This window comes from Cajanus cajan, chromosome 10 (genome assembly GCF_000230855.2).
Source record: "Cajanus cajan strain Asha chromosome 10, NIPB_CcT2T_4, whole genome shotgun sequence".
Classification (NCBI taxonomy): Eukaryota; Viridiplantae; Streptophyta; class Magnoliopsida; order Fabales; family Fabaceae; genus Cajanus; species Cajanus cajan.
Genome location: NC_138526.1, coordinates 33,698,402 through 33,842,580, shown reverse-complemented (window position 1 = coordinate 33,842,580; position 144,179 = coordinate 33,698,402). Strand labels below are relative to the sequence as shown.

Here is a 144,179-nt window from a genome sequence, read left to right as displayed (position 1 = left end):
TATTATATGATTTATGAGTTTCTAACTTCCCCCACACCATTCCTTAACACTTTCAATCCAAATCCAATTAGTAAAAACATAATTAAAGCCTAATTCTACACAAATAAACCATTAACTATACCAATTAAACATCTTTATACCAAAACATCACCAATCTTATTAGTTTGCACTTTGTTTTACACTTTAAGGATTCTTATAAGAATTACAAATACTAATAGATTCATGATTAAAGTAATCTGCATGATATTTATTAGACATATAACACAATTATCACATATAAGGCATATACAAAACATATAGAACACAAATTCATAATTTAGAATCCATAATTAGGATTTCTCCCTCACATTACACATGAACAAACAAGAGTGTGGGTCAATCTCCCTACCTGTAGATATCTCACACCCTAAAGTGAGAATACTTACTCCTCTTGCCTCGATAATTGTTATATGAAGGTTGTAGAAATCTGTTGAAGCTCCATAGTTTCATAGTTGCAGTAGTGGCTCAAGGCTTGAGTGGTGAACTTAAAGATTCCTCTTTTTCTGCCAAATAAAAAGAAAATTTTATATTATAGTCTACCTTCTCTTATCTCGATGCTCCTTATTGATTTATTAATAAAAAGAAGACAACATATAGTAGAATATGTATATATAATTAACAAAGAAAATGCCTATTAAGACTAATATTCATTAAATTTTGGCACTTATCAAGCATAAGTGAGATGTATCTCACCCCCTTTTCATCTATGTTTTCTTGTTTTGTTTGACTAAACATCATTTGCAAGAAAAGATCACCATGATGTTGGTGCTATTAATGAGGCTTAGACCTCTTGCTATTCTTGGGTTTGCTTTGATAGGGAATGTGACAAGTGGGTTTAGTGGGGTTTTTATTATATCATGAGTCGTTTAATTTGAATTCATCATGCTATTTTCTTAAATATCTTTTGTTTTAAATTTCATTTTTTGTATGGCCTTTAATTAGAGTGCCAAGATGTTTTTTCTTATTTTTACTTCATGTTTATTGTCTATTACTTTTTATTTACGAAAACCTTGAAGACCTTGTTTCTAGTAATGTGATATGAATGTGAGTCCTCTACCTTTAAGGCATTTTTATTCAAATTATGCTGCTATTTCATAAAATGTGTTTATGTCAAAAAAATCTCTTACTGTTTATTATATGCACTAACTATAAGGGTAAAAGGGATCGCATATCTGTGATATATTGTCTCAACTTGATGAATAAGAATACTATTAATTTTGGGTAGTTTGGAGATTGATTAATTAAACTAGTGGAAAATATTATGTCTTTAGGAGACTAATCTGCTATGTATTGTCAATATTATTCTATGTATTTTGGAAAGTGAAGTGTTGTACTTGTATTTAAAAAATCAATTTGTCTAAATAGTTTTTTTTTTTTTATTCTTTCCAAGATTGACATTGTTGGTACCGTAGGAAGGGTGAAACTGTTATTCAAAGGGCACAACAATTTGATTTTGGATTTTAACACTTTCATGGGCTATAACATAACAATTGATGAAGATGATGCTCCTATGAAAAAATTAGTTAAATTTGAAGAAGCAATCAATTTTGTGAACAAGATAAAAGTGAATGAGTTTTTTTTTTCTTTCTTTTTTTGCATGATGTTGTTTAATGACTCATGTAGAATTTAGGGGTATCTTAGTTATATGCACTATTTCAAATTTGGGTTATGGGATTCAAACTACCTTTCTTATAATGTAAGTAATGACTAGTTTCTTATCAAAAGATTCTAATAATTCCTCTACACAAAAAAGTTAACATCTCCTAGTAGTGCACTAGTTGTTGTTTTTTTTCGATCACTATATATGAATTTTGTTCTGTACCATGAGAAATTTGTACATAATGTCATTAACTTCTATCTCCTTCTACTAAAAAATATACGAAGGAGTAATTATGTTGTGACCCTTTTCTCTCCTATGAGCTCACAAATATAAGTAAAATGAGTGATTCACAAATAAGTACTGCAGAGACCAAAATATACAAACATTATAAATATAATGGTTAAAATTTATAGTAGTTAAAATGCAAATCGCAACACATGTCAAAGGCACATTAGTGTTGCGTCATTCACCGTTAATAACATTAACTTTTTTTAAATAGAGACTAAATTAAAGATAATTTAAAATACATATGTAAAATCTAAAATAAATGATTTTTAAGTATAAAAACTAAATAAAAAATTTATAAAACTATGGGACCAAATAAGTAATTCAATCATTATAAATTATAAATGAGATTTATTAGAATAAAAATAACACCTACAAAATTATATGATAAAGCATCTTCAAAAGAGTGCATCAGCAACATTTCTCATACAAGTATAAACAAATAATTAAGTTGTTGCTCATCTCTTTCATGGTATGTTAGGTATTTTGTTTTATAATCTAAAAAGGTTGTCTAATTTGGAAAAGGTTCCCCACATTACACTTTCAACTCTGCTGATTGTGCCCTCCATGTGCCTTCAACACTAGCTTCCCTTGGAGAGCTAATGGGCCATGGATACAGGACACTCTTCTAAAACCCTAGAAACTGATCATATGAATTTTAATTATTTTTTTTCACTGATTAAGAGCTTATATATCTTTTTGTTTGATTACCCTTTTTGCCAAATCTCATAATTAATGGGTTGCTTGTCATTCCTTCTGACTTTCTGACTTTCTGAATTTCCGGATACCTGTTTGTGCAAATGCATGAACGCAATCAAGTAAAAGTTCTTGTTCTACTTTCTTGAAGATTGTAGCCTCCATGTGAATGTAGGATAAGAAACAAACATGATTGGTTTAATTTATAGTAATCTAAACGAGTGTTACACAATACGTTAGTTGGTAAGGACAGTTAAGTAGTTTTTTCTGGTAATCCGTTTCTAGGACCAGGAATCCACCAATTATTTTCTTTGGATTACTTTTCCATCACAAGTGGGAACACGAAACGTTCATGCTACCGATCTACTTTAAAACATATGTAAACATAAATAAATGGCAAGTTGAAGCTTATGATATAACGTTGCAAGAATTTATATATGGTTAGCAATTTAAAGTGATTGCATGGTATGTATGTGCTCATGCATGTGACCCTAGCATTATCATCCCTCATCTTTTTTGTTATTTTTTTTTATTTTTTATTTTAAATTGGTAACATGATCGTTGGGAAGCAGTGGATTGAACAAGGTAAGATAGACATAATATTTAAAATTTAGGAGAAAACAAAGTTGGAAGAATATTTCATGATGCGGATCCCAACTGCCATACATTGGTTGAGGGCGTTGCGGTTACCCATGTTTGGATTAGACTAATCTTGCCATCAAGGGCGCAATGGAATTATTAAATCATATTAATTGGAGAGGATTGAGCAATTGTTACTTTTCAATTAAATTATGCGTAGCCACACCCAATTAAAGAATGCTTGTGTTGAACATAATTTGAGGATCATGAGTGCGGCTTGCGTTGTTATAGTTTTATTTTAAAAAAAATAAGGGGATTGATAATGATGTGTCTTTCTCTAGAAAGGTGCAGAGAGAGAGAGAGAGATTAGTGAGTCCTTAAAGTGAAATATCTTCAGCATTTCACGGGATAATAAGAAAAAGTATATCTGCATTAAAATAATTATGGGTTTGAAAAATCCTTATATAAGAATTTTTTTAAGAAAAATAAGTTTTACAACTTAGTAATTTATTCTTCCACATGATCGAACCAGAGTTATTTATTTATTTATTAAATTAAATTTTTATGTTTTATGTATATATTTGGTTCCATCATAAACTGAAGGATTTAAACTTGAGTTTACAGATGCATTAGCTATTTTCAGTTGTTATCTAGACTGATTGTATGACGGGTTGTTGTTATATCAGTAAAAGAATTAGTACTCCATGCACGTGAATCCAAATTTGACTCTCATTCATAATTTCTATTTTGATGAAATTTATTTAGAGTGTTTTTTTTTTTAAAGATAGGAAATATTACAAAGATGGTCGCAATGAATGATTTTAGTGAAATAATTTAAATTTTTTTGAATAATTTTAGATGTTCTAATTTGTAGTGAAATATTTTTTCAAATTCTCTTAAAAAATTTTCTCTCTTTTTTTTATCATACTTTCATCTTCTCTTTTTTAAAATTGACATAAAAAATATTAATTATTTTTTAAATTATTAAATATTATTTTTAAAAATATTTTAAAATTGGTGAATATTTAATTTTATAAAATTAAATCTTAAGATCTCAATTTATATTTGTTAAAATCAATTTTATCCATAGCAAAAATTAAATTGTTCTATCTAAACTAAAAATTTAATTTTTAAAAATTTGAATTCACTTGTCAAAGAATGATAAAAATTGAAATAAAAATAATTCAAATTTTAAAGATTTCAAATCCCTTAAATTTCTAAAATTCTTCATCTAAACATCATTAAATCTTCACCTATACTCAATATATAACTTGGTGGTAATTTGAAGTAATTTATATGAGTTACATGCAATGCGTTTGTTAATTATTTAATTTATTTTTCCATGTATTTGAACTTGAGCTGAATCTCAGTAAAAAAAAAAAAAGATAAAATTTTGTCTATTTCACTCAACTTCATTCATTGGGGGAATTTGGGATTAGTTGGCGTTTAAAGTTATTTCCAAGTATGAAAATAGAGCATCGTGTACTGTTGAATTACCTCATACTGATTAATGTCAACATCATGTTAATCAATTGGTTCTAGCCCTCAAACTCTCTTGTTCTTTTCTTCCTAATCATTCCTCGTGTTCCGTATGACTATGATTAGAGATGAATTCGTAACGAAAACAAAGGAAAAAGATTATATTAGTGTTAAGCATGTTCAACCATGTGCACACATGGAAGATCTGTGCAATGAAAAGTGATAAATAAAGTGCAAATGATTCATGGTGCATGGTCCCTCCCATGTGTAAGTCAATCCCAGCACAAGGGGTTGGATCAATTTATGTGATGATCCGATCAGGCAATTAATTTTTGAACTCCACTTGACCCCTCTATTAATTCAATGTCTAATAGTATATATGACATACAATAATAACATTAATTGCGGGTTTGAAGTTCAATCATTGATTTCTCTTTCATTGCACTGGTTCTTCCAAACATGGATTTGATTCTTCAACCAAAGCATTAATTTTGTTGTCCGAGTTTTACTTTCCATAAACAATGGCTGCGCATTTCATGTGCAGGAACACCAAACAAATACTTATAATTCTTCCTAGCCTTATTAATTATAATTGTCTTCTACACTTTTTTTCTCCTAAAAGCAAAGTATCCCCACACTCAGAAATTATGAGACTAATCCTCCAAAAAAGGAAATAATAGAATATCAATTAAGAGACAATTCTCTCCCCCATAGATGTCGATCTATCCATGTCATATGTTTCAAGAGTCCGAGATACTAATTATTACTATTTTTTTTCTACACTAATAACAATAAATTGAACTTAAAACATAATATAAATTACTTTAAGAGTGACTCTAATAGTTAAAGTTAAAACTTGTTAATTATATCGCTTTTAACACATGCACTTAGTCAAACATCTGCTTATTATAATTTGTTTGGTTTACTCATATTTCAAAGGTATATGTAGTTTACCAATCACGTGTATTACCCCTTCTTGTGGGTCTAAACCTATTTATATTCCACCAAACCAAATGCCATACATGTGTTCTGTTGTGTCTTTAGGGATTTATATCTATTATGCTCAAATGATATCTGTGTGGCATATTTTGTAAAGGAATAGATTCTTTTGTATATAACAATATAATACTTTGTAAATCAAGCCAAGCAATGAACATGTATTGGTATTTTTTTTAAGGGATAATTTTTGTCATGTACTCTCCTCTCTGCTAAATTAATTGTATATACAAAATATCTTTTTTAATCTATGGATATAATTCACGTAATATTTTAAAATTAATAATTAAGTATTGACTTGTATTTGTTAAACGTAATTTTTGTTTGTTAAATATTATTTTAACGGAAAAATATTAGATGATTTTTCATATGACAGACCTTATAATTATTTATTAAGAGACTTAGTTTATATATACAAAATATAATATGAATTCATCTATTTGTGTTATTTTTTTTATGTATGCTTTTTAACCTTTGAAATTGCTATTTATTTTGTTCATAATTAACAATATTAAATATTAATTGTGTTATTTTGATATGAGAAAAATACCCTAATACTTATTGAGGTTTAACACAATTACTAGTGATATACCTTAATTTTTTAATCCTAATCAAACCACTTTAATTTGTATAACATAAAACCATTAATTAAATGAAGGTATTTGTTTCACTTAATTAAATAATTATTTTATTTCGCACCTTATTTAATCTAAACTTTCATTTACTAAAAGGAAATATTGCTTTGTCCAGCAATACGAATAAGTAGTTATTAAAAATAAAAAGAAGAGAAATGATCATTTAAAAAGTAAGTCTTAATTAAAAGTCAATATTCATTATTATTGACTAGCCAATATCTCTCTCTCTCCCTCTCTCTAATTTTCTATTTATTATTCATTTAATTTGTAGGAGAATATACATATTCATATATGCAAATAACGCATAATGTTCGATGTTTGAAGTACTAGTACTGTTGTACATAAAAACTTCTAATATCACATGTCATTTTGCACTGTAAGATGTGACTGTGATTATATATGTCTCCCAAATGTATGAAGTCCACTCAGTGTTTTTCCTTATATCTGAGCCGTTTCTTGTGGAATTCTGATCATAAAATGCATTATGCATTATGCATTATGCATTATGCATTATATATGCATGAACCCCCAAATTATTAAGTGGGTCGGTGGTTTATTGTTTGGTGAGTACGTAAGAAGAGCATTTCAGAAAGCCTCGTATACGCGTTAGAGCCGTTAAGAATAACTAGTTATAACATTAACAACAATAATAATCATATTCATAGTCCCAAACCACGTCGTTACACTCAGTTTTGAGTGGGTGAAAATAAATTAACATTTTTAAACTATGCAGTTATTACTTTATTAAAAATTATTACAAATACATTTTCATCTATATTTTAATTTTAATAACAGGAAAAACGGTGAAAAGGGACACGTGAAAGTTTGTGTCACCATTGGTCGGGAATAGGGTGCTGACCTTTCTATGTTACTTATACATTAATCCAAAATTTAATTATGACTTGTCTTGTCATCCTATATTTGTGGCTTTCTGGTGAAATCATTAACAAACCTGCCGACTATCTATTTCGTTTGGTAATACTAAGGTTCAGATTTACAGGGTAGTGTTTAATTAAAATATAATTCTCTAGAAGCACGTATTAAAAAATATTAAAATTTGTCTAGTGAGTGAGAAGTAATATTTTATATTTTGAAAAAACCTTAGTTTTATATGTTTTATATTATTAAAATTCATCATATATAATTTATTTATACAACAAATCTAATAATAATGAATGTAACGTGATAAACAAATAAATAATATATAAGAGAAAAAAAATCAGATTTTATATTGACTAGAGATAAACAAATAAATAATATATAAGGAAAAAATAAATTATATTATATTATCATTATAAATTATAAAATTAAATAATTTAAATTATAATTTTAAATAAAAATAAGTAGATGTTAATTATAAAAGTAAGTACATATAAATAAAGAATAATTAAATATATTATTATTATTATTATTCGTAATATAAAATTATTATATATTATTATTATAGTACAAATATGAGATTGTATATTTGAGGATGACTTAAATGAATTAATTTGTACAAGTTATACTGACAACATACATAGATATTTCGGTAGTTTATTCATCAAAACTTCACAGTTAAGCGTGCTTGACCTGAAGTAGTACTGAGATAGGTGACCTTCTGGGAAGTCTCCTAGAAATTGCACAAGTAAGGATAAAACACGCTAAACAGTGAAATATTGTGAAATAGGACCCTTGAGAGGCTAAATATGAGAGTTGTTACATTAATAAATTTATTAAAAAAAATTTAATTTTCGACGGATTTTTCCGTCGAAAATTTTGTCAGCAATTTTTGACGGAAAAAAATTGGGTTGAATCTTTTAAATAAAATTTTGAATTTGAGAATTGTAAATATATAAATAAAAATGATTGAAAGATAAAATCTTATTAATATAAAATAGAAACCAATTAAAGCTTTCAGAAAAAATTAGTTAGGAACAAAAGTAATAAATATTCCATACCATATAACATGCTAAATGTATTATGGAGAAATTTACAAGAAAGTGATATTAAAAAGAAAGCAAATGGTGCGCATGGTAGTTAAACCAAAAACTTCCTTTCCCATTAACACAAAAATAAATGTTTTAAACTTTGGGGGAAAAAGCCCCAACAATCCCGTTAATTAATCATTTGAATAATAGAGATTAGATCATGGACTGCGTTACATGTGCAAGCAGCCGACACGTTAATCGCATAAGAATGTTGTATTAATTTATGCATTATATAATAATCAAAAAAATATTCATCTTTATCAAAATCACTCTTTAATCTACATTGCAATGCGTTTAATTATTTTAATTCAGCTTTTAATATAATTTTAGAGTCATCCATGACATTAAAGAGAGTATAATATTCAAATATTTCAGGTTATAGATTAAAGTATTTATTTAAACATTTAACTTATTCGGCAAAACCATAGAGAGGATATGGTTGTTAGCACCCATGATAAGCCGAAAGCCAGTGATTAGTAAACAATGTGAACTCTGTCCTTTGAACCAAAAAAAAAAAAAGCAGCATAGAATCTCTCTCTCCTCACAACAAATTAATAATAAATTTGTGAATACTATATTGTAATTGACAAGAAGAAAATCTTTCTGCTGCAGATACGCTCTTATTAAAAAAAACACATGCCATGGTTTGTCTCCTAATTAAGGACTAAACTATAAATTTTATCGCAGGTATATCGTGGCTAATAATTAATCTCTCACCTGGTCTCAAGTAAATATGTTTATGCTAAGCTAGCTATATCTAATTATATATCTAGCTATGATCACCAACTTTTCAATCTTAAAATGGATCCTATAAATTTTTTAACTGCTATGTCCTCTTGCAGAACCGTAGTTTTCAACAATTCATGTTTATCATATATATAAGCTTCAAAAATTAACAAGCAAGAGGCATGAGGGAGAGAGAACAACAAAGGCAAATGAATATATAATTGAAAAACTACAACCCGATCGAAATGTTATATCAAGAAAAGCTTGTATTTGGAAAGAGGGAGAAGTTTTAGATAAAAATAATTTATATGATGAAAAGAGATTTAAAAAATTAATATTATAGAAACTAAAAAATGTTATATGAATATTATTATTATTATTATTATTCTTGATACGCAAATCATTGTAATTAAAGCTACAAGATTTTGAACAATATTAACTCAAAAGAGTTTTATATATATATACCTAGGATATTAAAATTGAAAACTTGTCATTGTATTTAACATAGACTTTATTAATTTATATTTATGTATATTACTGAAATAAAATTTTTAATTTCGATTGGATAACAATAATAACAACACTTAATAAACTATATGTAAAAAAAAATTCCTAAAAAAAGGAAAAAATATATTTTATTAACTAAGAATCCAACACTTAAACATGAAAGCAAGTTTAACCTAAACTTTATAAGTCATGTATATATGTCTCTGAATTCTCTCATGTTCATTTTGTCATATTTGAGAATTGAGATGTCTATTGATGATTTTATTTTTTTGATAAACATATTATTAATATAGAATATCTATTAATTTTATAAAAAATTAATGTATATGTCGAAAATTGTCTATATTTAGTTACTTCCTTTCTTTGCAAATGGAGTTATGACTCCACAAAACGTTGATTACAAGCTGGTCCACTCTAGTAGATGCTACCAGAGCTTGTGTATGTTGTGATTATGATGTGTTTACCCGTTGGCCATTACACATAAAGAAAGAAGAAATATCTCTTCTTTGCATATTGTTAATTCGTTGCATCATGCATTACATCATTTTTGTTTATGCCTTTTATTACCAAGGTTTTGTAATGGCGCAAATATCTCTGTATTAAAATTAACGGGGATGGAAAATATCATATAGCATACATATAAAACGTCCCTGTGCTTCTTTCATGAAGTCTAGCCATGGAACCAGCCACCAGCGTAACTTGTATGCTGAATCAAAATATAGCCTTACACGTAGCATAGGGTCAATTTTTGTCAACATTAATCCTTCCAAGGCACAAGAATTTTGTTTTCCCTGTTGGTTCCAAGACTTTGAAAAAGTTAAGGAGTAGGAACGATCGATGGACATATGATTTTTGTTTTTTCATCAAAGCTTGAGACCTATTTTTGAGTTTTTGGTTATCACAATGTTTGGATAAGCTTTTGATACAATAACAAGTACTATTGTATAACGAAAAGAGCACAAGTTAGGTGATGCCAAGAATCAATAAATATTATTTGTGTTTTTAATGAAATTTACACTACAAATGTATTAGAAATAAACATAATAAAAACATATAAATATATGTTTTATTCCATAATTGGTTAATTAAGAGATTTGAATATGATAAACGGGTGCATTAATAGGTAAGATTGAGATTTGAGTATTGAAAAGAATATGCATAAATGGAGAGGGTTAAGGGGAAGGAAAGAAACGTGGAAGAGATGAGAGAAAAAGAAAAGAAGAAGGAAGAAGGAAGAAGGAAGAAGGAAGGGAAGCGTGTGGGGCAATGGAAGTGATGTGACGTGGAGTAGAAGAAGAAGAGAGGAACGGGCACGTGTATAGGGACTAGGGAGTGAGAGTCGGATAGAGGGAGGAACGCGGGGTTGGACGTGTGCAAATGGGAATGGCTTCCCCACTCAGCGAAAGCCCATTACTACAACACTAATGGGCCAATAGAAAACCCTTTGCCGCTTTCATTTTCTTTTTCAACTCTCTACCGTTTTAAGGAACTTTCCCCCATATTATATTCATTTCATGGAGAGAGAATGGTTTCGTGGCGTTGTCTCACGCACCCATGTCCCATTCACTTATTGCCAATCCTACCTTTTTATCAGTCCCCTCTCCCATTTTCTTAATCCTACACGTGGTCTCCTCCTACTTAACCACCATTTCTCCCACTATATATACCCATATCTCTCACACTCCACTTCCCTCAACTCACTTCTCTCTCGCACTCGCACTCGCACTCGCACTCGCACACAAACAACAATTTCAATTTCAATTTCAAACAACACTCCACTCCCACAAACCATGGCATCATCAATATCCTCATCATCACCCTCTAAAACTTTGCTCAACACCACACTGCCTTCCCCTCCCACATCATCATCCCCCACAACCTCAATCGCCCTAAAGAAAAAGCCCAACGCACCCACCACCTCCCTCCAAACGCTCCACTTCCCCAAACAGTACCCGCCCACCACCACCAAAGAAACCAAAACCGCCGCCGAAAAATGGAACCTTTTCCAAAAAGCCGCGGCGACAGCCTTGGACATGGTCGAAACCGCCTTGGTCTCCCACGAGCGCCAAACCCCGCTCCCCAAAACGGCCGACCCGCGGGTCCAAATCGCCGGCAACTTCGCCCCCGTGCCGGAGACCCCCGTCCGCCACTCCCTCCCCGTGGCCGGAAAAATCCCGAAATGCATTGACGGCGTCTACGTCCGCAACGGCGCCAACCCCCTCTACGAGCCCCTCGCCGGGCACCACTTCTTCGACGGCGACGGCATGGTCCACGCCGTGAAATTCCACAACGGCAGCGCCAGCTACGCCTGCCGCTTCACCCAGACCCAGCGGCTGGCCCAAGAAAAAGCCCTGGGGCGGCCCATCTTCCCGAAGGCCATCGGCGAACTCCACGGGCACTCCGGCATCGCCCGGCTCCTCCTCTTCTACGCCCGGTCCCTCTTCGGCCTGGTCGACGGCTCCCACGGCATGGGCGTGGCGAACGCCGGCCTCGTCTACTTCAACAACCGCCTCTTAGCCATGTCCGAAGACGACTTACCCTACCACCTCAGAATCACCCCTAACGGCGACCTAACCACCGTGGGCCGTTACAACTTCAACTCCCAACTCACCTCCACAATGATCGCCCACCCCAAGCTCGACCCCTCCACCGGCCACCTCCACGCCCTCTCCTACGACGTCGTCCACAGGCCTTACCTCAAATACTTCCGTTTCTCCCCTAACGGCGTCAAGTCCCCCGACCTCGAAATCCCCCTCGACCAACCCACCATGATGCACGATTTCGCCATAACGGAGAACCACGTCGTGATCCCCGACCAGCAGGTCGTCTTCAAGCTCTCCGAGATGATACGCGGCGGCTCCCCCGTCGTTTACGACAGCAGCAAAGTCTCGCGCTTCGGCGTTCTCCCCAAGAATGCCAGCGACGCCGCCCAGATTAAGTGGATCGACGCGCCCGACTGCTTCTGTTTCCACCTCTGGAACGCCTGGGAGGAGCCCGAGACCAACGAGCTCGTGGTCATCGGCTCCTGTATGACGCCCGCGGATTCCATTTTCAACGAATGTGACGAGAGTTTGAAGAGCGTCTTGTCCGAGATAAGGCTCAATTTGGCCACCGGCGACTCCACTCGCCGCCCCATTATCTCCCAGGCCCAACAGCTCAACCTCGAGGCCGGGATGGTCAACAGGAACATGCTTGGCAGGAAGACGCGGTTCGCGTACCTGGCTTTGGCCGAGCCCTGGCCCAAGGTCTCTGGGTTCGCCAAAGTTGACCTTTTTAGCGGCGAGGTTAAGAAGTTTATGTACGGGGATGAGAGGTTCGGTGGGGAGCCTCTGTTTCTTCCGAGGGACAATGGCGAAGGCCGAGAAGAAGATGATGGGTATATCCTCGCATTCGTGCATGACGAGAAGGTGTGGAAATCCGAGCTGCAGATTGTGAATGCGGAGACTTTGAAGCTCGAGGCTTCCATAAAGCTTCCATCTCGCGTTCCCTATGGCTTTCACGGCACTTTTATTAATTCGGATGATTTGAGGAAGCAAGCTTGATGAACAATCCAGGAGAGGTTTAACTGAGGGATGCGTTGCGTGCGCCCCCGGAATCTACTCCTCCTCTAAACTCTTGTTAAGCAGAATTGATTTTTTTCCTTTTTTCCTTTTTTCTTTTTCTTTTTTTCTTCTTTTTTTGATTTTGGGTTAGTTTTGATGAGTGAGAGGTTTGGGGGACCAGCGTGAAGCTTTGGGTGTAGTTAGCAGTGAAGCTCAGCTGGTCTCTGCTTTTCCTTCGCTTGATGTGCATGTAAAGTATAAGAAAAACATGGGTACATATATCACAGTACTATACAATGTGATATACTATATTACTGTTGTGTTATGTTTTCTGTTGTAAATATCAGAAATAATTATTAATCATACTTGTTTTGTTTCACTATTTTTATATACAACTCTCCTTCAAATCAAATCCTTGTCTTTCTAATGATTTGTAACAATATTAATAATAAATAACTCGGTTCATTGACTAGCTGCTGCCTTTTTCGTTGATGTAGCCTCAATTAAAGGAAAGTATATAAATTAATACACAAGAGTTTAATACTAGTCTATTTGTGATGCGCAGTAAAAGCTGGATTTAGTGGTTAATTAATCGACTAATTCCATCGAGTATGTATATGTATGGATGTGGATTGAATTTCTCTTATGGTACTAAAGTCTTATTCCCTTGTGTTAATAGAATTTAGGGTACTTATTTTTGTTTGTTGAGAAAAAAAGAAAAAGATGAGTAAAATCATGTTTTATTGGTTGGATAGCACAGCACATGTTTAAAATCATGGGTACCCAATGAGAAGGAAACAATTGGGCGAGAGCAACGAGTGCCTGCCATAAGTTGAAACGATGAGTAAGGAACACGTACATAACTGTCAAATCGTGGCCAGAATATCTATCTTCGGGTAGCAAGTCAACTTTGCAATTTGGAGAGGCAGATTTTTAACTAAGATGAAGGTTTGTTGATATTTGTATGCATATAGCGATTGGTGAAATGAAAGAGAAGAAAAGAGCATTAAAAAGTCAAGGGAATTGGGGGGGTTTTCATTGGTTTATTGTGGAGAAAATAAGTTGACACTTGACACAACTATAGAGCACACATGTCTGACAAAACACACACACACGATGCTTCAATTATTGTGGAGGGGGCTCTCCACATGTCAAAGTGCTGCTATATATGCTTGGAGGGTCCAACCGATGCAAAAATTTTCATCTTAAAATGAAACTTTTCATCATGTCGAGCAAGCAACTTGTAACATGAAAAAAGTCCCCTCTAATTATGGGCAATTCCCTTAGTAGCAATGTGATTCGGCATGTCTTTTGTAGTTTGTTCAATGCTTTTGCAATTTGCAATGGGGTTTCCTTCACTCATAGTGCACCTTTGTCATGGCCTTTTTTTGTTTTTATCTTCTGATTGTGCTTCCTACAGTAGTGACGTTGAAGCCAACTTGAGCTTTGAGTCAGACCCTGTCATGGCTTCAACATCATCATCCCCACTCTCCACGAGGGACACTTAATAGTTAATATACTAACTACCTACAAAATACAATTGCTATGTACAAAACATAATCTTGCTTCTTTGGACACAATTCTAGGAAAATTATATAATTAAGAATATAGATCATAGTCACCTACTAACTAACCCATATAGGAAAAAGCTATAGCTAGCTAGGACTAAAGTTGATTTATGGTTTATCGTTGTTCATCAGTCTTTGGTGTTGGGTCCATACAATGGAATATGACTGTGGAAGGAAAAGGAACCAACAATTATATATCAATATTAAAGTTGATTTCTTCTATTTCTGATTCAACACATGGCAACCACCAATTTGTTTATGTGGAAGTTAGTTATCCGTCAGATTTCTGTTTTTCAACATAGTAGTAACTATTTTATCTTTTTATTAATCAATGTACTGTTCTCTTTTTTTTATTATTTATGCTTTTATGTTAAAGTGGAAAAGGTTAATACCCCATACCTCGTGGGAATGTTGGGGGATACATTAAGGGGAATAAATGGCAATGAGAAAAAACCTTTGAAAATGTAACAAAAAAATAAATAACTCTTTATGTATGGTTGTTGAAAAAAAACAAAAATAGACTCAATTATGAGTGTTATGCCATTCAAAAGAGGTTATCTCGATAACCAACCGGAAATACTCATTACAATTATATTATATATACCACTAGAAAAACAGAGTAGTATTTTTTTGAATGGAGTTGATATTTTACACTTTGTTCCGTTTCATTTCAATCTACATTTTTTATTTTCACATGGATATGCATTTTAAAAGACACTGCGCGTTTTTTTGTTAATAAGTCAGCAAAAATGGCTTGTGATGTGCAAAAGATAAATGTCGCTATTATGATTTCCCTATAATTTTGTTCTTATTTATAAATAATATTATAAATTTTTTGTCAACCCTTAACACACATGTTACACGTGATTTCATCTCAACAAACTTATTTAGGTAGTAGAAAGAGTGCCACCAACACAATGGGAAGAGAGAGTGAGAGTAATTGAACAAGAGAGAGATCCATTAAATTTTATAATTTTTAATAAATTGTATTATGCATTAATCGAACCCAAATTATCCCTCAACTCAATGTACGTTGAAGGTTAAGCTACACTACTCATCTCATCCAATGAAATTAGGTAACTTTCCATTCACATAGGACAAAAGATCAAGAATGTATAAGTGCAGTACGTATCCATCATTAGCCCAACCAAGAGAGTTCTAAAATGATGATCGAGTTACATTATTATCTTAAAAAAAGACCAACAAAAGAATTAATGAATGGCTAATCACAGAAGTGCATTAGAATAAAACTCCTATTTACAGTTTTACTTTGACCAGAAACAACATTTCGTGGTCTTTTAAGTTCCTTCCAACAATTATTAAACCGACCAAAAGAATTGTCTGATTAATGAAGAGTTAAATATACTTTAACTTGCATAATACCAAGCATGCAGTAAAAAGGTGGCAGGTTGCAGAAATGTTTCGGTTCCAGACTTCCAATTTGGCAAGTAACCATTTTGTAATATTAAATCCTTTTTTCTTTTCTTTTGCGATTTTCTTCACATTGTGGTCAACAAATATCATCTTCATAGTCACACCGTCGTATTATCTACCCTTCATGAGGAACTCCCTAGTCTAATTATGTTCGATATAAAAATTGAAATTAATTTTACATTAGTCGTAGCATACCACTCTGACACGGTACCACATAGCACATACCAATACGAATTAAATATATGAAGTGAAAATAAATAAATAATGGTGTAACCAACTTGCATTTAATTCCAAGTGAGTCGAAGATTGCAACACAATTTCCCATGTGCCTTTCAACCCACACAAGATACTCCTAGCTACTGCTATATATTCTCGTACTACCAGTAGTGTGCACATATCAACAACATCTATGGTTGTGGTTCAATCGCAGCTTCATCGAATAACTCAGAGTTCTATTTGGCCACACAATGAGTGCGAGATAACAATGGCCATTTCTTAATATGGGAAATATAAACAAGATATTGTGCAGCATTTAATGTCACGATTGCTACGTGGAACACTGTTGCTTAAATTAAGAGTAAACTATTTACTCTGGATTTGCATGCATGTCAACGTTAATCACTTTCATGTATAAATTCAATTTTCAAAGATTTAAATTTCCCATAATTTGATATGTCACTGTTTTAATCTTTACTACGTACGAGGATATATATATCCTGATAGCTAGGCTAATTAATTAATTAATTTGGTAAATGTGCTAATACGAGGATGGTAAGAATGTACACTTTTCTTAATAATAAGAAGCAAGTTAAATTATGGAAACTATATAATGTTCTAGAGGGTTCCACTCATTATATAATATTAACAGAGTAAAAAAATGCGTCTGCACTGAATTCTGATGCACAAGAGAAATGCCAATTGAACTAAAAATGAATTTCAACCACACATAAACTAATAGTTTCTTTGGATGGAAAATTTAAATGGAGTAATTTATTTATTTGAAGAATTTTAAATTTTTTGAGGTAAAATACCTTGTTTGGATGAGAAATTTATAAGGAATTTGAAATTCTAGCATTTGTAAAATTCCTTAAAATAGTAGAATTTCAAATTCTCCCAAAAGAGTAAGAATTTGAAATTTCTCATATTTTTTGCTTCTTATTTCACTTATATATTTTATCTTATCATGTTTTTAATTATTAAATATTTAAAAATTAGCTAATATTTATTTTTATAAAATTTAATTTAAAAATCTCACATATAAATATATTTTTTAAATCAATTTTATCATGATAGAATCAAATTATCATATCCAACCTAATAATTTAGAATTTAAAAAATTTGAATTGACTTATCCAAACAAAATATTTTAAGAATGATAGAAATTGAAATCAAAGTAATTTAAATACTAAAAATTTAAAATTTCTTGAATTTGTAAAATTCTTCGTCTAAACATATCAAGCTTCTGTTAGGATAAGGTATATGCAGTTACGTTTACATCCAACAATCAACAGCTAGCCGTGTTGTGTTAGTACTTAGTACCAACTTTTGTGGCCAAGATTCCCTCAAAAGTTTTGCTGAATTAATTAACCAGAAGGATACTTCACAATATTCCAAAAAGACACAATTATATTAATTTATATATATTCAACCACTGGAAATCTAAGTGTGTGGCCGAATAAGCCTTCATATAATTAATTTTAAATTGTGTAAATTTATATAATTCATTTTGAGTAAATGTGAATTAAAAGTAAAATAATTTTTGTTTGAATGATAAAAAAATGTAAACTTAATTTTTATATTGAATGTTGTTTGAAAACTAATTATCAAAATTGTTTTTGAATGTATAATTATAAATCTGAACAGGTAAAACTTCAAAATTGATTTTGTTTGATAGAAAAACTACTGATAATTGCTTCTAATAGTAGATGGGAATTTAAACATCTTGAAATCAATTTTATTAATAACCAAACATACAATAAATGTAATTTTTTGAATGTAAAAATTTTGATTCTGTGTATACTATAAAGGAAAATCAAGCATACTAGGGATGACAAAAATACCTGCATCCGCGGGTATCTGTGGATAAAATCTGCTACGGATAATAAATGGGTAGGCTAATTAGGTACTCGCGGATAATGGGGATGAATAATTTTTTACCCTTTTATAAACAGGACGGGGGCGAGTATGATGGTATCCATACTCGCGAGTACCCGTTTAATAACATTTCTTAAATATCCTAATTATTCTTGTACCACATAACCTTAAAACTACACTCTCTTGTCTTATTTCTTTTTCCATAGCCGCACAACTCACACATTAGTCATCACACATTACGAGATTGAATTATTGTAACTTTGTGATATGAGACTTTCACTTACTTGTGAGATTGATGTATTTTAAGTTATTAATTATCTTGCTTTTTTATTATTATTTCAACAAAATTAACGTTAATTACAAGTTCAAAATTAACATTAAATTTTTATTTTTAATATTTCAATGACATTAAATATAAACTTAAAATTATTTGTAATATAATTTTTTAATTTCTTAAAAAATTTATAAATATCCATGAATATTCACAGATATTCAAGAAATTCATGGATACCCGCGTGGGTATGGGATGGATATGAGGCCAATTTTCATCTGGCGAGGTGGGGACGAGTTTACTAATACCTGCTCCATGGGGCCCCATTGTCATCCCTAAAGCATACCCTAAGACTGCATTTAATATTAACAAAAGTAATAATTAGTAATATTGCTAATAAGCTCCGAGATCTGTAAATTTGCAGGTTGGAGCCATTCAAGCACTACAAGACCAACATGCTCATACGTGAATTCATATTTAAGAGAAAAGAAATTTCGTATATCTGTTTAGTTACTTACATCAATAGAATAGTATTTAATTATTATAATTTAAAAAAAACTCTTTTAATCTTTCATGACTTTAATTTAAGATTTTTTTATATTTAAATGTTATAGTTATCTTAAATAAAATATGCTTAAAAATAGAGATCTTCATTATATATAATTACAAATTAATAAATAGATAGAACATCCGGAATATTAAAATGTGCCATGTGTCCTTGCTTACACTTATTAGATTTTTTTTTTTGGGTCAATACGTAATAGTATTTGAGATTCATAGTTCACGTCAAAAGGATAATTATTTGGAGTCACTTTTAATAGATTTCGATAACGGTATTAATTGTTATTAGATAAGATAGATGTCTTGCTCTCTCTATGATAAGAATAATATCTCTTTACTGTTTCTGCTGGAGTTGAGAAAAGAAATGATATGTTTTGGGATGTTTTGTTATATTATTCATTTCCCCACAATAGGCCCCATCTTCACATAATCATCTTCTTTGGGTTAAATCATGTGAAAACCTAATTTGTAGAAAAAAGTATGGGAGGGTGAATTTTTAATTTGAGAAGCACGTATGTTCATAATTTTAACTCTTGAATTCATCACGTACCCTTTATTTTTTTAAAACTTATTTATGAGTCAGCACGAACATATATATAATGAGATTATGAGGTACATTGATAAAATTAGTGTTGTGGTTGGTTTAATTTTGATTTTGGTGAGAGGAACATTGGAAGCCTGTGATGGTAAAAAGAAGCGAAATGGAAGCCGCATTTTGCTTAGGAAGATTTCATTGTCACAGGAAAAGTGAGATATTAATGGTGTGTGTTGTGAGCCACAAGTTGGAAGAATCTGGTGTGACCCACGATCACGATGCAGGCCTCTTGTTCTTAATTCACCTTTCTTCATCCTTAGATCTCCCACTGACACAAATTGACTATTATTTCTTGTGTTAACCGAGAACGCCGCTTTCAACTGTAGAAACGTCTTAAACCTTCACTCTACTCTTTCCCCTGCACATGCACACGGGAATATTAATGAAATTGACCCACTGATTGCTACCTAGCTACACCCCAATAGTTTTCTTTTTTTTTAATCAAAAAAGAAAACTGTAATAGCCCAAAATTTTAAGCCTAAAGTTGTGTATATTTTTATATAATTAACCTTGTAAATGTCATGCATAGATAGAACTTTAATTTCTCAAGGAGAGGTGTGTGAAAGACCCGTTGAAAGGAAGGGTTAATGTAGTCCATGGAATGAATGTATACATATAAAGATATGTAATATTGATTATGCATTGGTTGTTGGTTTTATGATTTTTCATATGTTAACAGCAGTATCATCAAGATTTAGATCAATTGATACAATGTTGATCCAGTTTAATTAGTAGTCATGGTGTGTGTTTAGGTTGATAATGAATTAAATCTATCAAGATTTTTGGAAGCAATAAATGTTTCTTTTATATATAGTAAATTCATTGTAATTTTGTATTTATTATAATTTCCTCTCACTCAAATCGAATCACTATTAATTTTAAATCTTAAGTACGTGGTTATATTAAGTAATATAAGAAAGAGTTTATCATCATTTGTGATCCTATATGATTCGAATAATATTGTATCTCATATATTTTTCTTTATCTCGCGATGATCGTAGTTTTAACATTTGAAAAATGTTTTAAAATAAATGATATTTTCATATGCGATATTATTATTTTTTTAGTTTTTTTTACAAATTATTCAATCATCACAATTAAAAATAATATATTTATTAAAAATATTATTTTAATAAAAGTATATCAAAAAATAATACATTTATTATTATTCTTAATTTATTTGTAGAAACCTTAAACGGGAATTATTGTATAATTGAATTCTCTAATGAATAAAAATGTTAGGCAGCAATGTGATAATTGGATGGGATGAAAAATGTCAGCTTCTGTGGGAGTGGCCAGTGGATAAAGAGAATGTCGTGCAACAAAAGGATATAAAAATTCATGTAAATGGAAAACTTTTCATCTTGTTGTGAAATGGAGGATGACGAGCAACATGATGCATTGTATTACCTAATAAGCATTACTTAGGTTTATAAAAATTATAAAAAGTACCAACTGAAATTTCTTGAGACCCCGAAAGTATCCAATATTCCTCAATTAGCACGAGAACTATAATTAACTTGTGTCGCTTTGCTAATATGGAAGTGCTATTAGGCAATAAAATTATAGCTTCAAGATAAACTATACTCAATTTATAAACTCCACGAAGTCACATCGGATCACGTAACACAAGTTTCTTGAAGATTTTGACTCTCACATATTGCACCATCGAAGCTTGAGGATTTTATTAGAATTGTTAAAGCACAATTATTATATTTAATGCAAACTATATATGTTATCAACCGGTCGCATACGTATGCTTCAAATTTCAGCACTTTACTTCCCACATTCAACATTTTCTATAGGTTCCCATCTATCTTCAATTTTGCCCACATAAATACTTTACAAAAATTAGTACCAAAAGTTGTTCAATACATGATCCTTTCTTTCACACCACTAATTGTGAGCTTGTGTTTTTTAATAAGTTATTTAATGTTTGAATCTTACCTTTGCATATAAAATATATATTATATTGGAAGAAGAATACTCATTTACATTTATTGTCTTTCATAGATATTAGTCACAATTTTTTATCTTACCAATATCATGATTAAAATAAATTACAATTTTCTTTTGGGGTACACAATATACTAAAAGAGACCGTGAATTACATCAATGGATTGTGTTAGTGTCGATGTTGGATAATATACACTTCGATTGGCCCATTTCAATTTTTCTTTGTCCTTGATTTCAAGTTTAAGGGTTGAAGTTGTTTTAGGTAAGGATTTACTTACAGTTGCTATCGTCACACGGATCGTGATAGAAGTCAAAGTCTTGTGAGTTTAGGGTTTTAGGACTATTTGACCTTTATAGGATTGAAAATAAATAAATAGAACTTTTATATTATGATTTTATAGTAGAGTTGAAACTATTCTAAATACTTTATAACATCTATTACGCCTCAAACGTTAATTTGATGAGTCAAATGTATGTTTTTAATTAATCTCTTTTAAAAGTCATTAATTACATTTACTTACATTCTTGCATTTTTATTTACACTTGCAAATTTAATCAACTTTACACGTTTTTTACTTTTCAACATGCATTTTTCCTCCTCTTAACGTCTTTTAATTTCAAGTTTTAAAATGTATGTGTACTTGTCTGAAGGGCATACTAGTAATCTTCTCGTACTTCAAAGGCCGAACTAGAGCTCCAAACAAATATTTCGATGTGAGGGAGGGTACCTACAAAAGGCACTCCAACGCTCAAGTCAGGACAAACACAAATATCGATAGTAATTAATGAACAGTGACGTTACCTTGAGACACGAGCTATTTATAGTGACATTAATGGACCCTGTCCTCCATGGGCCCGATACTAAGATTACCAGATTAGGTAATACGTCCCTAATTAGCTTATCCGAGTGATTACCCCCTTAATCCTTGATTAGGGATAACCACATACTTAATGACGTATTTGTCTTCGGCTTCGGTTTGGCTGACCAGGTGTCGGTTACCTAGTGCGATCAATTGTCGAGTCATTCCTTCAGCTACGTAGTTCGGCCACTCTTATCGGCTTTCCGTACTGAATGGTGTGACCGAACGGTATTACCTGTACAATATGCATTTACCTTTCCAGCAACTTTTACATTGTTTTTTCAAGAATTTTATATTTCTTATATATTTACATTCAAAGAACTCTTATTAACCATTAGTAGTAAGAGATTGAAATTATATATAGATGATCTTAAATTTAAATTTTGTTACTAACTTTTTAACTTTTATTGATAAAAAAAATTTAAAAATTAATTTTTTTGAATACTTTATGTTGTTATCTTAACATTGCATTATGCTTCTTTCCCATAATTTTGAGTTCTTTTAATTTTATTACACACCTTACACTTCTTTTGTCTAAATTTTCTTTAATTACAATCTAAATTCTTGAATTTGAATTATGAATTTAAATATAAAATAGATTATGCTGGATGGAGAATATACATTAATTCATCTTATACGTCCATGGTAAACGAAAATTAGTCATTATTTTTATTTTGTATGAATAATTTAATTATCTAAAAATTATCTTCTTTTAATTTAAAATCTAAAATCTATTTCTTTTAAAATGATCCACATTAATTACAATCTCAGTTCTTGATACATTTTAACAATATCTTTAATCTTTACATTTTGTTAATTTTAACTTTTATTCGGTCATGCGTCTTGTTGATTTTATCATCCGAATTCAATTGATTTAACTCACGTCCCTTCTTCCGGAGAAGTTCATGCACCTCGCAACTTCTGCATTTAGTCCACACACAGTGCTAATTTAGCCTCAGCCCTTGTCCCTTCAAGAGTTAAGAAGCCAATTCATGGCCCAACATTTCCCACAATATCATTCCCAACGACAACATTTGCAATCAAAATTCAAGAACAAGAATAATTAATACGCATACAATTTTTTTGTGACAGGAAACGCGGTCTCTAGCGTCACACTTGCATAGGTAAGCAACGAGCAACCGAACATGAGTCGCATTCCATGCATACAAAGACCAAAGAACACGAACTTAATTACCCTACATCACAGCTTGCAAAATTTAATAACAACATCATCAAAGTTTGCTAAGTCTATCTATATATGATCACATGTCATCCATGCACCAACCCATGGAGTAGTGTGTCTGTTGCATGCACAACGTTACACATGTCAATATAGTGGTTGCAATCGTAGTGACCCTTCAATTGCAGATAATTGCAAACAAATTTAGCTGACGAAACACTTGCCATGTAATCACGAACGTCTCAAAAAACGCAATGTTGAAGTCACAATTATATAGCTGTAGACAACAATTTAATTAAAAGTTCTATATACTATAACTGTAGCAAGCAAAACTCATGAAAAATGAAGGGTGTGTAATTAAATTAACCATAGTGGCTCTCATAACACTTGAAAGGTTAGGAAAGTTCCAATAAGGGGTAAGGTTTCCTGATTTATTGGATCCATAATTGTTGGACTCCGCCGAATATATTGGAGAGAATATATAATTAAAAAAATAAAATAAAATAGGGTTATTAGATGATGCATTTGGGTGTGGCAAGAGTGTGAATGGTGTGGTCCTATAACTCATCCAAAATTCCTTGCGGGAAACCCTCTCTATAAAGTATTATAGTTTAAGAAGAGTTGGTGATGGAGAAGAACCATGTGTCACGCTCTGTGAAAATGTGTGCTTTAGTGTACCAAACTATATGAATATTAAAATGAGTGATGTAGGAGCAACAGAACAAGGTTGAGCAATAGATAAATATATCTAAGGAGAATAAGAAGGTGCATGTCTGATTCGGTTCCAAAAGTAAAACAATGCACAGAAACTTGGAGAAGATGCATGTAACATAAGCTATATCTAGCTTTGAACATTTTGGTCTTGTTGGGTATGCACACATAAGCAATGAAAGATGATTTTTAAGGTATATACCAGCACTTGGTCACAGAATGTGACACGTGTCCCAAGGTCCATATGATTGACATGTAATCAGAGACATTTTTTAATTAATTTTCTGAAAATATATATATACACTTGAACGCCGCAATTATTCTCCGTTGGATTGAAATAAAAATGGGTATAAGGTTGAAGAAAAATTCATTGTCGGAAAGACTTGAAAATATTTACAACCTTGCAATTGCAACATAATAAAATGCACTTAATTAAGCTCCTTCAATTATGCATGTTCTTCCAATTTTTCACAAAAACTAAAGGTAGTCGACGTTTTTCTGTCAATTGTTATATTTTACTCCTATCGAATATATATATTGGACATATTTTGTTGTTTTAGAATAGACTATGATTACGGAATTGCAAGGTTATATATCTTACGTCTAGAGTGCTGATTTCCATTTTATATATATATAAGTAAATTTTTCATCACTGACCAAACCTATTTAAAATAAGATTCACTCAAGTTAACGACATGGTATCTAGGAGTGGAGCTTCTTTGGAGTTGTAGTTATTATTTTTTATAATATTTTTTAACATTGTTTATTTCTTAATTATTAATTATTTTAAGTCATTAAATAAACATAAAGTAATACATTAATTAAAAAGTATTTTTTAGTCATTTTCTTTAAATAAACATATAGACACTTGAATTCTCTATTATTTCTTAAAAGTATTTTTAGTCATTTTCAACTTAATTATATTTTGTCTATAGTTTGGTAATTTGTGATTATGATTATCAGAAAGTTAATTTTTTATATTTGTTCTCATTGTTCTTTAATTACTAAATCAAGTCCCTTAATCCAAGTTTTGTCTACACTATAAGAAATGTTACATATAATATTATATAAAAAGTGTCACAATAGATACAATACATGTAAATATATATTTATTTGACATATAGGTACACCGTACACACAATTTTAGTATTTATTTTGAATGAGATTTAACAAATATTTTGTATGTCACTATAACATATATCCACACTTTTTAATAATATATTTATTATGTGGGTAAAAAATAATTTTTAATAATATGCATTATGTTATTATGGGATGTGATTCATTATATGACAATTTTATTGTAGTGTTAGTCACAAATGGAAATATAATGAAGGTTAAAATGATATTAATCTATATAAGTTTATAAAGAAAAATGCATGTTATATTAAATAAATATATGATATATAATATATAATGGAGGCCAATATTTTTTTTTAATTTTATTTAAAAGTATCATACATTTTTCCTTTAACAATATATACAAATAAGTTACAACCATGCTTTATTTATTCTCTTGTTGATTATTATACTACTAAAAAATAGATTTAGTGGAGGTTAATTCTGGATTTAACCGGAGTTAAAAATCCCGTTAATGACGTTATCCACGATTGCACTTTCTGGAGTCAAATTGTCTGTCGGTAACGTGTTACCAGTGATTTTAGCAAACCCTGGGTAAATGCACATGTTTCTAGCGGTTTTAAAACCCCAGTAAATTATCGGAGGTTTTAAAACTCTGGTTAATTACAACAGTTTTAAAACCCCGGTTAATTACCAACAATTTTAAAACCTTACCAACAATTTTAAAATCCCAGTTAATTTTCAACAATTTCAAATTTCCAAATGATTGTCCGGGGTTTTAAAACCCCAGTTAATTTCTCGCAATAAACCTTTGATAATTAGATGAGGTTTTCTATTAAATAATAGAGGTTAACAATCTTAACATGGTGCAGCACTTGTATGCAATTTTTAACTCCTAATAATTGTTAAGGGTTAATTACTATAAAATATTTGTGGAATGAGTTATTTAGCCTCATCATTATCATTTTTATTTTAACATTTATTTCTTAATCGTGTATGTTAATAAATTTTTGAATCATTATGATTCTCATAAATTATGTTTTTATTTGTTCTATATATATATATATATATATATATATATATATATATATATATATATATGTGTAATACTAGTTTTTAGAGATCTTAGTTTTCTTAATAAAGCATGTAAATCAAATCAAGAAATGAATTTGCAAGTTATAAATATAAACTAAATTTATATTTCTACCATAACGTACCGAGTCTATAAAATAAGAAGCTTAAAATTAACTCAATGTAGCATAGTAGTAATAAGGGGTATTCTCATGAAGTCACTCCTAAAAGAAGAAAAATTGGAACATAACATATATATATTACTCAAAATAAACTAGCACGAAATTTTTATCTTCTAAAAATGAAGCACAAATTAATTAATGTGCTTTTAAGCTATCACTCATGCCCCATTTCACGTTGAGAATTTGTTTCATTTGTTGGCACACTTCCTTGATCAAAAACCTATAATATAAGCATAAATCATAATTAAAAACACAAAATATACAATATTAGATATTAAAAAATTTATTTCATTTTAAAACACTACCAGTGAATTATTGAACATAGCTGAGTCAAAAGGTAATTGACCTTGATAATTTTGAGCAAAAAAGTTCATCATTGCCTCAAATCTTTTATCTCATTCTTCAAATTTTTTATTTTGTTCGATCAATGTTCTATTTTGTTCATCCAATTGTGATTTCAACACAATCACCTGTATTGAAATACCACTTTAAATAAATTAGTCTAACCTGCGCAAAGAGGTCAACAACATTTTTACTTGGTCTCAATTATTCAATATAATACTAGCTAGAATGATTCAATTAAGCCAACATTAACCTTACCTTACCTTATTATAATTAACACACTAAACAAACTCAACCATTTTTTATCCACTAGGAAGTGATTCAAAGTATAGAACAAAAACAAACATCATTACTAGACTTGAAAGAAGCTTCATGGATGCTTAATTTAAGAAATTTTGGAAATTCAACTGAATGTGATTATCTAGGCTAATATATCCCCAAGTATTATTTCTTCTCTCAAGGGTTAACACAACCCCACTTAAATTCATGTTTTCTTGTAGTTAATAAATTTGGAGTGAGAGGCATGATATTAATTATTTTTTGAAAGAACTAAATGCAAGCAATCAAAATATGGAAGATTGTTACAGCCTATGTGATGGTTCACACCCGCAAAGTTTGAATGTATAAGGAACATTATATATATATATATATATATATATATATATATATATATATATATATATATATATATATATATATATATATATCACTACTAGAAAATTGCAAAATAGCGGCCGAAATTAGCGACCAAAATTTATCAGTCGCTATTTAGCGACCGATTTAGCGACCAAAATAAGTTGTCGCTAGAAAATCAGTTGCTATTTCGGTCGCTAAACAAAAATTCTTGATTTTTTTTAGCGACGAAATTAAATTCGGTCGCTATTTCGATCGCTAAATTATAAATTTTGATTTTTTTTAGCGACGAAATTTAATTCGGTCACTATTTCAGTCACTAAATTATAAATTTTGATTTTTTTTAGCGACGGAATTTAATTCGGTCGCTTTATATTAGTTTAAATTAGCGACCGAATTCAATTCGGTCGCTAAATAGTAGTTAAATTTAGCGACAAAATTGAATTCGGTCGCTATTTCAGTCGCTAAATTATAAATTGATTTTTTAAGCGACAGAATTTATTTCGGTCGCTAAATAATAGTTAAAATTAACGACGAAATTGAATTCGGTCGCTAAAAAGTAGTTAAATTTAGTGACGAAATTAAATTTGGTCGCTAAATTATAAATTTTGATTTTTTTTAGCGACAGAATTGAATTCGGTCGCTAAATAATAGTTAAAATCAGCGACGGAATTGAATTCGGTCGCTAAGTAGTAGTTAAATTTAGCGACGGAATTGAATTCGGTCGCTAAGTATTAGTTAAAATTAGCGACCGAATTGAACTCGGTTGCAATTTCGGTCGCTAAATTAGAAATTTTGATTTTTTGCGACGGAACTGAATTTGATCGCTAAATTAGAAATTTTGATTTTTAGCGACGGAATTTAATTCGGTCGCTAAATCAGACATTTTGATTTTTTTTAGCGACAGAATTAAATTCAGTCGCTAAATATTAATTAAAATTAGTGACGGAATTGAATACGGTCTCTAAATCAGAAATTTTGATTTTTTTAGCGACATAATTAAATTCAATCGCTAAATATTAGTTACAATTAGCGATGTAATTCTATTCGGTTGCTAAATATTAGTTAAAATTAACAACGAAATTCTATTCGGTAGCTAAATATTAGTTAAAGTTAGCGACGAAATTCTATTTGGTCACTAAGTAAAACTTAAAAAAAATTATAAATTGCTTAAAAGTGATGATAATATTTTTGTTGAGTATCGATCCCATTTTCTTTTTTTTTTGTAAGAGCAAGACATTAATTTATATTAAAAAAAATATTTATATGCACTCCTACATAATTAATACCAATAGTTATTTATGTGAAAAAATATTTAGAGGTTTTTTTTACGATTGGATTTTTAGGCAGATTTTTAATTAGAGTATATGAATTTTAAAATTTTTTATTTATTTTGATCCATATTTATAATATATATTTCTAACTTATGATAACTTTATTTTTAAATAAATTTTTATATTTAAATTTTAAATTAGTATTTTATTAATGATTGATAATTAGAAAATAAAACATGGATAAATACATTTTTTGAATTTTATATCTTAGATTTAAGATGAATAAATATATTAAGTTAATTAATAATTTATTTAAAATGTTAAAATTTAATTTATAAAAATGATATTTTAAAATAGAAGGGTTATAATAACATCGGTGTAACTTTTACTAAGTATTACATTGCTCAATAACTTTATATTAAATGTGAATTTTATAAATTCAACCGTTAGATTGAAATTTTTTTACTCTTAGATCATATATACAAAATCTTATATGAATTCAAGATGATTTGATACTTCATTCTTGTAAAACAAAATTGACGTAATATATTTATTTCAAATAAAATATGAGCACTTTGATTACTTTTAAGTTGTTGTTTAATTTTAACAAAAATTGATATAAACATATATAGTGATATGAACTTTCAATCTATCGGTTGGATTTACAAAATTCACATTTAATATAAATTTATTGAGCGGTTTAATACTTAATATAAAAGTTATACCAGTGTTATTATAACCCTTCGCATTTTAAAATATATAAATTATTACTTAAACTTTTAAATTTATAATAAATAATATAAATTGTATCATAAAATTAATTTTAAATAGAAATAAGTAGATTGTTAATTATAAAAGTAAGTATATATATAAATAAAGATTAATTAAATATAATATAATTATTATTATTAGTAATATAATTATTATATATTATTATATATTTATAACGGTCCGGATATACTAAAATGATAAGGATCCAAAAATAATATAAGTATGAGATTGGATAGTTGAGGATGACATAAATGAATTAATTTGTAGTACTTATACTAACAACATGCATTTGCTTTTCGGTAGCTTATCTCATAAGAACTTCACAGTTAAGCGTGCTTGACTTGGAGTAATGTAGGGATGGGTGACCTTCTGGAAAGTTTCTAAAAATTGTGTAATTAAGGACAAAACATGCTAAAAACTTAAGTATTGTGAAATAAAATCCTTAAGAGGCCAAATATGAGTGGTTCATAGCGACCAAATTTGCGACGTCTATAAAATTTAATAAAATGAAAAATAAATATTTAGCGACCGATTTAGCGATCGATTTATTCGGTCACTAATTTGGTCTCATACACTTTAATCATTTCAACCATCTAGCGACCGAATTAGCGACCGAAAATTTTTCAGCCTCTAAATAGCTTAGCGACCAGGGTTTTAGCGACTGATTAAATTCGGTCTCTAATTCGGTTGCTAAGGTAAATAGTGACCGATTTTTGCAATTTAGCGACTGATTTTGGTGGTCGCTAAATTGCATATTTTTTGTAGTGATATATAACGTCTCACAAATAAATGTATAATCTAGTATGTGAAAGCATTTTAAAAGATCACAACCAATAAGGTCTAGCTGTTGTAATTCTCCCAATTCCATTCCTTTAGATTATAAAAATCTTAATAAATCACAAAGAATTTCCTAGATTATAACAACTACACCTTAAAGAAATTATTTTAAAGGACATGTCTATCTCACAAAATGTGTATAAGACACTTAAAAAAAATTGTTATGGTACATATCTTATAATATCATAATATTTATTATTAAAAATTATTTTTACTTATATTATTGATATAATATATATTGGTATTTTTTATTAAAATATATATTTATATGTTATAGTAACATATAATATATAATGTTAAATCTCATTCAAAATTAACATTAAAATTATGTATAATTATACGTCAAATATATTTATATTTATATATCGTATCTATAATGACAATTTTTACATGTAATTTTTATTATAGTGAGAAGATGGACTCTAAAAAAAATACATTGTATGCTAAGTTATAATAGAATATTAAGTTTTCTATTTAAAAAAATTACGAGAACAAAGATTTTAGCAACATAGTCATATTGTAATGAAAAAAAAATTTGGATATCAATTTTTTTTTTCAAGGATAGAAGCAATGTTATAGTATGTATTAAACTTCATTTTTAAACTTCATCTCCAATAGCTAAAAGAGAATTTTTTACTCAAATAATACATTTTAAAATTTTTTTTACCCAAATAGCAACTTTGCAAATTTATTTTCCTAACTAGCACCAATTACTGTTCACTTTTTTTTTCGCATTTTGGAACGGCCCGTTCTGTAACCAGAATAGGCTGTTCTGCTTGAACATGCATTAATTTTGCATCTGAAACGGCCCATTCCAAAGTCAGAACAGGCCGTTCTAACACCTAGAATGGGCTGTTCTAAAACCAGAATGGGCCGTTCTAAACTAGGGTTTTAGGCCTTTTTAGAAGTTTGGAACATGCCGTTCTGGTTTTGGAACGGCCCATTCTGGGTGTCAGAACCCTCCATTATAAATACCTTCACTTTCACTACAAGTTTCACCTTCACTTTCACTATACCAAATTTATCAAATTTATCAAAACACTAACCCACTCTTCTTGTGATATTCCTTCCAACCACGACGTTGAGTCATACACACAGCTTTTAACTGGTCCAATCATGGACCTTAATCAAATACCTTCTCAGCCATTTGACCAAGCTACAGCTTCTGCCTCTCAACCCAATATTCAAACCAACATTAAAGATCATTTTTTTGTTGGTCTCCCAACAAAAAATGTCTTTCATCCTTTTAGCAAGGACGAAGACGAAATCCTCTTTGAACATCAAGATCATGTTGAAGAAGAAATCCTTCTAGTTTCAAATAATCCACCACTAGAACCAGTAGCCATATACAACCCATGATGGAATCATGCTTTGGAGTGCAAGAGGTGACATACTTAAAGATCCAAGAGGAGTGGGCTAGACATGGAAGATTGGGCCAGTCTAGGCCCAATGGGCCCTATGGGCTTGGAAGGCCCAAACCAAGTTTCAACATGGGCCTATCTTGTTATTAACATCCTTATTATATTTTTGTTAACCTAGTTTGAATATATTTTGGTTTTGTATTTTGGACCATATAGAGTAGCATTTTAGGTTATAGGCTAGTTGTGCCTAGTTTTGGGCTTCTTGGGCTTTGGGCTTTTGATACCCAATATTAGGCTCATTCTTCTTCTTATATTTTTTCCTATTCATTGTATTCATTAGACCAATGTATTTCGGTCATTAGAATAGGGTTATATGAAGAATACATTAATAGGAAAATTAGGCTTCATTTATGCATCATTTAGAAGAAATTTGAGTTGAATTTGAGTCACATGGATGGCATGGAGTGGTTCCGGCCATGTGAGCTTCAAATGCAACTCAAATCACTTCTAAATGACTCCTAAATGAAGGTAGCATCTGAATTAGTCACGTTGGAAGCCAAAGTTTGAATTTCAAATTCAAATTTGAAATTCAAACTAGGCGCCAATTTGATTGGTTTGAAATTGCCGCCCAGAGTTAACCTAGTTTCTTCCTATAAGTGTATCTTTTCCCACCTATTGTAAACACTTTTGAATATATGATAATCTGAATTTACTTCAGCCAATTCTAAAGTCACCGAAATCCCCAAGAGAGAGCTATAGAGAGTGCCTTCATAGTTTCTTAGGAAAACCCTAGTTTCCTACACTTTGAAGTGTGCAATCCCTTGAGGCTTGAGCTTGGATACTTCCTTCAAGGTCTTGACCTTGTCTTCAGCTGGAGAAATTCGTCCAAGGAGTTCAACAACTTAGTTCCATCTCCATTGAAGAGGATCCGTGCCTAGGAGGAGTTTAGGAGGAGCTAGTTCATCACTTCTCCTACTCTTTCTATCAATTTTGGTATCAGAGCAAGGTTTCTTCAAGGAGATAAGTCCTTCAAACTTTTGTGTCCGTGTCTTGTGTTGTCTTTGCTGTTCTTGTTTGTCTTAATTGAGTTTCATTTTTCGGATCTATATTGTTGATGTTCTTGTGTTCATAGATCCATTGTTGATTGTTCTTGAATTTCTCCTTCAATCAACTTGTTTAGGAACTATTTGCTTGTGCTATTTTTGATTTTATTTTGAGTCTCTCCATTCCTTGTATGTGTCCGTGATTGGACCTCATGCATTGCATTTAGATTTTGGTTTTGAATCTATGTTTTGTCTTAGAAGTTTGTGTTTAGTCTTTATATGTTGCAAATTCCTTGAATAGCATGTTTAACCTAGTTTTATTTTGAACTTTGTGTCTACATATTGCTCTCGGTTTTGCTTCTCTTTTGCCTACCTATATGTGCTTTTCTTTTACCTTATTGTGTTCATAATTTGCTATTAGTTCTAGCAAATTTCTTTAGAGTTAGGATAGAAGCAATGTTATAGTATGTATTAAACTTCATTTTTAAACTTCATCTCTAATAGCTAAAAGAGAATTTTTTACTCAAATAATACATTTTAAAAAAAAATTTACCCAAATAGCAACTTTGCAAATTTATTTTCCTAACTAGCACCATTTACTGTTCACTTTTTTTTTCCGCGTTTTGGAACGGCCCGTTCTGTAACCAGAATAGGCTGTTCTGCTTGAACATGCATTAATTTTACATCTGAAACGGCCTGTTCCAAAGTCAGAACAGGCCGTTCTAACACCCAAAATGGGTCGTTCTAAACTAGGGTTTTAGGCCTTTTTAGAAGTTTGGAACAGGCCGTTCTGGTTTTGGAACAGCCCGTTCTGGGTGTCAGAACCCTCCATTATAAATACCTTCACTTTCACTACAAGTTTCACCTTCACTTTCACCATACCAAATTTATCAAAGTTATCAAAACACTAACCCACTCTTCTTGTGATATTCCTTCCAACCACGACGTTGAGTCATACACACAGCTTTTAACTGGTCCAGTCATGGACCTTAATCAAATACCTTCTCAGCCATTTGACCAAGCTACAGCTTCTGCCTCTCAACCCAATATTCAAACCAACATTAAAGATCATCTTTTTGTTGGTCTCCCAACAGAAAATGTCTTTCATCCCTTTAGCGAGGACGAAGACGAAATCCTCTTTGAACATCAAGATCATGATGAAGAAGAAATCCTTCCAGTTTCAAATAATCCACCACTAGAACCAGTAGCCATATACAACCCACCTCCACACTTTTTAGACTTTCCCAATGAAATCCAACAACATGACACTGAGTATAACCATCTGTTGGAACGTGAAATGGTTGTGTATTCACCTGGAACACTCTTTATTGGCCAACGCTTCTAAACAAAAGAACAAGTGCAAGATGTCATTAACAGATTTCACATTGCCAACCATTGCACTTATAAGGTTAAGCACTCAAACACTACTAGGCTTCTTGTGGAATGCGTTCACCACGATTGTGCCTAGAGATGTCGTGCTATATTGCGCACTACAGAACAACATTGGGAAATCATGATATCCTTGAAGGCCCTCACACATGTGTTTCTTCACCCATCTCCCAAGATCATAATAAATTGGGATCACAAATGATTTCTCAAACCATTCGTGAAATTATTGAGGCTAATCCATCTACACCCATTTCAACCATCATAGCCCACATCAAGTTGACCATGCGTTATACAATTAGTTACAAAAAGGGATGGTTGGCCAAGCAACATGCCATTGAAAACATCTTTGGAAACTGGGAGGAGTTGTACAACAAGTTACCAGGTTTGTTGCAAGCAATGCAAATGTATGTTCTAGGCTTTATTTGAAAATTTAATACACAACTGGCTTACCAAGGTGGCTTATTGGAAGAGGGAAATGTTATATTCAAAAGGTTATTTTGGACCTTTAAACCATGCATTGATGGTTTTTCCTTCTACAAACCAATTGTTCAAGTTGATGGAACCTTTTTATACGACAAATACAAAGGTACGTTATTGGTCACAGTTGCGTAAGATGGTCGCAACAACATAATTCCTATTCCATTTGTTGTTGTTGAAGGTGAAACTAGTGATGCATGGTTTTTTTCTTAAGAACCTAAGGCGGTATGTAACACCACAAGACGGGTTGTGCCTAATTTCTGATCGTCATGAGGCTATTCGAAGTGCATACTCAAGAAATGGAAATGGTTGGACAGAAAATAATTTTGTCCATGTCTATTGTATTCGACACATTGCACAAAACTTCATGCGGCGATTCAAAAATGCAACACTGAAGAAGGATGTCGTCAACATGAGTAATTTTATCATTACTTTTTTAAAAACATTTAATAATTAGTTTTCATTATTTAATTATTTTTTTCAGCCTATGAGATGACTGAATCTAGATTCTTTTACTATTACAACATAGTAAGAGATACTAATGTTGAAGCAGCCCAATGGTTAGACAACATTCCTAGGGAAAAATGGACACTAGCATGGGATAATGGACGACGTTGGGGACACATGACAACAAACCTAGCTGAGTCTACTAATTCTATATTGAAGAAAACACAAAATCTGCCAATTTGTACCATGGTAATGGCCACATACACTCGTTGCAACAAGTTTTTTCGTTCAAAGAGGCAGGGAAGTGGATGCAATGATTAATGTTGGACATGTCTACTCAGAAATTGCAAGTAAAACTATTCAAGATGCACAGCCCAAGGCAAATCACTACAAGAAAAATCAGCATTATCTACGGAAGAAATCCGTAGATAATGCTGAAAATTCGTAGGTAACTGTTAATTACCTACGGATTACCTACGAAAAAAAATCCGTAGGTAATAAGCTCGTAGGTAACGTTACCTACGGAAAATTTCCGTAGGTAACGTTACCTACGAAATTTACCTACGGAAAATTCCATAGGTAACGTTACCTACAGAATTTTCCGTAGGTAAAGTTACCTACAGAATTTTCCATAGGTAACGTTACCTACAGAATTTTCTATAGGTAATGTTACCTACGGAAAATTCCGTAGGTAACGTTACCTACGATTTTTTATTTTATTTTTAATTTTAATAAATTTATTAATGTAACAACCTTCATATTTGGCCTCTCAAGGATGCTATTTCATGACACTTCGTTTTTTAACGTGTTTTGTCCTTACTGCACATTTTCTGGGAAACTTCCCAAAAGATCACCCATCCTTGTACTACTCCAGCTCAAGCACGCTTAACTGTGGAGTTCTGATGAAATGGGCTACAGAGAAGCTAATGCATGTTATCAGTATAAGTAGTACAAATTAATTCATTTAAGTCATTCTCAACTATAGAATCTCATACTTATACTATTTTTGAATCCCTTTCATTTTGGTATGTCCAGACCGCTATAAAAATATAAAAATATATATAATAATTATATTACCAATAATAATAATTATGTTATATTTAATTAATCTTTATATATATATATATACTTACTTGTATAATTAACAATCTACTTATTTATATTTAAAATTAATATTATGATAGAATTTAAATTATTTATTATAAATTTAAAAGTTTAAATAATAATTTATATATTTTAAAATAATAAGGGCTATAGTAACACCGATGTAATTTTTACTAAGTATTACACCGCTCAATAACTTTATATTAAATATGAATTTTGTAAATCCAACCGTTAGATCGAAAGTTCATATCACTTTATATGTTTATATCAAATTTTGTTAAAATTGAACAACAACTTAAAGGTAATCAAAGTGTTATTTTAGTATATTTTGAAATGTATATATTACGTCAATTTTGTTTTACAAGAATGAAGTATCAAATAATCTTGAACTAATATAAAATTTTGTATATATCAGCTAAGAGTACAAAACTTTCAATCTAACGGTTGAAGTTATAAAATTCACATTTAAAATATTTTTATAAATTAAATTTTAACATTATAAATAACCCTTATTATTACACTAGTGTTATTATAACTCTTCTCTTTTAAAATATTATTTTTATAAATTAAAATTTAACATTTTAAACAAATTGTTAATTAATTAACTTAATATATTTATTCATCATAAATTTAAGATATAAAATTCAAAAAATCTATTTATTCTTGTTTTATTTTCTAATTATCAACCATTAATAAAATATTAATTTAAAATCTTATCTAATTATATTATAATATTTTCATATCAAATTTAAAACCAAATATTAGTATGTTATTTTTTATCATCATTAATTTATAAAAATAAAAAATTTAAAATGATAATTTTTAATAATATTTATTTTTTACTATAACCTATTTAGTTTAAAAGCATATGCTACAAGTTATTTAAAAAAAAACATATATTACACTTAAAAATTGATCTATTTGAATAAAAATGAATAACAATAATAATAATAATAATTACTATTATTATTATATTAAACTTACTATAATATATTAAAATTATATATACTTTTATTTATCTTTTTAAATATTAAACTTGATGATTTATATAATAAAGTAAAATTTATAAGTTTGTTGAAAGATAAATTCATATTCTATTTATATACTTTATTACAATTTTTTAAAAAAGAAAATAAGTTATTACTAGTATTGAACTTTAAAATATTAAAAGAAAAATAATGTACGCATTTCGTTTCTACATTGTATTAAAAGAAAAATTATATATAATAAAAATTGTGAGAAAAAGAAAATCTTAAATAATACCTACGGAAAAAATTCTATAGGTAATATTCCGTAGATAACTAAACATTACCTACGAAAAAAATTTCGTAGGTAACTAAAAATTACCTATAGAAAAAATACTGTAGGAAACTAAAAATTACTTACGGAAAAAATTTCGTAGGTAACTAAAATTTAACATTTTAAATAAATTATTTATTAATTAACTTAATATATTTATTCATCTTGAATTTAAGATATAAATTTCAAAAAATATATTTATTCTTGTTTTATTTTCTAATTATCAACCATTAATAAAATACTAATTTAAAATATTATCTAATTATATTATAATATTTTCATATCAAATTTAAAACCAAATATTAGTATGTTATTTTTTATCATCGTTAATTTATAAAAATAAAAAATTAAAATAATCATTTTTATTAATATTTATGTTTTACTATAATCTATTTAATTTAAAAGCATACGCTATAAGTTATTTCAAAAAAAATTTATATTACACTTAAAAATTGATCTATTTGAATAAAAATGAATAAAAATAATAATAATAAAAATTATTATTATTATTATATTAAATTTACTATAATATATTAAAATTATATATACTTTCGTTTATCTTTTTAAATATTAAACTTGTTGATTTATATAATAAAGTAAAATTTATAAGTTTATTGAAAGATAAATTCGTATTCTATTTACATACTTTATTACAATTTTTAAAAAATAAAATAAATTATTACTAATATTAAACTTTAAAATATTAAAATAAAAATAATATACGCATTTCGTTTGTACATTGTATTAAAAGAAAAAATATATATAATAAAAATTGTGAGAAAAAGAAAATCTTAAATATTACCTACGGAAAAAATTCTGTAGGTAATATTCAGTAGTTAACTAAACATTACCTACGGAAAAAATTCCGTAGGTAACTAAAAATTACCTACGAAAAAATTTCGTAGGTAACTAAAAATTACCTATGGAAAAAATTTCGTAGGTAATATTCCGTAGATAACTAATTCCGTAGGTAATATTCCGTAGATAACCAAACATTACCTACGGAAAAAATTCCATAGGTAATATTCCGTAGATAACTAAATATTACCTACGAAAAAAATTCCGTAGGTAATATTCCGTAAATAATAACAATTTTTCTTGTAGTGAATACTCATAGAGTTATCACCTTTGACAGATCAAGCACTAGATTTTTAGTGGAAGAAATGCAACATCCGAGAGAAGTTCAACCCACTCGGAGATTTACAGTAAGGCTAGATGAAATATGGTGTGATTGTGGCAAGTTACAGAAAGTTCATATCCCTTGCTCGCATGTACTCGCTTCATGCTTACATACACATCACAACTATCATATCTACATATCTCCCATATATACCTTACAACAAGTTGCAAAGGTATACGAAGAATAGTTTGGAGAGCTCTGACATGAAGATTATTGGCCTACTTACACTGGTCCAATTATGTGGCCAAATCCAGAACTCAAGAGGACTTCCAAGGGTCGGCCAAAGTCCAACAGGATTAGAACAGAGATGGATATTAGAGAACAACATAATCGTGTAAAAAATTGTTCCTATTGTCGCACCTCTGGTCACACTAGGAAGACATGTCCAAATATTGGTCATGGATTTAGTTCTCGTCACCATTGATTTTATTGTTGTAATGAGTTTTAATAAATTTATTTTGTTATATTTATAATTAATATTTAATAAATTTAATTACTTGATGTTACTCTTTGAGACTACGTTGTGTTTGTGTTGAAAGGGTAAATTGTGTTCGCTGTAATGATAAGTTTGAAGCTAGATTTAAAGGAAACACCTTTGAAGTATGAAACTATAGTGTCTTAAACTTAAAAACACGAGATGATAATAATGGGACCTTGTCTTAATAGATTCAAAACTTGTACGAGTCAAACTGTGGCTAATAATAAAAAATCTGGATAACCTGCATATCACACTACGAAAACATGTCCAAATAATATAGTTTATAAGCTAAACATTAAAATTCATATTACATTGATAAATAAAAAAAAGGCATAGTACATAGAATTGGCCAGAACGGGTCGTTCCAAAAGCAGAACGGCTCGTTCCAAGATACTAAAAAGGGCTAAAATCCCAAGTTTAAAACGGGCCGTTCCAACATTGAGATTATGTGAAAAAACTCAACTCTAGAACAACCCATTCTAGTTTAAGAACGGGGCGTTTCAGATGCAAAAAAAACACTACGAGAATACATGCAGAACAGGCCGTTTTGGTTGCAGAACGAGTCATTCTAGATGCAAAATTCCGAGATAACCTGGACCTAAAACGAAAATTTTTTTTTTAAAAATATGTAAACAGTAAATGGTACTAGTTGGGGAAATAAATTTGCACAGTTGCTATTTGGGTAAAAAAAATTAAAAATATATTATTTGAGTAAAAAACTCGCTAAAAGAGAATATCTAATTTTTAAATATCAATGAAGAATTTAAAAGTGTGGAACTACCTCATGTTAAGGCATTTATTAATTACACGCTTTTATGGTGTGTTTGGATGAGGAATTTTAAATTCTTGGCATTTGAATTATTTTTTATTTCAATTTCTATCATTCTTAAAATATTTTGTTTGGATAAGTCAATTCAAATTTCTCAAATTTTAAATTGTTAGGTTGGATATGATAATTTGATTCTACCATGATAAAATTGATTTTAAAAATATATTTATATGTTGAGATTTTTAAATTAAATTTTAAAAAAATAAATATTAACTAATTTTTAAATATTTAATAATTAAAAACATGAAAAAAAAAATAAGAGATAAGATAAAATATATAAGTGAAATAAGAAGAAGAAAATATGAGAAATTTTAAATTCTTACTCTTTTGTAGGGATGGCAAAAATACCTGCACCCGCGAGTATCTGCGGGTAAAATCCGCTACGGATAATAAATGGATAGGCTAATTGGGTACCCGTGGATAATGGGACGGATAATTTTTTACCCGTTTATAAAGGGGATAGGGGCGGGTATGATATAATCCATACCTGCGGGTACCCGTTTAATAATATTTCTTAAATATCTTAATTATCCTTGTACCACATAATCAAAAAACTACACTCACTCTTCGTATTTTCTTTCTATAGAATTATGTTCAATATAATTTGATTAATTTTCTAGCTTTGATTAGACCAATAAGATTTATATATTTTAAGTTGTTTACTGTGGTTTGGAATTATAAGATTGAATTATTGTAGCTTTGTGATATGAGACTTTCACTTACTTGTGTGAGATTGATGTATTTTAAGTTATTGATTATCTTACATTTTTATTATTATTTTAACAAAAATAACATTAAATATTGTAACGTAGTTAGTAGACTGGAACGGGGCGTTCCTGAATTGGAACGGGTCATTCCAAACTACTAAAATAAGAGTGATTTAGTAGCCCAGAACGGGCCGTTCCCAAACTGGAACAGGTCGTTCCAAACTACTAAATAGGCCTATGAATCTTGGACTGGAACGGGTTGTTCCAAAATGGTCATTGTGAGTTAAATTCAACTCCAAAATGGGTCGTTCCGATTTTAGAACGGACCGTTCTAGACGTGCCAGAATGGGCGTTCTGGTTTCAGAACGGGCCGTTCTGCATGTGAATTTTACACATGATGAAGGAGCCCAGAACGGGCCGTTCTGGATTTGAAATGGGCCGTTCTGGCCACTTCAGACTTCTATAAATAGAGGTTGTGCAGTTGAGAAGAAGGAGAGGTTTTTAGAGAGAAGTTTTAGAGAGAAGGACTCTGGACTAAGAAGCTTGCTTTGGGTGGATTGAAATTCCAGGTTGAGCTTCGGAAAGGAAATTCTACTTCTTCTCAGTTCTTGGCTATTTTGAGCCAATCTTCATGTAAGGGAAGCTAGATTGTATGTTGTTTGGTTGTATGTGAGTTTAGGAACTCAAATGAAGTTGTATAATTACATTGAGATGTATGATGAGTAGAAAGTGAAATGAAGAGATGCATGTTGAGTATAGTGTTGTAAACTAAATGAGTAGTTGTGCCAAATAGAAAATGTGTTGAATGCATGGTATGTTGCTAAAGTTGCTATATTTATGTGTGGATTATTTATATGTAAAATATGATGAAATGATAATGTTGTGAGTTGTGAGAAGCATGATGTGAAATGTGTAGACGTGTTGAGATTTATACAAAATTTATTAGTAGACCATGTTGTTAAGTTGTTAGAGAAGAGATGTATGTTGCTATAAAGTTGTATGTTGTGTCATGAGTTGAAAATATATTATTTTATGATGATTGAGTTGTAAATTATGAGTTGAACTAATAAGTTGTTGAGTTGATTATGTTGTTTAAAGTTGAAATGAGATGTTGTATTGTTAAAATGTGTTGTTAAACAACGTTGATGAGTTTTTGTGCTGATATACCATGTTGTTTAAGTTGAAAGTTGATTGAGATGATGAGTTGAAAGTTGTATGTTGTTTAAGTTGAAAGTTGCTTGAGATGATGAGTTGAAAGTTGTGTGTTGTTTAAGTTGTTAAGCTGAGTTGTGTTGTTGAGTTGTAAGCTGATTCAGTTGTAATGATAAGTTGTTAATCACTAAGACTAGAGGAGATGTTTTCAAAGTTGCTCATCCCATTGTGCGAATTGAGAAAGTTGTGGTGCTCTGAGAGCCCAATTTGTTGAAAACCCTCCTTGGAAAGTTGTCCCTTGGAGTGGACGTTGTGTTGTTCTCCTCTAGGACTTAGTTGGTCCCGTGTGTGGGCAAGGTTGAGGCACACGTGTACAAAGCGACCACAGCACTAGTACAAAAATCACTTTTAAAATCGGGGTTTTAAAATCGGCTCTTAAGCAGCCCATGTTAAAAGTGACGCGGTGGCAATTTTGTAAATAATGACATTACTTTTTAAATCGGTTACCTTTTAACCAATTTTAAAAGGTCTCTGATGCAACTTTTAAAATTGATTCTTAAGGAGCCGATGTTAAAGTAGCTTTTAAAATCGGTTACATAAGAACCGATTTTAAAAGTGCTACTTATAAAATTGATTACTTAAGAACCGATTTTAAAAGATACTTTTAACATCAGCTCCTTAAGAGCCGATTTTAAAAGCTACTTTTAAAATCAGTTCTTAAATAACCGATTTTAAAAATGTCAACGCCTATATTTATTCTCTTTCCCTTCATTCTCTTTGATCTTTCCCTCTATTCTCTTTAATCTTTTTCTCCATATTTTTCTTTACTCTCTCTCGCACTCACATCTAAAGTCCCTAACTTCTCATTTTCTTTGCAAGACTATATCAAGGTAATATTCTAATTTTTCCGTAAATTTTGAATCTAGAATGGCTCGTTTTGCAGCCAGAACGTCCCATTCTGCAGTCAGAACGGCCCGTTCTGGTTGTAGTATAGGCCATTCTCCAATCAGAACGGGTCGTACTGTAATTAGAACGGGTCGTTCTGATTGGAGAACGGCCCATACTGCAACCATCACGGGTCGTTCTAGCTGCAAAATGGGTCGTACTACAACCAGAACAAATCGTTCTAATTGCAGTATGGGCTGTTCCAGACTACAGTTTTAGGTCTTTTGAGGAAACAGGAACGACCTGTGCCAATTTAAAAGTCTAACTTTTAAAATCGGTTTATGCATGACCGATGTTAAAAGTCTTACTTTTAAAATTGGTTGATGCATGACCGATGTTAAAAGTTATACTTTTAAGATCGGTCAATGACCGATGTTAAAAGTGTCACTTCTTAAAATCGGCTCTTTTAAAATCGGTCAGTGAATCGATTTTAAAAGTATTTTTTCCACTAGTGCAGTATAGGGGTAAGGTCGAGCTATACCGATTATAAAGCGACCACGATATAGGGACAAGGTCGAGCTATACCGATTACAAAGTGACCAATTTGAGTATAATACGAAGTCGGGAACTTAGTTCCTAACTGAGTACTATACTTCCTTGTTTAAGTGGCAAAGTTTGAGAGATCGTTATCGTGTTGTGGATTTCTATCCAAATTTTCTATTTACCTAGCAAGCCCAAAAAGGTTCTGTGTTGTCGGTTCGGTAAGACCTAACCACTTAGACTACTTATCATGTTGTAGGAGATCTCCGAGTTGAAATGCGTAACGACGCATAAGTTGTTGATGAGTTGATTTGTTGTTGATAAGAGTTGTATCTATGTTGTTGTGTTGTTAAGCTGTGATTGTGTTGTATGTTGATCTTGTTGAGGATGATGATAGTGCTGTTATGTTGTAAATTGCTTAATTGTATACAAGTTGATGATGATACTAGTGTCGCTAGATTACCTGTGTTGTAAGTTGTTTTAAACATGTGTTGTTGAGAGGTGTGTAACACATGTGTTGGTTGTTGTTATGATGAATATGATAACTATTCCAATGGTTTGTACAGTAGTTGCATTGAAGTGTTGATACAACGTTGATATGTGGAATCAAGTTGAAATGATGTTAAGATGTATAATATATGTGTTGTTTATCTTTTGTGTCGGATGTGAAGATGATTATATAGTTGTGTTTCATATTTGATATTTATGAGTTGTTTATTGTCTCTAGCTTACCCTTGCATGTTTCCATGTAGTTTGAACTGCGATGATCATACGTTGTAAGGGAGCAGGGCAGGGATAAGCTGGGAGATAGCTGCTAGAGGCCACAGGAGGTGCCTGGAGATGAATATTTTTTTGTAGGCTACCTTATAGTAGCATACTTTGTTGTATATAACTAATTGTTATTGGTTGCTTGATTAGCAACTTGTGTTGTAAATATTTTATTATACTATTTTAGTATATATATTTCAATAATGTATAGTGTTATTTCGTAGTGTCATAATCACAGCGAGTCATTACAAATACAAATTCAAAATTAACATTTATAGCTTACTATCATTATATAGTCCTTATCATTATCATTATATAGTCCAATTTATATAGCTTCCTATCATTATAGTCCTTATCAAAGTTAACCGCAGTGACTATCATGACTAACAAATTTCAATTTCAAGGATTTATTTGGAAATTTTTTCAATGTTAGAGACTAATATCATATTGTCTCACAAATTCATATACTAATACGGAAAGTTTACTTTTAATAACATTTTATTTATTTCAATTGTTGTGTAGTACTGTATCTTGAAGACATGTAGAAAATATATTTAGCCTAGAGAGACTAACATAAGAATAATTAAGTAGTGAGAAATTAAAAGTGTAAATATTATGAAGGATTTAGGTGTAAGTCTGGATTTATGTGATAAATTACATAATTTTTTTAATATATTACTACTGTATTTAATATTTTTAACAATATTTATCTACTTATATTTATTAAAATATTATTATAGATTAAATTAATAAGTTATTATAATATTTTTTAAAATAAAATATTACTATTAGTAGAGTAACATTTTCATTTCAATATTATTTTTTTTATAATATCTCTTAAAATTAAATCTCACATTGAATAAAAAATTGATATATAAAAAATATATTTCTTATATCTTTAATTGTTTTTCAAAATTGAAATCTCATATTAAATAAAAGAATTATACATAAAGAGTATATTTAATCATAAAGTGAAACTTAAAATATATAAACTTTGATATATAATCTAGATTTAATAGTCACCAATTTAGAATATTTTCTCTTATTAAGAAAAAATTAAGATATCTTAAATCTAAAAATATTTGTGGACAAGAGTCATATAATATAAATGATAATTCAATTTAATTATTATTTTATAAAATTTACAAAAATTTAACAATATTATTAAAATGTAACAAAATATTGTTTTGACAATATTTTTTAAAAATATTGTCATCAATATGTAAAATATCGTTAAAAAAATTTTAACATCATAAAATCTTATATTTGATAAAATATTGTAAAAATATATTAACAATATTTAATATAATCTAGTAATGTTTTTCTAATGTTATTAAAAACATATTTTTGTTGTAGTGTATGTTGATTATCTCCCCGTCTTTATGCTCTTAATTACTAACTCCTTAATAACTTGATTTGAGATTTTTTATATATATATATATATATATATATATATATATATATATATATATATTGTGAAGATAAATTAACGTTATACCTGCTGGAAAAAAAATTAAAAAAACACTAACGTTCTACCTAATCAGTTGCTTCTCTTATAATACTAGCTTGTAAATGACCTTTATTTTAATCATTTTTATTTGAAAAAAATTAAACAAACAAAAATTCAATTCAATCCTTATTATAATTTTCTGAAATCCCTCTTTTCAAAAACTAAAACCACGCCTGAAATAAAGTAGGAGAATTAAAAAATTCAATTAAGTCTAACTTTTCACTTTTAACAAGAAGAGCAAGAAACATCATTATTATGATTAAAAAGAAGAGCCCAAAAATGATAATATATGCTAAGGCAATTGTTAGGCCTCTATTTACTATTTTTTTTAATCCAATAGTTGGGTCTCAAACTAGCCCTGTCCTGCCTCTATCCAGAGACACAATTTCTACACGGATTTCTAAACTACTGCATAAAGAAATATGAGATTATTGGTCTTAAACTTGTTTGCTCAATCTCCAATTATATCTTAATTTGAATTTATATAAGAAAGTATTAAATAATTATTAAATTTTTAAATTTAAAAATTTATATATAAAAAATTTCTAATTTAATGATTAGATTGTTAAAATTTTAATATAAAACATAAGTTATTGATTAAAATAAAATTAAGTAAATCTTATTAAATAGACTTGTTCTTAAAGTATTACTATAAACTTTATTTTATACAAACTATCAATTTTAAAAGCAAAATTTTGATTAACTTTATTTTGATATCAAACTATCGATTATTTTAGATATAATATCAATAATAATAAACAATTTTATATAATTTTAATTTTATAAAAGATATGTTTTTAAAAATATTCAAACAAAATAGATTTCTTGACCTTAAATCACTTTCAAAATATATTTAGAACACATATTATATAATAAATTATTTTGACTTCAAATATGTTAAAATTGTTAGATTATTGCAAATGACATATTGTCTATTTTTGTGCTTGTTAAAATATTATAATTTTGTCTTTGAAAAAAATATTTTAGTGGATCAAGAAATGAAAGTATTTATAAATTATCTTTGACTTTAACTTCTAAGTGATGCGAGACATTTTGATATATTAGTACAAACTCTCAGTTGAAATTAAGGACTAAAATAACCTAAAATTTTTATCTAATATCAATGTTTTGACATCATTAAAATCAACATATTTAAAATATTTGTTTCATGTTAAGTTGTCATAATTTTATCATAAAAATACCTCATACATCAAAAAATAAAAAAGTGTTTATAAATCACTTTAAACCTTGACTCTCAAGCATAGTTTTAAAAATCGGACCGGTCATCGAACCGGTTAAGGTACTGGGTCAATGGGTCAAAGGTTGAACCGGTGGGTCACTAGTTGAACCGCATGACTCGATTTTTATTAAAAAATATTTATATTAAATATATTTTATGCTTATAAATTTTAATAAATTCATATCTTATTTTAAATTTCAATTTTTCTATCTTATTTAAAATTATTTTTATTTTTATTTTGTAAAAAAATACATAAAAAATTACATGTTAAACGGTATATTAATACAAATTAAAAATATAAATAATATGTACATATATAATATGCTTGCAATTAATATCACAAAATAATATATGTAATATTTACATAGATATTGCATTATTAAATATATAATTTAAAATTAATAATATACTATAAAAGTCATTTAAGTTGTATATATTGCAAACAAATATATTAGAACAAGTAGTCATTGTTATATTTAATAAGACTCCTTGCTTTTTCATTAAGAGATTCAATTTTCATTATTATTTTTGTGATTTATGGTCCCTTAAAAAAATTAAAAAAAAAAAATGGTTGAACCGGTTTGACCCACCGGTTCACCGGTTGAACCGGAAAATTGACCGGTTCAATCCGGTTTGAAACGGGTCGACTGCATAACCGATCCAACTTCAGATTCGAACCGGCTGGACCACCGGTTCCCGGTCCTACCGGCCGGGTCGGTCCGAGTTTTAAAACACTGCTCTCAAGTGCTATAAGCCATCTTATTATTTAAGCATGTTGAAACATCAAAAATAATTAATTATATATATAATTTATTTAATGTAATATTTTGTATAATCAAACCAAACACATACCCCAATCAAACTTTAACGAAGCAAGCATCCAATTTTGAACAAAAACAGAATACATTTAATTTGCAATTTTAAAAAATAATGTTTTATTTCCTAAATTTTGTTTATAGAAAGAAACAATCAAAGCTCAGAAATGATTGTCAGTCTCATGGTTAAAATTAAGTACAAAATTGTCATAGTTAAATAATGAAATTCAATATAAAATAACTTTAACAAAAAATAATCTTGTGAGAAATGTCACTTCAAAATATCTTAACACATGATCACAATACAGAAAATGTTAATGAAAAATAAATAACATTGAAAAATAAATAACATAAATTAAAAGAGGAAAAAATTACATATAAAGATTTACATGAACTAAAAAATTAGAGACTAAAATAAAATAAAAAAATTGAACTATAGAAATAAAAGGTATTCAAGCGAAATAAAATAACATAAAAAAATATCACGTCAAAATAGTATTTATCACGTTTTTACAACACAAAAATTAAGAGGTTAAAGAAAGAACTAAGAAAAAACGTTATTGGAACTAACAAAGACAGTAAATAAAATTATAGAAACTGAAAAGTTATTTAAACCAAAAATAATTACAGTATCATGTAATCAATGAATTTTAATAACGTAATTATTTAATGTTATAATAATTAACTCAGATGTCCTGGAGTGAATTATAATTAGTTCACTGAGCGAATCTTTATATTGAAAATGTATTAAAATTAAATTATTTAAACATATTGATAAAGTTTTCCTTTTGCAAGTCAAGCTTCAATTTTACATGCTTGACCTGGCTAATTGTTTACACCTCTATTGCATAACTTAATTTCTTATAATATTATATTAATTTATTACTTAATATATTATATGATATTAGATGAGTTTCACATCTAAGAAGATAATAATCTTCCAATCGTTTATGAAAGTAAGTTATGTTTACAAAATATTTTATTCGTGTCTAGATAAACCCACATCTTCCTACTTTAATTATCATTTCACTTTATAATAATTTATTTAATTATACATATTCAACTCATTGAGTCTCGATAAGTCAAAACTAAAACTTTTAACAAATACATGTATGATCAAATGAATCATATCAAAACCTTGATGGCTTAAAATATACATACTCTCAACATTCATAATCATGTGCATCAAATACAAGACCTCACATTTAAAATATTCAATTCTACAACCTTGTTGGAACAAGAATCTCCAACATTTTTCAGACTAGAGTATTGTAAATATAGAGAATGAAAACTATAAGTTAAAACAAAATTGAACCAATAATTATATTGATATAACGAACAATCTAATTTTAGTAAATCTCTATAACCCTAAACATTTTATGTGTCTCTTCCTACTTTACTATGCGACTAAACAGTCACGTCAACGGCGAGTAATCGTTGTTAGTACTTTATCTTTGCGATCCATTAGTGCAATGTGACTAAAGATTTCATGTGACTAATTAAAAGGGAAAACAAAATTTAAGAAACAAGTCTTATATGTTTCTGTATTAAAATAAAATAAAATAATTGAGAAATAACTAAAATATAATTAAAGATAAAGATGTTATGCAATAAAATTTAATAACTATTTATTTCACATTCGTCATAGCAGATAAATAAACCAGTAACTGTTGAGCAATATTTATAAACAAATAACAAAATTCGATTATCGTAATACTTTCATTTCGGTACCTCTTATGATTGATTTCGCATGTTAAATATATAAATATTGGTTATGGTGTAGAAACGTCAAATTTTACTGGTTGTATTCTATAATTGGAAAATAGGTGTCAAAGAGAACTAATATGACCACTAAATCCACCACAGGTGGTTGAGATTAGATTGATTCACCAAATTTTTAAAATAAAGAAATCAATTACATGTTTCTAACTTAATAAATAAAATATGAATACATTTTTATAAAGAAATCGAGTTAACAATTCAAATATAAATACAAAAAATATATATAATTTTTTTAATCATAATGAGTTAAACGATCTAATCTAACTCAATTATACTCAAACTCCTTTGACTTAAATTAAACAAGCCTTATTAAAATTTCATAAAAAATAGTACACAACTTTAATTTTTCAACCTACCCGAGTCCAGAACCGTAAGTCAGATAGACCCATCAGATTTAAACTCAATTTGACACTTGGTAAACCAAATTTTTACCAAGTCCCTTGAATGATTCATTCATTATATAAGCTACTTTTGTTGAGCCAACACATAAATAGTCAATCTTTTTTAATATTAAAAGAATCTAGTAATATTATAGTTCCGAATCACACAAAACCCAAAACCGAAACAGTGGTCAAAATGAATTTTCCCTTCAGAATCGAGCGACCCATCAAAGTTGAGTAACGATACAAAGATTCAGATTTTATTGCCTGCCCAGCTCTATTTCTACTAATAGGTAAAGGCAATAATGCAAATGTTGCAACTATTTGACATTTGATTAATGTAAACTTACAACAAATATTTAAAATTAAATGACACAGGAACAAAGAAAAATCATACTTTCTACACGCAACGGTTGGAACTGGACAAAATAACTAAAAAGAAATATTATTAAAAATAAAAAATCTCGAGGGAAGTAATTAGCAAAATTTTTTGATTATTAATATACCACACTAGGTACCCATCGTACATTTGGACTCGTTGCTTTGCTACAAATAAAATAGCTACCGAATTTTGCATTTCATCGAGAGAAAAAACAAAAAAAATACTGTTCTCACTGAAGCAGCCGATCCTCTAGAGACCATATCCTGGATAAAACAAACGCAAGGTCAGTCAACTACACTTGGTATTTAATTACTAGTTATTTGATAAATACACCAATTAAGTTGAACTAATAAATTTCTATTTTTCAAATCCATAATATTGATGTCTCAATGAAAGCGTTAAAATTGTCACTGCCTCAAACTAGTGTCAATATTTCCTCATACCAAATGCACCATAGTAAACATAGATACTCATTTTTCAACTACATACCTGAATTGTCCATGGGGTTTCCAGCGGGTATGGGCTCAGGTTCCTTAATCTCAACAACCACGCAGTCCGACATTAAGAAGGTTTTGGCAACAGAAGCTGCATGTTCCAGGCAACATCTGACCACCTGCACAAGAGTAGGATTGCATCAGAATTCGAAGCTTCGTATCAAACAGAAACTTGCAGTATGGCCTTGATCAGAAAAGCTAGAATGCTTAGATACAACTCAAGACAAATCCGAGCAGACATTAACGTGCAGAGCTATTCGACATATTCAAAATCACAATACATGAAACAGCATGCAAAATAAGTTAAAATAAAAATCAATGTCTAAAATAAAGCACAACTCATCATAGACTAACATGATATCTGAGTCTATTTATCCTATTATCAAATGTTATCAAACATGTTATCACTCTCAGACCTGTTATCAGGCCACCATCAGATGCCCAATTCTACAAACTTACGCTCGAAATATCCAATTCCCAATTTTAAGAAGTTTACATCAACGGGTGATAAGACTATAAATGGTATTCTCACTTTACAAACCAATTTTGGAAAATTGAATTAAACTTCCGATCAATTAGTGATATTCCATAAATATTGGTATTGGTATAACTATAGCAGTATAAAAAATAGCTAGGAGCATTTAATTGTCCGAAATAAACTATATGACTGTTGACACGGCATGGTTAACATTTTTGAAGTGACCATGCTTCCTTGCAAAAAGCATTTCAAAAGTTATTATACATGAAACTACCAAGCGATTTCATCCATACTGGGAAGCAAAAATGAAACCCGGCCCCCTTCAAAAGCTCATATTTGGCACACACAAGTATTTTGAACATTATTTATGCCTCATTCTAACATAGGCAACGCAGATATAAATATTGAATTAACCTTCAAGTTTTATGATGTTGACATCCCAAGCATGAAATCTAAGATATCAACATAAACATGCCATCATTAAAAACAAACTCAAATTTAATCAGATAATTTGGACCTGTAACTGGAGATTGCTTGGCAACCACATGAAAGTAAATTAAAAACTAATTATGCTCAAACAACAAATCACCTTTGTTGGATCAATGATTCCAGCAGCCATCAAATCTTCATATTCTCCAGTGGCGGCATTATATCCAAATCTAAAATTGTCGGTGGACAATACCTAACCACAAGACAAAGCACATACATCATCACAAGCACGTTGATAGAGTGAGAGAAATTCCAAATTGAGCAGATCCAGTACCTTCTCACTGACAACGCTGCCATTGACACCAGCATTCTTGGCAATTAATTTCAAAGGGTAACTAAGAGCTCTTTTCACAATATCAGCTCCAACCTGCATAAGTAAACCACAATTTTGAAGCCATAAACACAGTAAAAACATTTAGAGTTAAACTAAAAACAACAGTCAGGAGCATTTCCCAGCACCCAAAACAAAAATATCATCACATTCAAGACATGTATTCTCGCCATATCAAATAAATGACTCACTTTTTCTTCATCATTTTCAAGGCTATCCTTGATTGCATCCACCTTTGATGCTAGTCTCAGCAAAGTGCACCCACCACCAACTACAATACCTTCCTCAACAGCTGCCTGAAAGTCAACAAATCATTAGTTCACAGAAACAGAATCCAAAACTAACTTGAATCAATGTACTGCGGGAAACAGAAAGACACCTTTGTAGCATTAAGTGCATCTTCAACTCTCAACTTCTTTTCTTTAAGCTCTGTCTCAGTTTGTGCTCCAACCTATACGTGTAGGTACAAAAATTGCCCAAGTTGATTACCTTGTAGAGTACAAAAATTGTTATATTACCACATTTCAGGGGGTTCATTACCTGTATCACAGCCACACCGCCAGACAACTTAGCAATTCTCTCGTTCAACTTTTCCTTCTCATACTCTTGCTCTGCAGCCTGTAATATTACACAATCATAATGTTAGAACATGAAGAAGAATGAACCGTTCCCATACTCCCCTATATGTACAGAATTTCTCCCAGGATGAATAATGTTAATGTGCATTCACACACAGATACATGTAAGTCTAATTACAAATGTGTACGTATATCAATCATTCTACGCTTTAAAAAATATTTCATCCTTGTTAAGTGTATCATTAATTATGCTTTCTGTAAAATATCTTCATGAAACCCAGCACATGCCACATTGGCATGTGCAAACTTTGTGGTAGAGAGCGGGAGAGAGATAGAGAGAATGAAACCTCAATTTGGTTCCTAATTTGTGCAACTCTCTTGGTCACTGCTTCCTGGGTACTTCCGTCACCAACAATAGTGGTTGTATCCTTGGTGAGCACCACCTTGGAGGCATGTCCGAGAACCTCTTTACCAGCTTTGTCCAAAGTAAGGCCAACCTCTTCTCTGATTACAGTGCCTGTAAACCAATTGAGGAAATACATAATGTTATCAACAGCGGGAAACAAAAAGATAGAGAATAGAAAATATACACTTCCAAATTAGACAGACAATCAACGTTGAATTTTAAATTTAAAGACCTCCAGTCAAGATGGCAATATCATCAAGATACTGGCTCTTGCGTTCACCAAACCCAGGGGCTTTAAGTGCTGCAATCTTCAGTGATCCTCTAAGTTTGTTCACCACAAGAGTTGCCAAAGCTTCTTGTTCAATATCCTCTGCCATAATCAATATAGGGTGTCCACTTCTAATTGCATCCTCCAGTATGTTGATAAGATCCCTTGCATTGGTAATCTTTTTGTCAACCAACAGCAACTGCACATCATAGAGACCACATATTTTATAAGTAAATACACAGGATATTAAAAATAATATCAAATTACAGGGAACACAAACAAATGTCACACCTTGCAGTTCTCATACTCAACAGCCATTTTCTCACTGTCAGTAACAAAGTATGGAGAAATATAACCACGATCAAATTGCATTCCCTCGACAACATATAGACTGTTATCAGCACTTTTTCCCTCCTCAAGTGTCACGACACCCTTTCTACCAACCTTGCTCAATGCTTCAGCTATCATTTGTCCTACTTCGTAATTGTTCCCTGCACTGACAGCTGCCACATCTGCCAACTCACTATCTTCAACCTGCAATCCACCCAACCACAACCTTTCAAGTCTCAACCAAAAAGATGAAAGAAATAACCACTCAGCAACGAATCACTATAAAATATTCAAAAATGAAAAAATTTAAGCACCCCATGTGATAATAGTGTTCATGCATACACACACAAAACAATGTTCAGTATCTCAACAAGAGTAAATAGCATAAACATCCATTGAGATTTCGTAAAATTGAACAAACACTCCCTACTTTTAATACACATTATATTAAATCCACATTACACTCTAACCCCTATAAGGAAGGTTACCGTAAAAGTTAAATAATCACAAAGTGTCAGTCCAATTTTACAAAACCACAAGAGGTATCAGTATTATCCACTCTTTCAACAATTAAGTAGAATAATGTTTCACCTCTTTTGACAGCTGTTTAAGCTCAGACACAAGAGCTCTCGCTGTCTTCTCAATGCCACGGGTGATGAGCACTGGGTTAGCTCCAGCCGCAACAACCTGCAAAAACCAAAGCAAAATGAAGCCTAATTGTGCGAAAATAACCAAAACCAAACCAAGCACTCAAGCAGTTACTACTCATTCAGCCATTCCACATTTCCAATGAAACAACAACAAACCCACCTTAACACCTTCCGCAATAAGTCCCTGCGCTAGAACAACCGAGGTCGTGGTTCCATCACCTGCCAAGTCGTTAGTCTTGGCCGCCGCCTGTCTCACCAACTTGGCGCCAATGTTCTCAACCGGATCCTCCAACTCAACCTTCCAAAACCAAATTCACCAACAGAAAACGAAATTCAGATAAAACACTAACCACCTAAACAAATTCAAACACTCCAAACACGCATACATACACGAAAATGGAAATGACCAATAAAACGTAACGAAATTCATCAAACGCACCTCCTTGGCGACAGTGACACCGTCGTTAACGATTTTGGGCGAGCCGTACTTGCTCTCGAGGACGACATTCCTTCCCTTGGGACCAAGCGTGACGCCAACCAGATCCGCGAGCTTGTTCACACCGCTCTGCGAAACGCAATAACACGAAAACAAAACGTCACAATCGGCGGAACCTGAAAACGCGCGTTTCGTCGATACTAATCAGAGTGCAAGCGTGTGTGTGTGTATATATATATATTTATATAAATACCTGGAGTTTCTTGATGGCGGTGCCGTCCTTGTTAAAGTGGAGCTCCTTGGCCATAGCGGAGACGCGGGCGCTGCGGCTGCGGCTGCGGCGGGAAATGACTACGGCGTTGGTGCGGCGGCGGGAGGAGAGGGGAAAGGAGGAGATGGCGGAGGAGGAGGAGAGCTTGAGGGCGGCGACGGAGGAGGTGGGAGAGAAGGTGGAAGCCATGGTTAGGGTTTAAGGAGGGTTGAGGTGTGGATAACGTGAGCGGCTTGAGAGAGTGAGAGTGAGAATGAAAGAGAGAAAGAGAGAGGGATTAGGTTTTTATTATTACCAGAGGATTTGGTCTTGAAGGTTCTGTTTCATCTAGGCCGTTCGATTCTGTGGACTCTCGTTGCTCTTGTCGTACATTGGAATGCTCTAGAACTTTTGGTGCTGTTAACTGTTAGGAATTGGTCGCTAGGGTGTAGAGAGAGAGCTTTAGAGCAGAATTTAATTTATCTAACTTTCTCTTTCTCATAATTATAATATCTTTCTTTGCTTTTTATAAAAATAAAATAAAAATATGCAACCCAAAAATATCCTTTCAGCTTTAAATATAGTGATAAGTAATATGTAGTTATTATATATAGTTACTACTTACTATATATAACAACATAAATGTTCTTATATATAAAATTTGATTATTTAAAAAATATATTTTTAAAATAAAAATACATAAATTAGAAGAAAAAGAGCATTTTATTTTTTGGTGTAAAATAATTCTTTTATTTTTAAATTAAAATCTATCACACTAAAATTTATCAACATTTGTAATGGTCTTAAATACTAAATATTAAAGTGTTAAGACTAAAAATGTCTAAAAAATAATCAAAATGGTAAATACATATCAATTAAACATAGTATTAATGTCATAAATTAAAATTTTAAATACACAACCAAATATGTAAGTCTTAATATGTGAAAAACTAATTAGTTAAGTTTGTAGACTAGTCTACGAATTAGCAAATTAAGTTTGTCAAGTTTACAAACTTCACGGACTAGACTTAAAAATTAAACATAATTATACGTATCTATGAAAAAAAATGGATTTGTTATCTACGAAGTCTGGGGACTTACGAACTAACCCACGGACCCAAGTTCATCTACCCACCCCTATTATTTAGGGATATTTTAGTCTAAAAATAATTAATATATAAGATAATATGAATTGAGTCTTATATAAAAGAATAAACAATTGTTCTAAGTTGAGTCATATAAATAGAAATAGAGCTAATTAATATTCATTTATATCCTTTTTATAATTATGTAATTAGAATAAAGCATTTATTAACTTTGTTGATGACTAATATTTGTTAAAGAACATATCAAATGTTTAGCCACCTTTAGTGAAGTTTTTCCCTCTTAATCACATTTTTCTTCCATAAAACTCAAACACATATAAATATAAATAACTATGATTTTTTTTTTATTTAGAACCAAAAGATATATAAAACTTATATTTCGCACTCGATTAATCTTTTTCCATTGCATTGTCCTTTAAAAATAAAGTATACCATTCAATTAATTTTAATTCATGTCTCATGCAATTATGAAGTGAATTGTGAATTTTTATTGTATAAAATAAATAAAGTTTAAGTTTCCATAATTTCTTTATTTTTTAAATTTATTATTGTAATTATATATTATATTTTTCCTTATAAGGGTAACATGATTAGTTAAGTATCCTCACTCATATTAGTTTAGACTTGGGATCAAATTCAATTTCCCTTGTAATTTACATTCTTCCATGTAAACTTGCATTGAGAATCGAGTAAGTAATCCATAATTCTACTAGAAATCCTCAAAAAGATTGATGATTAGCTCTGTCTTGTATTGGGTCGTATCTTATGTGTATTTTTTTTACAAAAAATTTATATTAGAATAAGATATAATGTCATACAAGGTCAGAGTCAAACACTAATCTTTTTAAGAATTTTCAATAAAATTATGAATCATTTGTCTCATCTCTAGCACAAGTTCTGCATGAAAAAAATATAAATCATTAGACAAATCAAATTTGACCATCTTTCTCAGACCTAATTGGCCTTTCACATGTCTTCACCACCTAGTTACCACTTTTCAACCTCTCTACTGTTTATGTCTTCTCCATCAAGGTAGGGAACTCAGTAATGACCATAGGAACCACCATCTTTTTTAACTCGTATCTCAAATTTCACTAAACTTTCCACACCTCTAAGCTCCAAAGGTAGCGTAGGAATGGAATTGGGTCAAATGCTTGAACTTCATAACATAATCTTGGATCGTCATGTTCCCTTGATATAATCTTAGGAACTTAGCTTATTTTGCGAATGTTGCAATGTTTGGAAAGTACTTCTCAAGGGACAACCTCTTGAAGCCTTCCTAGTTGACAACTACACCCCTAGCCTTTATCATTTGTTATGTGTCTCTCCACCATTACTTAACTTCACCCATCAACATATACATTGCATAGGTCAACTTTTTTTTCCTCGGGACACTCCATCACTTTGTAGATCTTCTCCATCTCATTGAGCCATAATCAACTACCTTTAGATCAAAATCACCCTTAAATTGAGGAGGATTGCATTTCCTAAACACAACTAATCCTTTATACTCTTGAGGAATTACTAGTCTAATTGCCTCAATTGCAACCATTTTGGCTTCTATTTGAGCCAAAGCAACATTTTATTGGTGCATAGGTGTAGCCATCATCTTCGTGGTCCTAACTATCTGATTTTCATCAGAAGGTGGCGATGGAGAATATTAGTAGGTTTACCTGCCATCCTATATGAGATTAATAAGACCATAAGATAGCATTGTACAACAACTAACATAGCACAACAATAACATATATTAACTGCACAACAGAAACATAATAAGATCGCCCAAAAGACTTAACCGACTGTGATACCATAAAAGTGTAATAAACAATCGGGCCATTATTACAATGCAACTAAAAACATAAATATCTTTTAACATGTAACATCTTGTATTTTTGAAATAAAATAAATAAATAATTATGGACTTGATTAATTAATTAAGTTACAATATAAATAATGTTTTTCTATTAATTAAATAAAATAACAAGGGGTTGTAGAGGAAGGAGATTTGGGTTGGACTCTAGGCCCAACCTATAAGATATTAAAAGAATATCAATGGCTTAAGTTTTCATTGTGCACTTCTAAAACCCTAGGAGCAAGAAACTTGTTGGTTTTCTGAGCAAGTGCACCCAAGTCTCTGTAGTATAGTTAAAAGGTTGTCGATCCTCAGGAACTTGTGAAGTAAGCTTTGATTTCTATTATACTAATTGGTACTTGTGAATTTAAAACTTGAGTAATTACACATGTTCAAAATTTGATGTAAATGATAGATCAAACTTAAGTAACCAAAAGTCAGATTAGATTTAAAGAAAACAGATATGAGAAACAGTTGGGATTAGATTTCATCAATCTCCTTCCAATGCATTCCTATTGATTCTTTCAAATGATTCCATTACTCGTGGTCATTGAGTTCTCTATATTCATTCAGACCCAATTCCTTGGCATAAGAAATTCTAAGATATTTAACTCAATGAATGATTCCTCACTTCATTCAGTTAAATATCCTGCATTAAGAGTCAAAACTTATTACAACTATTAATTCCAAAATCATTCCTGACTTTTGAAACTAATAGGTGATTCGTTCCAAGTCTAGATTCAGAAAATGTTTTCCAACCAAATTCTAAATCCAAAATCAAAGATAAATGATCAGTTCATCAAAGCATTAAGAACATAAATAAATCACTGACATTTAGTAATAGATGAGATATATATATGAATCAAAGAGGAATACAAAGGAGTTCGACGATTACATCAATCCCAACCCTAGAGCTTTAGCTCTCCATGGTACAAGGAATCACTAAACAACAAGGAGAAAGGTAGAAGAAAGAGATCCTCTAAAGAATCGCGTCCCCACGAGCTCCAAAGTGCTCTGTTTCCTGATTCCTCTTTGTTCTTCTCTTCGTACAGCTAGTGATGCCCCTTTTTCTCTCTCTTCTGCCCTTTTATAAGTGCTGGAATTAAAATAGAGTAGGTAGGAAAGAGAAGAATCCACTCAGTACCTTGAAACGGCTGAGCGGTTTGAAGAATTCTTCATCATGAAGTAATTTGAAAGGCTGAGCCGTTCAAATCCGCTGAGCGCCTGAGAGATTCTTCACTGTTAAGCAAGCAAAAGGGGCTAGGCGCTTCATATTCGTTGAGCGTCTAGGAGGTAGAGAGCACTCCTTCTTCCAGGGCCAAAACTGCTCAGCGCCTTAGAGTGGCTGAGTGCCTCTCCTTTGCTGCATTTGTTGAGCTCTCTGGCTTGAAAGCGCTCAGCCATTTTGAAGGGCTGAGCCTTTTTCCTCCAGACTTCAAATCCTACAAAATAAACACAAAATTTGATCAAAAGACTCATCACTCCCTGTAATAATGTAAATTAAGAGTCCCTCTTTGATTCTAAGTATATATTGACCAAAATTATATCAATATATACAAAAATTGTGCTAGATAAGTGTCTCAAATTCAGATTTCATCAGACTAGTTAGACACTTATCAAGCACTTTTAGAGAAAAACCTAGGAGAAGTCTACAAAGAGTGCGAGGTAGTGGCTAAGGCTATAGGAAATGCATAGTATTGCAATCGAGGCCATACCATTAAGTATAGACACCTCCTTAGTGGTACTAAACACAAGACGACCAAAGGAATTTGCCTTTATCATGCAACCAAGTGAGAATGTAAAGACATCAAGCATTGTCTCTAAGGAGGATTTAGATATGGAGCAAATGATGGATAAGCAATCCATCGACAAAGAGGATATAAACATTCTTGTCTATGATTTCACAAGGAGTTCGTCCTACTATAATATGAAGGAGTTCCTACAGATGTGCTACTATTATGAGTAACCCATTACCATTAATTTCGCACTACTAAAGTGACTGAAATTTGACCCTTGATCTATATAGTCAGCGCCATATGCATGCATCAGGGAGCTCATCAATCAATAGGGATATGAGCTTGAAAAACCCTATCATTTTCACAATGTTGTGGAGTTAAGTGAAGTGAATGTTAGGCAACAAGAAGGGAGGATTAAATTGTTATGTTTTTTAAAAATCAATTATTTATGAAAATCTATCCTTTAGAAGGTAACCTTTTGAGTGTTCAAACTTAAAGTTATTTTATGAAACTAGTTTCTGAGCAGGTTAGTTTTCACAACAAAATCTGCAACAATATATGTTAGATGCAATAAAGTAAATGAAGCAAGTAAACAGATAGGGATAGAGAGATTTCACACAGAACTTTATACTAGTTCGCCCTAATTGGGATACATTCAATCCTCACACAAACTCATGAGATTTTCCACTATCATAGTCAAATATTGTTCAAGTTACAACTTCAGCCACCTATTGATACAATCACTCCACTACATAGCCACTTGCTATTAACGATTCACACCCACCCATTTACTAAGATTTCACACTCAATAACCTGCTGAGACGCCCAACCTCACAGCCACCTACCATGAGACCACACAACCACTTGTTGTGATTTCTTTCCTTCCTTCTTACTCATTTACAACCCAGATCTATGTAAGATAGGTTCTTTACAAAAATGGATTTATGTATCATAACACTCTACTAAGCTTACAACAAATTCTCCTAAACTAGAGCTTCCATTAAGGAAGATTCACACTTCGTTTTTCTATTACAAGATTGATACACATGTAAAAGTGAAGATCTTTGAAAAATCAAAGTATAAAGCAAGGATTACAACTTTGATAGCTTGTGTTTTGATTACTCTCTTTTATCCTGATTGCTTGAAATTTATAACCTTGATCTTCCTTTTTATAGCCATTGAAACATGTTTCTTATGGGTAGCTTAGTTTTTAAGTAGTGTAGACCTCAATTGTATTTTTCTTTTCTAATGTTGTCAAATTTTTCTTCAAAAGATTTTACCTTCTAAGCAAACCTTCTTTTCAAACCTTATGAGCAAAGACTTTAGTATTAGTCCTTTAAGAAGCTAAGTTTAAACTAAAACCGTTTGATGGATGGTTCAAAGATTTGGTGCTATGAGACAATTCCATAAGATTAAATGCTATTTGTTAAAGCTTATAAATTGTAATACTTTGTCAACCTTATTAATACTAAATAGAACAACTCTAAAACACTTGAGCAAAATTGTTAGTACTTTACATGAGAACTCTTTTATATTAAAATTTGAAACTAAGAGTTTATCATTATTAAAACACATATTAAGGCAAGATTCGACATTAAGTAATGAGGGGACCCCTCACAATCTTCCTTCCATGATTGGTGGACCCAAATGAGCATGCTAGATCCAACCTTGGACTAAATTCTTCCAAGTTGAGTCCACACTCAAGGTTGTGTAGCACTTCATCTACAAGGAAAAGGAAAAGAAAGCCAACTACCTTAAGGATGTAAGGTATATAAGGTATACCAAATGCCATCAGTTTGGTGCCTCTAGTATAAGAAAGGACTATCCTTTCTTTGCCATTTGTCTTTGTTACCAACAAACTCCACTTCCTCCTGATACTTATCATTTTGCCATCAACGCTTTTCAGTCAAATCAAAATATCCACTAAGTAATCACTATGATCATATTATATCCACCAAAATATCTACTAATTAAGTCAAAGCAATATGAGCCACAACAAGAATTACAATGTCCAAATCTATCATTAACTAAATAATCCATCCTCAATCATCTCCAAGTGTAACAGAGGAGGCCGAATAAGTAATGTCTGGTGGGGAAACAATTGCTGCAAAATAAAAATAAAAGATCAATTATTGATCAAATTATAATAAGTATATAATACAATAACGCAGTATAAAATAGATCTAGCTTGTTACTTTGTTCAAATTTCTCCAACTCTTCAAAATCCCCATTTTCATTTGAAAACAATGGTAGTTGTGTTCTTTTAAGCCAATCTTGTGTGCAAATAAGTGCTTCTACCATTCTAAGTGTAAGAGAACTACGACATGGATTAAGAATTCTTCCTCCAGTACTAAAGGTAGATTCAGAGGCCACTGTAGAAACAGGTATAGCAAGCAAATTTCTAGCCATATTTGAAAGAATTGGAAATCTACCCGAGTTGAGCTTCCACCAACTCAAAATATTCAAATCTACGTAACTCTCTTCTAAGGCTTCCTCCAAGTATTTGCTTAATTCAGATTTATTACAGCTAGTTCTTTGAAAAAAATGGTTATAATCATAAGGGTCATCACTACCTCCTTCTTTGAATCGAGGTTCTTGTGAGTTAACTTCTATTTCATCTCTTCCACCATTATACTCTTGAAAAAGTAATTTCAAACTAGACTCCACTTTTTCTTTTAAACTAGATGCCACCTCACCATCAAAATTTTAACTAATCAACCAATGCATGAACTATAATTTGTATCCTAGATGCAACACAAAAGCAATAAGTAAAAACATATTTAGACGATCAGCATTGCCCCAATACTTATCATATTTCTTCTTCATATTTTTTCCATAATGCATACATTTATATCCCTAGAATTGCACATTTAATTGATCTTCTTTCCAATTCCAAAGACCTCAAACATGTATATATTTCTAGTTACATAAATTGAGCCAGACATGCGCAAAGTAGCATCATAAAACAATTTTAGAAATGATAGGATTGCACACACAAATTCCCAATCAGCATATGAAGGAACACCCTTTACCTTTTTTAACTCTTTGATATACTTATCTTGCATCTCAAGCTCTTCAAAAGCCTTGGGAAGTTTTAATGCAACCTCTAACATTAAGTAGGTAGAATTCCATCTAGTTTCCATATCCAAGCAAAAAAGGCCTTTTTATTCTATATTTTGTTTCTCAACACATGTCTTGAATTTAGACAACCTAGAATGGGAAGATCGTACATATTTTACAGCACCGCGAATTCTCAAAATAGCATCAATGTTATCCTTGAAACCTTCTTTCATAATCAAATTCAAAATATGGGCACAACAACGCATGTGAATATAATCTCCCTTCATAACCAAACTATTCCAAGACATTAACCTTTTTTTTAGATATTGGATTCCAACATCATTTGACGAGGCGTTATCAACTGGTAAAGTAAGAACACGATTCAACCCCCATTTACTCAAGCAATGTTCAACCTTTTTAGCCATGGTCTTTCCTGTGTGACTAGTGACTTGACAAAAGTTTAACACCTTTTGCAACTTCCAATTGTTGTCAATGAAATGAGCAGTCAAGCACATATAACTCAAATTTTGAGATGAAGTCCATGTGTCTGTGGTGAGGCAAATCCTTTGACAGTTTTGAGAAATAAATTCCTTCAACTTTTCTCTTTCACTATCCCAAAGTTTATAAATATCACATGCTAGCGTAGTACGTGACATGACATTAAGAGGGTGCTACAATGCTTAAAAACTCACAAAAAGCTTCATGCTTGATACATCAAAATGGGAGCTCCATTGCCACAAACATTTTGACAATTGCAATTCTCAATGCTTGTTGGTCAATTTTGGGCCTAGCCAATGAAGGGGAAGAAACCATGGTTCTAGATGAGTCTGATTTTTGCTTCTTGCTCAACATTTTATTTGATATACCCTTGCATCTACGTAAATGATTTCGCATAGCACTTGTTCCATTCTCAAACCTAATCAATGTACCACAATGGTTAAATTTAACTCTCTTATTTACGTTGGGCTTTGGCTCCTCAATAAAGTGATTCCATACATCAGATCGATTCTTACGCCCTTTAGAATCGCGAGGCGGTAACATTTGTTCAGCTAGATGTTGTATAGTGTCAGAAACTAAAGTTTCATTTAGCTCAGCCATGTAGTTGTTCTACAATAGAAAAGAAAAATAGGATGTTAATTAATTGAGATATAGAAAGGAAGCCAAGACAAGGTATTACAAATGAAATTGAATAAAACATAACTTTTACGAAGGTAATTTGTTACACGCAATTGAATATAAATAAGAAAATGTAATAAATTTTGCTCAATATTAAAGCAACTCAAGTAATCCACATGCTCATGGAATTGATGAACATTTGTATTAATTATACCCATTTTTCAAGAATAAAAGCATATTCAAGGGATTTACCATAAATGTGAACATACTTACTGGTAGGTACTGACTAGCGCAGTGAACAGCTTCCCAGGAGTATTATTTAGAACAAGAAAAGACCGAGTTGCTTCAGAAATAGTAGGTTCTTCAAACAACTTAGTAGCATTGAAGCACTCCAGAACCCATTGTTGAATATCATGAAATACACTAGTATTGAGATCTCTTAAAACATCCTGCAATAGAAAGAAGACTCTTCACTTATTTTCTTGCTGGATCGCTCCAGGGTAAAGAATGAAAATAAATTTTAATGCCCACACAAATATGTGGCAAAACTAATTATAGTAAGGGATTTGCAGAAAAGATAAATAAAGGACCTTAATGGAAGATTCAATCTTTGCCCAAACAATGTCAAAAGCTTCAATTTGCGGTTGCTGAAACAAATGGTGATCACATTCTTTGGTCACGCTTCCTTCCAGTTGCTTCACACTTTTAGGTGATGATGAAGATAACTTATTTCTCTTGCATAATTTTGTATGTGTTGTTGGTGCTCTATCTTTTCTCCGGGATGAAGCTTTATGAAGAACAAAGAATGGCTATTGAAAGGAACCCAAATGAAGATTAAATCAGCACTCTGCCTGTATTAGCTTGGAGGTCAAATCATACTAAGACTAAAACCAATTTCTACATATGAGACCTGCTATTTTCTAGCTTCTCCCGTATTGCAATGAATACCAATAGGCAATACACAAATTAAAAAAATGTAACTAGCACTGCTACAATGAATTGAATACACCGTCCATCATGGCAATATTTTTATAGAGGCTAGATTTCATACTATTTGCTAGTTATGATGCCCAAGCAAATTAGTCTTAAACAATGACTATAATTACATTTATAAAAAATCATCGTGCATTTAAAATTGATCAAATTACAGATACACATTCTCAATTAAAACAATAGTTTCAACTTCAAATGCCAACCAAATACTAAAACAAAAAAGTAAAACCTAGTTAAGAGTTGAAAGGGCGAAAGCAAAAAGACTCACAGGCACATTAATGTTCTCTACGGATACGAAGGCAATTTGTTACACACAATTGAGCATGTGGATTACTTTGATCATTGTTGGTACTGAAAAATATTGAGCAAAATTTAATAAATTTTCTCTCCACAAAATTCAAGCAAAAAGAGTAGCTTATTAGACATACAACTTTGCACCAAGGAAGGAGTCACAAATCAAAGTCAAGTTCAGCTCGTCTTAATACAACAGTCACTCAACTGTAAAATTCTGGTTCATTTCCCTTTATGTCATCCAATGTTTGGGATTCATGCTCATCCACCTGAGTAGACAAAATGAACCACATTAGCGTATAACTTAAAAGTATCTACTTAAATAGTTTGTAGCTGTTGATTACAGAAAAAAGTTAAAACATTATTATAAAGAATTATATTCATTATGATGCTAGTGAATCAGAGAAAGGAATTACAAAATTTCCCAAATCTTAAATTGTCATATTGAACATCTAAATTATACAATTGGTTTTTGATTCATTATGCATGTCTGAGTATGATGTTCCCAAATCTATAATTAAGCATGGTTGCATCTTCAAGATATGAATGACAATTATTGCCTTTTGCTCAATCTGAAAGTTAATCCTTGCTTGTTTAAATTCCATTTCTATTTTCAGTTAATTAGTCCATTATTAGTGGCGGAACTTATAAGGAGGGAAGTCATAACGTCCAATATATATATGCTATGTCTGGTAACTAACAGGGTAGATTAGTAAACTAGCAAAAACAACCTGTGAGTGTATTTGGTGATCATCCAGTGATCATCTGATGTAATTCTCACAGACAATATACAGTTCTTCTTCATCTATCTTATTCCTTCTATGTGTTTACTTTATTTTTCTCAATCTTGCATAACACTTTTGTTAAGATATAACAGCAAGTGTGAATGAGAAAAAAATCATAGAGACACTTTCTTGTTTGAATAATGTATCTAGTTGAATTGAATCCCAACAATATCTTATATCTAAAAAAACAGTTGCACCATATATGTTCTAAGTTGTTTCCCATCTTGTTTAATTTTTCTTTTCAAGCAGGAAATTCTTGATGCTGCTAGAGCATGACCCATTGGGCTGACGTTGATCAATATATAATAAGGTTTGTAACATAGGTAACATTGATTTGGAGAAAATGATATCCACGTGTTCACTTCAATGTGAAGGAAGGGTAAAACTAGCAATATAACATGTGAGCTATGAAGAACATAAGAGAATTGTGTCTTCTTTTTCTTTTTCAGTTAAATGAGCATGAAAGGACTAAACACATAAAGAAAAGTTTCATAAAATCTATTAAAGAGAGAAACACGGTTTTGTCCAACTCATAGCTACTCCAAAAAACCTATTAGCACATATTAATGACCAAGGGTCTGACCAAAACTATATTTGAATCTCTTAAGACTAAGATTTTTAAGGATAAACTTTAAGGGGTGTTGTGTTCTTATGTTGTGTGAAATTTTAGGATAGACATTTTGACGACAAAAATAGTAGTGATCTTGAAGTTCAGAACTTAGTTTTGGGATGTGTTTAATGTTTAAAGTGTTGATCTCTATATCCAATAAAGCTTAAGTAAATGATATTTAGCTGTGGCAGAAAAGAAGCTAAGTACAAGTTTACAGAAACATATGCTATATTTAGTTCAGCTCTTTTTAGCATGATTCTAATGTAGTAGGTTAATTTTTTCCTTCTTGTTATAGTGACTCTAACACTAGATACAAACCAATCTGTGGTCCATCAACAACATAACGATTCACAAACCAAAAGAATCTTGTAATGGAGAAATCTATTTTTTCACTTTAGGAATTCCTTATTAAATACTGGCCTTCACAATATTTTTTTCACCAATACTATCAAGTATCAAAAATAAAATATGATAAACAGATGCATCATATTTTACCCAACATTAGGCAAAAAACTTGCAAACTCAATTGATCAAAAACAGATGCATCATTTTTTATTCATGTAGAGGCAAAGTGTTGATTGTAAATATGATAAATAGAAACAAAATGTGGTGGCTCAAATCAATCCTCTGCTGAAGCGAAAAATATCTCAGCATCAATAATAGTAATGATATTAGAGCAATTAAAGGCTATGAATACGTCAAAAAGACGGAATCGCACACCAATATCACATTTTAAGATATAACATTGAGTACCTTATCATATTCATCCGTGCAAGTTGTTCGCGACGTCTTTGGCTCTTCGCGATTTCGTAGTGCAGCGTAATGCAACTTTGTTTTATTCGCAATGTCTTCGTGATTTCGCAGCAACAGCGCACCCTGGGTAGGACATTTGGATTTTCGTAGCAATAGCATTCAGATTCAAAATTTGGAAAATTAGGGATTTAGCACTTGGGTAGGAGATTTGGATTTTCGCAGCAATAACGTTTGGATTCAAAATTTGGAGGGGTTTTGGGAAATTAGGGATTTTGGTAAAAAAAAGTTATAATGGATTTTTTAAACAGGCTTTGATCCGATCTGTTTTAAATAAAATGGTTAGGTTAATTGGTTTTTTCAAAATCGGTTTGGTTCGGATATTTGCTGTTTGCATCAGTTATTTTTCAGATCGGTCCGGTTCGATTTTAAATGGTTCGGTTTGGTTCGGTTTTTTGCACACCCCTACTGAACACATTACTTTTTATTCTGAATAGATAGACATATTCACTCTAATAAAACATATTCATCTAAAATTCAAAACAACTAGATTTGATCCACTTAAAATTTTCTCTTTTTAAAATTGTGTTTGTCATCATAAAAAAGGAGAGATTGTTAGGTCAAAAGACAATCTTAGACCCTTCAGACATTAAGTTTTAATGATAACAAACATGAATATTTTTCTAAGAGAAAATTTTTTTTAGATCAAACCTTAATACAAATAAAGATAAGGTGATCAATTATTAGGATATTAAGTTTCATAAATAAAGCATTTCATTTGTAAGACAAATGCTTTGTATGAATATCATTTATGATATTTGATTACAAAACCATCTTTGTCTACATGATTCCTTAACAAATTGAATGGAAAAAATTCTTTAACACTCACAATTCACTAAAGGAACTAAAGGCATGCTTTGCATCAAAAAAAGACTGATGTTAAGTCAAAAGACAATATTGGATCCCCTAAATTTTGAAGTTTTAGGGTTTAACAAATGAAGCATTTTTAGAAGAGAAAATGTTTTTGAAAATGTCTTTGCAAAGTGTCTATCAAACAAAGTGTAAGACGCATATCGTTTGTAAAATGATGTGAATCAGATGAAGAACACAATTTGTCTTATATACATTAAATGTTCATTATTTATTAAGACAAACGACAAAATCTATTTTGAATGCTTCATTCCTTAATAAATTGAACAAGAAATCCATCTCAAAGTTCACAAATCTGTTAAAGAGAAAAGGATCGTGCTTTCTGTCAAGATCAAGGACAAAAATCCTTGAAATCATAGAGAAAAGCACATAAAGTCATTGTTATAGTTGCACTACGCTAATATTGCTTTTATAAGCTTTGTTTGGTATAGAAAGATGATAAGTAGCTTTTTTAATCAGATAAGAGGTATCATTTAGTCAAATGCATTTAATGGTTGTATTAAATGAATCAACGATTACCTATTATCGTAAGGAAAAATGATGAAGACAAATGAAACAAACTTGTGAGTTGGACTCAAAGTGTTGCAACGATCATCTTCTCCAAGCTACTATATAGGAAGATTTGAAGCTTAAGAAAGAAAATAACACAACAAAAAGAAGAAAAAAAGACATAACATATTGAAGAGATTTATATAGAAACATACACTCTGTAATTATACTTGTGTATAGTCCTCATTCTTTCTTGTTAAAACTTATTACTCTATATTGGTTGTATAACATCTAAGTGAGACAAACACAACATTTGTATAACCTTCATAACCATTGTAATAAAGTTAAGCTCGAAGAAGCTTGTTTGTAAAATAATATTTGTTTTGACCCTAGAGAGGCTTGTATGTAAAAGAATACTTGTTTTGAACCTGAAAAAGATTAACTATAATAGAATACTTAGTTGGTAAGCTTGGAGAGACTTGTTGTAAAAAGAATACTTTGGTAATTGCTTAAAAAGGCAAGTAAAAGAATACTTGGAATTAAAACAGAAGTGACTTGTTATAATAATACTTGTATCTTTGTTGAAAGATAGTGAAACTTAATCTGGTTGAATTGAGAACTAGACATAGTCTTAATGGTTGAAACGAACTAATATAACAATACTCAGTGTTTTGTCTGAATTCTCTTAATACTCCATTTGACTAGCAATACTACTTCACTACGTGAAAAATGAGTTTTTTATACACACTATTAAAATCTCTTTTAGTGTTTATCTTTTCTCCATAACTAGCATATCCCTTAAAGCACATAAAACTTCAAACAAACAAAACTAACTACTTCAGACTAACACGCATGGTTCCTTTTTTTCGGTGCTTAAAAGGTGATAAGTAGCTTCCTTGATTAAATAAGAAATGATAATTTCGTGAGATGTATTTAATGCACCAATTGACACTTCTCTCTATATTGAACGAAGATGAAGATAGATGCAGGAAACCTGTTAGAGATGCTCAAGTGTTTGCAACAGTTATCTTCATGAAACATTTATAAAAAGAAGCTTGAGGATTAAAAAAAAAGAGACAAATTTACACGAACATCATTGTACGTTTTATTCTTTTTGGTAAAATGCCTTGTACTTAATTGGTTGTATCACATTTTAATAGTAAGACGAAATAACATTGTTACCTTACTTAACTTTAACTTTGTGTTATTGTTTTGAGCTTGAAAGGACTTGATTTTAATTAAAATGATAATTGATTGTTAAAGCCTAGAGAGCTTTATGTTAAAAGAATACTTAGGTAGTTACTTGAAGAGGCAAGTCAAAAAATACTTAAGTTGAACCAAAAGTGACTTGTGAAAGAATATTTGTGTCTTTGTATTATGAAACTTGATTGATTTGATTGAGAACTAATATAATCTCGGTGACTGAGATAAACTATTATAAAAATACTGTGTGGTCTTCTTACTTTACTTTCTATTTGCCCTCTTGCAGGATTGCTACTACTTCACTGTTTCGAAAAAAGTATTGAGATTTTTTATTGACACCATTCAATCCCTTTGTTCTAGTATCTTTTTTTTTCTCCACACTTATCATTATGGATTTCAATTAATAGATCTTTTCATTCATACTTTACTTTCACTAAGAACAACATCACCAAGATTCAACACAAATTGCCACCAATGGACAAAGCAACTCAATAATCAACAACAACACATGGGATAACAAAATTACAAACTTCTTTTATCTCTCAATTACTTCCAAAACCAAGGAAAAGAAGGGAAGAAATGAAGAACTTTGAACAACTTCTCTCGAACATTCTCATTTTCTTAGCATGAAACTCTACTTTTACTACTCAATCTCCATTTTTTGAGAAAGATAAGGAAGCTCCAGATGGAATTAGAATAAAGCTTGAACTTCTCTAGCTTTAGCGTTTTTTATCTCTAAAATCTCACTTGAATTTAGATAAGTGAACTTATAAAGTTCAAATTCTCTAAAAACCTTATACATATCCCTATTTTTGGTCAACTTTAACCTTAACACAAACAATTTTAAACAACTTAATTCATGAAAATTTCTTAATACTTAAAATTTTGAGATAACACATAAAATAATGTGACAATTCAAACAATACAAACATCATGCAACATGCAATATTCATATAGCATACAACAAAATGTTACAATATATAACTAAATTTTAAGATAAATTATATATATATATATAAATAAATACTATATTTGAATATATAAATTATATTTAAAATTTGAATAAATAGATATTTTAAACATATAAATTATATTTTATATTCATGATAAATGATTCACATTGTAGTACAAGATTATTTTTATTTATTGATAATTTATTTTAAAATATTAAAATTTAATTCATAAATAATTATGATAAATAAAAATTAAATTAGATATAAATTTTAAAAAATTCCTAAAAATTCTCTTATTAAAAATAAATACCTACAAAAACGTTTTTACGCAAAATAATATTTAATGTTTTATATGCACAAGATAACATTTCATGTTTTATACTCAAGGATAGATTAATTATATTTCAGAAGCACATCTTACCTTTTCAACATTCAACTTTTATTATTACTTTCAAACACACTCCACAATATTAAATACACTATCCTATCATCTACACATTGAGGTCAGTTCATATCATAATGGAAGTTGCTATTCCAAACTTTTCTTATTAATTTTAAAACATCACTTGTTATAATCTTTTTAAGTTATATATATATATATATATTTATTTTTAAAATATTAACCATTTTGATTTATATAAAAAGTGAAATTTATAAGTTTATTTAAAGAAAAATTTATGTCATAACTTAAAAATCTTATTACAAATTAAGTATGTTTTTCCCTTAGTTATCATCATGAATTTCATATCTAATTTAAAAAAATATGTTTATATAATTTAATGAATTCATCAGATTCAATTTTTATAAAACCTAAGATTTATTTTGCTTTTATATTGATATTGATGTTAAATTTTTACAAAATTATTAGACTCTGTCAGAAAAATTAAATCAAGCCAACAATTTTGAATTGCTGGAACAGGAACTTTTAATTTTGACTATTCAAAATTAACTGCACCGTCTCAAATTGGAATTTGGAATTTCATAATTGCTGCACCGTTCAATTAGAGCCACAAGTTGAAATGCTATTTTCTACAATTCTGTTGTTTGTGAGTTGTCAATTAATATTATAATGTTTTATAAAGCCTATAAAAGGCTAATCATGTACTGAGTATGTTGGATCAAAAATTTCAGATTGAAAATATATTGAAGGAAACTCTCTCTTCCTCTCTTGTTTTTCCACTGTGCGTATGTGAGTGAATTTGATGAAATTATGTTCTATTGATATCAAATTGGTATCAGAGCCAGAGAGTCCGGTGATAGTGTGAGTGAAAAAAAAATATTTGAGTGAGAAACAAGAGGGTTCTTACTTTGTTTAAAAAAAAAATAGAGTTGTTATATCTTTGAGAGAGAGATATGGCCACTAGTTACAATATTATTTGGTCTGGTCCCAAGTTAGATGGAAAATTAGATTTTAGTTATTGGGAGACTTTGATGGCCACACATTTAAGAGCTCACAACACTTGGAGCTTTGTTGAACCGGGATTAGCAGAAGGAGCTGATGATATTGCTAGAAGAAGAGACCAATTGGCGTTGTCACAAATTCACCAAGGAGTAGATTATTCCATTTTTGGAAAAATTGCAAATGCCAAAACTGCCAAAGAAGCGTGGAATATTTTGAAGTTGTCATATAAAGGTGTAGAGAAAGCTCAAAAATCCAAGTTGCAATCTTTGCGAAGGGAATATGAAAGATATGAAATGTCGAATTCTGAATCCGTGGAACAATATTTTTCACGAGTTACAGATCTCGTCAACAAAATGAGAGTATATGGAGAAGATATTCCTGAAAGCAAGGTGGTGGAGAAAATTCTACGCACCATGCCGATGAAGTTTGATCATGTGGTGACTGCAATAATAGAGTCCCACGACACAGACATCATGACAGTTGCAAAATTGCAAGGTAGCATTGAAAGTCATGTGAGTAGAATCTTGGAGAAAACTGAAAAAGGAAATGAAGAAGCATTGAAAAGCCAGGTGAATTTTACCAACATAGCAGAACCCAGCCGACGTGAAGACAGTAAAGGTCGTGAAGGTGGAAATATAAATTTCAGAGGTAGAGGTCGTGGTAGTTTCAGAGGAAGAGGTCGTTGTAATTTTAATCAACAATGGAGAGACAACAATTTCAGGCCACCTAATCAAGGAAGAGGTGGACACAATGTCAGATCTACCAACCGTGGAAGAGGAAGAGGCAGCTTCACCAACCAGGAGATGACAAATTTCAATTGCTACCACTGTGGAAAGTTCGGGCACAGAGCTGCAGATTGTAGATTCAAACACCAAGCAAATATAGCAGAAAATCAATATAAGCATACTGGTGAGAGTTCTGATAATCCACAAACCTTACTTCTAGTAGCAAATGATTTTTCAGGCGATGGAGATATTTGGTACCTAGATACTGGCTGCAGCAACCACTTGTGTGGGAAAAAGGAATTATTTTTCTCACTAGATGAAACAGTAAAATCTACTGTGAAATTCGGAAATAACTCTAATATTCCGATTTTGGGAAAAGGTCGAGTTGCAATTAGATTGAAGGACGGTTCTCAAAATTTCATCTCTGATGTTTTCTATGCTCGTGGTCTTCATCACAATCTATTGAGTATGGGACAACTATCAAAGAAAGGTTACAACATGAAGATTCATCATGGATACTGCACGTTGATAGACAAAAGTGGAAGATTTATAGCTAAGGTAAAAATGACCCCGAATCGCTTATTTCCTTTGAAGATTTGTCATGAAAAGTTTACTTGTTTGAGTTCTATTATTCCCAATGATGATTGGTTGTGGCATATGCGCTTTGGACACTTTCACTTCTCTGGATTAAATTATTTGTCAAGAAAAGAATATGTTTCTGGCTTGCCTATTGTGAATATTCCTAATGGTGTTTGTGAGACGTGTGAGATTGGAAAGAAGCATAGAGAATCATTCCCAACTGGAGTATCTTGGAGGGCGAAGAAGCTATTAGAGATAGTTCATTCAGATTTATGCATGGTTGAGATACCAACACATGGAGGTAGCTGGTATTTCATTACTTTTATTGATGACTTTAGCAGAAAAGCTTGGGTGTATTTTTTGAAACAGAAATCAGAAGCTTGTGATGCCTTTAAGTCATTTAAGGCATTAGTGGAGAAACAAAGTGGCTGCAAGATTAAAGCATTGAGGACAGATAGAGGCCAAGAATACCTTGCCTGTGCAGATTTCTTTGACCACCATGGAATTCAGCATCAAATGACAACCAGATACACTCCTCAACAAAATGGAGTAGCAGAAAGGAAGAATAGAACAATCATGGATATGGTGAGATGCATGCTAAAGGCAAAAAACACCAGAAGATCTACTGTTGTGTATATTTTGAACAGGTGTCCAACAAAGAGTGTTTGTGATAAAACACCAGAAGAAGCTTGGAGTGGAAGGAAGCCCTCAATCTGGCATCTCAGAATTTTTTGGTGTATAGCATATGCTCATGTACCAGATCAACTCAAAAAGAAGCTTGATGACAAAGGAGAGAAGTGCATCTTCATTGGTTACAGCACCAACTCAAAGGCGTATAAGCTTTACAATCCAGTGACAAAGAAGGTAATTATCAGCAGAGATGTGACCTTTGATGAAGAAGGAATGTGGGATTGGTCTTTCAAAGCCCAAAAGGAGCCTGTAGTAAATTCAGAAAACTATGAAGAGGAGAATGGACATGTAGATCCAACACCTGATGAACCAGAAACATCAAGCAGACCACAAAGGCAAAGGAGACTACCAGCCAGATTGGAGGATTATGTTGTGGGTAATGATAATGACCCATCTGATGAAGAAATTATCAATTTTGCCTTATTTGCAGATTGTGAGCCTGTAACTTTTGAAGAAGCTTCAAATAATCAACATTGGAGAAAAGCAATGGATGAAGAAATTCATGCCATTGAGAAGAATCAAACATGGGAGCTGACAGACTTACCAGCACACAAAAGGCCAATTGGAGTAAAGTGGGTGTACAAAACTAAGTACAAGTCCAGTGGAGAGATTGATCGCCTTAAAGCAAGGTTGGTAGCAAAAGGGTACAAACAAAAGCCAGGTATTGATTATTTTGAGGTATTTGCTCCTGTAGCAAGATTAGATACAATTCATATGCTTATCTCTCTATCAGCTCAAAATAATTGGAAAATTCATCAAATGGATGTTAAATCTGCTTTTCTGAATGGTACTTTGGAAGAAGAAGTATATGTTGAGCAGTCTGCAGGATATGAAGTTAAAGGAAAAGAAGATAAAGTCTACAGATTGAAGAAGGCATTGTATGGTCTAAAGTAGGCACCCATGGCGTGGTATAAGAAGATTGATTCTTAATTTGTGGATAATGGATTTCAGAGATGCCCGTTTGAACACATTGTATATCAAATCTGTTGACCCTGACAATATTCTTATTGTGTGCCTCTATGTTGATGATCTAATTTTTACTGGCAATAATCCAAAAATGTTTGCAGAATTCAGGGAGGCTATGGTTAAATGTTTTGAAATGACAGATTTGGGTCTAATGTCATATTTTTTGGGCATCAAGGTTGATCAGCAAGATGATGGAATTTTCATTTCTCAAAAGAAATTTGCAGGTGATATTTTAAAGAAGTTCAAGATGGAGAATTCAAAGCCAATCTCAACACCTGTTGAAGAAAAGTTGAAGCTGACAAGTGACATTGGAGGCAAGAAAGTCAATCCAACTCTCTATAAAAGTTTGATTGGAAGCCTTAGATATTTAACTGCAACCAGGCCAAATATTGTCTATGGAGTTGGACTACTCAGCAGATTCATGGAAAAGCCTCGAGATTCTCATTGGCAGGCAGCTAAAAGAATTCTCAGATACATCAAAGGTACTCTGACAGAAGGAATTTTCTATGATAAAGGCATTGATGTGAATCTTGTTGGATATACAGATAGTGATTGGGCAGGAGATAGAGAAACGAGAAAGAGCATGTCAGGATATGCATTCCATCTTGGAAGTGGTACAATATCATGGTCATCAAAGAAGCAACAAGTGGTGGCGCTTTCAACTGCCGAAGCAGAATATATAGCAGCAGCAAGTTGTGCAACCCAAGCTGTGTGGCTGTGAAGAATGCTTGAAGAGATGCATCAGAAGCAAGATACTCCCACAGTGATATTTTGTGATAACAAGTCAACAATTGCATTATGCAAAAATCCAGTATTTCATGGACGGTCCAAGCACACAGATATTCGATTTCATAAAATCCGAGAACTGGTAGTTGAGAAAGAAGTAGCAATTGAATATTGTCCAACTGAAGAACAAGTTGCAGATATTTTTACGAAGCCATTAAAAGTCGAGTTATTTTATAAGTTAAAAAGAATGCTTGGAATGATACAAGCTTGATTTAAGGGAGGCAATGTCACAAAAATTAAATCAAGCCAACAATTTTGAATTGCTGGAACAGGAACTTTTAATTTTGACTATTCAAAATTAACTGCACCGTCTCAAATTGGAATTTGGAATTCCATAATTGCTGCACCGTTCAATTAGAGCCACAAGTTGAAATGCTATTTTCTACAATTCTGCTGTTTGTGAGTTGTCAATTAATATTATAATGTTTTATAAAGCCTATAAAAGGCTAATCGTGTACTGAGTATGTTGGATCAAAAATTTCAGATTGAAAATATATTGAAAGAAACTCTCTCTTCCTCTCTTGTTTTTCCACTGTGCGTATGTGAGTGAATTTGATGAAATTATGTTCTATTGATATCAGACTCTTACAAATACTTGTAGATGAGGTTAGATTTTTGTGTAAGTTAGTCAAAGTGTCCTTAAAAAAGTCTATGACAGGTAATTACGTTACACTCAAAGTTTAACTTAGTCTGATCTAGTTTTACCCTATTAGCTTTACAAAAATGTAGTTAGCTAGGAAGAGAAATTAAAGTTGATAAATTACTCAAAATTAAGAATATACAATGAGTGAATGCAGCAGCAGCAGCAGTAGCCACACAAGTATGATGATGATATAATGCTTACAAAGATCGAAAGCATAGAGAGTTTTCCAAATACAACCTTAAACGAGTTCTCCAAAAAGGGAAACTAAGAAACGAAGGATCAATGAGAACATGTTGAAGAGACATATATAGAAGTGTCTCCCCTTTGTTCTGCACCACGTTGGTTGAAATGAGGAGCAAGTTTTTCATAGTATCGAGCGAAGCTGGGGGCGAGGGTTGGGGCGAGGGTGGTCCCAGTCAGTGACAATGTGGTCACGAGTGATTTCCTTGAGCGTGCGGCAACCACTCAAGGCCATGGTTAACTCAAACTCCTCACGTAGCATCTGCAACACTTTTCTTACACCAGCTTCGCCTTCAGCAGCCAAGGAGAACACCACAGGGCGTCCAATCTGCAAAACACCAAAGTTTGTTGATCATAGTTTGCATGATATTGATATGGTTAAGATGTAACAACTTCCAACGTACGTAAGACCTTTGCATGTTATCCTAACCTTTACTACTACTAGACTATTTGGTAAAATGAAAATGAAACATAATGAAAAAGCCAAGAGGTTTTGGAAGAAGTCAAGAAATACTCACAAATATGCCAGAGGCACCTAGTGCCAATGCCTTGAAGACATCAGTTCCACGACGAACACCACCATCCAAAAATACAGGAACACGACCTTCAGCAGCTTTGACAACCTAAGTTTCAATAACAAAATTAAGCATGCATTACAACCTTAATTTAAATTAGTGTCTAAAAGTTTTAAGGTAACTAAGATGTAACTTGAAGTTAATTATGTACCTCTTCTAAGGCTGATATGGTGGCTGGAACATAATCAAGTTGTCTAGCTCCATGATTGGACACTATTATTCCAGCTGCACCAACTTGTACAGCAATCCTTGCTGCCATGTTCAAAGGAGGGCATTAACAAAATATTCAAAAAGGGAGAACAAATGAACACAACTTTGGGAAGATTTTGCTAACCATCCTCAGCAGTCAACACACCCTTCACCAAAATTGGAAGTTTGGTGATTGTTTGAAGCCACTTCACATCCTACAAAATTGACAAGGATTATTTATATGGTGGACTCATTTCAATGAGCCTTTAAAGTTCCCAAGGTGTATATCAAAAATGAAAAACTACTAATGCAAAATACTGTTTTAGTTACGGGATTTTATGTTCTGTCATTAAAAAGTAAGGCGGTGGCAAATGGAAACTATGATCAAGTTGAACTTATTACTCTGCATGGATATTCTTTGTCTAGTGTCAGCTTGCAAGCAACTTAAGAGTCAAATAAATTTGTCATTTGTATTTCAATTGAGTTTAATTTCATTTAGTGTTGGTGTAAAATTTTCTAAACTATCGACCAATAGAAAATCACCATGGATATGACATTTAAAGTGATTATAACAACAGTCTACAATCTTCCATACATGACAATCTGTGATTAGATAATAGTGTAATTTTTCTTTTATATTTTCAGCTTATTTTACTTAAATTCATTTACTTTAATAACCACAAAGAGGAAAAATGTCTTATTTGACTATGTAACATACCTTCCAGCTTAGAGTGCGATCAATTTGACCAGCAACATATGAAGCAAGTCCAGAGTCATCAGCCTAACAAGATCAAGATAAAAAAAAAATCAATTAGTGATAAAGGAAAAAAAATTAACTTACAAAAATAATTCTGTGATAACTCATCTTACTTGGTCCATCTTTCCAAGGTCCAATCCTTCGAAGTTCTTCAATGTCAAGAATGGTGGCAGTGTGAATCTATAAGAGACATTTTATGGCCAATTTTAATTACAAGGATAAAGCTAGAACTCAAAGAAAAGCCAATCATATTCATTGAGAGAGTGATATAACAAGGTTGATGGTGGATCTCCAGAGATATAGCCAAATTATACTCTGATACCATAATTTGGTCTTATCTCTAATCGATGCAAAATGTCTAACTGTTGAAGTGGAAGAGTTGTACCTGTTCTTGATATCAGCTTCTCTGCGTCCTAGTCTTGGGGTATCAACAGTAAGGGCAATGGCTTTGAATCCAGCCCTTTCAGCTCTTCTCACAAGTTGAGCCACCACATGCCTGTCCTTGTACACCTAAAGAAAGGAGAACAATCATGCAAGTAAAATAAACTATTGTGCGAAAAGTTCAAATTAACAGAAAAATGAAAGTTAATGAAAGCTTTTCAAGCTTACATATAGCTGGAAAAAGCGAATGCCTGGTCCTGTGGAAGCCACCTCTTCAACACTTGAAGTAGCCCATGAGGATAAAGTCTGAAAGAACCAAAAATGTTACTCATAAAAAAGGAACATAAAGCTTATCATCTCATAGCTTAATGGATATACATTGAAAAACAACAAATAATTTTACAAGCATACAATCTTTTGAAGTTAATTGCAGTAATCATGATTGAAATATTCTGCATGAAGTAACAAAAGTATGATGTACAAGAGAAAAAAGAACATATCCTTAACAAATCCACCATTTGAAATTTACAAAATTAATTATATTGAAATGAATAGTTCATAAAAGAAAAAGGGATATTCCCTCGCTATTGATTGTAAATTGCTTTTTTACAAAAGCAATTTGCCTAGAATATATGGTGATGAATCAAGTGAAGCAAAACTAGTTCCTTAATTAAGAGGAATATAAACATAAAAGAAAAGTACCATGATTGTTCCAGCTGAAGATGCAGCTCTTGCTGTTGCATATTCTCCTGCGTACGAAAAAATATATACATCATCCAACATAAATCCATGCTCTTGGTAATTAGTTAAGCAGTGTTTACAAAGGAGATTTTAAATGTCTTGCTACTTCCCTATTGCAAATTTTTCCTATTAAAAAAAGCCACAGATTGTTATTATCCATTTATCAGGACTAGATAATAAAAATGATCTCAGTATTAGTAATGATTGATCACATTCGACTACTGTGTAATCTCTTGCGTGTAACAAACAGAGTCACATAACTGAACTATGAAACATGTTATGATTATCAAGGCATTAAGTCTGATGTGCGATTAAACTATATGCCTAATCTCTAACATTTGATTGACCAAAAAACTGAAGGCTCAAGTAAAAGCTGCAATATAGTTTCTTGGATAAACTGCTAAATTATATAAAAGATAAAAGTCTTTCAGTTGATTAGTTCCTCACTTTCTCTAGCATGTGTCATGTAGTGACTATGCATGAAATTCTAAGTAATTCAATTGCAAGGATTTTATCTTGTTGAAATTGATTAGAAATAGAACTGTGGTCACTCATTAAACCAAAGTGTGGCATTATCTTTTCTCAGTCTTTCCTTTGGCAAAATGCACACAATATTGGAAAAACACAGCTAGAATTTTACTGATCCAAAAGAATGCAAATGACAAACAATTATACCCTCAGGATGAGCCATTTTCTGCATGGCTGTTGGAGCAATCATGATTGGCATGGATATTTTGAAGCCCAGAACAGTAGTTGTCATGTCTATCTTGCTCACATCAATAAGAATACGTGGCCGAAACCTGCATATCATGCAATCATGTTTTCAGGATATCAACATTTGCTTGTATTCTTAGAAATATAAGTCCACAAAATATCAAAGGAACATAATTAATCATTATCTTTTTTTTTTATCAATGGGAATTGAACTTGCGCATACTACTAAACTAACCGAACTAGAACTAGACTCTTGATACATAATTAATCATTATAGTTTGGTAACCGACAACTGTAAGGCAATATAAAGGAAAAAATCTCACAAAATTCTGGAAAAGGCATTTCTGTTCTCCTGCAGAGTCCACTGGTCTTCTGCACCAGATGCGTAGTAGTCAAACACCATCTTTGGCAATTTCTGCTTTGCAATTGCCTCATACTCGGTCACATTGGTTATCTCCATTTTCAGAGTTGTTTGTTGATGCTACCCTTCAGGAATTCTGTATAAAAAAACATATATTTTCAGCTATCATATCTTTTATCACAATCTATAGCTACAAAGGTGTAAGATATTCCAAGAAACTATGGGCTGATATAGGAAGAAAACTACTATGCCAACCCCAAAACTTCGAAATAATCATAACAAATTTTGAGGCAGATTTCAGTTGTAAAAATTTTCAAATAAAAAAATAAAATGGAATTGGGAAAAAAAATCCTACGATTTCCTAGACTTTGGACATTAAAGAGAGAAAAAAAACACTTTGGTTTGGATATGATACACAGCCACAGTATTGAAATTAAAACATAAAAGCAAAAGTAGGAGCCGAAGAAAGAGAACAGTTACATAATGAAAAACTCTGCCAAGAAAACCGAGGCTACATGCTTCAGTTTTCCTTTAAGATTTCAACATATATAGTATTGCCCCCATCATTTTACGGCTGAGCCTTCTATAAAATCTTCAAAAACATGATATATAAAAGGGAAGAACAGCATGTGTATCTAGTAAAAACAGAAAACAGATGCAAAGAAGATTGATGCTATGAACTATGAGCTATCCAATCACAAAACTTGGTCCAGCAAACAACAGTGACCCTTAAACTCATGCACAAAGTCAGTTTGACAAACACAAATCAATGTATACATACAAACAAACACTACTATCAATCTGTTTAGATAGAAATTAGAAGTGTTTTCGAGAACTTTTCTACTGGAAGTGGAGAATATCTGAAAAACACTTTGTTACTTGTATCTAAATAAAACTATATCTAAGAAAGAAGCATGAATATAAAGGTCACATGAAGTGGTGACATGTTGAGCATGGAAACAAAGCACATAACTGATGGGAAACAAAAGCAGACCTTGGTTTCCAAAACTATGCAGCGGTGTGCATGCAGAGGAACCAGTGGAGAGAAGCTCCTAAGTGAGGAATAGAAACAGAACGAAGTGAAAAATGGGAAGGGTTGATAAATACGTGGTGGAATAGAGACAAAGTTGGATGGGCCTCAAACTTGTTATAACGTGTATAAGGGCATACGAAGGAGAATTAGAATTTTCAAGTGGATGAGCTTTTGGAGGCCAGCATTATTTTGAGCCAAATCTCATCAACAAAGTGAGGTGCTTCTCAGCCACAAAAGCCTTGTGTGTTTCACAGCACTCTTTTCTTTCTCCATTATCATTTCCATCTCTAAATATCAAAAACAAAAATAACCAAAAATAAGAGAAACTGTTTGTTCCTATATTTTTCATGTTAAATACTCGTAGATAGAGTTTTATTACCAATAACGATTTCAACTCGAATAAGATTATCTCTGGTGGATGATACTTGTGAATGAACTAAAAGAATATTTTTCATATATGTTTGGAGTCATGAAACCAGCAGAAGAGAGATATCCAATAACCATTGCCCTTGGATGAAGGAGTGACACAAGTGGGTTGAGCATAAGCTTATAGATAATGTAAAAAATTAATCCATTGTCATTTATCATCTTAAAAAAAGAAAATCTGTGTCATCACATCACTGCAACTATTTATTTTCAAAAAATTACATTACATGATTTACCACATAGGTTAGTCTGTTGTTATGGTTAGTGATTTAAAGAGGAAAGACGTGTATTAGTGCCACTGTTTTTTTGGTCTTTGTATATTAGTAATAGTACCACTCTTTTAAGATAATGTTTTTGGTGTATAAATATGTAATTGCCAAATTTTATTGACTGCAATTCAGCCACATATGTCAATTTTCTCATATCTCACGTCTCTCTCCATTTTCTGTTCAAATTGCCATCCCTTTCTTTTTCGGATTCGGTTTATCAGCAGTTCCAATTTGAACCCTGAGGTATGATCCAAGGGCTAAAATTTTATTCAACACATTTAACCTTAATATTTTAACATAACCAATCCTAAATAGATTGGAATATACTTAGATCAATAGAAAGTAATGAAATAAAATGACACCAACAACTTTTATTGTTTGAATCGATTAAAATAAGATGAAATATGACATAATTTCATTCAATTTTTTTAGCATGCAAGTATTTTTTCTTTATATTTTAATATGAGGGTATAAAATAATAATATAATTCCATTTATTACATTACAACGAAGTTAGATTTTGAAACATGAAAATTAATGGCAAGAGAACCTACCTTAAACCACAATAAATAATTGATAAAACTGTTTGCAGATAGATAAGTGTACTGTGTTTACGGGGCACAGATGTCAAGAAAAGTACAGGTTCATAGAATTAAGCTGAGCCCACTCCAAAATCCAAATGAATAATGAATGAGCTGACCCACCCACACCCTCTATAAGAACATTTAAAAAATATACAATTATTTTGTAGGTTATTTAACAGGAAAATAAAAATAAAAAGAACATTTATTAAGTTAATGAATAATATTTTATTCATAGTTTTATTACTTAAATCTTTAAAGTTGTAGGAGTATATATGATTTACTCAAATTTATGCTTTGAAATTTGTGTAACAATTTTAGTTTATTTCTTCTTTCTTCTTCCACCTAATTTGAGTGGATTGATATTTGGGTGAGACCCAGATTTTTCTTTTCGTCGCATATTTTTAGGTTTTCTAAAGGAGAGAAATTTTGTTTGTAAATCGTGTAATTCTGTCATTCTTTTTAATTTTCGTACTCTCGTTCTCTTATAGCAAACAAGTGTTAAACAAGATTTCTAGGAGGACTAATTTCGACAAAGTGGAAAGATATTCCTATTAACTATGGTAAAAATAAAAGTGTTAAATCAAGCCTTTTTTTTTTTTTTTCAGTTGTAGATTAATTTATTTAAAAAATTGATATCGGTCCTTTTTTTTTTTTTTAAATTTAAATCCTCTTATGATTTGCATGCTAAGTATTATTATTTTTTTCATATATTTTTAAGATATTAGATAGATTTATTTTTATGTAATATTTTACTTATAAATTACTAATATTAAAAAGATATTTTGTGTCTCTATATGTTTTATTTAAAAATTAAAAAATAATAAGTAAAAATAATTAAAATTGAATATGAGTAATATTCACATAAAAGTATATACAAATGTAGTTATAAAAAAATAGTTTCATTAATAGATTAGTAAAACATTGTAAATAGATTTAATGTTGTTTTCAAAATATTTCTTTTGCTTAAAAATAATATGAAGAGTGCTACGACACTTTCTCTAATATTACTTTAATAACAACCTTTGTTATTTGTAAATTTACTGAAAATTATAAATTTTGTATGTTTTATTTAATAACTTAAATATTTTTTTAGTCTATCAAATTTAAGGTAAATTTATTTTTAATTCTTCAATTTTAAAATTAATGTTTTTAATTTTTATATTTTTTAAAAATCTTGTTTTAGTTCTTATACTCAAAATTTATTAAAAAATATGTCAAATATGCATAAAATCTACCTAATGCATCTATCAGTAAAAGTATTATATGCATAAAATCTATCTAATGCATCTACCAGTAAAAATATTATATTAAATTTAGTTGATACTATATAACTCTCTTAATATGTCATTTTCATATATGTTATTGGTGGCCTAAATAATTAAAACAAATTTTTTTGAGATTACAAGGATTAAAAAGATCGATTTTAAATTTGGGAGACTAAAAATAAATTTATCTTAAATTTGAGTGATTAAAAACATACTTAAACATTGTTTTGTAAGTATTTAGTGGTAAGACTCACAAAAATAATGATAATGAACCTAGAGAGTATTAAAAAGAAGGGGAAAAATAACTTAAGTTCCTCAATTAGATTTAAGAATATAAATATTGTTCATACCGTAAGTCTGTTGTAATCGCATACGAGGTATTGTCCGCTTTGGTACTCGTTGGGTTGTCATAGTTTTGTCCTTTAAAAGGTGTCTCGATGGGTTAAGGAGAGATGTTGTTTATAAACTACCCTTATCTTTAACTCCTAAGCGATATGAGACTTTTAGGCAACCGGAACAAGCCCCCCAGTCGATGCTAAGAGGCAAGAGTGGCCTAGGCCCTCCTTCTAGTGCCAAATGTTCCTACCGTAAGTCCTAGGCCACTCTTATCCCTTAGCATCGACTGAGGGGCTTGTTTCGCTATGCTTAAAAGTCCCACATCGCTTAAGAGTTGATGCTAAAGGTAGTTTATAAACACTCTCTTCCTTAATCCTAAAGATAACAACGAAATTACGGTAGGAACAAATATATTTTATCAAAGTAAAACTTTAATTATAATTGTAAAGATAGAAATGATACAGTAAGTTTTATCCTAAAAGGAAATAATTTTAATGAGTATGACGTGCATTTCTCAACTAATATTGATAAATGCTATTTTTACACCTCTTTTAATATCAATATTTGGGAGGGAAGGTTTTATAATGGTGGGCGAGGGTTCTCTTTATTATATCAATGATATGGTGACCATTTTTTTTATTTTAAATTTTGCTGACACCCTTTGTACTTTTGAATGGTAATACTGGGATATATCGTGTTTTTCTTGAAGATAGATTGCGTCTTACTAAGAGTCATTTTAGTCGTAATTAGATACGTGGGAATCATCTGTTGGTCTAAGTCCAATGTCAACCATCTGTTTGTAAAATTGTCTCTGAGGAAAAAAAGGCAAAAGGGTACTTGAAAGTCAGGGATAGGAAGATACGTTGGTGTGGTACAAGGTTGTATGGTTATGGCATATAGGAGCATCAACTTGGTGATTCATCAGGGGTCAATGTCGCCCCATGAATTCCCTGTAGCTTCTCAACTGAGACCTGCAAGCTTTCATCCGTTTTCTTCAACTTGGGTTATTACCAATGGAGCCCTTAATGTGTCACCACTAAGGTGGAGCTACAATGCTTCTTCTTGTTATTGCTTCCGTTTGAGGGAGTGCAGATGCAAGTGGAAACGGCTTGTCAGAAGCTGTTCCACCAGTGAGTTTGTTGTTGCCAGTGATGAAAATTATGGCAACAAGCAGGTTGTTAGCCTCACTCCCCGCCTCTACGAATATGTCCTCAAAAATGTTCGAGAGCCAGAGGTGAGGACTCAGGAACATACCCGTTTGCTCCATTCATTGTTTAATAAGAAAAATATCATTTGTTTAAATTCTGATATCAACTGTGCTAAACTGTGTTTGTTAAGTTGCCCTTTGTGCTTATTGTAAAGTAGTTGCATTGCAGATTCTAAGGCAATTGCGAGGGGAGACGGCCTCTATGCGTGGAAGTCAGATGCAGGTGCCTACAATCATTTCATTCTTATGCAAATTGACTTGCACAGTTTACTAATGGATTTGTCAACATTGAGTTTAAGCTTTTATGTGATGTCTTCACTATGCTAGCAGGGGTTTATTCTTCACATTTGGTTTTATGAAAGTAGGGTACCATAATTGTAACTTTTATTCATTGTTTGTTCCTATTGATTCTATACATAATTAATCATGTTTGCTGACTGCTTGACCTTGAAAACTGCTCTAACCAGGGAATTAGTTATTTGAATATTTGATCCAGAATTGGTCTGCTTGTAATTATGAATATGCAAATAATGTTAAAGCTTTGCAATCTCATAAAGAAAGGGTTTAGTTAGTAACATGCATACTGCTTGAGTTAATTCATATATACTATTATTGATGAAATGAAAATATGTTGTCTTTAACAATTTTGGTTAAAGAACTAGAGTCTAGAGGCTTCGTGTGTAAAGTAACTAGTGCGAGTAAGTTAATTTGATTGTTAATTAACTTATCCTGTCTGGCATAAAGTTTGAATTTGTGAAATTTGATGGACAGCAGTCTCACTTGCCTTTTATCTTGTCTGTCATGTTTCACATTGTAATCCCACTTGATTAGCAAGAGGTAAAATGTTGACTATACACTGTCTTCTTAATAGGTGTCCCCTGATCAGGCACAGCTGCTAGCAATGCTTGTGCAGATTCTTGGAGCAGAACGGTGTATTGAAGTTGGTGTTTATACTGTATGTACTTCATTTTTATACACTTTACTCTAGTTTTCTTCATGTTACACAGTAGATGGTACCACTTCTCTTCCATTAAGTAATGAGGTATGATATTATTGTTGATTTGAACCAGGGATACTCATCTCTAGCCATAGCATTAGTTCTGCCGGAATCAGGTCGTTTAGTTGCCTGTGAAAGAGATGCCAAATCTCTTGATGTTGCCAAGAAGTATTATCAGCTAGCTGGTGTTTCACATAAGGTATATGCTACTCATATGCTTTTGATTTGAAAAGGGTTCAAAATTTCTGTTTCTCTCATTGGAACATATGGACTCTTTTTTATATTATTTTAAAGTAAACATTCAAATTGGTCTCTAGATTTAGAAGACGTCATATTAGTCCTTGAAGCTAAGAAATTGTTAAATACATCCTTGGTAGTATAATTAAAAAAAAATGTGACTAAAATTATATATATATATATATATATATATATATATATATATATATATATATATTCAGAAAGCAAATTGACAACAAATAACTAAATTTAGGGATTTATTTGACATTTTATGGACTTATTTGATAATTTCTTAGTTTCAGTGATCAATATGACAGTGTTTTTCAAATTCAGGAACTAAATGAGTGTTTACTTGTTATTTTATGTACCGTCTATATTTTCTGACGTTTTAACATAACTGACTCTAGGTGGATGCAAAACTTGGACTTGCAATGGATTGCCTAGAATCTTTAATTCTGAATGGTGAAGCAGGAAGGTATGTGGATTTTCAACATCACAATGGTATGATTTGATATTTCTCCCTCTTCTATTGTGGTTAGGAACTCTTCCACTTCCACATTTGCCATGTTCTCTTTCAACAAGTATTGTTATCAAGGATCCCATCTTTATGATATGAATATTGTCAAAGAAAAACAAGTAAAAAAGAATTTAAGAAATATTTCATTTTCAATCATGCAGTTATGATTTTGCGTTTATTGATGCTGAGAAAAAAATGAACGAGAAATATTTTGAACTGCTGCTACAGCTGGTAAGAACATAATAAAAAGGTCAAAGGCATAAGAGCCTCTTATGCTTCTTAATCACAATAATTTTTTTATCATCTTTCTTATTGAGTTGCTAATTGCTATGAACTTTTATACTGATGCACTGGATAAATTATTGTTGCAGGTGAGGGTTGGAGGTCTTATTGTAATTGATAATGTCCTTTGGCATGGAAAAGTTGCTGACCCATTGGTGAATAAATTCTTCTGTGTTTTCCTTTATTTCCAGTTAAATGAACTTGACTTAATGTACTATCCGCAGGTATATGACCCTAAAACTATCAGCATTAGAAATTTTAATCAAAAGTTAATGGAAGACAAGCGTGTAAGCATCAGTATGGTATGTTGAAACCAATTTTTTTTAATTATTAATACACTTTCAGAGAAATTCTGTCAAGTTGATTTATAATCTCTTAACTCTTTTGGAGAGACTCAGGTACCTATTGGAGATGGGATGACAATCTGCCGAAAAAGATGACCCATTTTTTAATAATTTGTTGGTAAGTCCTTTGCAATTGAACTTACACCCTTTAGAGGTAATGCTTCTGTGAGATACGAGGAAAGCAAAGTTGTATAATTAGCATAAAAATCATAAAGGCACGTATGAGTAAATTTCATTAGAAACAGCTCTAGGAGTGAAAAATAAGAAAGAAAAATATAATAAGTTTTTCTATAATCTAAAATAAGGTAATTTGTAGAAGTTCTATGTTATTAGTTTTTCCAAAATTTTATTTTTAACTCATACATAAGTTAGTTTTAGTTTATAAAAAAAATTATTTCAATTTTTCTTTCTATTTTTATTTCTTAAAAATACTTTTGGAGAAACTTATCCACCTAAGTCCTAAATGTTCTTAGAACTTTGGAGTTGCAGGGTCCATTCTCTAAGGCTCCTTTTGGTAAGGATCTGAGAACTGCATACTAATGAATGTCATTTTGGCTCCACAGGGAGGTCTTCTCTGCCACAAATTTTGTACAGAATAAAGGTTGTGACACCCTCTACCTCAACATTAATACACAATAAGTATAAACAATAATTTTTTTTTCCTTTTTGAGTAAATAAAATCTTTCATAATTGATAACCTCTTTCATGGATGAAATATTTGTCTCAAATATTATAAGGTAGAAAATTCACATTCGTAACTCATAAATTATAGAAAGTCATCATGTAAGTATAAAAATTCAAGAAATCATACAAAGAAAAATATAGATTAATTCCAGCAAAGGTGGCAGTGTCTCCTAGTTAGGAATTAATTTATAACTTTCAAATTATGTAATAAAAATAATATGACAAAGATGTATATTTTGGTCTTTTCTCAAGAACGTTCAAAATTACAAAAGAAAGATTATAACTTTATTTACGTTATTTCTTCGCTAGAAATTACAAAAGAAAACAAACTAAAGTTATTAAAACAATAACATATTAGACTAAGCTAGCTAAGCCCCGATGTCACATCCTATCAGAGCATGCCCAACTGAAACCTTAAGTTTCATCACCAACATCCTCATGATGATGATCACCTACAACATAATTTAAACATATACAAGAACAACAAGGGAGTGAGAAACATCTCACTCAGTTTCAGGTGCAGAAATAAAGGCTAGATAGCACACACACAACATATATAAGTCACATATAAACAATACACATAAATAATCGATATCACATATATACTCATTTATCATGCTTATGATGTCATGGACTCGACTCATAAATGCATGCATGTGGCGCCATACAGAAGATTCACAATTCATCATTGGTGACCCCAAGGTACACCTTGTTAGCATGTTACGTCGTGGGTGACCATAAGGTACACCTAGCATGTTACGTCGTGGGTGACCCAAAGGTACACCTAGCATGTTACGTCGTGGGTGACCCGAAGGTACACCTGGTTAGCATCGTTGGTATGCGGCCTCAGCGGCACACCTGGAGTAATATATGCATATGATGCATGTCATACATTCATTATTTCATGGACTCAACATTTAACTTATTACAGAATTTCATCAAGTATATCATGTCATTATTTTTCATATTCTTATAATCATAGCTTGTCTCAATAGTCCATTCTTAGGTCTCATGTCATTTGTCCATATTTCATAAGGTCATGTCATAAATACTCCCCATAAGGTCCGCATAGGAATTCCTAGAGAACATTCTTTTTCATATTAAAACTTATTTAGTTTTAGCATTAATTTCATATTCATTTATTACTTTCAAGGAACAAAGTAACAAGGAATAAAGTAACAAAGAACAAAGTAGAGCAAACAGAAAAATAGAACAACATGCAAGGGATTGGGGCCAATCCGACAAACAAACTACCCAACAATTATCCCCACACCCCCGAGCGAGGTTTCTCACTCCCCCCTTACCTGGATAAGCGGAGTTGAAACTTGAGCAGACCCTCCTCCTCTGGATTCCCTATTTCTTTCCCTCTCTTTCTTTCTTTCTTTCTTTCTTTCTTTCTCTCTCTCTCCTCTTTCTCTCTCTAAGATTTCACCTTCTCCCTCAGTATAAAATTTTCACACCCCTTGCCCCTATTTATAGGCATCCTGACGCACCCGAAACGACCCGTACTGATTTCGGAACGGTCCGTTCCGGATCCTTCGAATATATGCAAATTTTTCAACTGGAACGGCCCATTCCAAAATCGGAACGACCCGTTTTCAAAAAGCAGAACGGCCCGTTCTGAAATCAGAACGGCCCGTTCTAGAGTTCATTTTTACACATATTGACCATAATGAGAACGGCCCGTTTCCAACTTAAATTTTTAGACATTTTTATTACTCTGGAACGACCCGTTTCACTTTGGGAACGGTCCGTTCCGGAAAAACCCAAATAGGCCATTTTGCACATTTGGAACGGCCCGTTCCACATTTGGAACAGCCCGTTCCGGCGTAAAAAAAAGAATTTTGTAAAACTTTCACAAATAATTTTAAATTATTAAAAACCTTTACAAATATTTTATAAAACCCCTTTTAATTAACCAAAATAACTTATAAAAATAATCTTCATAAATATATAAAAATAGACAATAATTGATATTGCGATAGTAGAAATTCCGGGGTGTTACAATTCTCCCCTCCTTTTTGAAATTTCGTCTCCGAAATTTACCTGAAAATAGAAATAGATAAGTTTCTCGCATCTTACTTTCTAATTCCCATGTAGCACTCACTACCGTATTGATGTACAACTCTATCAATCTCTCCAAGAAATGTTTAATGTTAATAAGTACAAGGTGACCAAACTTGGTAAGCCTATCCATTAACCAAATAAGATCAAATTTCTTAAGAATATCATACATAACTACAACTAAGTCCATAAATACAGAATCTTATTTCCAAATTAGGACGTCTAAAGGTTACATAAATCTGAGAGTTTTTGGTGTTCTACCTTAGCTTTCTGACATATTAAGCAAGCATATACAAATTCCTCCACTTCCCTCTTCATCTTAGGCCACCAAAACATCTTTTTAAGATCTTGGTACATCTTAGTGGCTCCTGGATGGATACTAAGGATACTCTTATGACCTTTCTAGAATTACTCTCTTAAGCTTTGGCACACTAGGAATGCACAACCTATCCTTAAATCTCAACACTCCATCCACTCCAGCTTTAAACTCACTCTTCACACCTTGATTCAACTTCTCTACTTGACTCAATAAGAAATGATTTATCTTCTGACCTTCTCTAATCTCATCTATCAAACTATTAGTCACTCTCAAAGCTCCCAACTTAATACTCTTAGAGGTCAACTTACACCCTAAGTTCATATCCCTAAACTCCTCAATCATATGCAATTCCCTAATCATCAAAGAAGACATTCTCAAAGATTTTCTACTTAAAGGGTTAGCTATAACATTAGCCTTACCGAGGTGATAATTCAATTGGAAGTCATAATCTTTAAGAAATTCTAACCATCTCCTCTACTTCTTTTTTCACCTTAGACCATCACGTTCTCGCTGCGCCACTCTGATACATTTTAGTAACTCCTAAATGAATGCAAAAAGTACTCTTATGTATTTTTTCTAAGATCATCTTCCTTAATTTGGGTTTACTAAGCACATAGATTCTATCCTTGAACCCCAAAACACTATCAACTTCTACTCGTAAAAGGGTCACTTATATCCCTACCAATCTTTTTCACTTGGGTTACTAAGAAAGGATCTAACTCCTGGATCTTCTAATCTCATCCATTAATCTATTAGTCCTTTAAACATATTCAATTCAATGTTCTTAAGGGTGAGCTCACACATCACGCTTAAGTTTCTAACATCCTCAATCGAATCCAACCTTTATATCATCAAAATGATAGATGAATGCTCATCCTACTCAGGGCATTTGTCACTATATTAATTTTACTTTTATAACCCTCTCCAAGGATTATACGCCTAAGTGTAAGTTCACTATGTACTCATACTCAGTCTTCAAGTCTTCATTTATATCCCAGACAAACTCTTATTCACTAGCTTGTCCTATAGCCTCATACCTTGCTACAAAATGAATCAACTAATTATGTTTATCCAATATTCTTCAACAATCTACTCGTTACTCGAGTCATACCTAGTTTCCCACTACTAGGAGTAATTTCACAAGTCAAACTTAAATTTCTAATTTGAGCCAAAAGATACATCTCTTTAACCATAAAGAAAGATAAATATAGATGTTTCCTACTCAAAGCATCGACCACTACTTTAGATTTACCCAGATAACAACTAAGATTAAAATCCTAATCCTTACAATTTCCAACTATCTCTTCTATCTCATATTCAACTCCTTCGGATCAAACAGAAATTTAAGATCCTTATGATCACTAAATATCTCAAGCTTAAAATTATACCAGTAATGTCTCCAAAATCTCAAGCGTAACTATTACAACCTCTACTTCAAGGTCATGGGTAAGGTAATTTTTCTCATGAATTTTCCATTACCTAGATACTTAAAAACACAAGTTACTACCTTTGCATCAATAATCCACTCAAACCTGTCTTCAAAGCCATTACTACATACCACATAAGACTTACTAGAGTCCGGTAATGTTAACACTAGTCAATTTTTCTAAGAGTTTAGAAAATACTTTCACACTTACTATTCCGTAAAGACAACTATCTTTTCCTGATCAATCTAGTCAAAGGTAAGGTTATCTAGGAAATTTTCCTCAATAAATCTCCTATAATAATAAGTTAATTCAAGAAAACTCATATTCACACTAACTGACTTTGGTATCTCCCACTTAAGGATAACTTCTACCACAAATAAATCTACATTATATCTCCACTAAAAATTACGACCTAAAAAGTTCACCTCATGCAATAGAAATTCATACTTAGGTAACTTGGCGTAACGCTGTCTTGAATATATCCTCACCCTTAACTCTAATATGATGATATCACATCCTAAGGTCAATCTCATTAAACACACAACCTTCATTAATTGATCCCTAAAGTCATCTATCCACATATCAACATACATGCATATCAAGTCATATTAGAATGTCTACTTTAAACCTTCATTTATATACCATCCATAAGCATGTACATGAACAACCTTTACCACATAGCATCATACAACCTCTCAATCCACATGAAAACACCCCCAAAACATCTTAACAAAGTCAATTCTTATCCTTGCATTGCCTACTAACCCAAAAACATTATTATACAGCCTAACTTCTCCTTTCAACAACTATCAAAGAAAACAACACATAGAGAGTTCTACTCATCCACGTGATCTCAACCTATCACCAAAGAAAGCTAAGTGAATAAGCTACAACTCTTAGGGAGACATGAGATTTCAAAAGGATCATCTTCTTAGCTAAAAATTTAAAAATCACCACAGATACATTCAATGCTTACAACTAGACCTTTGATCACCAAAGTAGTTATAATGGGAGTGCAAACATCCCCTACACACTAACGCATCAACATCTAGGCCACAAAATATCTTAATCCTTACAAACTTACTCCTTTCCACCTCAAATTCATATCAAAGCTTTTTACTACAATCCTAAATCAAAACAACTCACATCTTTAATACAAAAGACTTAGAAAATAAAATTCACATGCAACCATCAAACTCTAGAAATCATCAACACTTCAATCTCTCCTTAAGAATACCAAAACTCCAATTCTCAGCATACATCATCATTGGATTCAATCGCTACAACTATAGCTTTCAAAAATTTCACCAATCGTAAACTCTTAATACACTAGAAAAAAAATCAATGTCTTACCCAAATCTAAGGCCTCAATAGCCCCTACAATATTGGCACAATATCTCGTCTACTACTCGCACATATGCTTGCAACACAAGCGATACCACTCAGCCACCACTTCTTACATAAGCAAGAAGTATCAAACAAATAAGCAATCATAAGAATGAAGAAGAGCGGTCATAATGGTATTAGCTAACACTATCATGATTATTATTCCTTTAATTACAAAATAACTTAACAATATCAAACTCTACAATATCAGCACAACGAGAACATCATCATCATCATTATCAAAGCAAAGCATCATCAAAGTATACAACAAACAAAACACTGTCAGAGTACACAACAGAATCAAGATAAGTACATAACTCACGGTCGATTAGTGTAACAGCCCATTTTTCGTGGGCCAAAGGCCCAATTCGTGGCCCAGAACGGGCCGTTTCAATTTTGAAACGGGCCGTTATGGAATAGTGAGTATGTCCAAAATTGTAGAAGCAGAACGGGCCGTTCTGATGGGAGAACGGGCCGTTCTGGTTTGGAGAACGGGCCGTTCTGAAAGCAGAACGGGCCGTTCTGCTGGGTTTGAGAACGGGTCGTTCTGGTTTGGAGAACGGGCCGTTCTGCTGGGTTTGAGAACGGACCGTTCTGGTTTGGGAACGGGCCGTTCCAGATGAAAAATTTACGTAGGTTTGAAGGGCCCAGAACGGGCCGTTCCGATTTTGGAACGGGCCGTAGTGGTAGGTGGGCGAAAAATCCTATAAATAGGCCTCAAATCCTCTCATTTCTACACACCTCTCATTCTCACTCTCTCTTCTCTTCTGTTCTCTCTTTCGTTCCTCTTCTTCTCTCTGAAGACCAAGAGGAACTCAGAGGATGAGGTTCTGCTCCAGTTTTAGTTCCGATCCTTGTTTAAGGAAAAAGAGGAGGAGGTTCTGCCCGAGTTCCTATTTATCCAGGTACGGGGGAAAATGAGATTTTTTATATGTAGAGTTACATGAGGGAATTGGGTATAGAAAGAGCCCTTAGGGTTATGAATAATTTTATAATTATTTTTGTTTGGAGGATTAATTATCTTATGTGATTCTATATATATATTTAGGATTACGAATATATGTTTAACTTGTAAAAATGATGCTCTGGGAGAGAGAACGAAATTATAGAAAAGTTCCTGTAAGTTAGGTTTTGGAACAATTGGGGATTTTACTGTTTACGTTAAAATTATATTAAATTGATAATTCTGTTGTTTGTTATATTAGTTTATGAATTTTATTGTTATATTATTTGATGATCTAGATGATGAATTACTTGAGGGGTATGTGAATCACCATTTTGTGTGGATTGTGTATGTATTATGGAATTGAGATGTGGATGTGGATGTGGATGTGGATGTGAATGTGAATGTGGATGTGAATGAGACGTGATTGTGGTTCTTCCCACCTATGACCAGGGGTGAGCACGGCCCGAGATTGTTACATGAGTATCATGACCTTGGTTAACATGTCAGGGGTGAGCACGACCCTAGGTTAGGGGTAACGTGACCTTGGCACAGTGTTATATCAGGGGTGAGCACGGCTCTGGATTGTTACATGAGTATCGTGACCTTGGTTAACATGTCAGGGGTGAGCACGGCCCTAGGTTAGGGGTAACGTGACCTTGGCACAATGTTATATCAGGGGTGAGCACGGCTCTGGATTGTTACGTGGGTATCGTGACCTTGGTTAACATGTCAAGGGTGAGCACGGCCCTGAAATAGGGATAACATGACCTTGACACAGTGTTATATCAGGGGTGAGCACGGCCTGAGATTGTTAAATGGGTAGCGTGACCTTGGCATAGTGTGAAATGCAAGATTTGTGATGATTGGATTGATTGAGAATTATGATGTGATGACGATGCATGATTGATTGAAATACGATATGTTGAAATATTTATGAATATTAAGTTATAATGAGATAATATGTTGTGTTTTCTTATGTGCTATATATATAGATGTTTTCTTTTCTCACCGTGCAATTTGTGGATATTTTAGGTGAGAAAGATCCGGCTACGAGTGGCATCTAGAATGCTAACGGTTGAGTTGTGGGTATGCTCTGATATTGTGACATCGGGGTAGAGGATTTTCTTTAGGACATAGATTGTTATATGGAATTAGAATTGTAAATATTATTTTTGAAAATCATTTGTAAACTCTCACGTTTCATTTTTATTGTTGTGGTTATTGAAGAATAATTTTGAAGATTCTCATGTGAACCGTTTTACCGAAACTGAAAATTGTTTTTGTTAAGTTTTCATTATTACAATACATGTGTTGGGGTAGTAAGGGTGTCACATTTAGTGGTATCAGAGCAGGTCGATCTAATCGGCCGTGAGTTATGAGTTTACTATGCTTGTTTGGTAGATGAATGATGAAATGAATTGTGGAATTTATTGATGTGCTAATGATGAACGACTATGTTTGTTGTTTATTTAATTGTGTGTACTCTAATAATGTTTTGCTTTATGGTGAAGATAATGATAATGATGATGATGTTTCACTTGCGTTGTTAGTGTTGTGCTTGCACTTATATTGTTTTTTCATAGTTTGACTAAAAGACATGATATAGCTTAGTTGATGCTAGTCATGATTGCTTATTTATTTTGATACTTCTTGCTTACGTAAGAAGTAGTTGTTGAGTGGTATTGCTCGTGTTGCGAGCATATGTGCCAGTAGTAGTGGACGAAGCCTTGTGCTAGCCAACTAGAACTGTTAGAACCTTGGATGTGGGTAAGACATTCATTTGTCGAGTGTATTAAGAGTTTTCGATTGGTGGAGTTTCCAAAAGCCATAGTTGTAGTGATTGAATCCAAGAGGTTATGTGTTGAGCATTAGAGCTTTGGGCGTTCTTGATAAAAGGTCAAAGTTTTGGTGATTTCCTTAAGTTTTAGTGCTTGCATATTAACTTAGTTAGGGGTTAGGTTGTGTGAGGATTTTACTTCAGATATAAGTCTTTTGTGTGGAATATGTGAGTTGTTTTGGTTTAGGATTGTAGTAGAAAGCTTGAATATGAAGTTGAGGAGTGAGTTTGGAATGGTTGAGGTATTTTGTGGAATGTTAGTACACTATTGTTGTATGGTGTAAGGGATATTTTCGCTGCAGTTTCGTTGTGCCAATATGAGTATAGTATTGACAGAATTAGATTTTGTGGTCTTCATGAAAGTGGTGGCTTTGGATATTATATTTTCAAAGGAACTGGATTAAGATAAAATAGAGGTCTAGAACTTCAGTTATAACTGCTTTGATGATCAAAAGTCTAGTTGTAAGCGTTGAATATATTTGTTATAGTTTTTGAATTTTTAACTAAGAAGATGAATTTTTTTTAGAGTCTTATGACTTCATAAGAGTTATAACTTATTCCCTTATATTTCTTTTGATATAGGTTTGAGATCATTTTGATGAGTATAACTCTTTGTGTGTCAATTGCTTTGACATTGTTGAAGGGAGGTATATGTTGTCATGATGTTTTGAGTTATTAGGCATAGCAAGGATAGAAACTGATTTGGATATGATGTTCTCTAAGGTGTTGTCATTGAGAGGTTGTTTAAGGTGATATGATGCCATGTGGTAAGGTTGATTCATGCTTTATGGTGTAAACGATGATTGATTCGTATATGCTTAGGGATGGTATATATGAAGATTTTAAAGTAGGTATTCTAATATGATTTGATATGCATGTATGTTGATATGAGGATAGATGACTTTATGGATCAATTAGTGGATGTTTGTGTATTAATGAGATTGACCTTAGGATGTGATATCACCATATTAAGAGTTAAGTGTGAAGATATATCCAAGATAAATTTAGGATAGATTATCTAAGTATGATTTTTGACTGTATGAGATGAGTGTTCTAGGCCATGTAATTTTCTTGCGGAGGTATAACATAGATCTATCTAAGATAGAAGTTGTGCTTAAGTGAGAGATACATGAGTCTATTAGCGAGGTTATGAGTTTCTCGGATTAGCTCATTGTTGTTGGATATTTATTGAGTAACTTTCTAAGATAGCATTACCTTTGAACAGATTGAGTTAAGAAGAGTGTTATTTTTGTGTGAGATAGTAAGTGTGAGAGTAGTTTCCAAATTCTTAAGGAAAGATCGACTAGTGCGCTAGTGTGAGCATTGGCCGATCTTAATAAGCCTTTTGTGATATATAGTTATGCTTCTAAAGATATGTTTGGGAGGAGTATTGTGGCAAGAAGGAAAGGTAGTAGGTTATGATTTTAGGCAATTGAAAATTCATGAGAGGAATTTTCTTATCTATGACCTTGAGTTAGTAGCTTTAATATTTATACTAAGATTTGGAGACATTATGTATATGATTCTAAGCTTGAAGTATTTTTTGATCGTTAGAGCCTTAATTATCTGTTGACTGAAGTAGTTAATTATGTGACTAAAGAGATAGTTTAATTTCTAGAGGACTAATATTTCAAACTTAGTTGTTAATTGAGTAAAGCTATTGTGGTGACCGATATTTTGTGTAGGAAACCTTTATATTTATCTTCCTTTATGATTAGAGAGATGAATCCTTTTGGCTCAAATTAGAGATTTAAGTTTGGCTTATAAGGTTACTCTTAGTAGTGTGAGACTAAGTATGACTTGAGTAACGAATGAATTGTTGAAGGAAATTGGAGAAGCACAATTTTGGTGACAAGATATGAGGTTATAGGATAAGGTGATGGATAAGAGTTTGACTTGAGTGTAGATGGAGTGGTGAAATTAGAGATCTGATATGTATACCTAGTGAACTTACGCTTAGGTGCTTAATCTTTAGAGATGATCATAGAAGTAAAACCAATATTGTGGCAGATGCCTTGATTATGATGACCTCTAGTATATCATTTATGATGATTTAAGGGTTGGATTTGATTGAAGAATTTAGAGACTTATTCTTTGTGTGTGAGATTATCCTTAGGAGCATTGAATTGATTATGTTGAAAGTGACTAGTGAATTAATGGATGAGATTAGAGAAGCCTAGGAGTTAGAGCCTTTCTTAGAGAACCAAGTGGAAAAGATTGGTAGGAGTGTAGATAATTTTTTTGAGTAGAATCGATGTTGTTTTGAGGTGCAAGAACAAATTTGGGTGCTTAGTAACCTTCAATTAAGAAAGATGATTTTAGAGGAAGGACATTCATTTAGGAGCTACTGAGATGTATCGGGACCTTAGGAGGATGTATTAGAGTGGTGCAGCGGAAGCATGGTGGCCTAAGGTGAAGAGAGGAGTAGAGAAATTGTATGCTCGTGTTTAGTATGCAAGAAGTCTTTTGGAATTTTGTAGCACTTAGACGTCCCATTTTGGAGCTGTAATGGTGAGTGGATAGACCTTAATTGTAGGTTTGTCTAAGATACTTAAGAGATAGATTCTATTTGTGTTTTAGTGGATAGACTCGCCAAGTTTACTTGTTTTACCTTTAGATATCCTTTGGTGAAATTGATAGAGTTGTACATCAATAAGGTAGTGAGGTTGCATAAGGATTAGAAAGTAAGAAGAGAGAAGTCTACCATTACAAAAATTTCGGGGACGAAATTTCTTAAAGGAGGGGAGTATTGTAACAACCCATTTTTCGTGGGCCAAAGGCCCAATTTGTGGCCCAGAACGGGCCGTTTCAATTTTGAAACGGGCCGTTCTGGAATAGTGAGTATGTCCAAAATTGTAGAAGCAGAACGGGCCGTTCTGATGGGAGAACGGGTCGTTCTGGTTTGGAGAACGGGCCGTTCTGAAAGCAGAACGGGCCGTTCTGCTGGGTTTGAGAACGGGCCGTTCTGGTTTGGGAACGGGCCGTTCCAGTTGAAAAATTTACGTAGGTTTGAAAGGCCCAGAACGGGCCGTTCTGATTTTGGAACGGGCCGTAGTGGTAGGTGGGCGAAAAATCCTATAAATAGGCCTCAAATCCTCTCATTTCTACACACCTCTCATTCTCACTCTCTCTTCTCTTCTGTTCCCTCTTTCGTTCCTCTTCTTCTCTCTGAAGACCAAGAGGAACTCAGAGGATGAGGTTCTGCTCCAGTTTTAGTTCCGATCCTTGTTTAAGGAAAAAGAGGAGGAGGTTCTGCCCGAGTTCCTATTTATCCAGGTACGGGGAAAAGGAGATTATTTATATGTAGAGTTACATGAGGGAATTGGGTATAGAAAGAGTCCTTAGGGTTATGAATAATTTTATAATTATTTCTGTTTGGAGGATTAATTATCTTATGTGATTCTATATATATATTTAGGATTACGAATATATGTTTAACTTGTAAAAATGATGCTCTGGGAGAGAGAACGAAATTATAGAAAAGTTCCTGTAAGTTAGGTTTTGGAACAATTGGGGATTTTATTGTTTACGTTAAAATTATATTAAATTGATAATTCTGTTGTTTGTTATATTAGTTTATGAATTTTATTGTTATATTATTTGATGATCTAGATGATGAATTACTTGAGGGGTATGTGAATCACCATTTTGTGTGGATTGTGTATGTATTGTGGAATTGAGATGTGGATGTGGATGTGGATGTAGATGTGAATGTGAATGTGAATGTGGATGTGGATGTGAATGTGAATATGGATGTGAATGAGACGTGATTGTGGTTCTTCCCACCTATGACCAGGGGTGAGCACGGCCCGAGATTGTTACATGAGTATCATGACCTTGGTTAACATGTCAGGGGTGAGCACGACCCTAGGTTAGGGGTAACGTGACCTTGGCACAGTGTTATATCAGGGGTGAGCACGGCTCTGGATTGTTACATGAGTATCGTGACCTTGGTTAACATGTCAGGGGTGAGCACGGCCCTAGGTTAAGGGTAACGTGACCTTGGCACAGTGTTATATCAGGGGTGAGCACGGCTCTGGATTGTTACGTGGGTATCGTGACCTTGGTTAACATGTCAAGGGTGAGCATGGCCCTGGAATAGGGATAACGTGACCTTGGCACAGTGTTATATCAGGGGTGAGCACGACCTGAGATTGTTAAATGGGTAGCGTGACCTTGGCATAGTGTGAAGTGCAAGATTTGTGATGATTGGTGTGATTGAGAATTAAGATGTGATGACGATGCATGATTGATTGAAATACGATATGTTGAAATATTTATGACTATTGTTATAATGAGATAATATGTTGTGTTTTCTTATGTGCTATATATATAGATGCTTTCTTTTCTCACCGTGCGATTTGTGGATATTTTAGGTGAGGAAGATCCGGCTACGAGTGACATCTAGAATGCTAACGGTTGAGTTGTGGGTATGCTCTGATATTGTGACATCGGGGCAGAGGATTTTCTTTAGGACATAGATTGTTATATGGAATTAGAATTGTAAATATTATTTTTGAAAATCATTTGTAAACTCTCACGTTTCATTTTTATTGTTGTGGTTATTGAAGAATAATTTTGAAGATTCTCATGTGAACCCTTTTACCGAAACTAAAAATTGTTTTTGTTAAGTTTTCATTATTACAATACATGTGTTGGGGTAGTAAGGGTGTCACAATCGACCTGCTCTGATACCACTAAATGTGACACCCTCTACCCCAAAATTAATACACAATAAGTATAAACAATAATTTTTTTTCCTTTTTGAGTAAATAAAATCTTTCATAATTGACAACCTTTTTCATGGATGAAATATTTGTCTCAAATATTTTAAGGTAGAAGATTCACATTCGTAACTCATAAATCATAGAAAGTCATCATGTAAGTATAAAAATTCAAGAAATCATACAAAGAAAAATATAGATTAATTCCAGCAAAGGTGGCAGTGTTTCCTAGTTAGAAATTAATTTATAACTTTCAAATCATGTAATAAAAATAATATGACAAAGATGTATATTTTGGTCTTTTCTCAAGAACGTTCAAAATTACAAAAGAAAGATTATAACTTTATTTACGTTATTTCTTCGCTAGAAATTACAAAAGAAAACAAACTAAAGTTATTAAAACAATAACATATTAGACTAAGCTAGCTAAGCCCCGATGTCACATCCTATCAGAGCATGCCCAACTGAAACCTTAAGTCTCATCACCAACATCCTCATGATGATGATCACTTGCAACATAATTTAAACATATACAAGAACAACAAGGGAGTGAGAAACATCTCACTCAGTTTCAGGTGCAGAAATAAAGGCTAGATAACACACACACAACATATATAAGTCACATGTAAACAATACACATAAATAATCAATATCACATATATACTCATTTATCATGCTTATGATGTCATGGACTCGACTCATAAATGCATGCATGTGGCGCCATACGGAAGATTTACAATTCATCATTGGTGACCCTAAGGTACACCTGGTTACATCACTGGTGACCCTAAAGTACACCTTATTAGCATGTTACGTCGTGGGTGACCATAAGGTACACCTAGCATGTTACGTCGTGGGTGACCCAAAGGTACACCTAACATGTTATGTCGTGGGTGACCCGAAGGTACACCTGGTTAGCATCGTTGGTATGCGGCCTCAGCGACACACCTGGAGTAACATATGCATATGATGCATGTCATACATTCATTATTTCATGGACTCAACATTTAACTTATTACAGAATTTCATCAAGTATATCATGTCATTATTTTTCATATTCTTATAATCATGGCTTGTCTCAATAGTCCATTCTTAGGTCTCATGTCATTTGTCCATATTTCACAAGGTCATGTCATAAATACTCCTCATAAGGTCCGCATAGGAATTCCTAGAGAACATTCTTTTTCATATTAAAACTTATTTAGTTTTAGCATTAATTCCATATTCATTTATTACTTTCAAGGAACAAAGTAACCAGGAACAAAGTAACAAGGAACAAAGTAGAGCAAACAGAAAAACAGAACAACAGGCAAGGGATTGGGGGCCAATCCGACAAACAAACTATCTAACAATTATTCCCACACCCCCGAGCGAGGTTTCTCACTCCCCCGTTACCTGGATAAGCGGAGTTGAAACTTGAGCAGAGCCTGCCCTATTTCTTTCCCTCTCTTTCTTTCTTTCTTTCTCTCTCTCTCTCCTCTTTCTCTCTCTAAGATTTCACCTTCTCACTCAGTATAAAATTTTCACCCCCTTGCCCCTATTTATAGGCATCCTGGCGCACCCGGAACGGCCCGTATTGATTTCGGAACGGCCCGTTTCGGATCCTTCGAATATATGCAAATTTTTCAACTGGAACGGCCCGTTCCAAAATCGGAACAGCCCGTTTTCCAAAAGCAGAACGGCCCGTTCTGAAATCAGAACGGCCCGTTCTGGAGTTCATTTTTACAGATATTGTCCATAATGAGAACGGCCTGTTTCCAACTTAAATTTTTAGGCATTTTTATTACTCTGGAACGGCCCGTTTCACTTTGGGAACGGCCCGTTTCACTTTGGGAACGGCCCGTTTCACTTTGGGAACGGCTCGTTCCGGAAAAACCCAAATAGGCCATTTTGCACATTTGGAACGGCCCGTTTCACTTTTGGAATGACCCGTTCTGCTTCCTCAAAAACAGTTTATTTCCATTGTTTGGAACGGCCCATTCCACATTTGGAACAGCCCGTTCCGGCGTAAAAAAAAGAATTTTATAAAACTTTCACAAATAATTTTAAATTATTAAAAACTTTTACAAATATTTTATAAAAATCCCTTTTAATTAACCAAAATAACTTATAAAAATAATTTTTATAAATATATAAAAATAGATAATAATTGATATTGCTATAGTAGAAATTCTGGAGTGTTACAAAAGTAGCAGCTTAATATTAGCTGGGAATTCAGTGACCTATTACTTTTAGAAGCAGATAAATTGTATGGACTAACAGTTATTAAAAATTATAAAATTATATGAGGTGTTATTCTTTTTCATCAGAGTTGGTCCTGACATTTTATAAATCATGGACGAAACAATAAATATGAAGACTTATAATTGATGTACTTCATTCCACACTATGAAACTTAGGATACTAGGATGAGAGACGAAATTTATCGATTATAAAAAAAAAAATATGAGAAGTAAAATTATTGTTTTTAAAGTACCGAGACTAAAATCCAATTTTAATGAGGGTCTTAAAACATTGTTTAGCCTCTCCCCCCTCGCTCTATATATATATTATATTCAATATATATAATATTGAATCATAATGTTAAATTGAATTATATTTTATTTTAATAAATGTAATAATTAATAATATTAAGCAATCGATTCAATTTCAATATTAATTATGACATATGTCGAATACAATATATTTCTTTTTATTAAAAGTTTGTATTTTTTTTCTAGTCATGAATATTTCTTAATCTATTGGTTCAGATACTAATTTAACTTATTAACGGTCATAATACTAAAAAAAAAAAATCTTTAGTTTAGTGAACTAAAATTATCCGTAGTAAAAAAATTGCATAATTTAATACCTCGATAAATATATTAAAATATACATTAAATACTGTCTTTTATATGGATTATATATATATATATATATATATATATATATATATATATATATATATATATATTTTGTCTTTTATATGAGTTTTTATATATTAAAAATATTATTAAATAAGAAGTAGTAATAACAAAATTTAACACCTACATACATATACACATTAAAAAGTTATTATATTTATTATTTTACTAAAAAATTTAAATGAGTAATTAAAATCAAGGATGTTATGTAATGACTAAGATATTCCATATATCAATAAATTAAGTCATATTGTTTTATGTAAAATGAATAAAGTAATGAGATGGCGTAATTTTAATCTACAAATCTTGCATGTGTTAGGGAAAGATGTTATAAATACAAAATTTATATGTAATGTTATTAAAAACTTTATTTTACGTTTGAGAGAAAAAATATTAAACTAAATTTAAAAGAAAAAATATAAAATACATTGATCATATAAAATAATTTTAGTATGTTATTTAATAAAAAATTATTATTTATAATAAATTATTAACTTTTTATAATAAATAAATAAATAACAAATCACATATGATTTATGATTGTATTTTATTTTTGTTTAATCTATATATCTATGTATCTATTTATATGTATATATAAGATTATTAGAGTTAGTCTAATAGTTGAGTTAGTTGAAAGTATAAAGATCGATGAAATTTTTATAATTTAATTATCTTAAAAAAAAAGTGTGCGAATGAAAATTAAATTGAATTTAAAAAAGGTATTTTGTTGTTTAATTAATGTGTGTGCTTTGTTACTTTACGTAACAATACAAATTTGAAGGTGGGAAGAGTGTAGAGTGTTTGTTAATTTGTTTACTCGTGCACAACTTTCTTTTTATATATCTTTTTGTCGCGGGTAATCCGTACCCGACCCGTTTTGTGAATCGGGTTTCAGATGCATAGATGAAAAGGAGAAAAAGCGAGTGAAGTAATAAGTAATAAGTTGAAACCAGAAACATTAGCAAGTTGTGCATCAATGGCGGATCTGAAGCATGATGGGTTTTTGACCTACGCTTACATTCTTCTCTACATTGCTCTTTCCAGTGGCCAAATCTTCTTCAACAAGGTTATCGTCAATCACTTCAAGCTCTTTTGCATTCTCTTTTTTTTTTTATTTTTTTATTTTTAAAATTTTAATTTTAATTTTTTTTTACCGGTAAAATGCATTGTCAGGATTCTATGTTGTGATTGCTTGGTTTGGTTCTTGTTTTGATTTTATTTATTATCTTTTATTCTGAAAGGTGTTTTGCGTGCTCGGAGGTTAGGTTAAATTCGCGGCGTGTGTTGTCGATTGGATTTGGATGTGCTGATGAGTGATTTGGCAGTTGTGATTGTGAGTGGTAGTTGACCATTTTGTTCAATTGTATTGGAAGCGTTTTAATTTGGCTGTTTACGGAGTGGAGTAGGTTCAGTGTAAGAGAATTGCAGCAATTGAGCACTTTTTTATGCATTTTTCTTTTTGGAATTTTTAGTGGCGTGTGAAATGGTGGTAGTAAACTGGTACTGACCTAATGCCGCAAGGGATACTGACATGTTTATGACACCTCTTCATGGTGTCAAAATTAAAGAAAAAAAATTGGTTCAGGCACCTCTAAACACCTTTCCGATGTGACTTGAGTATGAGTCAAGAGTGAGTCGGCATATGCTCTTAACTAAACACTTATCTAGCGCTTCTATTATTAAAAAAAAATAGGGCAACTTAGTTATAATTATTGCAATGCTCATGATATCTTGTTTTTATCTTTTGTGAGATTCATTTTCATAGGAATTACTAGTTATTTTAACTTTTGAGAGATATAGTTCATCTTCTAAGGGTCATTATGATATCAAAATTGTAAAGCCTGTATATATATAAAAATTCTAAGGGTCTTTAATGGTTTGGCTGTCTTTTTGGAGTGGTTCTTGAATCTTGAAAGTATTACTGTCTCCTGTTTTATCATAGATTTATGCTTAATTTGTGAGTGGTTTAATTTGAGGAGTGATTCAAGGAGAAAAGGCATAAAAACTGTGTTGTTTTGTGGCTGATGCATATTTTTGTCTTTTCAATTTATTATCTGCAGTGGGTTTTGTCCTCTAAGGAAATTAACTTCCCTTATCCTTTGGGGTTGACACTACTTCACATGGTCTTCTCCTCTGTTCTGTGTTTTGTGTTAACCAAGATTCTGAAGGTACGACTTTGTGATTGGTGTTATTTAATCAGTTACTGTTATGCAATGCAGGTTAATGATCTGTTTCTTACAGGTTATGAAGGTTGAGGAGGGAATGACTCCTGAAATGTGAGTAAATAAAGAATCTTTCTGTAGTTAATTGTTGATTTACAATAAGGTTTTATATATGGAACAATTTTGACTGTCATACTTCCTCTGGCTGTTGGTGACTCATGATATGTTAGAATTGGAATCTTAAGACATTTGCTGATTGAGAATAATATTAGCCAAAAATTTCAACTTATGGTTGCATGCTTGTTATCTTTGATCAATTATCCACAATAGATATGGAATATAGGAAGAAGTGAAATCATTGAAGATATAACCTTTTAAGAGGTATGGCATGATTGATCTGTACAAAATACACAAATAATATCTGGTGCATGGTGGTTAGAATATCATGATTTTTCATTCATATCACATGATTCGATTCAATATGATTTGGCAAGCTAGTGGTTGGTATCACGTAATGAATTGCAATTTGCAAATGACTTTGAGATACATGCATGAACTAGTGTGATTCTGATAGGGACTTGGGTGCTGGGGAGTGCCTAAGTCCCACATCGAGTAGTATGGGATGTTCAGTACAGTATTTAAGTGTTTAGCTCTTCCCCCTTAACAATTAGCTTTTAAGGGAGGGTTCCTCAAGTGCTTTGGTGCTTATTAATTGGTATCATGGCCAGTTGCTGGTGACTCGAAAATGGCTACTAATGGGAAGGGCTGACCAGATTCCAGAGAAGGGCTGAGTGAAGCATTATACACCATCCGGTCCATTATATAAGAAGCAAATAATTAATTTATCAAAACCAATAAAAGTAGTTAAAGATGTTAATTTTCATTAATAATGTGATTAAATTAATTTTTTTTCCTTAAACACTCTTTGAATTGAATGGTTTTAATAGTGATTACATTTAATAACACTACACCTAATTCAAAAATTAGCAATTAATGTATCTTAAAGTTGGTCTTTGTTCTTATAATTAGGACCAAAAAAGAGTACCCATTTATAACTTGTATTGTTAATAGATCAATAAATGCATCTACATATATGAGGGTATAAAAGAAAATTAGCAATTGATACATCTTAAAGTAGGTTTTTGTTTCTTATAATCAAGACCAAAAAAGTGTACCAATTTGTTTCATGTATAAAGAATCAGAGGGAGTAAAGTGTTGGTTGCCAGAGTGTTGGCTGTTAGGGGCGGTGTTATAATAGAGGCTTGAGTATTATGGGGGTGCCTTAGTCTCGCATCAAGTAATATCGGATGCTCGGTGCAGTATTTTAAGTGTTTGCTTCTTCCCTCTTAACTACTAGCTTTTAAAGGAGGGTTCCCCAAGTGCTTCAATGCTTATCAGATTTTGTACGACTGAATGATACGATTCACATTATTCAGTGAAATGCTGATTTATTGTTTTTTTGCTTTTCTTTCACCAATTGTCATCAAAGAAATTAAAGAGTTAGATAAGTTTAAATTGTCAAATCAAAAGGAACTGAAGGAGCTACATACTATGAGGCATAGATACTTAGTACGACATGGATACAGGAATACGATTTTTTCTTTATTGAAATTAAGTATATGAAACGTTATAGATACATTAAGAAAATAGAAAATTTTATATAAATATAAAATATTGGTAAAAAAGAGAGAGAAATGTGTCTTTGTAGAATATGTATATTAACTTTTAAAAGGTTTTTTTCGTTTAAAAATTTAAAAACTAAAAATAAATTTTTTTAAATATTAATAAAACGAACATTTGGGTAAAAAAAACATATCCAAGCCGTATCACATGTTATAAAGCCATATCCAACCATTGTAAGCCGTATCCAATAATTTAAAAAAAAATAATAATAATTTGATACTCCTTCGATATGTATCCTGACATATCCTAGCCGTATTGGTGTCTGATATGAGTATGACACCAATACTTTTCCATTTTTGGAGTATCCGGGCTTCTTAGGCTACATAGCACATCTGATTTGATTATTCCATTGCTCTGTTTTTATTCTTTGGAAATAGGGGCTTCTCACACAGTCACACTAAATCATTCTATACACATTATTTGGCTATATCTTTGTTTTAGAAGTTCAGCTGCCACGTTTTGATTTGAAAACTAACACTAGTGCTAATCATGTTGCAAAGTGACTGGCTCCAGAAATTTCTGCATAGTTGATTAGGTTCTTTGGATTTAATTGATATTTCTGTTGTCTTTTACATGCTTTAGTTTTGTAAGAATGGACTGGGCTGGTTGAATACTTGTGCCTATCAGCTTCTGCATAACGTCTTGTATGTGTGTCTGTGTTATACCTGTGAATGTGCATATGTACAAACGCATATCTTAAGATTATTAACTTCAAGTCTATGTACCTTTATAGTTGGTTGCATCAAATACATAAAATGTCTCCAAATTCCAGTTGTGTAATCATACCTTTATTGTTTCAGATATGCTACTTCGGTAGTTCCAATTGGGGCCATGTTTGCAATGACTCTTTGGCTGGGAAATACTGCCTACCTGTATATTTCTGTTGCTTTTGCACAAATGCTCAAGGCAATTAGTAAGTTTTAGTGAACTTGTTGGTTATTGACAATAGTTAGGTATCTTTGGCCATTTATATGATATCAACCAATGGAAAGTATAATTGCTAAATTTGTTTCTTGAGACATTTAAAATCATCAGATCTACTGTTTAAGCAACTTGCCTTAGTTGTACAATATATACTATAGTGATTATATGTTTTCACATTACTTTTTTTTCAATATGGCAACTAATTGCATAGTTGCTTTGGTTCTTCCATTATCACAGTGCCTGTAGCTGTTTTTGTGCTTGGAGTAGCTGTAGGACTTGAGGTAATGAGCTGCAAAATGCTTTTAATCATGTCGGTGATTAGTTTTGGTGTTCTAGTAGCTTCTTATGGAGAGATAAATATAAACTGGATTGGGGTAGTTTACCAAATGGGAGGTGTTGTTGGTGAAGCTCTAAGACTTATCTTCATGGAGATTTTTGTTAAGAGGAAAGGTCTAAAGTTGAACCCTATATCCGTGATGTATTATGTTAGTCCCTGCAGGCAAGTGTTTCTTTTCATAGTGTGACTTACTGTTACATAAATGTTTGAATAAATCCTGTGTGCTGTGAATTAGTTCTTATGAAAATAATTTTGGATTCTTCTGCAGTGCAATTTGTTTATTTCTTCCATGGATATTTCTGGAGAAATCAAAGATGGATGAACATGGACCATGGAACTTCCCACCTGTTTTGCTTATCCTCAACTGCCTTTGTACTTTTGCTCTTAACTTGTCAGTTTTCCTTGTGATTACACATACAAGTGCTTTAACCATTCGTGTTGCTGGAGTTGTCAAGGATTGGGTGGTTGTCTTACTGTCTGCTCTTCTGTTTGCTGATACAAAGTTAACAATTATCAATTTGTTTGGCTATGCAATTGGTAAGTATCTGGTTCTGTTTGGCCTTCTAAATTTTCCTTTCTCATAAGATATAGCCTTAGTATTTTTTCATGACATTTCCTGCAAATGCCAGAGCACTTCTACATATTCCACCGTCCAGGAAAATTGATAGCCCAGTATTGGGTCCTGGAAGCCAATGTGCCATTAGCGATACAAGTTTTAAAAACTCAAACAAAGATAGTCCTTCATTTTGGAAATTAATGTGAGCAAATTTAAGATCAATTAATTGTTAGGTTTCTAATATTGTTGGAGATTAACTAGTAGTATGTTATTGATGGGACAGAACTAAAGGGAGATTGTAGTAATGGAAATTGAGTATACAAAACACAAGTAGTGTAAAAGCAGAAGCTCCCTGGCAAATGGATTCCCAGGCCCAAAGCTATAAGCCGCGCCCCCCCCCCCCCAAAAAAACAACCCCCAAGGAATTATGACCTTCAATCATATTCATTGTCTGCATCCATAATTGACTTTCTCTCCTTGTCACACACAACAGATCTCCCTCCTAACTATTTTTGGGCCTGGGTTTTAGGCCTATGCAAATATAGTTGTAAGGCCTTCTTTCTTGGCTCAGTCTCAGCAACCTGAACCGTGTTTGTATTGATTATTCTATCAATTATCCAATTACAACAATTTCTCTTTTTTGTTTTTTGAATCCCTTTTTAAGGGGGAGAAGCGATGCAATATCTTCTACATTTTGTTTACCAATGCCTGTTGATCCAAGTGGTAAGAAACTTGGTTCTCTTTAGTAAAGTCTTGTGAATGAAAAATTAGGCACTAGGATAACTTTGCTTCCCTAAGGTTTCACTGATAGTCGGGATTTAAATTGACTTCTGGATATCAAGGGTTTCAGTCTCAAGCCAAAAAGATATTCCATATTTTGTTTTTGGTTTATTTTAGATGGATTTATAGTCACTGATGTACTAATCTGGAGTGTGGACACGATAAATTTGTTGAGCTGATTAAAAGTAGGCTATATGGTTAATTTTTGACAAAATATTTCTTAGAGAAGTATAAAGGCTTTACTCAAATCAAAAGCTGAACGATAAAATATAAAAATTATGCTAATTGTAAGTCTTGGATTAGATGCAATTATGAATGATCTTAAATGTTAATTAAGAAAAAAGAGCAGCTTCTGTAACAATTTTATTTTTTAATTTTTATCCAGCCATTGCTGGGGTAGCAGCATATAATAATAGCAAGTTGAAAAAAGAAGCCACTCGAGACACCGCAGATGATTCAGACCATGAATCTGTCCAAAGCGAACAGTCTCAGCCTTTAACCAGTAGATAATTGCAGTGAGTTACTGAAGGTATATAAATAATTTATTTGAAATATTGTTCTTTTTCCCACTTCCCACAATTTTGCTTCTTCTTAGAGTTTTTCTTTGTATCTCTTCCAGTTGTCCATGCCTTATTCAGAAGTTGATGAGACCATATAGTAGTTTTCATTCACTTTTCACATAATGTAGCAAGAGGGCATCAAATGTTCACGTGTAGTAGATAAAGGTATAAGCAAGCATTTTGTTACAATCTTGTAAACAGTTTCAGCTAAATTTAGATCGGGGAAAGCAATGTGCTGATCCAATGTAGTACATGGAGATGTAAAATACAAATTTTATCCTTTGAAAAAGAGGTGCTTGGCCATGGCATTTGATTTTTGAGGAATTTGAAGTCATTCACATTTCACAATGATTATTTGTTTGAAGCAATTACCAATTTCAATCTTAGCGATTCACTATTTCCGAGATGAGTGATCAAAGAGTAAAAGCCCCTGCACCTATTATTTATCATAATTGTACAATGGGCCGATAACCAGGGGTGTATAGTGCAGTTTGTTAGACAGATGAAAACTTGTTGAAATAATTTGTTTATTTAAAATGTATTAATAATATTCAATATTCTGATACAGATTGTTTCAGTGTTGCGAATCTTTGCTCCTATGTATTTTTGTTTTATGTGGATGCTTTTTGTTTTATGTGGATGCTTTTATGTATTTCGTGAATTTATCTCGTTGGTTCTCACGAGTCCATTAGAGATTTAGGAAGACAAATAATGTATTTTGCTCAAATACAAGGTATATATCGTGTATTTGAAGTATATCTGTATTTTGGTGCTACTGTTTGACATTTTCGGCATATATATTTTCTGATTATAACTTTGTGATAAGTTGATAACATGTTAGTGTCGCCATATATTGAAGTATATTATTGGGTAGGCAATCATACTATTTTCAATTAGTGGGTCCTCTCTGTCCTTGGGGTTAGGATACTCGAACATTTTGTGAGTAATGTTTAAAATATCTTTATTTATATTTTTGAATTTAAAATTATAAAAGTAAAAAAATAAATTAATTTTTAAAATCTTTTTTTTTTTTTTTTTTGGAACAAACAGACTCTTGCTGCAGATAATGTGCTTATTCCTATAATTCTGGCTGTTTACCAACTCTACATTGGTTTAAGTGAAATCGATCTTAATTTTTTTAGAAAAAGTTTTATATTCGATTTTTTCTTACGAAAAAACATGGTTGATTGAGAGATGAGATTTCACTAACACCGAATTTAAATGAAATACAGAGAAAGTAAGTACGAAAGGAATGAAGACAACATAAATAAATAATAGAAATGTAAAAGTTGCTTAGTTGAAAATAATTAATGTAGAAATATCAATAATTGAATATAACCTTATGTTATAATATAATTTTTTTACTATAAATATAAATATGATCTATATCTTCAAAAATATTTATTTATTATGATTTTTAATTATAATATAATTTAAATATTTTAATTAATTAATTATTATAAATTATAACTATATTTATCTTAATTTCACATGCTAAAATTCGTTATGACTGTTATACGAAATAGAGAATTGTAACAGTTTAGTGGAAAATTTATGCGATTTACTAGCTAGCATCCATTGGCTAATATTTTCAGCGTTGTGAAATTGAAATTGAGGCAGAAAAGGAAAATGAAGCAAGCACAAAAACACTATCTCCAAGAAATTTCAAATTACAAAACTCTTAAAATAAAAAAAATTCAATCTACCCATTTGTTCACTCCGAAAATATATATATTTTTCTTTATCTTTGTTAATATTCTTGATTTCCTCTATTTGAATTTTCATTCAATCTTCACATACTTAACACGTCCTAATTACTAGTAATTACTTAGTTGTAATATGTGGGCCTCATAAGGTGAGACATATATATATAAGCTTTATGTTTGTTTGGTAGAGCACAAATACATAACGACCAATGCCACAATCACTTCACTGTCATCAAAATCAGAGGCACACCCTGACACAGAAATTAAAGTAACGATCAAGGAAAAAGAAAACACAACAATGCTTGCCCAAGATCCACATCACTGACTTTTTAAGGCCACAGAAACACAGTACTATTACTATAGGTTGGTTATCTAGTGATGAGAGGTGTGTGACCCTTCTTTTGGGGCACTTGTACTGGTAGAGTGTCACTGACATGGTGAGATAAACCAACCCAAGTTTTCCTAAAAAAGATTATTTCAACCAAATTAATGAATTTCAAATTTCATTATTGAAGGAGAATGTTTAAAAGTAGTTTTGTCATCTTTGTTTTATTACATTGAAGGAGAATGGTTTTTAAATTACTTTTGTCAAAAAAAAATTGTTTTAATTTATATAGAGAGAAGATAGAGGATAAAGCATCTATTATTCTATTTAATTTGTTGATTCTCCTGTTAGCCAAGTTGGGTTTTGAGAAGAAACTTATTCCTAACAAAGTGATAGATCAAGAATTAAATTCCTAGTTATTGAATTATTAAAAAAGATGTTACTTGATGGAAAAAAGAAGAGGGAAAGCTTGTTACTAATTGTTCCTGTGTTAAGATACACACTTCACTTATCCTTGTTGTAGCGGGTCTGATCCTAGGTCTCGGTCTTCTCGTTCCTATCCGAGTAGTCTGATGTGAGGGGGTGTGCAGACACTCCAACGCTCAAGTAAGTGCTCGGCGTAATAAATGTGGTAGTTGAAAGTTAGTTACATACCTCGAAAGTGGTCTATTTATAGTGTTTTTTATTGGGCCGTGATTAGGAGCTGGGCCCCGAAAAATTAGGAGGCTAATCTGGCTTATTCCTTAAATTAATCCTTTCGTAATCATACTGGTGGAGTCCCGTGGGTCGGTCGAGCAAACCGACCCCTTCTATTTGACGAGTGTTCGGTGTGTTCGGGTATTGATTTCGGTCTCTGTTGGATTCGGATATTCGGTCGGGTCGGTCTCGATCCCATACAGTATACTAATTATAGTAGGTAATATTATAAATTTTTCATTAAAGTTTGTTTCCTACAACCAATCCAAAACTTTTGTTAGATTTATCCAACTAACGAAATCTTGTATTCAGACAAATTTTGCTCACAAAAGGTTTATATAGTAGAAAATATAGATACCCATTGCAATAATCTCATATACATATAAAAAAAATTGAATTATATTTGTAAAATATTATGACATATAAAGATTAAATACATAAATATATAGTTATTAAATAATGAAAAAATCTGACATAAAAATAATGATTTTTTTTTGTATATAAAAGAAACTCTCCACTAAAATCACAATAAATTACCCTGAAATAAATAAATAATTAATTAATTTGGAGAAAACTAAAGATAAAGAAGGTCGGAATAATTATCAAGAATTTTCCGATTCATTCATTTCTTGTCCGTTACTACTAGAAGTAGTAGAAGCTCCAAGTTCTCACTCTCAAACACTATTTTTCCCCAAAATTAATTTTCCCCTCTCAGCGGGTAACTAAGAAGTTAGAAGGCGCTAGAAAAAAATAAAAGAGAGAGAGAGAGAGCAAGAAGCGAAGAAGAGAGGGAAAGAAAAGCTGAGCCGAGGCGCGAGCGAGCGAGCGAGACATGCGATTGCGGTGGCGGCGCCGATCGACGGCCAATGCAGCGGGTCGTTGCGGCGGTGGTCTCGGGCGGCGTTGATGGCCCTGCAGATGACTTGGCAGCCGAGTCTCCTGAGTCAGAAGCGCAAAACCGGTCCTCCCTTAGGGCTCCGTAACCTAGGCAACTCGTGCTACCTCAACAGCGTCCTCCAGTGCCTCACCTACACTCCTCCTCTCGCCAATTTCTGCCTCCGCCTCCACCACTCCTCTCTCTGTACGTAACACCTCTCTCTCTCTCTCGTTCGCTCTCTGATTTCAATCGATTCCTCTTCCGTTCCGTAACCTAACGCGCTTCTTTCCTTCTTCCGATTCAGGTGACTCTTCCGCGTCTTCCTGTCCGTTCTGCATACTCGAGAAGCAGATTGCGCGTTCTCTGCGCTTGGATCTCCCGCACGACGCGCCGTCCAAGATCCAGGCCTCTCTGCGGATCTTCGGCCCGCACTTCCGCTGCGGCCGCCAGGAGGACGCGCACGAGTTCCTCCGCTACGTCATCGACGCCTGCCACAACACCTGCCTCCGCATCAAGAAGCTCCACCGCAAAGGCGGCGGCGGAGGCGGTGGAGGAGGAGGTGGAGGAAGAGGAGATGTTAACGCTGGCGGCGGCGGCGGCGGCAGCACCGTGGTGAAGGAGATTTTCGGCGGCGCCTTGCAGAGCCAGGTGAAGTGTCTGTGTTGTGGATACGAGTCGAATAAGGTTGATGAGATAATGGATATTAGTCTTGATGTTTTCCATAGTAACTCGCTTAGAGACTCCATGCAAAAGTTCTTTCAGCCTGAGGTTTTAGATGGCAACAATAAGTACAAGTGTGATAGGTGAGTTATTCAGTCTGTGTATTTGTCCGGTTTGTTAGGGACTGTTTGTACTGTTGGCCAATCAGAATTGGAATTTTATCTCGATAATTTTGCGGAATCCTTTAATGTAAGTCTTTATTAAAATGATTATGGAGATGAAACTTCGGTTTTGATTGGAAAACAGCATAAACAACGGCTATGGAAATGTATCTATGTTTTGTCTTATTTGTTTTGAGTGTGTTTGTGTGCGTTTTAATTATTGAAAGGATGAAACTGTTGGTGACTGTTGTTTAGTTGTAAGAAATTGGTGGCGGCGAAGAAGCAGATGTCTATACTTCAAGCGCCTAACATCCTTGTGATACAACTGAAGGTTTGTTATGTCCGTTTTTTTTTTTTTTTTTGGTTGTTTGGATTAGTGATAGCTTGGGATTTTTGAATGATGGTGTGCCGGTGCAATTTGGATTGTAGAGATTTGAGGGCATATTGGGTGGCAAGATTGACAAGGCTGTTGCATTTGAAGAGGTTTTGGTGCTTTCTAGCTTCATGTGCAAAGCAAGCCAGGTATGTATGGTTTTTGTTTTGAAATAGTTACTGTAACGGAGTGTTTGTATTTTTCACGTGGAGGCACACACTAACATGAATTAGGAAGCACCTCAAAGTAATAACTGTTTCTTTGTTATAATACTCCTAAAATACTCCTAACTGTAATTTGTATTTTTTTACTTTACACTAATACTGTAATACAGATGGAAATATCAGAACAGTTAGGTACATAATATGATTTATTACATGTCTCATGCTCACCTAAAACATTTATTTTTTCCATTTCATTTAATTCTAGGTTTTATGGTGATTTTATGCTAATTTTGACATTTTGTACATTGTATTATAGTTGAGTTGTATTTATAATTTTAAAACTTTACTGCATCCTCGTGTCTAAGTCTTTGTCATACCAAAATTTGTATCTTCACTTAATCAGAATGACCAAAAAAATCAGGGGATAAAGTCTCAATTGAAGTCTTCCAATTATTTGATGTTTTTTTATGCTACTTTTGTTTCGTTGAGCACACATGATAAATCTTACTATTTCCTGTCTCGTGTATCCATGACTACTTTTCTTATTATTCATTAAGAAAGAAGAGAGAATCAAAGAAAGTAGGACAATATACTCTCCACAAAAAAAAATTACAACAAAACCAAAAAATGGAACTTGAGATTTGAAATGCACATTAATTGGCACTTGGCAGCCCACTGTTGTCATTTTTATATTTACACATAATGGCTGGCTTGTAAAGAAGCTTTTCAAATGAGATGTTATGCCCTCTTTGTTTAGGCACTTGGCAAACTCATGCATACATTGTGGTAATATTTAATTGCAAAAGGGGTGGCTAGTTTAGAGCTCCAAACTTTCTGGGGAAACTTCATAGAGACTAAAATACTATTTATCGATGAGCCACTTGCAATAAAAAACATAAATTGCTTGGTGGAGGTCAATAAAGGTTCAGTATTCCAACCTAGGATGACATTTTGTAAGAATGTTGTGGTGTAACAGGGACAATATTGTCCAAGTCCTCCCCCCCCCCCCCCCCAAAAGGATATTTTTAGCTTCCTTTCTAACAGTTATCTTGATGTAGGATCCCCAACCAGAATATAAGCTCTTTGGCACTATTGTGCATTCAGGCTACTCCCCCGAATCTGGTCACTACTATGCTTATATAAAGGTTAGTTAAGTTTTAGTTTATCTATATGCAAATTATGTAGCCAATACATTGATTCCTAAATAACCCCTAATTGTGCCTAGAACCTAACTTCTTATTCTGTTTACAGGATGCAATGGGTCGGTGGTATTGCTGTGATGATTCTTGTGTAACAGTTGCAACCCTGCAAGAAGTTTTGTCAGAAAAGGTTTACATTCTTTTTTTCTCTCGAACTAACCAAAGGCCAGTGTCAAGTAGTAATGCTCTTGCTTCAAACGGTGTAAAGCCTCATTCCAATGGGAGCCAAGCATCTGAATGCCCAAAGGTTGGTGTACCACTGAAAGCAGAGCATGAAAAATCAAATTCTGAGCTATCTCCTTGGAAGGACATGCCAAGTGTGTCTAAGACAACTAAAGCACCGTCCAGTCCACGAGTGAAGTTTGACATTAATGGAAGTTCTACTTCCAAAAGAAATCCTGCTCCTGTAAGTGTCAATGGGAAAGTTGATGTTTCTAGGAGTCAACCTTTAGTAATAAATGGGCATGTGAAAGATTCGGTTTCTTTGGAGAATGGTAAGAAAGATCCTTCATCATTACTCACTAGGAATGGCATTGACAAATTGAAAAGAAAGGAGCCAGCATTTACAAATGGACACACTGATAATCAGACTGTTGATATTCATTCTGTAAAGTCAGATCCCAGGGAAAATACTGATAGAAGCAGGGTAGTAGCAAGTAGAGGGCCTGACAACTTTAAGCAAGAAAGCAATGGCCTCAATAGCAATCCTAAAATACTGGGGAATAAGAGAAAGGTACAGGAGGCCCCATGCATTTTGCTTGCACATGATAGTGAGTCTCAAGCAAGAGTTCAAGAATTGAAGGACATGTAAGATATACTGAAATTCAATCTTTTTATCTTAGAGATTATAGCTAAAGATTTTTTTTCTCGCAATGATGCCTTGCTATGCTTTTATGTTTTATGATATACATTGAAATTTAGCATCTTATATTTTTGTTGGTGTTTCATAGCCTGGATAGAGGCTTCAGTAGTTGGGTTTAGACTGTTGTAGTTAGTTAATGCTTGACATTTTTTTCATGAAACCTTACTTTGTATAGGCTTTGTTATTTGTAGTTGTTACTTGTTATTGTTTGGATAACCTAATTGGTGGGGAGAGGAATACTATTAGAATTTGGGCTTAGGGCCTTACCTCAATCTCACAAAATTAACTTGTAAGGTAAGGATTGTCCAAACTTTATAAGCACTACTATAGCCTTATCTTTAGTCGATGTTAGATTATATCATCCCCTTACACCTATCACAATGAAGGTGCATGAAGCCTCAAATTAAGTTAGGCCAAGGGTGTTTGCAATTAAGGTGACTTGACACATCTCTTTACACCCCGACTATTGGCATGGAGCGTGCAGGTGGCCCAATAATGGATCTAGAATAAATTCTGATATTGTATTAGAATTTAGGTTTAGAGCCCAACTTAGTCCCATAAAACTTTGTAAGATGAGGATTGTCAAAACTTTATAAGCACTAAGCCTTATCTCAAGTTGATGTTGGACTATATCTACCCCTTCACACCTATCACAATAAAGGTGTAGGAGACTACAAATTAAGGCGAGAAAATGGTGTCCCCAATTAAGGAGACTTAACAAATACAAACATTTGGTACATTTCTTTTGGTATGCAAGTCATGTAAAATTCCAATTTGAAGGAAATATTGTGCAATAAATAATGTTAATGGATGTTCCACAATAATTTTTTCTTAATTTCATAATTTATCTTCCTCCTCTATCTTAAATATCCCAAATGCCTTCCAAAAATATGTTGATCTTGTTAAATTTTTTCAGGACATTAATCTTCCTGATTTATACTGTACTGAAATCTTCCTGATGTATACTGTACTCACCAACATTCATTTACCTATTGCCTTTGACAATCAGTTGCACAGCTTTACATTCTAAAATACTTTTTATATTTCTTATTCAGATACTGTTTTCTTTCTATAATAATGGTTATATGCCTGGTTCTGATACTATGTTTTCAAAACATTACTCAGCCTTGGAAAAGAGGCAAAGTCAGTTTTGAAGTCATGTGGCTGGACAGATATGGTCTGTGAAAGAATGCGTTCTAGAAAGAAGAAGTTACGTGAACAAGAAGCTGGAAATTTTACAAATGCAGATGAAACAAGGTAAGGGTGATCATATTCTATGTTGTTTTATACATTGAGTCATTGATATTACATACAAACATGGCTGTTGCGCAATTTTTATAAATCATACACTGTTTTTAACTATTACATTACTTTTTAATTACACAAGAGATTCATTTCCAAGTGTGGTTATAGATTCCAGGCGAAAGGAGGTAGGTTTCTAAAATCAAGCTTATTATGATTAAGCTTTGTAAAAGTATGATTGACCACCAAGCAAGGTTATCAATAAGGTTATACGGCGGATGGCGGCAACGACCTTTAAGTGCCATATTGCCATGGCGGATGCCATGGCGGTCTATGGCGGACATCATGGCGGACAAAAAAAAAAAGAAATATATATATATATATATATATATATATAATATGATGCAAAAGCAGAAAAATAACAAACACAGCCACATTAAGAAACATAAACATAAACAAAAACAGCCATCAAAACAAAGCAACAATGTTAAAAAATAGCAAAACACAATTGTCATTCCTAAAACTATTTTGTTTAATCCCCTTCACTCTTCATCCTCATCAATGTCTGCATAATTAATTTCTACATGATGATGTTTTTCATTCAAAAATCCTTCAGCTTCTTCTCCATCTGAATGTATGAGATTAGCATTTGGTTCCTCCTCCTCACTGCTAGAGCTAGAATCCTCTGATGTCTCAACTTCTTCAACCCTTTTCCCCTTATTCTTTGAAGCTAATCCTTTGGCTCTTTTAGAAGGATTAGTAGATGTTCCTACTTGCTCCTCCCCACTTGCTCCTCTCCTTTTGTGACGCCTAGTGTATTGTCTAGGCTCATCAAGTCCTGAAGCTTGATAAACTTGTCTCCAAGTAAGGTCATCATCTCCTTCATGAACCCTCTCATCTTCACCTTCTTCCTCATCCATCTCTCCAATTAGCCACTCATTGCAATCATCAATCCCATTGAGACTAATGGGATCGATTTCATCCTTAAGGTTATACCTTTGATGGAGTGCTTGATTATACTTGACAAATACCAAGTCATGTAGTCTTTTATGCTCGAGTCTATTCCTTCTCTTGGTATGAACCTAAAACAATTAAATAAATACTTATTACTTAAGGAATAATAAGCAAAACATTGATTATTAATTTTAAATTGGAATTAAGAAATTAATTACTTGCTCAAAGACGCTCAAATTACGTTCACAACCCGAAGCACTACATGTCAAGCTAAGGATCCTTATTGCAAGTTGTTGCAAATATGGAGTATCTGAACCATACATCCGCCACCATTGAGCTACAAATGCAAACAAAATATGTTAACACAAACACTTGAGCAAATGACTTTATGACTTAGAGAATAATAGTTCAAAAGTTGCAATGTTTTGTCTCTTACCCGGTGCAACTTCACCCCTCATTGCTATGGCAATTGTGCACCCAAACATACCACTCGCAGCTTTATAGTGAGCCAACTCCTTATGAACAGTCTTTTCCATCTCCAAATCTCCCAGCAATTTATTGATACAATCATACAAACCCCTAATAATCTCACCATTAAACTCCATCTGTGGGTTGGCATAAAAGAACTTTGGGTTCAAAAAGTGACCAGCAGCATGTAAAGGGCGATGAAGCTGAATATCCCATCTTTTATCAATGATTTCAAACACATCCTTGTATTTGCTTTCATCTTTAAAAGATTTCATAATGGTTTCCTTTGCCTTGTCCATTGCCTCATATATGTAGCCCATGGCTGGTTTTTTCTCACTATCCACCAGCCTAAGCACTTTTACAAGAGGAGCCATCACTTTCAGAATGAAAACTACATTCTTCCAGAAACTAGGCATCAAGACAGTTTTTGTGGCTTCCTTTCCCTTGGCCTCCTTTGCTAGCTTGTTTTGATTCCACTCTTCTGACACAAACATCTTTCGGAGATTAGTTTTCTCTTGATGAATCCTCGCGGGAAGGCTAGGGTGGCGTGCGTCGGAGGCTGCGACGGTGGCAGCTGCGAGAAGAGACTTCTTAGTTCTTACGTGATGGTCGCGGCTGCGTCGGAGGCTGCGGGTGGCGGTTGCGTCGGAGGCTGCGGTGGCGGTTGCGTCGTCGGCGTCGGTGGCGGCTGCGTCGTCGGCGACGGTGGCAGATGCGGCGTCGGAGTCGGAGCAGTTGCGCGGGGTGGGGGGGGAGGTCTGCACGAAAGGGATTTAGGGTTTCTAATACCCTATTTCAGCTGTAAAGTGCCCAACCCGGAAAACAAACCCGGGTCCAAACCCAAAAAAAAAAAAAAAAAGACCCAAAACGAAAAACAAAAAAAAAATGGCCCAATAACGGCGCCATGTCCGCCATCTCCGCCACGCCAAACCCGCCGTAACGGCCGCCATGTCCAAAATGGCGGAACCCCGCCATTTTAGCCCCAAACCGCCATAACGGATTGCGGACGCCGCCGCCACGCCGTTATGGCCCCGTTATGGCGCCACCATATCCGCCATTTGATAACACTGCCACCAAGTGGTAGAGGTAAACATTGTTTAGAAACCTTAAGGATGACTTCATGTATAGTAATCTACTGTGGATTCTACTTGTTGATTTTTGAATCATTTGTAACCTTCATATAATGTACAGACTTAATATGGAGTGGATTAATTGAGAAATATCGAGATTTATATTAGAGTTGAGGAACTTTAGTTATAAAATAGTCGAGGTTAATGTTCAAAAAGATAAAACAAACTTTCTTTTTGTATGGATGAGGGCTCAGATTAATGTTGTTGGCAATGTGGCATCTCTGGTTAAGTGATTGAGAAGATTTTTTTTTCTTAGCATTTGTTGGAACAAAAGGGTATTTGCTTGCAAGGATGAATAGGAGACAGTGCTGATAGGAACAGTTAGGTTTAGATTAAGGGGGGAAATAAGGGTAGAAACAGGGGCATTTAGGAAATTGTATTTTGTGAACTGGGCAAGTGCTCGGTTATAAAAGGGGACTCCCTTTATGTTATTTGTGATTATGTATTAGAATATATTATCACTTAGAATTACTTTTCACATTTCCTTATCATCTCACAATTTGTTTCCTTATTTAGTTAGGATTATGATCTTAGAATAATATAAATAAGGGCTAGTTCTTTATGTTTTGTATCACATTGCATGGTGATCACAACAGTTTTATCTCTTTAAGTGAGGTTGACGATGTGGATCACATGATATCGTGGGGCTCAATTAACTCAAAAACCAAATTCTCAGTGATATTATTCACTATTGAATCCCTTCAATAATTTCCTCCAATCTCCTCTTTTTACCAGACTGGCAATCATGCTATACTCTCTTCACTGGTGCCCCCAACTATCAACATTCACTGTCATATAGCTGGTTGTATAGTAGAATGATAAAATTTTCCTCGAGATTTTGATTTCTTTCTCCATTTCAACCACCCAGTATGTGTCATGTGCTTGACGTCTTAATTTCCCATTTTTTGTACTATTGATTTCAAATACTTCGAAACTCGTGGTATGACATATCCTATTTTTACCTCCAACGCATTTTTCCTCATGTCTCTTGCTAAAATTATAATGTATATAGTCTGACCTTGCTCTTACTCAAGTGAAAGCCCTTTGATCCTAAAATATGTCTTCAAAGCTCAAGTTTAGAGTTAATCTCTTTTGATTCCTCAATCACCACTATATCATCTGCAAATAACATGCATCTAGGGATAGCCGTTCCGTTGAGCACATCCAAGAATAAATTAAACAAGGACTCAAGGCTGAGCCTGATGTAAACTTATCCTTATAAAAAAGTTCTTAGTTTCTCTATGGTACTCAATCATGTCTTTTCCAAGACAATAAAAATCATATGCAAGTTTTTGTTTTGTTTTGTTTGTTTGTTTGTTTGTTTTTTTTTTTTTTTTTTTGTTTCAGTACCTTCCCATTATGATGTGGTCCACTAATAAGGATTATCGTATCTCTTTATTTAAATCTTGATTTATTTTAGTTTATCTTTTTTTAATAAGATTTAGCTATCAGAATATCTGATTTCAGATCCTTATTTTATTAATTAGGATATTATATGATCCTATTAATTAGGGATCACTTTTTTTTTATTATCTATTAGGATAATTGTTACTTATGATCTTATTAATTAGGGATATCTTGGTAACCATTTTAAAGGTCAGACTTTATTGGAATATCATCAATGAGAAATAATTTTCATAAAAAGATGTGTTAGTGTAAGAGGGGCTCTGTAAACTGTCAAGGGCGAGTCTGCTTCTTGCTTTCACCATAGGTTGAAAGCAGGATTATTCCATGTCTGTACCCTTGACTCAATCCTATTTGAAGGTTTGTAATAACCTTGTATAAGATAATTAGCTTCTGTTGCGAACCTTCCTGACACAGCCAAATTGATTCATTTCTTTGCTACTGTAGTTTTTCTGCTCTTCATCTATGACTATGACTATGCTCAATCACCTTTCCCCATAATTTCTTAGTGTAGTTCATAAGTTTTTTCTCTGTAATTTACGCGATAATAATATCTCCCACATATATAGGAACCAAAAAGTTCCCCATCCACCCATCTTGCATTTTCTTAGATCTCAAAATCTATTAAATAGCTTAGTGAGCCAAATGATAACTTGTTCTCTTACACATTTCCAAACTTCAATATAAATATATTAGGACCAACAACTTTATCATTATCCATACACTTTAAGAAATTATTTCACATGTCCAAATGATACCTCGTTTCCCTACACATTGATATCTTCTAAAATATTATTCAGTCTCTATTTTCCCAATTTCTTCCCTTAATGCCTCAAACTCTATACTCTCAACATGGTAATGAAGCTATACCATCTTTTGTGACTTGTCCTACCTTTATTCCATTGCTAAGCTTCATAGGAGCTGGAACTATTTTTAGTCACCCCTTGCCATGTCATCCTTCTGGCATCATGTTCAGCAGTTTCTTTCTCCATATGCTGTTGTTTCACCGTTAGCCGGCATTGTTCCACTTCTGGCTGCTCTATGGCATTGTTTTTGACTGGCAACCACACAATTAAGATTACCCAAGCCAGATGCGTGCACATCCAGTATCCTGGCAGTCTTCCTCCCTCACTGCTTCTGTCTGACCACTGTCTGCCACTTTTCAGCCACTGTTACTATATTTTAGTATTTGTTTTGATATTTCTTTATTATCTCATGATTTATTTCTCTATTTAGTTAGGATTATAATTCATTATAAATAAGGGTTAGTGTTTTTATGTTTTGTATGATATTGCAATACATCACAATACTCAACAAAATATTACCCAGCATCTATTTTCTCAATTTCATCCTTCAATACCTTAAACCCGATAAATTCTACATTATAATATGTAGTGTACTGATATTGTTCAATGTTAACCATTTTCTACTCCGCAACATTTTAGTCTTTTAGCTTTATAGTCTGTTTGCATGCATTCTATGTGCATATGTTGTATGTCCATATGCTTTGTTCGCACTTACAATAAAAAAGGTTCCTACATATGTCCAAGGCCTGAGCATAGACTAACCTTTTGTATTTAGCTATAGCATGTAGTACCTATTGAGAATTGGGATGAGGTTTGTGATGTTATCCTTTTTTTCAAGTGATAGCATGTTCATTTAAAGTTATTTTTATGAAGTTGATGGTGTTAATGGTTCATAATGGGGTTTTGCCTTGACAACCCAGTTTTTTTTCAATCGGCCTCGGTGCAGTACACTGATGGGACATGGTTCATATAGTCTCAATTCTCAAAATTGGAGAAAGGGAGAAAAACCAAGAGTAGCTAAAATCTTAGTTTTTAGTTTTATTAATGATTTCTTGTAGTGTTATTTATATTTCTGTTACGGCATTTAGTTTTGTTTCTTCAACTATTTAACAACTATGCACTGAAAGTTCTCTTTCCATGTTTCTTAATACTAGTGGGGTTGAGGTACTCTATGCTTATATATTTGTTTAAAAATCTTTAAAAATTATCGATGTTTGTTGAATCAACTTGTGTTGCACTTAGTCCTCAAATCTCAATGTCTTGGATTTGAGTTTTGGGTTTGTGAGAATAATTAATTTTCAATATTATTATTTTTATTTAAAAATTCAAGGGTAAAGTAGTCCAAAAATTGTGTACATGAAAACAGGGAATCACTTTGTTAAATGTGTTTAAAAATTACTAATGGTTGTTGAATCAACTGGTGTTTGTGTCTAGCCCTCAAATCTCAAGGTTTTAGGTTGAGTCTTGAGTTTGTAAGAATAGTTAATTTTCAATGTTGTTTTTTATTAAAATTAAGGAAAAAATAGTCTAAAAATTCTGTATACGAAAACAAAGAATCGCATTTATATATAGGTATAAATAAGGACTACCATGATTGTGATTTGACTCTGGTTATAATCCTTCGATGTGCACTACGTGTGATGCAGGAAGTTGTTAATAGGAGATGCGCAGGGAGCTTTGACATCACAGATTCCTGAGTCATTGAGAAAGGATTTGATTGAGCGACTCCGATCGTTTAGCCAAGAAAAAGTACATTTTTAAGGACCTTGATCAGAGCATGGTATGAGGTGATCTATTATTTTATTAAATGGGTTTTCCGTTCTATAAGCCTTTAACTCTGGTTTGATAGTTTCTATTTCATTTTCAAAATTGTTGCAGCATGTTGATCTGTCTTGCTAATTATTGAGGCGTGGTGTGTATACTCTGTATTACTAATTATTTTAGTGATGGTGGTACCCTTACTGGCATGTCAGTTCGGGTTTGTTACATACTAACTCTTTGAGCTAGTGCTGGCGATAGTAGCAGGAGAATGTGGAGACTTGTTATCATTGAAGCATGGCTTGGTTATGCTTCTAGGTGCTTCATGCATATTTGAGCTAGAAGTTCAGATTTCATGTCTTGCCCTAGGTTTAGTTTCTCCGTGGAGGTTACGAAGTTCTATTCAATCTTGAGGAGAGCTTGTCAGGAATTCTATTCATTCTGTACAATCTATTTTAGTCATGTATTGGAGCAAATTCTTCATTTCTATAAAATTGCTCAACAAATTTTGCAGCGAGGATGAGGCTGTGCATGACTTGTGGATATATGATGCTATCAACAATGACTGTACTTTCCGGTATTTAAAAAAAAAAATCATTTGCTACTAACTTTTTTCTCCTATACCCTAAATCCTAAACACGTGCAACCAAGTAATTTGGTTAAAAAATAGCTTTCAAGATGTTTAAAAAAATCAAGCAATTCTACACCGTTGTGGAAGCTGCAAATAATTTGATATATAAAATGATTGATCATTTTGGTCTTGAAAGATTTAGATCAGTCGCATTACTTACTAAAAGATAAAATTTAAGTGTGAAAAAAGACTGAACATAATTGTTAATGGGAAAAAAAACAAGTCAATTTTTTTAAATGTTTCAGTTAATTAAATTATTTTTAATGTTTTGGTTTGATTAAAAAAAAAAAAGTTATACCAGTATAAGTTGGATAATCTAATACCATTTTTAAAAAATGCTTCTTGAAAAAAATTAAACTAGTCGACTTAATTAAAAAAATTCATTTGATCGAATTACTTTTATAAAAAGATCCAATTCAGTGTGGTATATATATATATATATATAAATAAAATAGTATATGGCCCTAAAAAATATATTCGTCTTGAAAGATGTAAAGGTCAAGAACATGAGTTTTGTGGATGGAATAGATGCGAAAGAAACGCAACAACTTGATATTTTAGGAGCGAAGGGTGATTATTATTTTTGAATTAATGGAAATTATTTAAAATTTAGATGTCGAAAAGGTATTTTATATCTAAGTGGTATTTGTCTTGGAACTGTAAAAGTAAAAATAGGCTGATGATTTTACAATCATACTTTGTTAATGGCGATTGCGGATTAATGAAGTGTAAAACACATTAACGTTAGTTTATATATTATGTTTGTCTAAATGAACTTTTACTGGTTTGGTATATGGAGTTATGACACATGAATAACTTTATTTCTTATTAAGCAACGCTTTAATTAAGTTTTATGGTTAAAAAAGGTTTATAAGTGTGTTCTTTATCATAGCAAAGTGGGACCAAATTGAGAACTTTATCAAGCATATGGTAGGACTTAGTAATACTTGTTAATGTAAAATAAACACAAGTTTCATTTGAGAAATCATTGGTAAAAAAATAATTGATAACCTTGTGTAGCATTTTAGCTCTCTCTATATGTGCATAACGATTTTAAAAAGTTTTAACTTATTTCATGAAATCATTGTAGCAGTGACATTCTGTGGTGGTTCAGATGTTGGTAAAGGACAATTTACCATTGGATCTTCTTGAGGAACACTTTCCACATCTATTTCTAAATTACTAGGCAAATCTTCAACACCTGCTGCATGCATATGGCTTCTCATGGTTTCCTCACTCATGTTCTGTTTGAAACTAGCCATAACAGCCTGTTAAATCAACTGAGGTTCAGAGTTGGTACATATTTCATATGTAATATTTAAACAAAATCCAATCTTAATTTCATATATACATAATATGGACACTATAGCAAGCATTTTATATTCAACTAATTAGTAAATGGATACTAGAAACTTCTTACATGCATAGGGCCAGCTGCCATGAGCCTTCCTAATATTCAAAATAAAAAAAGATTATTTATACATACAAAATCATGACACAGAAAAAAGTAAAAAGAAAAGAATTAAAAAAGTACTACATAAAATACATATGAAATGAAGAAAATCAATGGTGGTGGATTTTTACCTTTAGCAGTTCATTCCATGATTTTCTCCTTTTCCTTAACCATTTCCTTCTTTTCTATCTTATCTGATCCCCTCTCTCTCTCTTTTCAAAAATTCAAAGATTTTATCTTATTAAGACTCGTGTAGAAAAGAGACAGTTCTGTGTTTTCTTCAAAAAATAAAAAAGGAGCGTGTTCAATTTTAAGAAAAAAAAAATGAAATAGAAAATGAGTAATAATTGATTGTGCATTTTTTTTTTCCTTTTTACAATGTACGGTGGGAGTATGTAGTAGTATTAAAAATCCAAGTGTAATGGTTCACTAAATTGAATAGAAAAAAATATTGGATATAAAATATATTTTTTTATAAGTTAATTTATATTTTTAACTTTTTATCTTATTAATTAATTTTTTTGTCTTTTATTTTTAAAATATTTATTTTAATTCTTTATTTCTTAAATTTAGATTAGTTTGATATTTTAAAATTATTATTGTTTTCAATTTTGAGCTCTGATTTTGGATTTTTTTTTACTAATTCAAGTTTTAAAAATTTTCTTATTAAATTCACTTATATGAAAACTTTTAGATTCAACTAAAATTCGAATATAAAGGTTACAAACATGAAAAAAATTGCATAAAAATAAATTCAAAAGGCAATAAAAAATTCAAAAATATATAATTTCATAATATTTTTTAGTTGCTTGAGACATTTTTCACATAATTTTTACTATGTTTATAGTCTTTTAAATTTGAACATCAATTAAATTACATAATTTTTATATAGTTGAATTTAATATTACAAGTTTCACATTTTGAATAAGTCAAAAATTGATTCAGAATTTTGACACAAAATTAAAAAATTATTATTATTTTAGAATGACCAAATTATTCTAAATATAAAAGATAAATGATTAAAATGAACATTTTAATAGATAAAGGATTAAAATGAATCTTAAAATAAATGACTAAAACTATAATTTAATCTTTTATATAATTATTCATCTCCTTTATACAATAATATAATATAATCATTAATGAAAAAGATTTCTTATCTCTATATATTTATTTTAAAATTAAAAATAAAATTAAAAAATTGACGAGATTAATTAACAAGAGACTTATATCACTTAACTAAGTAATTAGATTCTAATTTTCATTTTTATAAATATAAAAAATTTAAGTTAGTAGGAAACATTTGTCAATAAAAAAGTTAAACAATAAAAAAATAAAAAATAGATGTTAGATAATGGATGATTTGTACTTGGAGATCGAATAATTTAAAGTAATTATAGTAATATAGTAGTTCAAACAAAAGTGAAAACTTAAAAAAATTAGTTACACAAACTCGGGATAAGAGGCTTGATTAGTATGGATAAGAGTATGATAATATTTGATAATTAGGTCCTGACCATCTGAAATAGACTTAAAGCAAGAATCACACAATTAATATAAATTTAGAATAATTATTTAATTACTTAAACTTATGTTAAGTAAAGAGGAAAGAAAATGAGGGAAAAGAAGAGAAGGGTAGAAAAATAGATAGAAATAAAAGTGTTTGGTAAAGAAAAAATAAAAGAGAAATAGAGTGATTTTTTTTATATAAATAACTTTATTTAAAAATAATAAGTAAAAACTACTACTATTATTATTAATATATTTATTTATTATTATTATTATATTATTATTATTATTATTATTATTATTGTACCTGTTTGAATGACACACTAGTAAATTTCTCGTATTCTGAAGGCCGAACGAGAGCTCTAAACGAATATTCCGGTGAGAGGGAGGGTACTTGCAAAAGGCACTCCGACGCTCAAGTCAGTACAAGCACATAAATCGATAATAATTAATGAACAGTGACGTTACCTTGAGACACGAGCTATTTATAGTGACATTAATGGGTCCTGTCCACCATGGGCCCGATACTAGGATTTCCAGATTAGGTAATACGTCCCTAATTGTCTTATCTGAGTGATTACCCCTTAATCCTTGATTAGGAATAACTACTAACTTAATGACGTATTTGTCTTCGGCTTCGATTTGGCTGACCAGGTGTCGGTTACCTGGTACAATCAATTGTCGAGTCATTCCTTCGACTACATCGTTCGGCTACACCATTCGATTTTTCATACCGAATGGTGTGGCTGAAAGGTATTACCTGTACAATTATTATTATTGGAAGTTATTATTTTTAAAACAAATAAATAAATATAATAAAATATCAAATTAAAATTATTTATTTTTAAAATTATATATATATAAACACAATTTCCACACACTTGCCTTCATTTTAGAAGGAAAATTTTCATTATAGGATTCACCAAAACTTTCCTTCATTTTTCTTTAAGTCTCTTTCACTAAACACAATCAATTTTTTCTATTTCTCTACACTTTTCTACGTTTTTTTTTCCTTCACTTCCCTCTACCAAACAAACTCTTAAGTAACATCATCAAATATGTTGGAATTTTCACCCATTCATTACACAGTATACAACTCTTCAAAACAAAGAGGCCAAGTCTTTCTTTTCTTGATCACATTATATCTTCCAAATATTCTTGATTTTTTCAATAGAGTAAACATAGTAAACAGTTCTATGTCTTGACAAACAAGAGACCTAATAACACTGTTTATTAACCCTAATAACACCACCTATTATGGGCTAAATTTTAATTATGCTTATATTGCATGTCTCTCACACATATCTGTATTAGGTTGAAAAACCAATTAACATTTGATCACATTAATATTATTAGTAAACTTAATTAATCATCAAATAGATTATAATATTAATTAACTCATTTTCAATAAAAATCAAGTCACAATTGAGAATTTTCTAGGAAAATTCTAACATAACAAACACAAGTTATATAAAATGACAAACACAAGTAAAACCACACGTAAAAAAAAAAAAAAAAAAAAAAAAAAAAAAAAAAAGCAACAACAACAACAATGGAATATAGAAATTACATAGCACTGATCTTCCTGAAGTAGAACTACAACTTGGGTGGTAATTAATTAAGCTTTAGGCTTGCGAAGAAGAACAACCGAGTTGATGATATCATCTGTGGGGTGAAACATGGCAAGAACCTCAAAATTCACCATGTCACGTTCCTCAATCACAGGGTACAAGAAAGCCCTAGCCCCTTTTGCACTTCTCACAAGCAAAAACCCTCCTTCCTTCATGTACTTCCACATGTGCCCTAGAATCTTCACTTTTTCTTCTTTTCTCATTCCCACAAGTGCTGCCAAAAAGATGCAATCATATTGCCCTAGCCTCTCTCTCACGTCCACGATGTCTTGCGTCACAAACTTCATCCTCTTCTCAAGTGCCACATCAGAAGCCACGATCTTGCGTGCCACCTCATTGGCCTTGTGATCAACATCGAAGTTGTCAAAGTGCGTGGAATGCATGTGGTGTGTGGCCATTATGATGGAAGTTAGTGGCATTGGACCTGACCCTACAAACGCCACTTTCTTTGGGTTCACCACCCCGTTTTCCTTGAGGATTTTGTTCTCCAAGTGTGCTAGTTTGATGTAGTTTCCATAGTAGGGGAAGAGGGTCACGTTCTTCATTGGCTCGGGTGTGAGGATTAGGAAAGATGAGAATTCGAGCTCCAAGAGGGTTTCAGCGTCGCCACAAAGGTTGATGAGGCTCTCACGCATGTGTTGCACCTCTTGGGGCAAGGACTCGATGTCAATGGATGAAGGGAGGGTGCATAGTTTCACTAGGTGTGTGAAGAGACTATTGACTTGCTTGCAAGGTTTGAGAGATTCAAGCTTGGAGATGCTTGCATGAAGTTGCATGATCTGAGCTATGAGGTGATCGTTAGAAGCCATGTTGGTTTGAAATGAAATGAGCACAAGTTTTGAGGGATATAATTAAGGTAAACTAAACTGACCAGACAAAGGTTTTGTGTTTGCCTTGTGGAAAAATTAGAGGAGGGTTCGACTATTTATAGTTGCATGGGCATGCATTGTGGGACATTATTATATAATGATGTTAATTTGATCGGTCTTAAATCTTATTTGGTCAACTACAAAGGGGTGTTTCATGCCTTCAAGATTAATAACAATGTGTTGTCCATGATGGTGATAGATATACAGGTGTTATCTAGATCATCATCTAAATATTGGTCTATTTAAAAGCTGCCATGTATACATGTTTAAATCTACTAATTTATTTATAAGTATTTTTTTTCTATTATCAAATAAATAGATAGGACTCATCTTTAACAGGTTTTTTTTTTTTTTTTTTTTAAATAACATGTTTGGTTTAAATCTTATAAAATTTAGTTATTTTTTATTTTTTAAATATTGCATATTTTTATGAGAGACAATCATGCTTAAACTATTTAATGTGATTGCATGCCTGAATTTAATTTAATCCATCCTATTTCTCCGGTTTAATCGTAATGCAGTGCACGGTAACAAATATTTTTTTAAAAAGAATGTTATAAAGCATTGAATAAAAAAAAATGTCTATTTTGGGGATACTGGACCATCAAGCGCGTGGAAGTTGCAAGTCTTGCTAATACTAAATTCAATAAAATGAAGGAGATGGTATCTATAGGTTTTCTTTGGTTCTTTTCACACCATGTGTAGAATGAGAATGTTGAAGCATATCTTAAGTATACAATGTGTTCACACTAAGTCACTAACACGAGAAGGTGAATATTTGGCTCGATCAAAGTCCCGCTGCGGCATGGAGCATGCACGTCAACCATTGAAGATCTTTGAAAAAATCTTTTAATCAAAAATGGAATAATATAAATAATCAGATAAGAATATTGTTATCCATATATGTTGATAGCACGAACTAATATGAATTTCTAAAACTTGCAATGTAAGATTTATATCCGTAGATTTTCATGCGACTCTCACGTAAATTCCTCTTAAAAGACTTATCCACAGATTCTCAAGTAAGTCCTCCAAAATATAATATATAGGATCTTCTCAATGCTAGATTGAAGGTACAAAATTGACAAATTCTTAATTCAGAAAAGAGAGAATATTAAGAAAGAGAGAAGAGAGCGGTCTATGTCTCTTACTCCTACCGATTTTTGATATTTATAAAAAGGGATACTAATCATTATAGCTATAACTAATCATGAGCATTAAAAGCAATTAATTTTAAAACATTTTCCAAATATTAATTAATTTATCATATTTGTTATTTATACTAATTTTTCTCTCTATGAAAAATTTTTCAAAGATTATAATTGCCTATATCATTCCTTAAATAATGTCTTGCAATTATTCTCTTCAGAATTGAGAGATTCCCAAATATTTGTAATTAAAAAATAAATTAAAATCCTAAATATTAGAGAAGTGTAAGAGATATTACATTGACTACGAGATGGCCAAATAATGTATGTTAGTGCAAAATAATTTTCACCTTATAAGTTGATTTTGTAGGGTTGGAACTCAAATATCAACTGTTGATTAAGATAGCCAAAATATTATATAGAAGTGGGAACAAGACTCACATTATAAATTGATTTTGTAGAATTGAATTAGACCTAAATCCACTTTCTTAAAATGGTATCAAATCATATTCTAGTGATTATTGTTGAGCTTATTTTGTCACTTGTTATTGGGTCATTATATTGAACCACCTAAATGTTTAGTCCTAAAATTTCATGTTCGAGATGTTTAATCCTTTGCGTAGGAGTGTGTTAGAGATCTCACATATAGTGAGATGATCATAATAATGTATATAAGTGAGAAAAAATTCTCACACTATAAGTTGGTTCTATAGGGTCATATATTATACCTAAATTCTTATTCTCAAAATGGTATTAGAGCCTATCCTATAGTGATTTTTGTTGAGCTTATCATGTCCCATGTTATCAAACGATTATCCCACAATTACCATTGAGATGATAAAAATAATGTACATGTGAATAATCAATTTTATCCAGACTCACAAAAGTGATGAAATAGACATCTACTATGAAGGGAAGGAGCTCCCGAAACATGCCGACAAGAAGACAGGACTTTAGAGGGCCCAAAAGCACAAATTAAGTAAATTTTTTTTTTGGGCCCGGAACGGGCCGTTCCAAGGTCCAGAACGGGCCGTTCCAAGGCTCCAAAAAGGCCAAAAACCCTAATTTGGAACGGGCTGTTCCGAAATTGGAACGGGTCGTTCCAATATTAGAACGGCCGTTCCTAAAACGGAACGAGCCGTTCCTACATCTGGAACGGGACGTTCCAAGGCTGTTCCGGTCTAAAAAAATTGGGTGTTATTCTCAATACTGAAACGGGCCGTTCTGATTTCAGAACTGGCCATTCCAGTATACGAATTTTTCACACAACGGCCATGTCCAGAACGGCCGTTCCGATTTTGGAACGGGCCGTTCTGGACCCCTTCCCGAAGTCTATAAATAGACAGCTGGGGCTCATTTCTCCAGGCCCGAAAAATTTCGTCCAGTACTCTTCAGAGCTCGAAATTTTTTTTCTCTCTCTTCCCCCTCTCTTTTGTATTTCTTAAGATCTGTGAGACATCTCTGTAGTGTGAAAGGTAGCCAAAAAGCACCTTCTTGATCATTATATTCAAAGATTCAACTCATTTGGTATCGTTTCTTCTCTTAATTTTTCTTATATTTATTTAATTATTTATTTATTATTATTATTATTTTATTTTTGTTTGTTTGTTTATTTATTTTTGTTTATGGTTTGTACATAGTGAATACGATTTGTTCCCTTTAAGATTATTATTTAAAAAAAAATATATATTTAATATACGACCAATAATTATGTTAATTGAATAACATTTTTATCTTTAACATTATTAGGTCCTGGGGTTTAATGACTAGTCATTTGCTAGCTTAAACTCTCTTATATGAAATTTCTTTCTAAAAGGTAAAGATCTGTTGCAACCAATAACGTTAATTAAATAGCATTTCTATTTTTAACGTTATTGGAGGGATTTATTGATTAGCCATTTGCTAACTTGGATCCTTGTGCAAAATCTATTTCTTTCAATAAAAATATAAACATAAATTTTCTTATGTACACTTATTTTTATGGTTAATGATATTAATTGAGTAACACTTCTACCCTTTAATATCATGTAAACCATAAAAGTTAATATAATACTTATTCATTGTCCTACACTTTAAGCATAATTTAGTATCAACAAATAAAAGTCAATAACATGGATTGAATAACAATTCTATCTTTCATGTTATTGGAAGGGTTTATTAATTAGCCATTTGCTAACCCAAATCCCTATAATTTTCTAATAAAAATAAAAAAGGAGGCATCTCAGATTAAAGAAAATATATCTCACATACGTTTTTTTTGAGGAATAAATTAAATATTTATAAATTTATATAATGTTGCGCAATTAATTAAAGGTACTGTTTTACAGGCGTTGTAGGGTGCTAATACCTTCCTTACACGTAATCGACTCCCGAACCCAACTTTAATTTTAAAGATTATCCTTTAAAGGGTTTTCCAATGTTTTTCCCTTAAATTAAAATATTGGTGGCGACTCTATTAAAATAAAAATGTTAGCGTCATCCCGTCATGATCCCGGTTACGACAGATGGCGACTCTGCTGGGGATGTTTGAGAGTCAGGCCTTATTAAATTAATTGCGCAAAATTATGAATTTATAAATATTAATTTTTTTTCCTTTCCTTTTATTTTATTTTTTATTTATTTATTTGTTTTGTTATTTTTGTTTGCTACGCATGTGTTGTTTGAATTTAAGTTTAAATTATAGTTTTATTTATTTTATTTGCATCTCTACTCCCACTAACACTTGTACCTCACACACTTTGGGCTCTATACCCGAGCCTGTGCGAGCATAGAAGAGAAAGTGACTTGATGACTGTTATTGAGGGGCTTGATGCTCACTTGACCGTTGTTGAGTCACTACTCAGGTTGTTACTAGTAGCATGGGTTAATCATATTGAGAGGGTATGTTCCCTACTTGTGATTGGTTCATGCGCTAGGTCCTTATTTATATGATAAGGGCAACCTGGGGACCAATAATTCTTGAGAAGTTTTTAGATCCACCCACAAAACCATGCACTAATAGGTGGACTTAATGACCTTCCAAAGTAGGGTGTTAACCTTAGAAATTTTTCTTCCCTAGGTTTACCGTAATAGGTCACATCGCAGTACTCTCTATCCCTCTTTTGATATATGTTCATACTAACAAAAAAAATATGTTATACATTCATGCATCATAAATTTATGTCCAATATCAATTTTTTAGGTTATTTTTCTTGCCTAAAATAAATTTTTTAATAAATAAAGGATAGATGATAAAAAGTCATGCATACATGCATATTAGGGGCATAGTAAGTCACATTTTAATTAAGTCTTCATCTCATTTTTTTCTTTTCTTTTAAACCTTAAAATAATTGATAGTGTTCAATATGGAGGGAATTCAAAATCATACGAGCAATGCATCAGTGTTAAGCAAGAGTATTAGGATAAATGTGCTAAAAAAATGATCTCCAAAGGGTAGGTAAGATCTGCTAAAATAATAGCACATTTGACTTGATAACTTGTTTTAGACATCATTTATTGAGGAGAGAATTCTCCCTTGAGTGATTGTTAATCACATTTTGATCTTGAAATGATTGATCCTTGTTTGAAAATGTGGTTCGTACTGCTGCATTGCTAGTAAGATGACCTTATCCATTGAGGAGTGAATGCTCCCTTGAAATAAGTGTCAACCGTGTATAACCTAAGAGATTTTGCCTCTAACGTTAAGATATGGGGAATCACTCTTTAATTTGAATACAAAACCAATATTTTCAAAAAAATTAAATAAATAATAATAATAATAAATAATAATAATAATAATAATAATCTGTGTCTTCTTTTTTCTTTTATACTCATAAAAATTTACTTTGTATTTTGAAAGCAATAAAGCAAAAAAACAAAGTGTTTCCTCGGCATCGTTATAGAACATGCTCTCAGGCCAAGATCATGGATGAGATGGAGGAACGCAACGAAGAAATGAGAAATGATATCAATCAACTGAAGGAACAAATGGCCCAAATTATAGAGATGTTGCAATCTATACAAGTGAAAAACATGGAAGGGACCCCTCCAGTAGCTAGAGGAGAATCATCAACCTCTCCTGCGTATCCACATGGCTTTACCCCAGCCCCAGCACAACCATTAACTCTACATCTTAACAATCCCGACCAACATGTTGACCCTCCAGAGGTCCAATGGCCACAATATGGCCTTCCGCCCAACTACACACCTCCAACAATCATGGATCCTCCGGATAAGCACCAACCATTGGTGAACCAGCCGCCTAAACAAATGCCACCAACCCAACATGAGGTTCCACTCATGAATGCCACCTCTTACAAACATCAAGTTCCCTACCAAGCCCAAAATTCTAATTTCACCAACCAAGGGAATCCTCACCAAACTTCTGGGGGATATTAACCAACCTCAGGAATTGAGCATGTTCAGTCTAGCGAAAAGTTACAAATGCTAGAAGAGAGGCTAAAGGTTGTGGAAGGAGGTAGCTATGATATTGGTGAAGCTGTCGATCTTTGTTTGGTTCCAGACATAGAGTTCCCCCCAAAGTTCAAAGTTCCTAAATTTGATAAATATAAAGGAACAAGTTGTCCAAAGAATCACATGACCATGTACTGCAGAAAGATGGCAGCGTATGCTCGCAATGATAAGTTGTTTATTCATTGTTTTCAGGATTCTTTAACTGGGGCAGCTTTAAATTGGTATATGCATCTTGAACGGGCCTATATCCGCTCCTGGAAGGATTTAGCTGATGCTTTCCTTAAACAATATAAGTATAATCTTGACATGGTTCCAGATAGGTTTGAACTACGTAACATGTCTAAAAAAGATGGTGAAACGTTTAAGGAATATGCTCAGAGATGGAGAGAAGTGGCAGCACAAGTGGAACCTCCTTTGTCTGATAGAGAAGCAGTAGCCCTGTTCATTGATACTTTACAAGCACCGTTCTATGATAAAATGATTGGGAATATTTTATCAAATTTCTCTGATATAGTCATCATCGGGGAAAGGATTGAGAATGGCATGAGGAGTGGGAAGATTGCGGTTAACTCTATTGAAATAGCTGGTTTAAGAAAATTTTCAAATGGTGCAGGAAAGAAAAAAGAAGGAGATACAAATGCAGTGACATTCAACTCCCCTTGGTCACCTAACAACCAACCTCCTTATCTCTATACCCCTCACATGGTCTACCCAAATATCACTACCGTCTCACCACATCCTCAACAACCTATCCATCAAGCTCTGCAAGCTTCACCCACAATACCTACCGCACGACCACCTCAATCTACCCAGCCATGGAACCAAAATTCTAACCATGTGAGGTCACAAAATACCCAAGATCGGAAACCAATTGAGTTTGACCCTATCCCTATCTCCTATACTGACTTGTTCCCTCTCCTACTACAAAATTCACTAGTAGTACGTTGCCCGATGAAGCCCATAGAACCACCATATCCTAGCGGATACGACGTTAATGCCAAATGTGATTATCATGCGGGAGCTATTGGTCACTCCATTGAAAATTGCAGGGCACTAAAAACCAAGGTACAAAGTTTGACTAAGGCTGAGTGGTTAAACTTTAAAGAGGACAATCCTAACATTGGGAATAACCCTCTACCAGGTCATGGAGGGCCGACAGTTAATTCTATTGAGGAGAGTAGATAGGGTCCCTCTCAGTGATCTGTGAGAAAGCTTTTGGTGTGATGGGTTTGAGTTTCCACACTCAATAGCTATTGTTGAGCAAGACTCTTGCGAGAATGAACATGCTAGTCTGGTTCACGCTTGTCCACTGAACGTGGAACTTAACAATTGGGAGATTGTCAAGCTGCCTGTTAGTTTTTAATTCAAATTTTAAGTAATTTTCTTGTAATGTCAGTCTTATTGCTCTGCCCAAGGCTTTAAGATTTATTTCTTTAAATAAGGGCTCATGCATTTCCTTTTAAATGTTAAATAAAATGCATTCATTCTTCCTTCATCTCTTGCCTTTTCCTTTCTCCCTAATCTCTTTACCAATCTTTTTCTAACTTTAAAGAATGCGAAAAAATGTGCTCGAAAGTGATAATGCTAGTGTTGCATCAGATAATTTTGATTGTGCAGTTAATCAGACTTGTGAGGAAATGGAAAATGATTGCTCTAAATACTAGATGTATGCTGATAACATCAATGCTTTACCAAATTTTCTTAATGTTTTCTCACCACCTTGGACATTTTCAATGTGGGGAATGGATTTTATTGGCCCTATTGAGTCGAAAGTGTCAAATGGACATCGCTTCATTCTGGTTGCTATTGACTATTTGACCAAATGGGTTGAAGCCGCTTCATATGCCCATGTGACTTGAAATGTGGTTGTAAAGTTCATCAAAAGGGAATTAATTTTTCGTTACGGTGTGCCAAGCAGAATCATCACTATTAATATAACCAACTTGAACAACAAGATGATGACAGAATTATGTGTTGACTTCAAAATTCAGCACCATAACTCTTCCCCATACCGCCCAAAGATGAACGGGGTAGTTGAAGCAGCAAACAAGAACATCGAGAAGATCATTCAGAAAATGGTAGTGACATACAAAGATTGGGATGAGATGCTTCCATTTGCTTTACATGAGCAACAAACAAGAATATCAAGAGGATCATCAACTGGGGCAACCCCATTTTCCTTAGTTTATGGAATGGAAGCAGTCCTTCCAATCGAGGTTGAAATTCCATCTTTAAGAGTATTGACGGAAGCCAAATTAGAAGAAGCAGAATGGGTCCAAACCCGTTTGGATCAACTAAATCTCATTGAGGAGAAAAGTTGAATGCAATTTTTCATGGCCATTTATACAAAAGAAAAAATGCTCGCTAGATTGAAAACCCGAAAGGGCAATCTAGGCAAAAGTTAGAGCGGCCCGCTAGATTGAAAATTTGAAAGAACAATCTAGGCAAAAATTAGGGTCAACAAAAAAAGGGGGAAGCTTGCTAGATTGAAAACCCGAAAGGGCGATCTAGGCAAAAATTAGGGTAAAAAAAAAACACAAAAAAAGAGCTGGTTAGATTGAAAACTTGAAAAGGCGATCTAAGCAGATTGAAAGCGACATGCTAGGTTGAAAACTCGAAAAAGCAATCTAGCAGATAAGCATCACGCCAAATTTCAAGGTATCAATTGGGGCCAGACACGGTAGAGCAAAACAAACTGGGGCAAATACGTTGAATTATCCTCTCAAGTTTATTAGCGAGCAATCAAGGTTATTGAAGTGTAGTACTAGCATTGTTCATCTGGAAAATGTTACTCACATAACAGTGACCTCCTATTGCTACCATTGTACTTATTTTCCATTCTTGTCATACAATGACTTCCTTTATAAACACATTCTTACTCTCTTAAATAAGATTATCCTACCTCTTTGTTGCCAATTCTTTTTGCATTTTATGATAATATACTGAAAGGAAATGCATGTTACATCTAAAAAAGGAAAATTCAAGGCATTACAAATTATTTTTATGAGTTTTAAAAGCCACAGTATACTTGATAATTTCTTGATAAATGTTACAAAGCGCAACCAACAGGATAATGTTGTTTCAACTCATAAATGTTTACAACAGCTTAAGGGTAACCCACAGGAAGTAGCCAACTATCATTCAAGACGAAAGTATCCAAAGACCTCACTCATCCATGATCCTTGACTGTGTGTCACGATGAGGAATTTCTGAAAAATAAAGCAAAAGCAAAAATAAAAACGAAAAATAAACAAAAGTTTAAGTCTTGAAAGATGTGTCTCATAACATGTTTTTTGCATCACATCACATTTCATTTGCATCTCTTGCTTCCTAGAACTTATGACGTAGAGTTTTTAGGCTAATACAAGTTATATTTTTCTTTTGTATAAGTCCAGTACTTACCTAATACAAGTTATATTTTTCTTTTGTATAAGTCCAGTATCTGCCTGGCACCAATTATATTTTTCTTTTTAAAGCCCAGTATCTGCCTGGCACCAATTATATTTTTCTTTTAAAGCCCAGTATCTGCCTGGCACCAGTTATATTTTTCTTTTAAAGCCCAGTATCTACCTGGCCTAGGTTGCATTCTTCTTCTATATAAGCCTAGTACTTACCTGGCACAAGTTACCATTTCTTTTGCATAAGCCCAGTATTTACCTGGCGCGATCCATCGACCAATTCAGCATAAGCATTTGGTCGATCCAATATCAACATTCAATTAACCCAGCACCAGCATTTGATTGAATTGGCACCAACAATCGGTCGATACAGCACAAGCATTTGACCACTCCAGCAGTAGCATTCAGTCTATCAACATTCAATCAATCCAGCACCAGCATTTGATTGAATTGGCACCAACATTCAGTCGATGCAGCACAAGCAGTTGACCACTTCATCAAGCACAAGCATTCAACTACTTCAGCATAAGCATTCAGTCGATCCAGCACAAGCATTCGACCACTCCATCAAACATTGGCATTCGGTTGATCAAGCACAAGCATTCAACATTAACATTCGGATGATCCAGCACTAGCACTTGATGATTCCAACACAACATTCTAGCATTTGACTAGCTTCAAGCAAAAGCATTGAATCTTTCAAGAACTTACTTCATCAACAATAGCTGGATAAAATTAATTCACATCTTTATTTCTTTCTTATCATAAATGATCTAAATTACCTTATTTATATTATTTAATAAGAAATAAATAAAGAGGGGCAACTGTGAATAATCAATTTTATCCGGACTCACAAAAGTGATGAAATAGACATCTACTATGAAAGGAAGGAGCTCCCGAAACATGCCGACAAGAAGACAGGACTTTAGAGGGCCCAAAAGCACAAATTAAGTAATTTTTTTTTTGGGCCCGGAACGGGCCGTTCCAAGGTCCAGAACGGGCCGTTCCAAGGCTCCAAAAAGGCCAAAAACCCTAATTTGGAACGGGCTGTTCCGAAATTGGAACGGGTCGTTCCAATATTGGAACGGCCGTTCCTAAAACGGAACGGGCCGTTCCTACATCTGGAACGGGACGTTCCAAGGCTGTTCCGGTCTAAAAAAATTAGGTGTTATTCTCAATACTGGAACGGGCCGTTCTGATTTCAGAACGGGCCATTCCAGTATACGAATTTTTCACACAACGGCCATGTCCAGAACGGCCGTTCCGATTTTGGAACGGGCCGTTTTGGACCCCTTCCCGAAGTCTATAAATAGACAGCTGAGGCTCATTTCTCCAGGCCCGAAAAATTTCGTCCAGTACTCTTCAGAGCTCGAAATTTTTTTTCTCTCTCTTCCCCCTCTCTTTTGTATTTCTTAAGATCTATGAGACATCTCTGTAGTGTGAAAGGTAGCCAAAAAGCACCTTCTTGATCATCATATTCAAAGATTCAACTCATTTGGTATTGTTTCTTCTCTTAATTTTTCTTATATTTATTTAATTATTTATTTATTATTATTATTATTTTATTTTTGTTTGTTTGTTTATTTATTTTTGTTTATGGTTTGTACATAGTGAATACGATTTGTTCCCTTTAAGATTATTATTTAAAAAAATATATATATTTAATATACGACCAATAATTATGTTAATTGAATAACATTTTTATCTTTAACATTATTAGGTCCTGGGGTTTAATGACTAGTCATTTGCTAGCTTAAACTCTCTTATATGAAATTTCTTTCTAAAAGGTAAAGATCTGTTGCAACCAATAACGTTAATTAAATAGCATTTCTATTTTTAACGTTATTGGAGGGATTTATTGATTAGCCATTTGCTAACTTGGATCCTTGTGCAAAATCTATTTCTTTCAATAAAAATATAAACATAAATTTTCTTATGTACACTTATTTTTATGGTTAATGATATTAATTGAGTAGCACTTCTACCCTTTAATATCATGTAAACCATAAAAGTTAATATAATACTTATTCATTGTCCTACACTTTAAGCATAATTTAGTATCAACAAATAAAAGTCAATAACATGGATTGAATAGCAATTCTATCTTTCATGTTATTGGAAGGGTTTATTAATTAGCCATTTGCTAACCCAAATCCCTATAATTTTCTAATAAAAATAAAAAAGGAGGCATCTCAGATTAAAGAAAATATATCTCACATACGTTTTTTTTGAGGAATAAATTAAATATTTATAAATTTATATAATGTTGCGCAATTAATTAAAGGTACTGTTTTACAGGCATTGTAGGGTGCTAATACCTTCCTTACACGTAATCGACTCCCGAACCCAACTTTAATTTTAAAGATTATCCTTTAAAGGGTTTTCCAATGTTTTTCCCTTAAATTAAAATATTGGTGGCGACTCTATTAAAATAAAAATGTTAGCGTCATCCCGTCGTGATCCCGGTTACGACAGTACATATGACAAAAATAATGTACATTATACGTCGATTTGTAGGGTTGAAATGGACCTAAATTCACTTTTTAAGATGACATTAGAGTTCATCTTATTGGTTGTTATTGGACCTATTGTATCAGTCTCTATTAAGTTGTTATCAAACCACCTGTAAATGTTTAGTCTTTGACGTGAGAAGTGTGTTGAAGATCTCACATCTACTTGTGAAATGACCAAAGTAGTGTATAAAAGTTGGAGAAATATCAGGCATCGGATGTTCAATCATTGACGTGAGAGGCTGGGTGGGATAACTCACATTATTGACTAGCGAGATGACCAAAATATTTCATATAAGTTGGGAGAAATTTTACACTCAAGATCACGCTCGAGATGTTCTGCCATCCATATGAAAGGTGTGTTGTATATCCCTCATTGACTAGTAAAATGACGACCAAAATAACTAGTGTACATAAATTAGAAACAAAT

At 32.5% G+C, this 144,179-nt stretch overlaps 7 protein-coding genes and 1 pseudogene across 19 annotated transcripts; 5 read left to right on the top strand and 3 right to left on the bottom strand.

Annotated features, from left to right (window-relative positions):
- The first annotated feature begins 11,185 nt into the window (after positions 1 to 11,185).
- On the top strand, positions 11,186 to 13,449 carry NCED3 (nine-cis-epoxycarotenoid dioxygenase 3). The gene has a single exon (XM_083065266.1). The coding sequence runs from the start codon at positions 11,303 to 11,305 to the stop codon at positions 13,052 to 13,054; it is 1,752 nt and encodes a 583-aa protein (XP_082921392.1). The 5' UTR covers positions 11,186 to 11,302; the 3' UTR covers positions 13,055 to 13,449.
- Positions 13,450 to 50,337: 36,888 nt separating this feature from the next.
- On the bottom strand, positions 50,338 to 55,235 carry LOC109805805 (ruBisCO large subunit-binding protein subunit beta, chloroplastic). Its single transcript, XM_020368011.3, has 14 exons — positions 54,956 to 55,235; positions 54,706 to 54,831; positions 54,427 to 54,564; positions 54,208 to 54,303; positions 53,578 to 53,820; positions 53,251 to 53,485; positions 52,960 to 53,129; positions 52,575 to 52,652; positions 52,414 to 52,485; positions 52,226 to 52,330; positions 51,978 to 52,070; positions 51,804 to 51,896; positions 50,732 to 50,855; positions 50,338 to 50,505 (listed from the first exon to the last, which is right to left on the bottom strand). The coding sequence occupies exons 1-14, from the start codon at positions 55,160 to 55,162 to the stop codon at positions 50,492 to 50,494; spliced, it is 1,794 nt and encodes a 597-aa protein (XP_020223600.1). The 5' UTR covers positions 55,163 to 55,235; the 3' UTR covers positions 50,338 to 50,491.
- Positions 55,236 to 75,162: 19,927 nt separating this feature from the next.
- On the top strand, positions 75,163 to 75,909 carry LOC145952445 (secreted RxLR effector protein 161 pseudogene; annotated as a pseudogene).
- A 794-nt stretch (positions 75,910 to 76,703) lies between these two features.
- Positions 76,704 to 81,730, bottom strand: LOC109805567 (glycolate oxidase 1). Its single transcript, XM_020367699.3, has 12 exons — positions 81,570 to 81,730; positions 80,538 to 80,711; positions 80,176 to 80,300; positions 79,462 to 79,508; positions 78,988 to 79,065; positions 78,764 to 78,888; positions 78,492 to 78,558; positions 78,340 to 78,402; positions 77,767 to 77,836; positions 77,584 to 77,684; positions 77,376 to 77,480; positions 76,704 to 77,185 (listed from the first exon to the last, which is right to left on the bottom strand). The coding sequence occupies exons 2-12, from the start codon at positions 80,672 to 80,674 to the stop codon at positions 76,982 to 76,984; spliced, it is 1,122 nt and encodes a 373-aa protein (XP_020223288.1). The 5' UTR covers positions 80,675 to 80,711; positions 81,570 to 81,730; the 3' UTR covers positions 76,704 to 76,981.
- Positions 81,731 to 84,758: 3,028 nt separating this feature from the next.
- Positions 84,759 to 101,310, top strand: LOC109806594 (uncharacterized). 10 transcript variants are annotated; one of them, XR_014430052.1, is made up of 12 exons: positions 84,759 to 85,721; positions 85,864 to 85,917; positions 86,566 to 86,649; positions 86,765 to 86,890; positions 87,336 to 87,403; positions 87,607 to 87,676; positions 87,817 to 87,882; positions 87,952 to 88,029; positions 88,126 to 88,189; positions 88,635 to 88,672; positions 95,930 to 100,010; positions 101,111 to 101,310. XR_014430052.1 is itself a non-coding variant. In XM_083065268.1 (10 exons), exons 1-9 carry the CDS (start codon positions 85,371 to 85,373, stop codon positions 88,165 to 88,167), a joined length of 939 nt encoding a protein of 312 aa, XP_082921394.1. In that variant the 5' UTR covers positions 84,759 to 85,370; the 3' UTR covers positions 88,168 to 88,189; positions 101,111 to 101,310. The 10 variants fall into 10 exon arrangements, 4 of the variants coding, with proteins under 4 accessions (XP_082921394.1, XP_082921393.1, XP_020224637.1 ...); XR_014430049.1 differs by having other exon boundaries at positions 84,764 to 85,721; positions 88,561 to 88,672; XR_014430051.1 differs by lacking the exon at positions 95,930 to 100,010 and having other exon boundaries at positions 84,760 to 85,721.
- A 3,927-nt stretch (positions 101,311 to 105,237) lies between these two features.
- Positions 105,238 to 111,930, top strand: LOC109806626 (Nucleotide/sugar transporter family protein). Of its 3 annotated transcripts, XM_083065463.1 has the most exons (9): positions 105,289 to 105,427; positions 105,603 to 105,694; positions 106,422 to 106,529; positions 106,603 to 106,637; positions 109,007 to 109,119; positions 109,368 to 109,629; positions 109,736 to 110,004; positions 111,189 to 111,332; positions 111,423 to 111,930. In XM_083065463.1, exons 2-8 carry the CDS (start codon positions 105,671 to 105,673, stop codon positions 111,311 to 111,313), a joined length of 936 nt encoding a protein of 311 aa, XP_082921589.1. In that variant the 5' UTR covers positions 105,289 to 105,427; positions 105,603 to 105,670; the 3' UTR covers positions 111,314 to 111,332; positions 111,423 to 111,930. The 3 variants fall into 3 exon arrangements, with proteins under 3 accessions (XP_020224678.1, XP_020224679.1, XP_082921589.1); XM_020369089.3 differs by lacking the exon at positions 105,603 to 105,694 and having other exon boundaries at positions 105,238 to 105,427; XM_020369090.3 differs by lacking the exons at positions 105,603 to 105,694; positions 106,422 to 106,529 and having other exon boundaries at positions 105,284 to 105,427; positions 106,581 to 106,637.
- A 2,842-nt stretch (positions 111,931 to 114,772) lies between these two features.
- Positions 114,773 to 126,665, top strand: UBP25 (ubiquitin-specific protease 25). 2 transcript variants are annotated; one of them, XM_020367927.3, is made up of 9 exons: positions 114,773 to 115,171; positions 115,272 to 115,770; positions 116,044 to 116,119; positions 116,218 to 116,310; positions 117,384 to 117,470; positions 117,577 to 118,331; positions 119,512 to 119,643; positions 126,037 to 126,177; positions 126,269 to 126,665. In XM_020367927.3, exons 1-8 carry the CDS (start codon positions 114,997 to 114,999, stop codon positions 126,149 to 126,151), a joined length of 1,932 nt encoding a protein of 643 aa, XP_020223516.1. In that variant the 5' UTR covers positions 114,773 to 114,996; the 3' UTR covers positions 126,152 to 126,177; positions 126,269 to 126,665. The 2 variants fall into 2 exon arrangements, with proteins under 2 accessions (XP_020223516.1, XP_020223515.1); XM_020367926.3 differs by having other exon boundaries at positions 114,774 to 115,171; positions 126,037 to 126,170.
- A 4,582-nt stretch (positions 126,666 to 131,247) lies between these two features.
- Positions 131,248 to 132,255, bottom strand: LOC109806164 (nicotianamine synthase). The gene has a single exon (XM_020368544.3). The coding sequence runs from the start codon at positions 132,179 to 132,181 to the stop codon at positions 131,360 to 131,362; it is 822 nt and encodes a 273-aa protein (XP_020224133.1). The 5' UTR covers positions 132,182 to 132,255; the 3' UTR covers positions 131,248 to 131,359.
- Positions 132,256 to 144,179: the final 11,924 nt, after the last annotated feature.

Bases quoted from the DNA above. Each gene is read 5' to 3' on its own strand.
- LOC109805805 (XM_020368011.3), bottom strand. From the start codon at position 55,162: ATGGCTTCCACCTTCTCTCCCACCTCCTCCGTCGCCGCCCTCAAGCTC. The intron at 52,653-52,959 runs GTTTCATTCTCT...GTAATATTACAG, and splicing joins AAATTAGGAACCAAATTGAG to GCTGCAGAGCAAGAGTATGA. The intron at 51,897-51,977 runs GTACTGGATCTG...TCTTGTGGTTAG, and splicing joins GCAGCGTTGTCAGTGAGAAG to GTATTGTCCACCGACAATTT.
- UBP25 (XM_020367927.3), top strand. From the start codon at position 114,997: ATGGCCCTGCAGATGACTTGGCAGCCGAGTCTCCTGAGTCAGAAGCGC. The intron at 115,771-116,043 runs GTGAGTTATTCA...ACTGTTGTTTAG, and splicing joins AATAAGTACAAGTGTGATAG to TTGTAAGAAATTGGTGGCGG. The intron at 116,311-117,383 runs GTATGTATGGTT...ATCTTGATGTAG, and splicing joins TCATGTGCAAAGCAAGCCAG to GATCCCCAACCAGAATATAA.
- LOC109806594 (XM_083065268.1), top strand. From the start codon at position 85,371: ATGGTTATGGCATATAGGAGCATCAACTTGGTGATTCATCAGGGGTCA. The intron at 85,918-86,565 runs GTGCCTACAATC...TCTTCTTAATAG, and splicing joins TGCGTGGAAGTCAGATGCAG to GTGTCCCCTGATCAGGCACA. The intron at 86,650-86,764 runs GTATGTACTTCA...GATTTGAACCAG, and splicing joins TTGAAGTTGGTGTTTATACT to GGATACTCATCTCTAGCCAT.
- LOC109806164 (XM_020368544.3), bottom strand. From the start codon at position 132,181: ATGGCTTCTAACGATCACCTCATAGCTCAGATCATGCAACTTCATGCA.
- LOC109805567 (XM_020367699.3), bottom strand. From the start codon at position 80,674: ATGGAGATAACCAATGTGACCGAGTATGAGGCAATTGCAAAGCAGAAA. The intron at 78,889-78,987 runs GTAAGCTTGAAA...TCCTTTCTTTAG, and splicing joins TTCGCTTTTTCCAGCTATAT to GTGTACAAGGACAGGCATGT. The intron at 78,559-78,763 runs GTACAACTCTTC...TGTCTCTTATAG, and splicing joins GAAGCTGATATCAAGAACAG to ATTCACACTGCCACCATTCT.
- LOC109806626 (XM_020369089.3), top strand. From the start codon at position 105,338: ATGGCGGATCTGAAGCATGATGGGTTTTTGACCTACGCTTACATTCTT. The intron at 109,630-109,735 runs GCAAGTGTTTCT...ATTCTTCTGCAG, and splicing joins TATTATGTTAGTCCCTGCAG to TGCAATTTGTTTATTTCTTC. The intron at 110,005-111,188 runs GTAAGTATCTGG...ATTTTTATCCAG, and splicing joins TTTGTTTGGCTATGCAATTG to CCATTGCTGGGGTAGCAGCA.
- NCED3 (XM_083065266.1), top strand. From the start codon at position 11,303: ATGGCATCATCAATATCCTCATCATCACCCTCTAAAACTTTGCTCAAC.